At 53.9% G+C, this 144,179-nt stretch overlaps 6 protein-coding genes across 9 annotated transcripts in view; 4 read left to right on the top strand and 2 right to left on the bottom strand.

Moving 5' to 3' along the window:
* The first annotated feature begins 12,613 nt into the window (after positions 1–12,613).
* IP6K1 (inositol hexakisphosphate kinase 1) lies at positions 12,614–20,307 on the top strand. Of its 3 annotated transcripts, none has more exons than XM_075574118.1 (5): positions 12,614–12,962; positions 13,643–13,841; positions 14,930–15,111; positions 15,425–15,600; positions 19,168–20,307. In XM_075574118.1, exons 1-5 carry the CDS (start codon positions 12,740–12,742, stop codon positions 19,600–19,602), a joined length of 1,215 nt encoding a protein of 404 aa, XP_075430233.1. In that variant the 5' UTR covers positions 12,614–12,739; the 3' UTR covers positions 19,603–20,307. The 3 variants fall into 3 exon arrangements, with proteins under 3 accessions (XP_075430233.1, XP_075430231.1, XP_075430232.1); XM_075574116.1 differs by having other exon boundaries at positions 12,825–12,962; positions 13,643–13,944; XM_075574117.1 differs by lacking the exons at positions 12,614–12,962; positions 13,643–13,841 and adding an exon at positions 14,149–14,295.
* A 5,947-nt stretch (positions 20,308–26,254) lies between these two features.
* Positions 26,255–34,888, top strand: GMPPB (GDP-mannose pyrophosphorylase B). Of its 2 annotated transcripts, none has more exons than XM_075574131.1 (10): positions 26,255–26,525; positions 28,028–28,162; positions 28,536–28,616; positions 28,759–28,807; positions 29,627–29,769; positions 31,434–31,592; positions 32,045–32,123; positions 32,776–32,903; positions 33,208–33,390; positions 33,627–34,888. In XM_075574131.1, exons 2-10 carry the CDS (start codon positions 28,034–28,036, stop codon positions 33,756–33,758), a joined length of 1,083 nt encoding a protein of 360 aa, XP_075430246.1. In that variant the 5' UTR covers positions 26,255–26,525; positions 28,028–28,033; the 3' UTR covers positions 33,759–34,888. The 2 variants fall into 2 exon arrangements, with proteins under 2 accessions (XP_075430246.1, XP_075430245.1); XM_075574130.1 differs by having other exon boundaries at positions 26,255–26,548.
* Positions 34,548–112,788, bottom strand: RNF123 (ring finger protein 123). Its single transcript, XM_075574126.1, is given in 40 exon segments — positions 34,548–35,079; positions 35,480–35,565; positions 36,529–36,623; positions 40,057–40,199; positions 50,801–50,865; positions 50,867–50,886; positions 51,807–51,882; positions 52,162–52,350; positions 81,453–81,592; positions 81,816–81,900; positions 82,507–82,594; positions 83,141–83,228; positions 83,478–83,552; positions 83,968–84,145; positions 84,871–84,978; positions 88,760–88,843; positions 89,115–89,260; positions 89,396–89,579; positions 89,699–89,805; positions 89,962–90,063; positions 90,783–90,903; positions 91,230–91,301; positions 91,984–92,045; positions 96,611–96,710; positions 98,298–98,415; positions 100,168–100,241; positions 101,245–101,337; positions 101,452–101,577; positions 101,779–101,883; positions 102,030–102,144; positions 102,478–102,603; positions 103,264–103,331; positions 103,508–103,594; positions 103,947–104,032; positions 105,929–105,983; positions 106,104–106,201; positions 108,198–108,277; positions 111,341–111,425; positions 111,679–111,774; positions 112,661–112,788. Coding segments are annotated over 39 exon segments (3,912 nt in total). The 5' UTR covers positions 111,761–111,774; positions 112,661–112,788; the 3' UTR covers positions 34,548–34,979.
* On the top strand, positions 46,542–48,657 carry AMIGO3 (adhesion molecule with Ig like domain 3). Its single transcript, XM_075574115.1, is given in 2 exon segments — positions 46,542–48,456; positions 48,458–48,657. Coding segments are annotated over 2 exon segments (1,464 nt in total). The 5' UTR covers positions 46,542–47,079; the 3' UTR covers positions 48,545–48,657.
* Positions 112,789–113,904: 1,116 nt separating the features above from the next.
* Positions 113,905–119,466, bottom strand: TERF2IP (TERF2 interacting protein). The gene is made up of 3 exons (XM_075574113.1): positions 118,512–119,466; positions 117,358–117,458; positions 113,905–115,799 (listed from the first exon to the last, which is right to left on the bottom strand). Exons 1-3 carry the CDS (start codon positions 119,431–119,433, stop codon positions 115,389–115,391), a joined length of 1,434 nt encoding a protein of 477 aa, XP_075430228.1. The 5' UTR covers positions 119,434–119,466; the 3' UTR covers positions 113,905–115,388.
* Positions 119,467–123,785: 4,319 nt separating this feature from the next.
* Positions 123,786–144,179, top strand: part of MST1 (macrophage stimulating 1) — a 26,711-nt gene continuing 6,317 nt past the window's right edge. The window contains exons 1-6 of the mRNA XM_075573642.1: positions 123,786–124,137; positions 133,806–133,860; positions 137,125–137,163; positions 138,807–138,877; positions 139,731–139,866; positions 142,785–142,897. Of these exons, the coding sequence (XP_075429757.1) occupies positions 133,814–133,860; positions 137,125–137,163; positions 138,807–138,877; positions 139,731–139,866; positions 142,785–142,897 (406 nt within the window). The 5' untranslated portion in view covers positions 123,786–124,137; positions 133,806–133,813. The remainder of the gene's footprint in view (positions 124,138–133,805; positions 133,861–137,124; positions 137,164–138,806; positions 138,878–139,730; positions 139,867–142,784; positions 142,898–144,179) is intronic.

Raw genomic sequence — 144,179 nt, 5'->3', positions numbered from 1 at the left:
TTAGATATGGGGGGGAGGTGAGGAGGGATTTAGATATGGGGGGGAGGTGAGTAGGGATTTAGATATGGGGGGGAGGTGAGTAGGGATTTCGATATGGGGGGGAGGTGAGGAGGGATTTAAATATGGGGGGGAGGTGAGGAGGGATTTAAATATGGGGGGGAGGTGAGGAGGGATTTAAATATGGGGGGAGGTGAGGAGGGATTTAGATATGGGGGGGAGGTGAGGAGAGATTTAGATATGGGGGGGAGGTGAGGAGGGATTTAGATATGGGGGGGAGGTGAGAAGGGATTTAGATATGAGGGGGAGGTGAGGAGGGATTTAGATATGGGGGGGAAGTGAAGATGGATTATATATGGGGGGGGAGGTGAGGAGGGATTTAGATATGGGGGGGAGGTGAGGAGGGATTTAGATATGGGGGGGAGGTGAGGAGGGATTTAGATATGGGGGGGAGGTGAGAAGGGATTTAGATATGAGGGGGAGGTGAGGAGGGATTTAGATATGGGGGGGAAGTGAAGATGGATTATATATGGGGGGGGAGGTGAGGAGGGATTTAGATATGGGGGGGAGGTGAGGAGGGATTTAGATATGGGGGGGAGGTGAGGAGGGATTTAGATATGGGGGTGAGGTGAGGAGGGATTTAGATATGGGGGTGAGGTGAGGAGGGATTTAGATATGGGGGGGAGGTGAGGAGGGATTTAGATATGGGGGGGAGGTGAGGAGGGATTTAGATATGGGGGGGGAGGGGAGGAGGGATTTAGATATGGGGGGGAGGTGAGGAGGGATTTAGATATGGGGGGGGGGAGGAGGGATTTAGATATGGGGGGGAGGTGAGGAGGGATTTGGATATGGGGGGGAGGTGAGGAGGGATTTGGATATGGGGGGGAGGTGAGGATGGATTTAGATATGGGGTGGAGGTGAGGATGGATTTAGATATGGGGGGGGGAGGTGAGGAGGGATTTAGATATGGGGGGGAGGTGAGGAGGGATTTGGATATGGGGGGGAGGTGAGGAGGGATTTAGATATGGGGGGGAGGTGAGGAGGGATTTAGATATGGGGGGGAGGTGAGGAGGGATTTAGATATGGGGGGAGGTGAGGAGGGATTTAGATATGGGGGGGAGGTGAGGAGGGATTTGGATATGGGGGGGAGGTGAGGAGGGATTTAGATATGGGGGGGAGGTGAGGAGGGATTTAGATATGGGGGGAGGTGAGGAGGGATTTAGATATGGGGGGGAGGTGAGGAGGGATTTGGATATGGGGGGAGGTGAGGAGGGATTTAGATATGGGGGGAGGTGAGGAGGGATTTAGATATGGGGGGGAGGGGAGGAGGGATTTAGATATGGGGGGAGGTGAGGAGGAATTTAGATATGGGGGGGAGGTGAGGAGGGATTTAGATATGGGGGGAGGTGAGGAGGGATTTAGATATGGGGGGAAGTGAGGAGAGATTTAGATATGGGGGGAGGTGAGGAGGGATTTAGATATGGGGGAGAGGTGAGGAGGGATTTAGATATGGGGGGGAGGTGAGAGGGATTTAGATATGGGGGGGAGGTGAGGAGGGATTTAGATATGGGGGGGAGGTGAGGAGGGATTTAGATATGGGGGGGGAGTGAGATGGATTATATATGGGGGGGAAGTGAGGAGGGATTTAGATTGGGGGGAGGTGAGGAGGGATTTAGATATGGGGGGGAGGTGAGGAGGGATTTAGATATGGGGGGGAGGTGAGGAGGGATTTGGATATGGGGGGGAGGTGAGGAGGGATTTGGATATGGGGGGGAGGTGAGGATGGATTTAGATATGGGGTGGAGGTGAGGATGGATTTAGATATGGGGGGGGGAGGTGAGGAGGGGATTTAGATATGGGGGGGGAGGTGAGGAGGGATTTGGATATGGGGGGGAGGTGAGGAGGGATTTAGATATGGGGGGGAGGTGAGGAGGGATTTAGATATGGGGGGGAGGTGAGGAGGGATTTAGATATGGGGGGAGGTGAGGAGGGATTTAGATATGGGGGGGAGGTGAGGAGGGATTTGGATATGGGGGGGGAGGTGAGGAGGGATTTAGATATGGGGGGGAGGTGAGGAGGGATTTAGATATGGGGGGAGGTGAGGAGGGATTTAGTTATGGGGGGGAGGTGAGGAGGGTTTTGGATATGGGGGAGGTGAGGAGGGATTTAGATTTGGGGGGGAGGTGAGGAGGGATTTAGATATGGGGGGGAGGTGAGTAGGGATTTAGATATGGGGGGGAGGTGAGGAGGGATTTAGATATGGGGGGAGGGTGAGGAGGGATTTAGATATGGGGGGAGGTGTGGAGGGATTTAGATATGGGGGGGAGTGGTGGAGAGATTTAGATATGGGGGGGAGGTGAGAAGGGATTTAGATATGGGGGGAGGTGAGGTGGGATTTAGATTGGGGGAGAGGTGAGGAGGGATTTAGTATGGGGGGGAGGTGAGAAGGGATTTAGATATGGGGGGGAGGTGTGAGGGATTTTGATATGGGGGGGAGGTGAGGAGGGATTTAGATATGGGGGGGAAGTGAAGATGGATTATATATGGGGGGGAGTGAGGAGGGATTTAGATATGGGGGGAGGTGAGGAGGGATTTAGATATGGGGGGGAGGTGAGGAGGGATTTAGATATGGGGGGGGAGGTGAGGAGGGATTTGGATATGGGGGGGAGGTGAGGAGGGATTTAGATATGGGGGGGGAGGTGAGGAGGGATTTAGATATGGGGGGGAGGGGAGGAGGGATTTAGATATGGGGGGGAGGTGAGGAGGAATTTAGATATGGGGGGGAGGTGAGGAGGGATTTAGATATGGGGGGAGGTGAGGTGGGATTTAGATATGGGGGGGGAGGTGAAGAGGGATTTAGATATGGGGGGGAGATGAGGAGGGATTTAGATATGGGGGGGAGGTGAAGAGGATTTAGATATGGGGGGGAGGTGAGGAGGGATTTAGATATGGGGGGAGGTGAGGAGGGATGGAGGTGAGGAGGGATTTAGATATGGGGGGGAGGTGAGGAGGGTTTAGATATGGGGGGGGAGGTGAAGAGGAATTTAGATATGGGGGGGAGGTGAGGAGGGATTTAGATATGGGGGGAGGTGAGGAGGGATGGAGGTGAGGAGGGATTTAGATATGGGGGGGAGGTGAGGAGGGATTTAGATATGGTGAGGAGGGATTTAGATATGGGGGGGGAGGTGAGGAGGGATTTAGATATGGGGGGGAGGTGAGGTGGGATTTAGATATGGGGGGGAGGTGAGGAGGAATTTAGATATGGGGGGGTGGTGAGGGATTTAGTATGGGGGGGGAGGTGTGGAGGGATTTAGGAATGGGGGGGGAGGTGAGGAGGGATTTAGATATGGGGGGGATTTAGATATGGGGGGGAGGTGAGGAGGGATTTAGATATGGGGGGGAGGTGAGGAGGGATTTAGATATGGGGGGGAGGTGAGGGGGATTTAGATATAGGGGGGAGGTGAGGCGGGATTTAGATATGGGGGGGAGGTGAGGCGGGATTTAGATATGGGGGGAGTTGAGGAGGGATTTAGATATGGGGGGAGGTGAGGAGGGATTTAGATATGGGGGGGAGGTGAGGAGGGATTTAGATATGGGGGGGAGGTGAGGAGGGATTTAGATATGGGGGGGAGGTGAGGAGGGATTTAGATATGGGGGGGGGGTGAGGAGGGATTTAGATATGGGGGGGAGGTGAGGAGGGATTTAGATATGGGGGGGAGGTGAGGAGGGATTTAGATATGGGGGGGGAGGTGAGGAGGGATTTAGATATGGGGGGGGAAGGTGAGGAGGGATTTAGATATGGGGGGGGAGGTGAGGAGGGATTTAGATATGGGGGGGAGGTGAGGAGGGATTTAGATATGGGGGGGAGGTGAGGAGGGATTTAGATATGGGGGGGGGAGGTGAGGAGGGATTGAGATATGGGGGGGGAGGTGAGGAGGGATCTCGATATGGGGGGGGGGTGAGGAGGGATTTCGATATGGGGGGGGAGGTGAGGAGGGATTTAGATATGGGGGGGAGGTGAGGAGGGATTTAGATATGGGGGGGGAAGGTGAGGAGGGATTTAGATATGGGGGGGGGTGAGGAGGGATTTAGATATGGGGGGGGTGAGGAGGGATGGAGGTTAGGAGGGATTTAGATATGGGGGGAGGTGAGGAGGGATTTAGATATGGGGGGGAGGTGAGGAGGGATTTAGATATGGGGGGGTGAGGAGGGGTTAGATATGGGGGGAGGTGAGGAGGGGTTCGATATGGGGGGGAGGGGTTTGATATGGGAGGGGGTTAGATATGGGGGGGAGGTGGTTTGATATGGGGGGGAGGTGAAGTGGTTTGATATTGGGGGTGAGGGGGGATTAGATATGGGGGAGGCAAGGAGGGATTAGCTATTGGGGGATTAGAAATGGGGGGAGGTGGTTTGATATGGATGGGGAGGGGAGGTGGCTTGATATTGTGGGGGAGGTGGTTTGATATTGTGGGGGAGGTGGTTTGATATTGTGGGGGAGGTGGTTTGATATGGGGGGAGGGGAGGTAGTTTGATATGGGTGGGGGAGGGGAGGTGGTTTGATATGGGGGGTGGTTTGATATGGGGGGGGGGAGGGGAGGTGGTTTGATATGGGGGGGGTGGTTTGATATGGGGGGGGAGGGGAGGTGGTTTGATATGGGGGGGAGGGGAGGTGGTTGGATATGGGTGGGGGAGGGGAGGTGGTTTGATATGGGGGGGTGGTTTGATATTGGAGGGGAGGTGGTTTGATATGGGTGGGGGAGGGAGGTGGTGTTTGATATGGGTGGGGGAGGGGAGGTGGTTTGATATGGGAGGGGAGGTGGTTTGATATGGGTGGGGGAGGGTGAGGAGGGGTTAGATATGGGGAGGAGCAGGGATTTCATTTGGGAGAGATTGGGGGGGGGGGGGGCGGTGGTTGCACTGTGTAGTTCATTAATAATTTAGCCATTTGCAGAAAGTAATCGGCCGCTCCCTCGCCCGCACGGCTGTTCCCCTCGGCCGCTCCCTCGCCCGCACGGCTGTTCCCCTCGGCCGCTCCCTCGCCCGCACGGCTGTTCCCCTCGGCCGCTCCCTCGCCCGGCTGTTCCCCTCGGCCGCCCGCACGGCCGCTCCCCTCGCCCACACGGCTGTTCCCCTCGGCCGCCCGCACGGCCGCTCCCCTCGCCCACACGGCCGCTCCCTCGCCCCGCACGGCTGTTCCCCTCGGCCTCGCCCACACGGCCGCTCCCTCGCCTGCACACAGTCAATTTCTCACTTCGGTAACATGCAACATTTGCTAATTCTATCTGCCTGGATTATTTTGCACACTTTGTGAAATTGGGGGAATACAGTGATGCATTTGAGCGATGCTCTTCCCTTTGCGGTTGCATCTTTCTTATCCCTCCAGGTGCACAGTATATAGATTGCATGTCCCGGGGTTCTTGGCACGTAGCCGCTCATGCACCTGAAAACCTCTCTCTGACAGATGTGATTACCTCTGTGTATCTGTGCATGTTTGTCCCGATCTGTATGTAACTCTGCTTATGTAATTCTCAAACCCCTGCACCCCCATTGTACCGCGCTGTGGCATATGTTGGTGCTTTATAAATAAACAACGATAATGTTGACAGTGCCAGATAAGGTGCTGTGAGGGTGAGCGCCTCCTCCGGCATGGCAGGACTCGAGGTGACCTGTGATCTGTACGGCCTGGCTCACAGCAGCCATTTCTATAACCCTTTAATGATAAGTCTGCCCCCTGACCCCGTTGGTGCGGGGCAAAGTGTTTGTGACATGGCCTGGCAGCGACCGGGCGGTACCTGCTCGCCCTGCACACTTGAGAAGCTCCCGCTCCTCTTAACCCCGTAACTTGCACTTGGGCAGTAAATAATGAATGGGACTCGCTTTCCAGGTGTTCTTACTCGGGTTCCTTTTTCCATTTCCTTCCATCGCTCTGGGCTACTGCCTTAACCCTTTCTGTGCCAGGGGGTCACACCTACTTCTACAGCGGGGGGCGGCCAACACCAGTCCTCAAGGGCCACCAAGAGGCCAGGTTTTATGGATATATCTGCTTCAGCACAGGTGGTTGTCTTCGACTGAGCCACTGATTAAGCCACCTGTGCTGAAGCAGGGATATCCTGAAAATCTGACTTGTTGGTGGCCCTTGAGGAGTGGCGTTTGCACTTCTGCTTGATAGACAGGCAGATAGATATAGGCCGGGATAGAAGGTTTTCTGTGGAGTTAAATGCCCTCTCAAATGTTAAAGGAGTAATTCTGTCCCAGGAGGATTATCAAACAAAGTGTGTTATCATAAGAGGCGCTAATATCAAATATGGGAACACTTCGTTCGAAAAGTGATATTTCAGTGCATTGAAGCTGAAATAAGTGTGCAAAATGTGCAGAGATAGTGTGTTGGTGACAAGTAAATAAACAATAACCTTTGGTTGTAGTTCAGACCTTAATGGATTGCTTTCTAAACCCCATTTTGCAGCGTTTTATGAGTTTTGGGGAGCACAGAAATATTTTTTGGGGGGGATGATTTTGCATTCCACATACTTCTCTAAGAACATGGGGTCCCACTACTGTGCTCCCCAAAACTCGAAAACCCGGGAGGATTATGCAATCGGGAGGGGGTTTTCATTGCCCCCAAAATCCTTCTCTTTCTATCACATAAAAATTAAGGTTTATTTTTGCCAGAAATCAGGGGGGAATTTCTGCCACCAGGCATAATCACAAGTTCTGTACTCGATTTTTATTTTTAATGGTAATATAATATAAAATATGAAGCCAGGGCTGCCTGATAGAAATGCTCATGGTCTTGTCCCTTTTTGCTTGCATTACTAGGTCTCCTTGCTTTTTTCCAACACTGGTTTTCTTTATGTATTGTTTCTCCTTTCATGAGACATAAGTGTCTGGAAAATGAGGTGTCCGGGAGGTTAAAATGGAGCTCTCTGCCCAGTATAGTCTAACGCTCGGCAGCTGGAAATGTAAAAAGTAACAAAGAAAGGGGATTTAGTTTTTTTGTTGAAGAGCCGAACTTGCTCAGGGGGCCAAGTTACTGACTATGTGAGATAAACTCAAATAGGCTTCTGCTGCGCTAACTTGATATGAATTTCCGCTTTTTGTCCAGGACTTTGTTCCTGTTTTACCAGCACCACGGCCCGGCAGAGAAGGGACCCCTCCCTTCACCATGTGCTTCCATGCCGTCGGAGGCCGAGGTGTGAGTCACCGCTCAGCTCTCCGGGGTGGCGTCCCACCATGCATTGAGTAGCGCTATGCACGGCACTGTGGCGGGTGTGGGGGGGGTGACCTCGTACAGCGTGATTGACACCTCGTCCTGTGACGGGGGAGCCATCTCTCCTGCTGATGGTAACCCCATGTGTACAAAGACATGAGACTAATTTGGAGGCATCCCAGGCATATTCTAGGCCTCCTATACATGTGTCAAACTATGCTATCCCAGGGTAAAGGCTCAGCTGGGTTACTGCCATACGGTGTGACTGCAAGGGCAACATGGCACCCATGAGCTGGATTACTGCCATACGGTGTGACTGCGAGGGCAACATGGCAACCATGAGCTGGATTACTGCCATACGGTGTGACTGCTAGGGCAACATGGCAACCATGAGCTGGGTTACTGCCATACGGTGTGACTGCGAGGGCAACATGGCAACCATGAGCTGGATTACTGCCATACGGTGTGACTGCGAGGGCAACATGGCAACCATGAGCTGGATTACTGCCATACGGTGTGACTGCTAGGGCAACATGGCAACCATGAGCTGGGTTACTGCCATACAGTGTGACTGCGAGGGCAACATGGCAACCATGAGCTGGGTTACTGCCATACAGTGTGACTGCGAGGGCAACATGGCACCCATGAGCTGGGTTACTGCCATACAGTGTGACTGCGAGGGCAACATGGCACCCATGAGCTGGATTACTGCCATACAGTGTGACTGCGAGGGCAACATGGCACCCATGAGCTGGATTACTGCCATACAGTGTGACTGCGAGGGCAACATGGCACCCATGAGCTGGGTTACTGCCATACGGTGTGACTGCGAGGGCAACATGGCACCCATGAGCTGGGTTACTGCCATACGGTGTGACTGCGAGGGCAACATGGCACCCATGAGCTGGGTTACTGCCATACAGTGTGACTGCGAGGGCAACATGGCACCCATGAGCTGGGTTACTGCCATACAGTGTGACTGCGAGGGCAACATGGCACCCATGAGCTGGGTTACTGCCATACAGTGTGACTGCGAGGGCAACATGGCACCTATGAGCTGGGTTACTGCCATACAGTGTGACTGCGAGGGCAACATGGCACCCATGAGCTGGGTTACTGCCATACAGTGTGACTGCGAGGGCAACATGGCACCCATGAGCTGGGTTACTGCCATACAGTGTGACTGCGAGGGCAACATGGCAACCATGCGTTGGGTTACTTTCAAAAGGCAATCCAAGTTGGGTTCTCCAGTAAGTATCTCTGAAAGCAGGGGGTCCCAGGACCTGAAATTAATGGGGTTTAGCTCCGGAGACCCCCTACTTCAATCCTGTTGAAAAAATGGAGAACAAAACCACACACACAAAACGCTTGGCTTGCTCCTTTCTAACTTGATACCTCCCACTTCTGTACTTGAGCGTGGGGGAATCTGAAGGTAGCTAATTTAGCGGTGGGTGATGGGGGCTGTTATCAGACTGGCTCTATTATTAAGGAAGACAAGGTGTTTACATTGGCGCTCCTAGTGTATTATACTTCAACAGTGCAATAGAAATAGTGTAAATCTATTGAAGCATTGGTGCCAAATAATATAATATGTGGTGTGAATACCAAAAAATATTGCAACACACGTCAAAAGATTAAATCAAGTGCAAGTGACAATATAAATATCAAGAAGGAACCTCTACTCAAACCCTTACATAAGGGACAGGTTCTCAAGTCCCTAAATGTGTACAGATGTCTTCCAAAAGTTCAGGGGAGCGAGCGCCGGGGAGCGAGCGCCGGACAGCACCATGGCAGTAACAACATACAGAAAATAGCGCAATATTGGTTGAGGCAATCAGTAATGGATAGAGTGACTACTCACATTCCCAAAAATGTCACAAAACAAGCTTCCTCCTTATTAGCACCCCAGAGCGATAGGGAGAATGTAAGGAAAGATAGGAACAAGAAGCACAATAGTGTAGATTGTACACAAACTATTTGCTAAAAATCGCATTGGAACCTAAAGGTTTTGTTCTCACAAGACAAAACCTTAGGAGCATAAACCGCAAGCCACTGGGGGTGGAATCTTGTCGCAGAGATGGGCTTGTTCTCTGTTGCTGTTTGATTCAACCAACGTGTTCATACAATATTGCGCTATTTTCTGTATGTTGTTTTTTGTTCCATGGCGCTGTCCTACGCTCGCTCCCCTGAACTTGTGGAAGATGGTTCTATTATTAGGCAGAGACCGAAGGGCTCAGGCATTTGCTCTGTTCTGTCAGAAGGCACGTGTATGTCAATATACACAAACCAACTACTGCAAATGCGTACACGGAGAGGTCATGTTGCGTGGATAACGGAGGCACGAGTCTGGAATGGAATGCATACATTAACAAGCGTTTGTACCCCTTCCGATCTCCCGGTCACCGCTCTGCTCGGGTATTTCGAGCACGATGAAGAGCGACCGCCCTGCAGAATTTTGAGCCGAAATAAAAATTCGATTTTGACGTGCGTCGGCGGTTCAGCTAATGAGGTCCCGCGTCGAGCGATCTCGGTGCACTGATTGCACGGGCGACAGGCGCGATGCCATGCGCTCTGTCGCACGCTGACTATATCCGAGGCCTTAGAATGGCGGTCCTTTTATTTTGGCGCTGCTTTTGCTCTGGGTTTGTGTATGTGAAAGGATTGTTGTGCCAACCCCTGGCGTCTTCCCCTCGTGCTTCAAACGGATTCCTAGAAATGTTTGCAAGCATTGAAGTATCTAAGTAACTAAGTATCCCCTGTGAAAGCAGCGGTCGTGTGTTTATAAAGTGGGGTTATAAAAAGGAGACGCTGTGTGTGTGTGTGTGTGTGTGTATACTGAGTTAAGTTATGGTGAGTAAAAAAAGTGACAAAAACCCTCCACAGCAAAGCAAATATGCAAATGTAAATACAACTGTAAGCTCATCTGCATGTCTTAGGCAGGTCTGCAACCCCGCCTTTCCCCATTATCACACAGCACTTCCACTGCAGCAAGGGATTCTGGGAAATGACATGCAAATGAGCACACAGTGCCACTTTTTGCTTCAAAAACCATTTTTAACATGGTTCCCTTAACCCTGGCTGTGCTCAAATCTGTGACCATGCAGCAAGCTTAAGCCTATAGGGAACCATGTCAAAAATGTTTTTTGAAGCAAAAAGTGGCACTGTGTGCTCATTTGCATGTCATTTCCCAGAATCCCTTGCTGCAGTGGAAGTGCTGTGTGATAATGGGGAAAGGCGGGGTTGCAGACCTGCCTAAGACATGCAGATGAGCATACAGTTGTGTACATATATATATATATATATAGTTATTTGTATATATATATATATATATATATATATATATATATATATATATATATATATATATATATATATATATATATATATATATATATATATATATATATATGTGTATATATATATATGTGTATATATATATGTATATATGTGTGTGTGTGTGTGTAGAGGTATCAGTACCGTGTTAGCCGAGCTTCAATAATCAAAAAAATAAAAAAATAAATAGATGATACCGTTCTGTGGCTAACGAAGTGCTTTTATTTGTGCGAGCTTTCGAGATACACTGATCTCTTCTTCCGGCGATGTTACAATGAATGAAGCAAAAGGTAAACTTAAAAACAGTGTCTCTTGGAATGTTATCTGTGCTGTTACATATATATAGATATATATATATCTATATATCTCGGGGTTGCAGACCTGCCTAAGACATGCAGATGAGCATACTGTTGTATTTACATTTATTTATATATATATATATATATATATGTCAGATAAGGCAGTTGGCACGCCAATACTGGTAAGCCACAGGTGCACGTCCCATATAGAGAATGTAGTTATACGTTACCGTTCCAAGGATTGGTAAACAAGAGACAGCACTCAATGTTGAAAATCAAAGTGTATATCCCTGAGGAAGGTCCCATTCTGTAGGACCGAAACGTTGGGTTTCTGGATGTATTTTTGCTTTCACTAATACACTTTGATTTTCAACATTGAGTGCTGTCTCTTGATTACCAATCCTTGGAACGGTAACGTATAACTATATATATATTTAATCTCTTCCTCCCCACCCTCCTGTCTTCCCCCCTATGGTGGAAACATTGTGCCAAACCAATTGAGATGTGTGGTTACAGCAGAGGTGCTGAACTCCAATCCTCAAGACCCCCCCCCCCCTCCTCCCCCAACAGGTCAGGTTTTAAGGATATCCCAGCTTCAGCACAGGTGGCTCGACTGAGCAACTGATTGAGCCACCTGTGCTGAAGCAGGAACTTATTGAGCAACCTGTGCTGGAGCAGGGATATCCTTAAAACCTGACCTGTTGGGTATTTTTTTAGGACTGGAGTTGATCACCCCTGATTTAGGGGACAAACCTTGGACTTCTTCATAGATGAAATGGTAGTGTGCAGTGCTGCTTGTTGCAGGGAACGTACGTGATCTTTTATATATGAGTACGTTGGGTTACTGCACATGGAGTATCACGGCGTGCTGCTGCTGCTATCCGTCCTGCACCCCGGGGGCGAAGTGTGAGAGGAGTCTGTTATTAGGCGTTCAGTCCGATATCTGACAGAGCGAGGAGAATCTGAGCCCCCCCAGTGGTTTCGGGTTTTCAGTTCTGGAGGATTAGGGAATTCAATCCGACATGGGATAGGGCAGAGGCTAATCTGCTGCATATATCTGTGTGAGCCACAAGCCGCTCGGGCGTTAGAGGCGCCCGGCACCATTGTGCTGCAGCATGAGAATACCCCCGGCAGCGCTGCTCTCTCATTGGGCTCCTACCTGCCTCCGTGAGCACCGCTAAACTCTGCCTCTTACTGCCAGAGCGGGCGGGGTCAGGGCGGCTTCGTCGCTCGCCCTTCCTGATGCGGGGGGGATTGGGATGTACCGGAGACACACAGGTAGTGGCTTTTGTCCAACGTCTTCCACAATTGATGCACATCAGGAGGTGGGGAACCCTTAAGTGTTCCCCATAGTAGGGAGCTGGAAGCTGTGTTGTAGTTTTAAAGATAGAATCCCATCTAGGGAACATGAGAAAATCGAGGTGCTCTTTGAAAATGGTGCGAAAGCTCCACTCTTGGAGCGAAACTTAGAGTGTCAGCTCTTCAGGGTAGTGACTTTGTGGCTGTCACGTCTGCCATGTATCGTTGTTCTACTTTTATTTTGATTTCTTTTTAATGATGAGTATATATTGCGTGCAGGGGCCCCTCCTGCTGGTTCCTTTGTGTGGCTGACGGGCAGTGGGGCGCGCGGGGAGAATCAGCGGTTCGGGCTTATTGATGCTCTGCAGGATTTTGCTCTTTTTTTTTCTCTAAGAAGGAAGCGTGTGTATTGGCTGACCGTATACAGACATACTCGACACCATTATACAATGCATCATGTTGACCAATCCTGGACTCTCCTTGGTTTCTTTCAGATCAGAGGCGTGACTCGGGAGTGAGAGACGTGTTGTCCGTGGCGCTCTGCTGGCCAGCGCTGCCGCCCGCCCCGCCCCATGCCCCCGCCGAGCGTCAGGCGCCCAACGCAATGTGTGTTTGTCAAACCATGGAAGTGGGGAAGTGCAGCAAGAGCGCGGTGTGCGACCGGGGCCGGGGGGTCCTGCTGGAGCCATTCATCCACCAGGTGGGGGGTCACAGCAGCATGATGCGTTACGATGACCACACCGTGTGCAAACCCCTCATCTCCCGGGAGCAGCGCTTCTACGAGTCCCTGCCGCCAGAGATGAAAGAGTTCACCCCCGAGTACAAAGGTGAGGAATCGGAATTCCATCCTGCCCCCCTCCAGACACCCTTGGCCCCCTGCGCTCTCCCTCTGGGGCCCCCCTGCGCTCTCCCTCTGGGGCCCCCCTGCGCTCTCCCTCTGGGGCCCCCCTGCGCTCTCCCTCTGGGGCCCCCCTGCGCTCTCCCTCTGGGGCCCCCCTGCGCTCTCCCTCTGGGGCCCCCCTGCGCTCTCCCTCTGGGGCCCCCCTGCGCTCTCCCTCTGGGGCCCCCCTGCGCTCTCCCTCTGGGGCCCCCCTGCGCTCTCCCTCTGGGGCCCCCCTGCGCTCTCCCTCTGGGGCCCCCCTGCGCTCTCCCTCTGGGGCCCCCCTGCGCTCTCCCTCTGGGGCCCCCCTGCGCTCTCCCTCTGGGGCCCCCCTGCGCTCTCCCTCTGGGGCCCCCCTGCGCTCTCCCTCTGGGGCCCCCCTGCGCTCTCCCTCTGGGGCCCCCCTGCGCTCTCCCTCTGGGGCCCCCCTGCGCTCTCCCTCTGGGGCCCCCCTGCGCTCTCCCTCTGGGGCCCCCCTGCGCTCTCCCTCTGGGGCCCCCCTGCGCTCTCCCTCTGGGGCCCCCCTGCGCTCTCCCTCTGGGGCCCCTCCTTTTATTTGTGTCTCGGTCTTTCTGTCCGCTCCACCATCTTGTTCTCTCCCATTTCCCCACTGTGTGGCCCCTGCAGGTGTAGTGTCCGTCTGCTTCGAAGGTGACAGCGACGGTTACATCAACCTGGTGGCGTACCCCTACGTGGAGAGCGAGGTCGTGGATCCCGATGACCCCCGCGAGTGGGAATACCCGCGACGCAAGCACTCGCGCCGGAGTACGCACCGCACCAACAGCACCGAGCAGAAGGAGGCGCCCGTCGCTGACAGCGCAGAGAGGTACCTGCCCCGACCCCAAGAGCTTACAATCTTGTTGCTTGGTACCTGCACCCAGGGAGCCGTCCTCTATCTCTCCAAATGGGGAGGCTCGTGCTGTAAGAAGGTGAAGACCCCAGAGCGAGGGGTGGGGAATCTCCACACACTGCAGCCTCTCTGATAGTTACCAATGACCTTTAAAGCAGCAATCGCACCCCAAAATGATCCTGTTTTCCTAGCTTGCCTAAACGCTGACGTTCCTCGGAGCTCAGCCGCGGCCCCCCCGACTCCCCCCGAGCGGCAAGTGTTTCCATTTCTTTTTGTAGTTCCTTTTGAGAGAACTAGAAGCAGGGCCAGCGGAATCACCTGCCGAATATGGGGCTGCAGGAGCGAGCCCTGATCCCGTGGCCATTTTGTGTCGCCCGGGCAAGAATACTTGTTTTGTCGCTCGGGGATCGGGGGGGCCAAAGACATCCAGGTTGGTTATAAAAATGTAAAAAAATATGGGGGGGGGGGAGGGGGGAAAGCACCCGGGCAGCGAGATTGCTGCTTTATGGGTTAGAATGTGGGAATCTCCCAGCGGGGGAACGGCAGGCTTAAGCTTCCATCCCTTAGCCGCAGCAGCCACCCGGGGAGAGCGCTGTGGTGTCCAGCTCTGTTTCTTGAATCCAGTGTTGGGCAGTAAACCAGGGGCGGCCAACTGCAGTCCCCAAAGGCCACCAAACAGCTCAGGTGTTCAGGATATCTCTGCTTCAGCACAGGTGGCTTAATCAGTGGCTCCTGTGCTGAAGCAGGGATGTCCCGAACACTTGGTCTGTTGCTGGCCCTTGAAGACTGGAGTTGGCCGCCCCTGCTATAAATCATAGTTCCATTCTCTGAATATCCCAGGGTGTTTGTTAATGTTTTCATTATAGGGAGGGGTACGTCTCTAAGGAGAAGGGGGGGGGGAATCTTGTTAACTGGGCAGCAACGAATTGGCTGAAGGTAACACACTCCCGGCTGTAATTCCACATTAAGTTCTTAGTTGCCAATTGGTTAAAATCCCACTGTGATGTGAAGTAGGCCGGATCCCCCCCCCGGCGTGGCACTGGTAACCCGCGCTCTCCCCGCAGCGTGCCGGAGATGAAGAGCCCCATGCTGGAGCTGCTGATGCAGTCGGAGGTCCCGTTCCAGATGCTGGACGCGCACAGCGGGGGGAGCGCCGAGCGGATCAGTTACAACCCGTGGAGCCTGCGCTGTCACAAGCAGCAGCTGAGCCGCATGCGCTCCGAGTCCAAGGACCGCAAGCTGTACAGTATCCTGCCGACGAAAGGGTTAATCTCCGTCATGCAAAGGAACCTGCAGGCTGCAGATGTCCCGTTATCGCTTCACCCTTTCCCTGCCAGGGGGCCAGCAATGCAAAGCACTCTGGTGGTGAAATTGTTGACGCTTGCCACACGTGTATGTGGGGGGGGGGGGCGAGGGGACAGACGCTTTTAGAGTTCTCCAACATACTAAAATAAGCGTGTGATCTCTCGCGTGCGAGTCCTGTGGCAGGGGAGGGGTTAAGTCTGGCCATTGCAGCGGTGTAGATGAGGTCACGACTCCTTAACCCCGCTCCCTCCCAGAGTTTCTGCTCCTGGAGAACGTGGTCCATCACTTCAAGGTCCCGTGCGTGCTGGATCTGAAGATGGGGACGCGGCAGCACGGCGACGACGCGTCCGAGGAGAAAGCGGCGCGGCAGATGCAGAAGTGCGAGCAGAGCACGTCGGCTACGCTAGGAGTGCGGGTGTGCGGCATGCAGGTACCGGCTGCACCTTACTGTTATTACACAGCACTGACGTGGTTAAAGATGCTCTCTCTCCCCCCTCCTTCCCCACTCTTCTCCCCTCTGTCCCTCCCCCTCCTTGACCATCCCCCCCTCCTTGACCATCCCCTTCTCACCTTTCCTCTCTGTTCCCGCCCCCCCATCTCACCTTTCCTCTCTGTTCCCGCCCCCCCATCTCACCTTTCCTCTCCGTTCCCCCCCATTTCACCTTTTCTCTCTGTTCCCCCCCCCCCCATTTCACCTTTCCTCTCTGTCCCCCCCCCATCTCACCTCTCCTCTCTGTTCTCCCCCCTCCCCTCTCCTCTCTGTTCTCCCCCTCTCCTCCCTCTCCTCTCTGTTCTCCCCCTCTCCTCCCCTCTCCTCTCTGTTCTCCCCCTCTCCTCTCTGTTCTCTACCCTGTCCTCCCATTTCCTCTCTGTTCTCCCCCCTCTCCTCCCCTCTCCTCTCTGTTCTCCCCCCTCTCCTCCCCTCTCCTCTCTGTTCTCCACCCTTTCCTCTCTGTTCTACCCCCTCTCCTCCCCTTTCCTCTCTGTTCTCCACCCCCATCTCACCTTTCCTCTCTGTTCTCCCCCCCCATCTCACCTTTCCTCTCTGTTCTCCACCCTCCCCTCTCCTCTGTTCTCCACCCTCCCCTCTCCTCTCAGTTCTCTCTCCTCTCCTCTCTGTTCTCCCCCCTCTCCTCCCCTTTCCTCTCTGTTCTCCACCCTCTCCTCCCCTTTCCTCTCTGTTCTCCACCCTCTCCTCCCCTTTCCTCTCTGTTCTCCACCCTCTCCTCCCCTTTCCTCTCTGCTCTCCACCCTCTCCTCCCCTTTCCTCTCTGTTCTCCACCCTCTCCTCCCCTTTCCTCTCTGCTCTCCACCCTCTCCTCCCCTTTCCTCTCTGTTCTCCCCCCTCTCCTCCCCTTTCCTCTCTGTTCTCCACCCTCCTCCTCCCCTTTCCTCTCTGTTCTCCCCCCTCCTCCTCCCCTTTCCTCTCTGTTCTCCCCTCTCTCCACCCCTTTCCTCTCTGTTCTCCCCCTCTCCTCCCCTTTACTCTCTGTTCTCCCCCCTCTCCTCCCCTTTACTCTATGTTCTCCCCCCTCTCCTCCCCTTTCCTTTCTGTTCTCCCCCCTCTCCTCCCCTTTCCTTTCTGTTCTCCCCCCTCTCCTCCCCTTTCCTTTCTGTTCTCCCCCCTCTCCTCCTCTTTCCTTTCTGTTCTCCCCCCTCTCCTCCCCTTTCCTCTCTGGTCCCCCTCCTCCTCCCCTTTCCTCACTGGTCCCTACCCCCCCCCCCTCCTCCCCTTTCCTCTCTGGTCCCTACCCCCCCCCCCCTCCTCCCCTTTCCTCTCTGGTCCCTACCCCCCCCCCCCCCTCCTCCCCTTTCCTCTCTGGTCCCCCCCCCTCCCCCTCCCCTTTCCTCTCTGGTCCCTACCCCCCCCCCTCCTCCCCTTTCCTCTCTGATCCCTACCCCCCCCATCTCCCCTTTCCTCTCTGGTCCCCCTCCTCCTCCCCTTTTCTCTCTGTCCCGTTCCCCAACCTCCTCGCCCTTTCCTCTGTCCCCTCGCCCTTTTCTCTGTCCCCTCGCCCTTTCCTCTGTCCCCTCGCCCTTTCCTCTGTCCCCTCGCCCTTTCCTCTGTCCCCTCGCCCTTTCCTCTGTCCCCTCGCCCTTTCCTCTGTCCCCTCGCCCTTTCCTCTGTCCCCTCGCCCTTTCCCCTGCCCCCTCGCCCTTTCCCCTGCCCCCTCGCCCTTTCCCCTGCCCCCTCGCCCTTTCCCCTGCCCCCTCGCCCTTTCCCCTGCCCCCTCGCCCTTTCCCTGCCCCCTCGCCCTTTCCCCTGCCCCCTCGCCCTTTCCCCTGCCCCCTCGCCCTTTCCCCTGCCCCCTCGCCCTTTCCCCTGCCCCCTCGCCCTTTCCCCTGCCCCCTCGCCCTTTCCCCTGCCCCCTCGCCCTTTCCCCTGCCCCCTCGCCCTTTCCCCTGCCCCCTCGCCCTTTCCCCTGCCCCCTCGCCCTTTCCCCTGCCCCCTCGCCCTTTCCCCTGCCCCCTCGCCCTTTCCCCTGCCCCCTCGCCCTTTCCCCTGCCCCCCTCGCCCTTTCCCCTGCCCCCTCGCCCCTTTCCCCTGCCCCCTCGCCCCTTTCCCCTGTCCCGTCGCCCCTTTCCTCTGTCCCGTCCCAGACAACTTTATAAGATAAGAGGTCACAGTCGGCCCTTATACGTGCAGTTGCATCAGGCCTACACGTTTCCATGAGAGATCCTGGGTCCGCGTGATAACGGGGTGTCTCACTTGCAGGATTCCTGGTTGTCTCAGTGGCCCAGCTTGGCTTCGCCCCCCCGCTCCCAGGAATCCCGTGCGCGAGACACCCTCTTATCCCATAAGAGGTAGGAACCGCCTGCTTTTCTTGTATAGGAGGGGAGCGGAAATCCCGCGGTGTATAAACCTCGGCGAAAATGCTACATTTCTATATTACAAATGGCCTAAAAGCAAAGCGAGTGTTTCAATACCAATGAAACGAGTCATATATTATATTTATATATAATTTTACAGAAGCCAGAACGGGGTTACTATGCCGGTCCCAGGCAGAGTCAATAAGTTACAGCAAGAAACAGTTCTTCAAAAGATCAGAACCCATTTAGGAGTAGACGGGCCACACGCTTACTATAATGGCCTGTATAATATCTGTACCCATGGCTTAACTGTGAGTTTCAGTGTGAGAAACGGCACTTTGCTCCTGCTAATGTCCTACACGTTGCTTGGGCAGTTAGCAGTCCGAGTGCCGCACAAGGTCAATGCAGCCGGCGGGGCCGCTAGGTGAGAAGCCCTGCTCTCCATCCAGGCACTGGGCTGAATAAAGCGCTGCCCAGATCCACAACACTCGCTAATTCAGGGGTCTCGCCATGGAGAGAGCTTGGCCTCCCCCTAGTGGGAGATCTCTTAACTGCAGCACGACACAGGGAGCCAGCTAAGTGAGGCTGTGTCCTCTGCCGCTGACCGCACCTGGCACTTCGCGCAATGAATGGGAAGGTGTCCAGTCACGTTCACGCGGCACACACCCATACGCTCGCGGGCTCTAGGCGCTTGCCGAGGAAGATTAATTTGTGTTTCAGGCGCGCTGAGGTGTCGCATGACCTTCTCAACCAATCAGCACCAATCACTGCTCAGCCACGCCACTGGCAACGGCCCCTTCGCTCGCGCGTAAAAAAATAAATATGGCGGACAGCCGAGCGCTCATGCTTGGAGCGTTGGTGACGTCACGCTCAGGCATGAGCGCGGTCAGCGGTACAGAGGACGCAGCCACAGGAATTCCTGCACAGAATCCACATGGCAGAGAAGCCAGAGAAATGTGTGTGATGAAAGCTGACATTCTGTTGGGACCCGGCTACCAGGAGCTCGTTTGGGCACCAACTTTCAGAGTCCTTCTGCTTAAACAGTACTGCTGTCTGACGCACCCAGCTCATTACATTGTAAACTCTTCAGGGCAGGGACTCCATGCCACTGCTTCAGCATTCAATCAGGATGCAGCCCCTGCTCCTGGCTCACTGACAGCCTGTCCTTTCCCTTGTGCCTCCACAGGTCTTCCAGGTGGACACGGGGCACTACCTGTGCTTGAACAAATACTATGGGCGTGGGCTGAGCGCAGAGGGCTTCCAGCAGGCCCTGTACCAATACCTGCACAACGGTCTGCACCTGCGCCAGGACCTGTTTGAGCCCATCCTGAGCAAGCTGCAGCGCCTGACCTCCGTGCTAGAGAGCCAGGCTTCCTACCGCTTCTACTCCAGCTCGCTCCTCATCATATACGACGGGCGGAAGCGCCTGCGGACGCCCGCCGACTCCCCCGTTCCGGAGCCCCCTCCCAAAGTGGACGTGCGCATGATCGACTTTGCCCACAGTACTTACAAGGGTTTTCACGATGACCCCACTGTGCACGACGGGCCGGACAAGGGCTACGTGCTGGGACTGCGCAGCCTGGTCAGCGTGCTGGAGCTCATGCGGGACAAGAACCAGTAACATGGCTAGAGGCGGACACCCTCCGGCCCTCCAGGTCTGTATGCCCCGGCTCCCACGCCCTCCTCTCTTAACCCATTGTGGGGTAGAAGTGCCACCTAGGTCCTGGCGCTAGGAAGGCGGCTGCATGGGCACCACGCACGGTTATACGGCTCACAGACTCCTCACTGCACCTGTTGCCACGATGCAAAGCAAATGATGTTTTTTTGCTTTTAATCTACGGGTTGTTTTCTTGTTCCCTTCACTCGCTCGGATGGCTCCCTTTCTTTCCTCTTACTATTGATGGACAATGCTCCCAGGCACCTCTGCCAAAATGCGATGTGCGTGAGGGGGGTCCTCTCCCCGCAGAATGGGGGTGACACTGAAGCGGAACCAGAAGTAATTTGCTCTCTGGACCAGACTCTTGGTTCCCAATTTTTCCTGCTCATGGTTATTGGACGACACTACCTACAAAAGCAGTGAGACTGTACGGGTGCAAGAGCCACGCGCGCGTCTCTTCTCCAGTGAAACCGCTGCTCTGTAGACACACAAAACGGGACAGCGCCGCCTGCCCTCTCGTTCTTTCCTTCACGGTTACGGCAGGACGATGCAGCCGCATGTCTGAATCCTCGCTATCGTGAATGGCGAGGGTGCACAGGGGGGGAGGTCACCCTGTCCCATGAATGGCGAGGGTGCACAGGGGGGAGGGAGGTCACCCTGTCCCATGAATGGCGAGGGTGCACAGGGGGGGAGGGAGGTCACCCTGTCCCATGAATGGCAAGGGTGCACAGGGGGGGGGGGGGGGGGGGGGAGGTCACCCTGTCCCATGAATGGCGAGGGTGCACAGGGGGGGAGGGAGGTCACCCTGTCCCATGAATGGCGAGGGTGCACAGGGGGAATCTTATCCAATGCAAACAAGTCAGACGCTGCTTTTTCTTAAAGAGACGTATGGACTTCTGGTTTCACTCCATGTCCACAGAAATGTATATATTTATATTCATATATATATCAGATGAAATCTATATATAGAGCTATGTTATCACGCTTACCTGTGTGCAATGCTTGTCTTCTATCTCCGATTGAGAAGCGACGGTTTCCATGTTTTTTGGGGGGCTTCTCACGCATTAACCCCTCCATGTTGCTGGCCTGTTTTCCCAAGCACAGCGGTTACAGGCCGCGCCCACTGCACTTCCCCCTTCTGAAATACCAAAAGGAAAATACGTGCACTGAGCTCTTGCCCAGTGCGTTGCAAGCCTAGGGTTAAGCTTGCAGCCACTTTGAAGCTGTGATGTCATTTCTGGCGCAGGAAGTAGAGATTCGTGGTACACTCGATCCAAGGACAGCAGGTAAAACAAAAGACACATGGGTATCGTTGTTCATTTCTATTTCCTTGAGTTTTTTTATTTTGCTTCTGCGTTGTATTTATTGAAAGAACAGCTTTATTTTATTCTCCAAACATTTACGCTTTCATAAATGCATCGCAAAGGCAGATTAAAAGTATATGTTCCAGGCTGGGATGGAGATCTGTTGACACAGATCCTGTGTATTGTGTCACTGATATACCCTCGAATACAAACGATTCATCCTGTATCAGGAAGTGATGTCACAGCCTCAGGAAGTTTCCCTAAACGCGCTTAGTTCAATTGAAATAACGTTCTCATTTGCATTATAGGTTCACTTTAACCCCGGTTGCGCTGCGCTTGAATGTGGTGTAAGCCTTTTAAGCGGTGAAGGGGTTAATGGCACACCCTCGCCACCCCTGGTTAAATGAAGTCTGTTGGTCACAGTTCAACCTGAAGGGAGATCTGATGTAACCCCAGCCCCCAGTTTACCAGTTCTGTTATCTTGTATCATGAGCTGTAACAGTCCCCTCCGTCCACACATGAGGTCAGGGGGCCAGAGAGATCAGCTCAGGGGGGCAGCGTATAACCCATCTCTAGCACGCTGTGGGTGCGACACTGCGGAGATGGGGTATCGGGGACAAAGCCCCAGCAGGGGAAGGGTTACTCTGCCCTAGGGGGGGGGGGGGGGGTTATATTTTTACCAGATGAGTGTTAGGTGCCATGTGCTGCAGGGCTCTGAGATGAGTATACGTCGTCACTCCCGGCTGTGGCAGTGTGGAGCTGGGCATTGCCGTGTTTCCTGAGGCTGGAGGGACACAGTCTTTGTGAGAGAGTATAAGGCAGGGGAGGCCAACTTCAGTCCTTAAGAGCCACCAACAGGTCAGGTTTTCAGGATGTCCCTGCTTCAGCACTCGTGGCTCTGACATAGACTGCCACCTGTGCTGAATTAGGGCTATCCTGAAAATGTGGCCCTTGAGGACTGGAGCAGACCGATGTTGGTGTAATGGGTAGTATCCTTAAGGCTCACGGTTTCTGGTTATTCATGCAGTAACCCATGCCGGGGTGTGTAATGCTAGAGGAATAAATGGCGGTGTGCTTTATATACAGAACGGGCCCCACATCCTCCTGTAAAGGCCATGTCTCTTCCTGCACCAAAGCACGAGCTAGGATTCAGTTGCCTGTCACTGGGAAGATTATTGTTCTAATTAGAAGACCCCTCTCAGGGCTGATTTTAGAAATCAACATGCTGCCCTGTGTACTGATACTCTGTATCCCAGGCTGCTATGTATAATGATACTGAGTATCTCCATCCATTTCAACGACTGAAAATAAGCGTGCTGCTGTGTATAATGATGCAGAGTATACCTATATATTTCAATGACTGAAAATAAACCTGCAGTGTATGACCTAAACGTGTTCCCTCTGGGGGGGTGTCTGTTCTTCAGTGGTAGAATCTGTAGCGGGTAGGAGCAACTAGTGATACTCTGGATTGTTTTATGCTGCATGTGTCTTCAAGAGCAAGGTGGGGTTTAATGACATGAGGTGACCCCCCACGCTGCCTTTGAGGGACCCCCCTCCCCTACACTCCAAATACCACAGTATTTTTATAGCGGTATTATCTACTTGCCAGTTTTGTGTGTGCGTGTTCCCACGTGTGCTTCACACCGTGCATTGCAGACTCTGGGGGCAAAGGGTTGTACACCGCATGAACCTCCCACTCCTGAAACTGCTACACCCAAACAACTATTGGGACACCTGCAATAATCTGCTGCCCCCTCCCCCCGCAGTTCCAAGACAGAGAACCTCTTTCTGGGGTAATACACAGTGCTGCGTTGATCAGGAACTCTGCCCCTATATGAGAGAATCCTGGTAGGCAGAGCGATGTGCTGCAGGCCCGCGGGGCAAAGAGATCCTTCACTGTCCCAGTACTGGTATCCTCCTCCTCCTCCTGAACCATGTTACTGAAAATGTTTTGGGGATTTGTAAATGTTCCTATTTTTTTTGTTTCTGTTCCTCTTTTTTTAATTAAACAGTACTCCTGAAGGTGTCATTCTGCTTGTCAAGTTATTTCAGCTAATTAGAGTGCAACAGGAAGAGTGAATAATGGCTGCCCACTTCTGTACATTCCCATGGGACCCTCGGAGAGTGGAGCCCCTCAAACTCCAGAGTCCATTAAAGCAGCAATACTACTTTCTAACTTGTTTTCTTATTTGTATATGTAAAGCATGCAGCAATGTACAATTCTATATTCTTGCCTAATCTGGCAATCGTTTGGTGCTGCTGTTATAAATCTTATCAAAATCCTGATTGTGTGACTAACATAATGTTTGCTTCACTCAGTGTAACTCAGCTGTTACAATGTATCCTAAAGCAACATTATCTATTACAGTTTACAGCTCAAACTGCTGGGAACATTTGCAACAAATTATCCCAAACAGGAAAGTGTTGCAAATATATATTGCACTGCTTGGGAGGTGGGTTACAAGAGGGGTGTGCAGTCTTTTCCCCCTGTGCGCCCCCCTTCTCGGCTCCAGTGTCAAATGACGCAGTGACGTCAAGTCATGGCAAAATGTCGCCCCGCTGGGTTACCATGATGACGCAGCGCTGGAAGCCATGGTAAGTTAATTACACAGGCCTCGCTCAGTACCCCAGCATTTAATTTAAATTTACTGAGTGCGGGACCTCTGTAACTGCTGTGCACCCCCCCCCCCCTGAAAATCACGTGCACCCCTGAGTTTGAACCTGCTATAGAAATCAAAGGATGTTTTAAAACTAATTAAAATGGCAAGAGTGTAATAATCACAAAAACAGTCACTCATACAACAGAACTGAATTATTAAAAAAAACCATAAGATTTCGCATTTTGCTGCTTTAATCAAACATTACATTTGTTAAATTGACATAGCCAATGTAATGATTTGGGGAGTGGCTTACATGCAGCAAAGGGGGAAGGAAAGCAACACATAGAATATTGGGATGTAACATGTAAACAGAATAACTGCTTGGTGCACCTAGCCTATCCATTGCCTACCTGCTGGAAAACCTCAGCCCCGATTTGATCCTAGGCTTTTCTCTAGGGTTTTAACCTGATGTCTATCCCAAGCCTGTTTGAATACTCCTATTGTCGTAGGCTTGCAGGAGATTTGTTTTTAACCTTTATGTGGCAGCAGTGGTACTCTGGCTACTGGGACATTATACAGGCAGTCCTCGTTTTACAACGCTTCGCTTTACAACGAATGGCTTATCCAAAGCTATGCAATGCATACCTATGTTCATTTTTACAACGACAAAATGGCTTATCCAACGCTCTTACAACGCTTTGCAACGTTGTGTATGTGTGTATATATACAAATTCACATAAACAACGTTGCAAAGCGTCGTAAGAGCGTATATATATAATATACTATATAATATTATACTATAATATATAATATATTATTTATTATGTTATATTATATATATAATACAGTATATACACTATATAATTTATGTGTGTGCTGCATATCTTATTGCCTGCATAAAATATTTGGTGTATTTTAGTGTTAAAAATGCCTTCAGGAACGGAACCTTTAATTTAAACAGTGTTCCTATGGGAAAACGTGTTTCGCTTTACAACGTTTCGCTTTACAACGCCATTTTGAGTAACGCATTGTATTGTAGTGTATGTCTTTATTTATATAGCGCCATTAATGTACATAGCGCTTCACAGTAGTAATACATGTTGTAATCAAATAAATAACAGATAATATAAATAACAGATCATGGGAATAAGTGCTTTAGACATAAAAGTAACATTTCGGAAGAGGAGTCCCTGCCCCGAGGAGCTTACAGTCTAGTTGGTAGGTAGGTAGGTAGAATGTACAGAGACAGTAGGAGGGAGTTCTGGTAAGTGCGTCTGCAGGGGGCCAAGCTTATGTATCATGTGTTCAGAATATCCACAGTGCTATTCATATGCTTCTTTAAGCAATTGGGTCTTAAAGGTGGATAGAGAGGGTGCTAGTCGGGTACTGAGGGGAAGGGCATTCCAGAGGTGTGGGCCAGTCAGTGAAAAAGGTTTAAGGCGGGAGAGGGCTTTAGATACAAAAGGGGTAGAAAGATGGTGCATAACGAGAAATTAGGGATGAGATGTAAGGAGGGGCAGAAGAGTGTAAAGCTTTAAAAGTGAGGAGGAGAATGGAGTGTGAGATGCGGGATTTAATCGGAAGCCAGGAGAGGGATTTCATGAGGGGAGATGCTGAGATAACAGCATTGTGTCGGATAACCGAGGACTGCCTGTACACATGCTAATGGTTGGAATAATAATAGCATGTTCTTATATAGTGCTGCTAGTTTTACGTAGCGCTTTACAGAGACATTTTACAGACACAGTCCCTGCCCCGTGGAGTTTACAATGTTTTGTTGCCTGAGGCACAGGGAGATAAAGTGACTTGCCCAAGGTCACAAGGAGCCGACACCGGGAATTGAACCAGGTTCCCCTGCTTCAAACGCAGTGTCTTTGTCACTGAGCCGCTCCTTCTCAATAGTACATGTTTGATGCTTTGTGTCCATATCTTGAGGCCCACAGCGTTTAAAATTGAAGTTCCCCTCGGGGGCCAACCAATGGCAGTAACCTGTTTTAGAAGATCTGGGTGACACGTGTACAGTAAGTATTTTGACATATTTAGTAAAGTTAGTTTGTAAACATTATGACCGAGATAATCGCTGTCTTTGTGTTCGATGTCACTGCGCTTGCACAAAGCAACCTCCACCCAAATCTGTCTCTCTAACAGGGAGGGCTAGAGGGTGAGAAAAAATGTGATTAATATTCATTGCCCCCAATAAACGAAAGAAACAAAAACAGACAAAAGTTTGCTACAGTAATAGTGATGATATTGGTATGGGGGGGAGGGGGGGGGGGATATTATTTATTTATAAAATGTTTTACCAGGAAGAATACATTGAGTTACCTCTCGTTAAGTATGCATATATGGTATGCATTTAAACTGCAAGTGGTATGGGCGTGATCATTCAAATTAGCAAGTTCTTGCTTAAAGACACCATGACCCGTTATTTCCCCCCGGTGTGGTCCCTGCTGGGTATTAGTGTATCTGCGCCTTTAAATGTTCACAGTTGCGCATGGCCCCGTCCAGCTCTTTATTTTACTTCCGCATTGCTGGAGCTATCCCCATGGCAGCGCGTCACCTGCCATACGATTGGTCAGCTACTCCTCCAATCCAGTCCCGCGCTGACTGGCGGTGCGTCAACCGCTGATTGGTGGAGCAAGTCAGTAGGCGGCATCTCGTTGCCAGGGCGACTAGGGGGGAGCCAATTAAACTATGCGACACGTCAGAGAACGCTGATTGGCTCGGACGTTGCCCCTGGTAACGGTGAAGCGCTGCGTACCACGTTCCGCGCCTGTCCTGCACCGGACTGTCCGGAGCCAAAGACCAAAGAGACCCCGCAGGGACCGGAGAGGATGTGAGAGGCGCACACACCGGGGGGAGGTACCCCTCATCCGCAGCAACCGGAAAGCGGAAGTGCGCCTGTGACCCCGCCCCGTGACGCTCCCGGTTTGAATGGTGCTCCGGTGGGAGAGTCCGGTGACAGGAGGAGAGCGGCGGGGAGGTGAGACCGGGACCGTGGAGCAGGTGTATGCCGTGCGCGCACACATACTATTATATACATATATGTACTATAGTATGTGTATATATATATACACACACATATACATACACGTTACACACATACTATACTATAATATATATACACACCCGAGAGAGAAAACACTCCTGTGACCAGGAGCCGCATTGTATCACGGTACAGAATAATACCGTACAGAATAAGTGATAGTATATATTGTGTGTGTGTGTATATGTATATATATATATATATATATATATATATATATATATATATATATATATATATATATATATATTACTTGATAGGCAGTAAGCTGGCTGTATACATGATGGTGATGGATTACGTGGCATATGAGTAGTGTTGTGTACCGCTGACCATGTACTCAGGGATTTCCGATGCAGTCACCCAGACAGTTCGTATATAATACAGGGGATTATATACTATATGTCCCGAGCAACTGTATAACACGGCAGTTTAACCCCTTCACTGCCTGCAGTTGTTTGCGGGATGCTCTGGCACCGGAGGGGTTACGCACAGATTTTCGACAGAGTTGTGTGAGGGCAGTGCTGGATTACTGTGTGTGTGTGTGTGTGTGTGTTTTTGGGCAGAGTTGTGTAAGGACAGTGCTGGATTACGGTGTGTGTAATATATATATATATATATATATATATATATATATATATATATATCTCACTCTGTCGTGTGCTCAGTTACCGGCCTCTCCCACTGGGAATCTGATGTTGTAACCAGGAAGTGGCGCGCTCTGTGTCACAGGGAGTGAATGGAGAGGGCAGAGGAACCGGTCTGTGCAGTAACAGGCAGCATAGACACATGAGCTGGGACACAGCTCCTCGTCTGGGGCTTTCATTTTATTGCTGCCACTTGTTGTCCATGTATGAAATATGAAACCTATAGGTGGTGGGTGCCTGTACTGCACTGTGATTGCCTAGAAGATCTCTTATAGACACACGTATGAAATATGAAACATATAAGTGGCGGGTGCATGTACTGCAATGAGATTGTCTATAAGGAATCTAGGCATACGTATGGAATAAAGCAGCAGCGCTCCAGAACCGTAAAATATCAAAACAAGTTAATTACTAACATAATGTATCCAACGTTTTGACCATGGCTTTTCTCAGGGTTGGAGGTGTTTGAAACGTTGGATAAATTATGTGAGTAATTATGTGTTTTTAAAAAAATATGTTTATGGTTCTGGAGTGCTGCTTTATTCCATACGTGTCTACACGATATTTAGGCAATTGCAGTATAGGCACCTGATACCTATATGTTCCCTGTTTATTTGGCATATACTAACTTTTTTGTACTGCCCTGTACGTAGTAGTATGTATCCGTCTCTTCGCTGGGAAGACTGGGCTATGAATCCCTCAGCTGCAGGGAACCAGAGCTTTAGGAAGCTTCTGATCCAGGTGTGACTGGGCAGAGAGCCTGCCCTGCTCATGGTATCCCACTCTCCTGCACAGGTAAACATGAAGGCTTTGATCCTGGTTGGTGGGTATGGCACAAGGCTGCGCCCGCTCACACTCAGCGTGCCCAAACCAATGGTGGATTTCTGCAACAAGCCCATCCTGCTGCACCAGGTGGAGGCTCTGGTGAAGGTAAGATGTGAAGGCCTGAGACAGTAACGCTGACCTGACACTTCCTTAACTAAGAGGTTAATCACAGGTGTAACTATATATCAGCCTCCTCCTCACACACGCACCTCAGCCTGGCATTTAGACACTGGAACATTGCGGGCCGTGCTCACGCACAGCGACACTGTTAAACCTGTAAAGTATAACCAGTACAGGCAGCAACACACGCACAGCACAGGAAAAGCGCAGGCAGCAGCAGCGCTATCGTCATGTCCCCGGCACACTACCAGTTGTCACTGTATGTTTACAGCACACATGTGCAGCACATAACATGTCCTTTTTCCATGCTGAGTGGTGAATTTAACCCCCGTGTTTTTGTTGCCTCCCACCCGGACAGGCTGGGGTTGATCACGTGATCCTGGCAGTCAGCTACATGTCAGACATGTTAGAGAAGGAAATGACGGTGCAGGAGAAAAGGGTAAGAAGCCCAAATTGTCTCTCTTTTCCCTCTCTTCCCACCCCCCCTTCTCTTATTTCCCCCTCCCTCAGCCTGTCTCACCCCCTCCCCCCACCCCCCTTTTTCCCGTGGCACGCTGCTCACTCCCTCCTTTTTTTCACAGCTGGGAATCCGCATCTCGCTGTCGCATGAAAAGGAGCCTCTGGGGACAGGTGAGTTTGGAAGAGAGTCCAGCGAGAGTCTGCAGTATATCCAGCACATTTACTGCCCACTCCTCCACCCGCATCTCATGCTGTCATCATGGCTGTGTCATCATGGCTGTGTCATCATGGCTGTGTCATCATGGCTGTGTCATCATGGCTGTGTCATCATGGCTGTGTCATCATGGCTGTGTCATCATGGCTGTGTCATCATGGCTGTGTCATCATGGCTGTGTCATCATGGCTGTGTCATCATGGCTGTGACATCATGGCTGTGACATCATGGCTGTGACATAGCAGCACCCCCTGAATGTCCTGCACATGGTGACCTCATTCTAGGGCAAAGGTGGCCAACGCCAGTCCTCAAGGGCCACCAACAGGTCAGGTTTTCCGTATATCCCAGCTTCAGCACAGGTGCCTCAGTCAATGACTGCACCACCTGTGCTGAAGCAGTGCTATCCTTAAAACCTGACCTGTTGGTGGCCCTTGAGGACTGGAGTTGGTCACTCCTATTCTAGGGCTGTTGAACCCCACACAAACCCCGATTCCAACTCCATGTATAGCTCAGGCTGTATACATTACATTTCTACTGGAACCTTTTTTTCTGCCCTTTCTTGGTTTTGAATAGACCGTAATTTCTATCAGGTTAACGGGTAATTTCCATGTTCTGTGATGAGCGCGCTTCTCGTGTAACAGGTTTCCTGGGAGCCAGAATGGGCAGGAATCCTGTACACGATCCGCCCTCTTATCACAGAAGTGCTGCATGCTGATAACACGTAGGAGCAGTGCCTGGATTCTCTGACACTGACCCCCCCGATTGTGCGCACACAGCCGGCCCGCTGGCTCTGGCCCGGGAGCTGCTCACAGAGAACTCGGACCCTTTCTTCGTGCTCAACAGCGACGTTATCTGCGATTTCCCCTTCGAGGACATGGTCCGGTTCCACAAGCACCACGGGAAGGAGGGTACCATCGTGGTGAGTCGCGGGGCAGCCACGCGGGAAGCTCACGCGGGGCTCCCGTTCTTCTCAGCGCTGCACCTTACTTCCTGTTCCCGGGGCTCCCGTTCTTCTCAGCGCTGCACCTTACTTCCTGTTCCCGAGGCTCCCGTTCTCAGCGCTGCATCTTACTTCCTGTTCCCGGGGCTCCCGTTCTCAGCGCTGCACCTTACTTCCTGTTCCCGGGGCTCCCGTTCTTCTCAGCGCTGCACCTTACTTCCTGTTCCCGGTGCTCCCGTTCTTCTCAGCGCTGCACCTTACTTCCTGTTCCCGGGGCTCCCGTTCTTCTCAGCGCTGCACCTTACTTCCTGTTCCCGGGGCTCCCGTTCTTCTCAGCGCTGCACCTTACTTCCTGTTCCCGGGGCTCCCGTTCTTCTCAGCGCTGCACCTTACTTCCTGTTCCCGGGGCTCCCGTTGTTCTCAGCGCTGCACCTTACTTCCTGTTCCCGGGGCTCCCGTTGTTCTCATCGCTGCACCTTACTTACTGTTCCCGGGGCTCCCGTTCTTCTCAGCGCTGCACCTTACTTCCTGTTCCCGGGGCTCCCGTTCTCAGCGCTGCACCTTACTTCCTGTTCCCGGGGCTCCCGTTCTTCTCAGCGCTGCACCTTACTTCCTGTTCCCGGGGCTCCGACAGCGCACTTTATTCATTCAGATGCTGCAGCACGGCGCCTCGTGGGAATATTACGAGCCGCGTTCTGAAAGAGTTAGCGGGCTGTGTTAATTAGACCTCGGTAATTAGCTGGCCAATTATTTTGCTGGTCTGTCCACGTAGCCTTGAACGCGTGTGTTTAAGCTTGGTGTCGGTTTTTAGTGGAGAAACCGCAGCTTACAGCTCGTCATTTTAACGTCTCTGGGTGTAGCTTCATATAAGACCCACATTGGTATTTCTTATATATAGATATTTATGATATGCACACGTGTGACAGCCGGGCGTGGTATTCCAGTAGCTGCATCACTGCTACGGGAGAGCCGAGGGGATCATAGAAAATGTCCGTCCTTCATTGCTGCAATTCCCCCCCCCCCATTTAGGCGATCGGTTCTCACAGGGAGGGGACCCCAGGGTGACCCGGGGCGGGCTAAGCAGGGAGGGGACCCCGGGGCGGGCTGAGCAGGGAGGGGACCCCAGGCCGGGCTGAGCAGGGAGGGACCCCGGGGTGACCCGGGGCGGGCTAAGCAGGGAGGGGATCCCGGGGTGACCCGGAGCGGGCTGAGCAGGGAGGGGATCTCGGGGTGACCCGGGGCGGGCTGAGCAGGGAGGGGATCTCGGGGTGACCCGTGGCGGGCGGAGCAGGGAGGGGATCTCGGGGTGACCCGGGGCGGGCGGAGCAGGGAGGGGATCCCAGGGGGGCGGGCGGGCTGAGCAGGGAGGGGACCCCAGGGTGACCTGTGGCGGGCTGAGCAGGGAGGGGACCCCAGGGGGGTGGGCTGAGCAGGGAGGGGACCCCAGGGTGACCCGTGGCGGGCTGAGCAGGGAGGTGACCCCAGGGTGACCCATGGTGGGCTGAGCAGGGAGGGGACCCCAGGGGGGCGGGCTGAGCAGGGAGGGGACCCGGGGCGGGCTGAGCAGGGAGGGGACCCCAGGGTGACCCGTGGCGGGCTGATCATGGAGGGGACCCCAGGGTGACCCCTCTCTCCCACCACAGGTGACGAAGGTGGAGGAGCCGTCTAAGTACGGGGTGGTTGTGTACGAGGCGGAGACTGCGCGCATCCAGCGCTTTGTGGAGAAACCTCAGGTCTTCGTGTCCAACAAGATCAACTCAGGACTGTACATCTTCAGCCCGTCTGTGCTGGACCGGATACAGGTACTGACCCGGTCATTATTAACCTTCTCAGTGCCAGACTGCTGCACAGCAATAGGTTCCCAGCATAGAATTCCCATCCCCCTCACTGCCACCCACCCCCCTCACTGCCACCCATCCCCCTCACTGCCACCCATCCCCCTCACTGCCACCCATCCCCCTCACTGCCACCCACCCCCCTCACTGCCACAGCTGCACGCCACTCCTCTAACCAATCAGCGCAGGAAAAGTTTACCGTATTAACTCCTTCAGTGCTGGGAAAATGTGCAGAGCCTCATTCTGATGTACAGCAAGGGGGTTTCTTAACCACGTCCCTGCCACAGAGCATCGCACTATACTGATGTGCTTCTTGCTTAACATCTTTACGGCTGCAGAGCCCACGTCCAGCGAGGCCGGGGTTAGGCTGGTGGGAAAGGGGCGCGAGGGGTGTGACCCAGTCTCTGATCTCTCTGCAGTTACGTCCAACCTCCATCGAGAAGGAGATCTTCCCAGCTATGGCTCAGGAGGGACAGCTGTGCGCCATGGAGCTGCAGGGTGAGCGCAGGGTCCCTCTCAGGGGAGAGTGGGGGGGCTGCAGGGTCCCTCTCAGGGGAGAGTGGGGGGGCTGCAGGGTCCCTCTCAGGGGAGAGCGGGGGGGCTGCAGGGTCCCTCTCAGGGGAGAGCGGGGGGGCTGCAGGGTCCCTCTCAGGGGAGAGCGGGGGGGGCTGCAGGGTCCCTCTCAGGGGAGAGTGGGGGGGCTGCAGGGTCCCTCTCAGGGGAGAGCGGGGGGCTGCAGGGTCCCTCTCAGGGGAGAGCGGGGGGCTGCAGGGTCCCTCTCAGGGGAGAGCGGGGGGCTGCAGGGTCCCTCTCAGGGGAGAGCGGGGGGCTGCAGGGTAAGTGGGGGTGAACACGGGGTAAGTGGGGAGCAGCAGTAATGACCTCTATAGCAGGACAGACTACCTAGGCTCACACATTAAAGAGGACAACTGGTTACACTTCAAAGGGCGAGAGTTGTAGCTGCAGAGAGAAGCCTCCCAGCAGAAGTGCACGGGCCAGACACAAGGGAGGCCTGCGGGGGCAGAAACTTCAAAATAAAGGTCCGCAATCCAGGACAAGTCTGAACTCCTAGTACGGAGGGAAAGCAGGCAGAGGGTGCGAGCCAGGGGGTCCTCGGGCCGGGGTTATATCTGCAGGTTTGTGCCCGCAGGGTTCTGGATGGATATCGGGCAGCCTAAGGACTTCTTAACAGGCATGTGCCTGTACCTGCAGTCTGTGCGGCAGAAACACCCGGAGCGGCTGCACTCCGGGCCAGGCTTTGTGGGAAACGTGCTGGTGGTAAGTGCCGCCTGTGCAGGTAGCAGCCAGGCCCCGAGCAATGAGTCGCCCCTGGATTCCCTGCACACAGGTAGAGCTGTGGGGCAGATTTGGATTAACCTTTGCAGTCCCTGTTTGGAGATTGTGAAGTTAGTCGTATGGGCTTCCCCCATTGTGCCGCTAGAGGGCGACACTGCAGGGCCGGCTAAGCTTTGGCTTCCCTGTGGGAGTATGAATGTGCCCACATCTCCAATCCTCCGGGCTTGTATCTCTTCTCCCCCCCACCCCTTCTCGTCTCACAGGATTCTGACCCTTCTCTCCCTAGGATCCCACCGCTAAGATCGGCACGGCGTGCAGCATCGGGCCTAACGTGACCATCGGCCCCGGGGTTACGGTGGAGGACGGCGTGCGTATCAAACGCTGCACCATCCTGCAGGGCTCCCGAATCCGTTCCCACTCCTGGCTCGAGTCCTCCATCATCGGCTGGAGTTCGTCCGTCGGACAGTGGGTGAGCCCCCTGAACGTGCCACTGAGCCCCCGGCGCCAAACCCCCACCTGACAGGGGGAATAACATTTCTCTCCAGGCAGCCAGTGGTGTGGCGAGTGACTGAGTGTGGGGGGAAGCAATGGTGGGGGAGAGGGGGGAGCAGCGGGGACGGGGCGCACTGTTTGCTTGCTTAAATCCCTCCCAATGTGCATGTTTCTCTGGGTGAGCCGACATGACCTCCCCTCCCCCTCTCCTAGGTGCGCATGGAGAACGTGGCGGTGCTGGGAGAGGACGTGATTGTGAATGACGAACTTTACCTGAACGGCGCGAACGTTCTGCCCCACAAGTGCATCTCCGAGTCTGTGCCAGAGCCGCGGATCATCATGTAGGGAGAGCACTCACCCTTCTAACAACTACATCATGGCCAGTGGGCACTGTGTGGCAGTGAGGGCAACCAGGTACTACAGGAGTTTGGTTACCACAGGGTAACCCCTCCTGACATAGGAGGGTGATTTAACCTTTACAGCGCCAGCCCCACCTCCTGCCTGGGGTAGGCTTGTCACTTTCCAGCCATCACAGGAAAGGTTAGAGAGCTTGTGCCTCTTTCCTGGGTGGGGTCTGTCTCTAACAGAGAATGCTTCTTGTCTGCTCCCAAGTTCTGGGCGGTAATTTCCCTGCTTGAGTAAACCCCCCAATGACAACCCCTTTCTACGCTGAAGCCTACAGCACCCTGTAGTTTGTTCTGCGGGTCTTTGCACCTCTGGAAAAGGCTTACAGTTCATAATCAGAACTTGTGCAGATGACAGCTGTGTCAAAGGTTAACCCCTTCAGTGGACGAGGCCCAGTGAGGTTCCTGCACGAGCTGGAAGGACCTGCACAGCCTCAGGCAGTGAGATCCATCTCCCGGATCCGTCTTCTCTAATGGACATTTTTATAAAAAGGAAAGATTGTGCGTGTGCTGCCTTATCTTCTACAGTCTCTGCCCCGATCCTTTTACAGCAAACAGAGGGCGCCAGCAGCCTGCTTCTCATGCTGGGATGCTGGGATCTGATCAAGTGTCCTAAAGCCAGAGGCTGCTCCTCTCCCAGCACTGCTCTCTTCCCTCACCCCATTCCTCACAGCCCTGTCCCCACCCTCCCACCAGGAGCAGAAGAGCACACCAACCAATCGGCAAGAGGTTTAGCAGGATAAATAATTTAATGCTCAGTTCTGTGTCCTCGCGCTGAACACACACAGGACACCGCTTTGTGATAAAAACATCTTTTCCCCCCCCTCCCCCAAATCCTCGTCGGGGGTCTGCGATATGTATAAGATGCATATTCAGCCCGCGCTGGGACTGAACAGGATACAGCCGGAGGTCTCTCTCTGAACAATCGATGATGGAAAAGGGTCTTCCCCCCCCTGCGGCTGGAGGACCTGTCCCCTCTAGCACACGGCATGGCCCATTCGGCACTAAAGGGTTAAGCGTGTAAAACCCGGCTTGTTAAAAATGACAATAAAAGAGCGGCTTCTCTGTAAACGGATTCACCTTTGCTGAAGGCGGCAGCATTGTGTTGGCGGGGGTGGGCCCCTCTGCTCCCTGGGGTTTGAGTCAGAGGGGGTCCCAGGTGCTAGTTGCAAACTGGCTTCTCGTAGTCTTCCACTCCCGTGATGGTGGCCTTGCAGAAGAAGCAGTCCTTGTTGTTCATCAGATGCTGGTTGATGCACGCTCTGAGAGACAGGAGGGGGGTCAAGCAGAGGCTACCAGGGGGGGTGGGGGGTCACGCAGAGGCTACCAGGGGGGGGTAGGGGTGCTCATTTGGAGATGGAGGTTTACTCACTTGCAGGATTTAGGGGAGCAGAGTTGGGGGGGGGGGTGTAGTTACTTGGAGATGGTTACTCACTTGTAAGAGCAGAGTTTGGGGGTGCAGTGTTACTTGCAGTGTTTGGAGATATGGGGGTTACTTGCCAGGTTTGGGAGGGATTACTCACTTGCAGGGTTTGGAGATGGGGGTTACTTGCCAGGTTTGGGGGGGGATTACTCACTTGCAGGGTTTGGAGATGGGGGGTTACTTGCCGGGTTTGGGGGGGGTGGGGGGTTACTCGCAGGATTTGGAGATTGGTTACTCACTTGCAGGATTTGTGGGAGCAGGGTTTGAACACGGCGGAGATGGGGTGAGCGTAGCAGATAGGACACAAATCCTCCTCACTGGTTGGCTGAAAGATTGAGAGAGAGTAAGCCTCACAGGCTTCCATACCTATCCCAGAGCACCTTTCACCATGCACATTGTCCTGCATAATAAGGCAAATGTGCACATAAGACCTGTTATATTCCAGGTGCACGCTCGGCCCAGGGGTGTGAACACAGCTCAACAATATCCTCTGTAATAAAGGTAAATGTGATAGCCTGCAGCAAACATCTGTTTCCGTTGTGGAACCAAATCTTGGTGCTTTAATGAGGGAGAGGCGACTGAACCCTGTGACATGGTCTTATAGTGCATGGGGGGGTTACTTTATAAATCTCAGGGTAAGGGAAGTGCTTGATGCAGGAGATTAATAATGCAGAGAGCTCTGTCCAGGCCACGTGTCCCCTGTGAGTATCACATTCTGTGCCCAGCGGCAGTAAACTGATCACTTCATCAGGATGGAAGGTCACTGTGCGACACACCAGCATACAAAGACACGCAGCCTCACACACACCAGCATACAAAGACACGCAGCCTCACACACCAGCATACAAAGACACGCAGCCTCACACACCAGCATACAAAGACACGCAGCCTCACACACCAGCATACAACGACACGCAGCCTCACACACCAGCATACAAAGACACGCAGCCTCACACACCAGCATACAAAGACATACACAGCCTCACACACCAGCATACAAAGACACACAGCCTCACACACCAGCATACAAAGACACGCAGCCTCACACACCAGCATACAAAGACACGCAGCCTCACAGACAAGCATAAAGACATACACAGAGAAGCATACATAGACACACACAGCATCACAGACAAGCATACAAAGACACAGACACAGTGTGTGTGTGTGTGTGTGTGTGTGTGTTCAGTGAACCGTCACAAAATCTCACAGACACCCACAGTTTGTATATAAACCGCATGCACTGCACGCACAACATGGCATCATGGTTGGGACGAGTCCTGCTCACCTGAGTAGAGGCTGCGGCCTGCTTGGATTCCTCGCTCAGATGGGCCAGCATCCGGCCCACTTTCGCCAGTTCCTCCGAGCTGATATAATCTGTATCTGATGAGGCAGAAGCACATTCCTGGTGTTATATCTTCTCTCGGTAACCCAGCTGCCGAGTGCCTCACTGTCCTGGGAATGACTAACATCAGAATAAAAAGGACCCGATTCCATGGACAGCTCGGTACCAGTGTCCCATCTCTGCCCTGAGCAAATCGTTGCTTCAAACAGGCGTCCGTCACCAGGGAACATCGCCTTACGCCTAAACACTTAGTGAGGAGCAGCTGAAGAGGCTCTAACATGGAGTACTTTGGCATCTTGTGAAATACCCATTACTCCTGTATCAGGGAGACAATGTGCGTGCACCAATTGGGGGGGGGGGGGGGGGAGTCAATCTCTGGTCTCCTGTTCTCTCCCTCAGGTCATTTCTCTCCAGAAATAGACGTTTCTATAAATACTCTGCACATTAATAAAATATCCCCCAGCCTCTGTCACTAAGTCTCCTGACAGAATGTCACAGTCCCCTACACTGCCCCTGATCAGAATATAAGGAGGGGGGGTCCCTGATCAGAATGGAAGGGGGGGGGGGTCGCGGATCAGAATGGAAGGGGGGGGGGGGTCTCGGATCAGAATATAAGGCGGGTGAGGGGTTGTCCCTGATCAGAATGGAAGGGGGGGGGGTCTCGGATCAGAATATAAGGCGGGGGAGGGGGGTCCCTGATCAGAATATAAGGGAAGTTGGGGGGGGGGGGGGGGTCCCTGATCAGAATATAAGGGAGGGGGGGGGCGAGGGGGGGGGAGCGATACACGGGCAGCAGAGGGGGGGGGAGCGATACACGGGCAGCAGAGGGGGGGGAGCGATACACGGGCAGCAGAGGGGGGAGCGATACACGGGCAGCAGAGGGGGGGAGCGATACGGGCAGCAGAGGGGGGGGGAGCGATACACGGGCAGCAGAGGGGGGGGGAGCGATACACGGGCAGCAGAGGGGGAGAGCGATACACGGGCAGCAGGGGGGGGAGCGATAGCAGAGGGGGGAGCGATACACGGGCAGCAGAGGGGGGAGCGATACACGGGCAGCAGAGGGGGGAGCGATACACGGGCAGCAGAGGGGGGAGCGATACACGGGCAGCAGGGGATGGAGCGATACACGGGCAGCAGAGGGGGGGAGCGATACGGGCAGCAGAGGGGGGGAAGCGATACGGGCAGCAGAGGGGGGGAAGCGATACACGGGCAGCAGAGGGGAGGAGCGATACACGGGCAGCAGAGGGGGGGAGCGATACACGGGCAGCAGAGGGGGGGAGCGATACGGGCAGCAGAGGGGGGGAGCGATACGGGCAGCAGAGGGGGGGAGCGATACGGGCAGCAGAGGGGGGAAAGCGATACACGGGCAGCAGAGGGGGGGAGCGATACGGGCAGCAGAGGGGGGGGAGCGATAGCAGAGGGGGGGAGCGATACACGGGCAGCAGAGGGGGGGGAGCGATACACGGGCAGCAGGGGGGGGGAGCGATACGGGCAGCAGAGGAGGGGGAGCGATAGCAGAGGGGGGGAGCGATACACGGGCAGCAGAGGGGGGAGCGATACACGGGCAGCAGAGGGGGGAGCGATACACGGGCAGCAGGGGATGGAGCGATACACGGGCAGCAGAGTGGGGGAGCGATACGGGCAGCAGAGGGGGGGAGCGATACGGGCAGCAGAGGGGGGTAAGCGATACACGGGCAGCAGAGGGGGGGAGCGATACGGGCAGCAGAGGGTGGGGGAGCGATACGGGCAGCAGAGGGGGGGAGCGATAGCATAGGGGGGGAGCGATACACGGGCAGCAGAGGGGGGGAGCGATACGGGCAGCAGAGGGGGGGAGCGATACGGGCAGCAGAGGGGGGGAGCGATACGGGCAGCAGAGGGGGGGAGCGATACGGGCAGCAGAGGGTGGGGGAGCGATACGGGCAGCAGAGGGGGGGGAGCGATACGGGCAGCAGAGGGTGGGAGCGATACGGGCAGCAGAGGGTGGGGGAGCGATACGGGCAGCAGAGGGGGGGAGCGATACGGGCAGCAGAGGGGGGGAGTGATACGGGCAGCAGAGGGTGGGGGAGCGATACGGGCAGCAGAGGGGGGGAGCGATACGGGCAGCAGAGGTGGGGAGCGATACGGGCAGCAGAGGGGGGGAGCGATACGGGCAGCAGAGGGGGGAGCGATACTTCCTAAACGCAATGACTTTTCTTCAAAGAGAGGGTGGAACCATCGTCAGGAAAACAGGACTGGTCTCTGTCCCGCCCGGTATCTGCGCTGTTTGATCAATGCGTACAGCGTCCGATTCTGGGGCGATAAACCCCCCACCAACATGTTCCAGAAACAAACATCTCACATGGGGGCAGCAGTCGGAGCGCAGCGTATTACAGGGGTACGGAGCGCAGCGTGTTACAGGGGTACGGAGCGCAGCGTATTACAGGGGTACGGAGCGCAGCGTATTACAGGGGTACGGAGGGCAGCGTATTACAGGGGTACGGAGCGCAGCGTATTACAGGGGTACGGAGCGCAGCGTATTACAGGGGTACGGAGCGCAGCGTATTACAGGGGTACGGAGCGCAGCGTATTACAGGGGTACGGAGCGCAGCGTATTACAGGGGTACGGAGCGCAGCGTATTACAGGGGTACGGAAGGCACCACGCCTTTTTACAGGCAAACTTACACCTATTTAAAGAAAAAAGGGAAAATTCTAGAACCAATCACCCCCTTCCTAACCCGCTCCCTACCCCTTAACCCCTTCCTACCCCTTCCCACCCCCCAACCCCTTAACCCCTTCCCACCCCCCAACCCCTTCCCACCCGCTCCCTACCCCTTAACCCCGCTCCTTACCCCTTCCCACCACCCAACCCCTTCCTACCCCCCCAACCCCTTCCTACACTCCCCAACCCCTTCCTATACCTCCCAACCCCTTCCTACACCCCCAATCCCTTCCTACCCCGCTCCTTACCCCCACAACCCCTTCCTACACCCACCCAACCCCTTCCTACACCCCCCCAACCCCTTCCTACACCCCCCCAACCCCTTCCTACACCCCCCCAAACCGTTCCTACACCCCCCCAACCCCTTCCTAGCCCCCCCCAACCCCGCTCCCTACCCCCTAAACCCTTCCTACCCCCAACCCATTGTATAACTATTCCTTATAACAGCTTTCCCCTGCACGGCCCCAGTATGAGGTCCCTGGGACCGCTGCTCGGGAGAAAGTTGGATCAGTCTCATCTCCGCATAAGTAGAATACCATGTGGTAAGGCTCTGTGCCAGCACACGCAGCACACGCAGCACACGCAGCACACGCTCGCTCCCCACGGACATGCGGCGATGGGATTACAGGTGTCGCACGGTGGGAATGACCAGGTTTATCCACCTTGGAATACGGTTATTGCGTTGATCAGATTATTTAAAGGCCCCAGTCAGCCACGCATACCCTTACTCCCACAGGTCTGCAACCCTTTGGGGCGGAGGGGGGTGACTTACAGGCCTGCAGGGAGAAGTGCTTCTTGTCAGTGGGGGGAGGGCTGGCCCCCATGGCGGACGGTTCGATCTGACCCAACAGGTACTGGATGGAGCGCAGCTGGAAGCAGGGGTCCGCCAGCAGGACGCCAGTGGCCCGCGGAATCCTGAGGGGGGGGACACAGGTTAATGGGGCAGAGTACAGGGAGGGGATGAGAGGCTACAGCATCTTATTGCAGGAACCCAGCTCCCGAGTGCCTTATTGCCCCTGTACCCTCGTATTACAGCGAGCCCAGCTCCCTAGTGCCTTATTGCCCCTGTACCCTCATATTACAGCGAGCCCAGCTCCTGAGTGCCTTATTGCCCCTGTACCCTCATATTACAGCGAGCCCAGCTCCTGAGTGCCTTATTGCACCTGTACCCTCTTACTACAGCGAGCCCAGCCCATGAGTGCCTTATTGCCCCTGTACCCTCTTACTACAGCGAGCCCAGGACCTGAGTGCCTTATTGCCCCTGTAACATCTTACTACAGCGAGCCCAGCTCCTGAGTGCCTTATTGCCCCTGTAACATCTTACTACAGCGAGCCCAGCTCCTGAGTGCCTTATTGCCCCTGTACCCTCTTACTACAGCGAGCCCAGCCCATGCATGCCTTATTGCATCAGCCCAACTACAGACCCTATAAACTGTTATTATAGCGAGCCCAGCTCACACGTGCACACACACTAACAATGTACACACGTGCACACACACACTAACAATGTACACACGTGCACACACACACTAACAATGTACACACGCGCAGACAGTGACGCACCAGCAGAGGTCTCTCCCCATCTCGTCTAAAATGACGCCATTTGCTTACTAGGCCGTGTTATTCTGTTCTGGGAGCAGTAAATACAGAACTAGTGCAGTGAAAGCCCATCCAGAATGTGAGGGGTTAATACAATATGTTTCCGTAGTACATAGCAGAGGGTGCTACGCACAGGGTGCTACGCACAGGGTAGGATGGAGGTGCAGTGACAGAGTTGTGTGTACATTGGTTCAGTATTAGAATAGTAGACAGCTGCGTGTATGCGTGTACTGGAATAGCAGAGATGTGTGGGTATGTGAGTACTGGAATAGTAGAGATGTGTGTGTATGTGAGTACTGGAATAGTAGAGATGTGTGGGTATGTGAGTACTGGAATAGTAGAGATGTGTGGGTATGTGAGTACTGGAATAGTAGAGATGTGTGTGTATGTGAGTACTGGAATAGTAGAGATGTGTGGGTATGTGAGTACTGGAATAGTAGAGATGTGTGGGTATGTGAGTACTGGAATAGTAGAGATGTGTGGGTATGTGAGTACTGGAATAGTAGAGATGTGTGTGTATGTGAGTACTGGAATAGCAGAGGGCTGCATGTATGCGAGTACTGAAATAGCAGAGATGTGGGTATGTGAATACTGGAATAGCAAAGGAGGCTGTGTGTATGCGAGTACTGCAATAGCAGAGCTGTGTGTATGCAAGTACTGCAATAGCAGAGAGCTGTGTGTATGCAAGTACTGCAATAGCAGAGAGTTGTGTCTATGCAAGTACTGGAATAGCAGAGTTCTGTATATGTAGGTACTGGAATAGCAGAGCTGTGTATATGCGAGTACTGGAATAGGAGAGCTGTGTATATGCGAGTACTGGAATAGCAGAGCTGTGTGTGTATGCGAGTACTGGAATAGCAGAGATGTGTGTGTATATGAGAGTACTGGAATAGCAGAGAGTGTGTGTATGCGAGTACTGGAATAGCAGAGGTATGTGTGTATGCGAGTACTGGAATAGAAGAGATGTGGGTGTATGCGAGTACTGGAATAGCAAAGGTATGTGTGTATGCGAGTACTGGAATAGCAGAGATGTGTGTATATGAGAGTACTAGAATAGCAGAGATGTGTGTGTATATGAGAGTACTGGAATAGCAGAGATGTGTGTGTATATGCGAGTACTGGAATAGCAGAGATGTGTGTGTATATGAGAGTACTGGAATAGCAGAGATGTGTGTGTATATGAGAGTACTGGAATAGCAGAGATGTGTGTGTAATATGAGAGTACTGGAATAGCAGGGATGTGTGTGTATATGAGAGTACTGGAATAGCAGAGATGTGTGTGTATATGAGTGTACTGGAATAGCAAAGATGTGTGTGTATATGAGAGTACTAGAATAGTAGAGATGTGTGTGTATATGAGAGTACTGGAATAGCAGAGATGTGTGTGTATATGAGTACTGGAATAGCAGAGAACTGTGTGTGTATATGAGAGTACTAGAATAGCAGAGATGTGTGTGTATATGAGAGTACTGGAATAGCAGAGAGCTGTGTGTGTATATGAGAGTACTGGAATAGCAGAGATGTGTGTGTATATGAGAGTACTGAAATAGCAGAGATGTGTGTGTATATGAGAGTACTGGAATAGTAGAGATGTGTGTGTATATGAGAGTACTGGAATAGCAGGGATGTGGGTGTATATGAGAGTACTGGAATAGCAGAGATGTGTGTGTATATGCGAGTACTGGAATAACAGAGATGTGTGTGTGTGTGTATATGAGAGTACTGGAATAGCAGAGATGTGTGTGTATATGAGAGTACTGGAATAGCAGAGCTGTGTGTATATGCGAGTAGCAGAGATGTGTGTGTATATGAGAGTACTGGAATAGCAGAGGTGTGTGTATATGAGAGTACTGGAATAGCAGAGAGCTGTGTGTGTATATGAGAGTACTGGAATACAGAGGTGTGTGTGTGTATGCGAGTACTGGAATACAGAGGTGTGTGTATATGAGAGTACTGGAATAGCAGAGATGTGTGTGTATATGAGAGTACTGGAATAGCAGAGTTGTGTGTGTATGAGACTACTGGAATAGCAGAGCTGTGTGTGTATGTGAGTACTGGAGTAGCAGAGATGTGTGTGTATATGAGAGTACTGGAATAGCAGAGAGCTGTGTGTGTATATGAGAGTACTGGAATAGCAGAGATGTGTGTGTATGCGAGTACTGGAACAGCAGAGATGTGTGTGTATAGGCGAGTACTGGAATAGCACAGGTGTGTGTGTATATGAGAGTACTGGAATAGCAGAAGTGTGTGTATATGCGAGTACTGGAATAGCAGAGATGTGTGTGTATATGAGAGTACTGGAATAGCAGAGAGCTGTGTGTGTATATGAGAGTACTAGAATAGTAGAGATGTGTGTGTATATGAGAGTACTGGAATAGTAGAGATGTGGGTGTATATGAGAGTACTGGAATAGCAGAGATGTGTGTGTATATGCGAGTACTGGAATAACAGAGATGTGTGTGTATATGAGAGTACTGGAATACAGAGCTGTGTGTATATGCGAGTAGCAGAGATGTGTGTGTATATATGAGAGTACTGGAATAGCAGAGGTGTGTGTGTATATGCGAGTACTGGAATAGCAGAGAGCTGTGTGTGTATGCGAGTACTGGAATAGCAGAGGTGTGTGTATATGAGAGTACTGGAATAGCAGAGATGTGTGTGTATATGAGAGTACTGGAATAGCAGAGATGTGTGTATATGAGAGTACTGGAATAGCAGAGCTGTGTGTATATGAGACTACTGGAATAGCAGAGATGTGTGTGTATATGAGAGTACTGGAATAACAGAGCTGTGTGTGTATATGAGAGTACTGGAATAGCAGAGCTGTGTGTGTATATGAGAGTACTGGAATAGCAGAGATGTGTGTGTATATGAGAGTACTGGAATAGCAGAGATGTGTGTGTATATGAGAGTACTGGAATAGCAGAGATGTGTGTGTATATGAGAGTACTGGAATAGCAGAGGTGTGTGTATATGAGAGTACTGGAATAGCAGGGCTGTGTGTGTATATGAGAGTACTGGAATAGCAGAGCTGTGTGTGTATATGAGAGTACTGCAATAACAGAGATGTGTGTGTATATGAGAGTACTGCAATAGCAGAGATGTGTGTGTATATGAGAGTACTGGAATAGCAGAGATGTGTGTGTATATGAGAGTACTGCAATAGCAGAGATGTGTGTGTATATGAGAGTACTGTAATAGCAGAGATGTGTGTATATGAGAGTACTGGAATAGCAGAGATGTGTGTGTATATGCGAGTACTGGAATAGCAGAGAGCTGTGTGTGTATATGAGAGTACTGGAATAGCAGAGAGCTGTGTGTGTATATGAGAGTACTGGAATAGCAGAGATGTGTGTGTATATGAGAGTACTGGAATAGCAGAGAGCTGTGTGTGTATATGAGAGTACTGGAATAGCAGAGAGCTGTGTGTGTATATGAGAGTACTGGAACAGCAGAGATGTGTGTGTATATGAGAGTACTGGAACAGCAGAGGTTTGGTGCGGATATCCAGGTTATGAGATGGGGTTTCTCTGCCTCTCTCCAGCGCTAGGAGTAACTTACGCCCCCTGGGGAGTCCCAGCTCAGATCTCCTGTCCATTTCCCCCTCGCCCGGGAGAGAGAGGAGAGCGCTCGGGTTTCAGCACTGCGCAGCTGTACCTGCATCCTTAACTCCTTCAGCGCCACAGGCCGGGCAGCTAAATAGCTCTGTCCTCCCCCTATCTTCAAGTTTAACCCCAGGAATGCCGGCAACGCTCAGTACTGCGCTTGCGTTTCCCGCTCCCTCGCAGTAGATGAGGTTATATTAGGAGACATATAACGGGTGAGAGACGCAGACAGGAGCCGCGTGAACCGGACACAATAATAATCATATTAATATTACTGCAGCAGCCACCACCAGGGTGCAATGTCAGGCACCATGGCCGGTAACTTTCATCACACTGTACCCATCACAGGACCCCTCACCCTATAACTGCCCTGTACCCATCACAGGACCCCTCACCCTATAACTGCCCTGTACCCATCACAGGACCCCTCACCCTATAACTGCCCTGTACCCATCACAGGACCTCTCACCCTATAACTGTCCTGTACCCATCACAGGACCCCTCACCCTATAACTGCTCCGTACCTATACCAGGACCCCTCACCCTATAACTGCCCTGTACCCATCACAGGACCTCTCACCCTATAACTGTCCTGTACCCATCACAGGACTTCTCACCCTATAACTGCCCTGTACCCATCACAGGACCCCTCACCCTATAACTGCTCTGTACCTATCATAGGACCCCTCACCCTATAACTGTCCTGTACCCATCATAGGACCCCTCACCCTATAACTGTCCTGTACCCATCATAGGACCCCTCACCCTATAACTGTCCTGTACCCATCATAGGACCCCTCACCCTATAACTGTCCTGTACCCATCACAGGACCCCTCACCCTATAACTGCCCTGTACCCATCACAGGACCTCTCACCCTATAACTGTCCTGTACCCATCACAGGACCCCTCACCCTATAACTGTCCTGTACTCATCACAGGACCCCTCACCCTATAACTGTCCTGTACCCATTACAGGACCCCTCACCCTATAACTGCCCTGTACCCATCACAGGACCCCTCACGCTATAACTGCCCTGTACCCATCACAGGACCCCTCATCCTATAACTGTCCTGTACCCATCACAGGACCTCTCACCCTATAACTGCTCTGTACCCATCACAGGACCTCTCACCCTATAACTGCCCTGTACCCATCACAGGACCCCTCATCCTATAACTGTCCTGTACCCATCACAGGACCTCTCACCCTATAACTGTCCTGTACCCATCACAGGACCCCTCACCCTATAACTGCCCTGTACCATCACAGGACGACTCACCCTATAACTGCTCTGTACCCATCACAGGACCCCTCACCCTATAACTGCTCTGTACCTATCACAGGACGACTCACCCTATAACTGCCCTGTACCTATCCCAGGACCCCTCACCCTGTAACTGCCCTGTACCATCACAGGACAACTCACCCTATAACTGTCCTGTACCCATCACAGGACCCCTCACCCAATAACTGCTCTGTACCTATCACAGGACCCCTCACCCTATAACTGTCCTGTACCCATCACAGGACCCCTCACCCAATAACTGCTCTGTACCCATCACAGGACCCCTCACCCAATAACTGCTCTGTACCTATCACAGGACCCCTCACCCTATAACTGTCCTGTACCCATCACAGGACCCCTCACCCTATAACTGCGCTGTACCTATCACAGGACCCCTCACCCTATAACTGTCCTGTACCCATCACAGGACCCCTCACCCTATGATAGTCCTGTACCTCTCACCCCAGTAATTGTTACAGTAGGAAGCAAGGTGGGGCACGGGGCAGCCTTTACGACCAGCCCTGGTCCCACTGGGTTTTAATCAGAGCAGGGTCTCTGCCCTCTGGAGTTTCTATAAGAGCGAAGTTTAGCCAGAACCACAGAGTCATTGAGAACATTAGTCAGGGAGGGACCTCTCTACGCTCCCTCCTTCTATGCAACACCAACCAATGCGGATCAGAACAGAACGGAATGTCCATTCTCATGGAGGGAGAGAGAGGGAGAGAGGGGGAGAGAGGGGGAGAGAGGGGGAGAGAGAGGGAGAGAGAGATAAGTGCATCAAACACAGCCAGCTTCAATCAGCTGTAAACAGACTCCTGCATTGATTCAACTCAGAGACTTCAATGCAAAGTCTCCATTCTCACTGACAGCATCACCGGAGCAGGCAAGGCACCCAGCCCACTCGCAGACTCTGTGTGAAGCGCACAGCCGTTGCTGGACCCCGCTGCCCACAAGACAGAGAGGAGGTGACACTTTGTGGGCAGAAGCCGCAGATCTTGCCCGGCACGTTTGCCCTCTGGGGGAGGGGGGAATTCCAGAAGATGCCATCAGCTCTGTAAAGATTTCAACAATCTGCTGGTCTCTGTCATACGCTGCTCCTCACCGCAGCTCACAGGAACCATCCTAAACACACACGGGGTCTCTCGCTTTGAACTCTGCGGCACGAATGCCTTCATTAAAACCCTCAGACTTCCTGCCGGCTTCTGCAACATGATCACTATCCCGGGCAGCGTGTTATCTTCATCCACATGTGCTTAGCGGATGCTGCTCAGCACAGTTTGGTAACAGAGGTCCCTCCAGCACCATGATTCATTTTCCCTGGCAGTGGGAACGGCCAGAGAAGCTGCTGCTTGTGCTCCTGATGGGACTGTTGGACGGAGGCACAGCCTCTTTCGGCTGCCCCTCCTCCTGTATCTGTGCCTCTGACCTCCTCAGCTGCGTCAGACAGGGCCTCCATCAGGTGCCCCCTGCTCTGCCCCCCACCTCCGCAAGCCTGGACCTGAGCTACAATAACCTCAGCCACCTCCACAACCACTGGCTGTCCAATCTCCCCCGTCTGCACGTGCTCCGGTTGAGCCACAATCGCGTCCGCCGGCTGCCAGCCCGGATCTTCCAAAACACCACCCAGCTGCGGCATCTGGACCTCTCCTCCAACCTTCTGGAGGAGATCCGGGAGGAGCTGTTCCAAAGCCTCTACCGCCTGGAGGAGCTTCTCCTGTATAACAACCGCATTACCCGCGTGGATGGGGACGCTTTCTCCCATCTTGCCAACATTCGGAAGATCTACCTGAGCTGGAACCTGCTAACCGGCTTCCCTTTCAGCTCCATGCAGAATCTCACCAACCCCCATCTCCGTACCTTGGATCTCTCCGCCAACCGCTTCGTGGAGCTGCCGGTGGACGAGGTAATCGCTCTACCCAGCTTCATCAAGAACGGCCTGTACCTGCACAACAACCCTCTGACCTGCCACTGCACTCTCTATGCCCTCTTCACCCACTGGCACCACCGGGGCTTCTCTTCTGTGGTTGACTTCTCCGGGGAGCACACCTGCCTGTATATGGGGAAGCCCCGTGCTGCGGTGCGTGTCCTACACACCCGAAACGGGTTAGAGAACTGCTCGCTGGGCCGGGGACAGGAGCTGCCCGACACCAGTCTGAGGGTACTCGTTGGGAAGCGTCTCCTGGTGACCTGCAACACCAGCCTGCCCCGGGAGAACACCACCTACCTGTGGATCTCGCCTGCATACGAGTTCATCAACAGCAACCAGAGCCTGACGATCCACCCCGACGGAAGCCTGGAGATTCGCGAGGCGCAGCCTTGGGATTCAGGCATCTACCTGTGCATTGCGGTCAACAGCAGGATCAGCTCTAATGCCACCCATGAGGTCAATCTGACAGTGCATTACCCCAAACACGAGGGGGAGTCCTTCAATACCGGCCTCACCACCCTCCTGGGCTGCGTGGTCAGCTTGGTGTTGGTCTTTGTCTACCTCTACATGACACCATGCCCCTGCTACTGGTGCTGCCCCAAGGCAGCGCAGCCCCCCAGCCCCCCGCAGGAGAGCAGCGCCCAGTCCTCCATCCTCTGCGGAACACCGCCCGCCTCCGAGGGGCCCAACAGCCGCAAGGTCACGGCCAGCCGGCACGTGGTCTTCCTGGAACCCATCAAGGAGGGCCGGGCCGGGCAAAACCCCAAAGGTTCTGCTGCTCAAGTCGGACTCCGATTCTGCCAGCTCCGTGTTCTCCGACAGTCCCACTGTGCCCACGTAGGCGGCAGGAAGTGCGGCCGATCTGACCACCCGGGCAGAATGGAAGAGTTTGAGAAGTCTGGAACGTGCGACAAACGTCTTCCCATTGACCTTCGAAGAATAGCAAAGCATGGAGCCGTCACCCTCTTGCGTGGAAGGTGTCACCGCATTGGCTGCTACCGAACGGCAGAGCATGCTGCCCTGGCTTTTTTTGGTCACTCCTTTTGATGCCACTGGAACACTGCAGTGCATGGTGCTGTTGTATACGAGGTCACCCCCTTACTGCTTTGGGGGCATGGGGGGGAGGGGTCTCCATAGCAGAATCTCCCCCCTTTACGCCCTGCAATGTTTTGCTCAAATCCACGCACCCCTCTCCCTCCCATCTACCTATTCCACCACGCAGACACATTACAAATCCGCATTGGAACACCTGGAAGGTGGGACACCCCAGGAGATCTCCCCTGGGGACAACACGTGGCGTTCCTGGGCGCCGAGCCCCGATTCCTTCCCGACCTCCGTAACAACAGGCGGAACAAGCTGCTGTCATCGGACAGGAACACTGCGGCTGCATACATCTGCAGGCTTCCTTAACCCTTTCGCTGCAAGGAAAGCCGGGAGCCGCTGGCCTCACCAGCAGCGTAGGGGTTAAACGTCCCTAGGAAACGAAGGCCTTGCTCATTGCGACCCCGCCTACCACTTAAGGGAACTGAATTTGAAACCACACACAGAGCCGAGAATAATGGATCGCTCGCAGAAGCCGGGTCATTCCTGCAGTGTAAGCGGTGCGGAGCGGGACGTTCCCGGGCCCGGCGAGTAGCGTGCGAGGGCGCCGCCATGTCAGACGCCGCCATGCTTGCTGTACTTATTTATTTCACGGTGTAATAAAACCCCCTGAGCCTGCAGCCCGTGACATGCACGTGTTCCTGCTCTCTGTTCATGGTGCTGCTCCCGGGAAGGAAGCCGGCGCCGGCCGCGGCAGTGTCACAGGAGTGGAGAGAGTTCTGCAGAGGTTAATTTCTAGAGAGAAGTGAAGGGTATAGGAGGCAACGTGGGGGGGGGGGGGTGGGGGGGAGGTTAAGTGCTCGAGCCCCCCAGGGAGGGAGCCCTAATGTAAAAACACTTTAGCACTTAGAAGCTGGACCATCACACGGCTGATGTGTTAGAATCAGGAGTGGCCAACTCCAGTCCTCAAGGGCCACCAACAGGTCAGGTTTTCAGGATATCCCTGCTTCAGCACAGGTGATTCAGTCGTTGACTGAGCCACCTGTGCTGAAGCAGGGATATTCTTAAAACCGGACCTGTCGGTGGCCCTTGAGGACCAGAGATGGCCACCCATGTGTTAGATTCACACAGACTGACACCCGTTAACAGACAGGAGATGGAGGGAGCAGGCCGGTGCTACGCACAAGATGTGTCGTCCGTCCCCCCCTCCCCCCCCCCACCCTATTAACCCCTTCGCAGACAGGGGGTCTGCAACATTCTGCACAGTCACATGCAATCCTCCGCTCTCTGTAAATGTCCCTAAATCCCACTTAGATTGCAAGCTCCTCGGGTAACACGCCTCGCTCCCAATTCTGCATTATATTGGGGGGGGGGGGGCGGGGGGCGGGGGGGGTAATACGCGGCCGACGTTATATTCAAAAGACCAATCTGCAGAGCATTTCTTCCCGGCTGCGCGCTGACCCTGGTTACTGAGGAAGGGCAGGGGGCACAGCTCCAGTCCTCAAGACCTCTCCAACAGGTCAGGTTTTCAGGATATCCCTGCTTCAGCACAGCTGGCTCAATCAGTCCCAGCTTCAGCACAGGTGGCTCAATCAGTAGCTCAGTTGCTGAGGCTGGGATATCTTTAAAACCTGACCTGTTTGGGGGGGCTTGGGACCCCTGATGTAGGGACATGCACCGCACTGCTCTTGCCCAAAAGTGAGTGTAAGTTCTCCGGGAGAGACAGGACAGCGCACGCTCACTTCCTCCCGGGAGGGACTAACCCCCGGCCTGAAATACGCAGCGTGTGAGTCTCCTCACTGCCGTGTCCTCCCCGTGCAGAGGTCCCTCCCCAGAGGTGGCTGCACGCGCCTCGGAGCGCTAGTGATTACACAGCCCCGCATGAACCCCAGCAGCACAGGAAATACACACAAACATTTCCCCTCACGCTCTTTAGGGTAAAAGCACTGGGGAGCTCGGGGGCAATAAAGGCGCTGGGAGCTCGGGGGCAATAAAGGCGCTGGGAGCTCGGGGGCAATAAAGGCGCTGCAGGGCAGACGGGGAGAGCAGGACTTACCCTTGGGGGTCGCTGTCAACCAGCAGACGAACCAAGATACCCGTCACAGCCACCAGGATGGGGTAAATGGTCAACGCTCTCCAACCCTGCGGGGGGGGGGGGGGGGGGGGGGGAGGGGAGAGAAGAGCAGAGGGTTAGTGATGGGAGAGGAGAGGAGGTAGAGGGTATGGGGATATGAGGAGGGGGGGTCAGGAGGGGTCAGGGGAGATGAGGAGGGGGGCAGAGGGGATTGGGAGGGTGAGGAGGAGAGGGGACAGAAGGTATGGGGAGATGAGGAGGAGGAGGGGGCAGAGAGGATTGGGAGGTGAGGAGGAGAGGGGACAGAAGGTATGGGGAGATGAGGAGGAGGAGGGGGGCAGAAGGTATGGGGAGGTGGAGGGGGAACAGAGGGTATGGGGAGGTGGAGGGGGAACAGAGGGTATGGGGAGGTGGAGGGGGAACAGAGGGTATGGGGAGGTGGAGGGGGAACAGAGGGTATGGGGAGGTGGAGGGGAACAGAGGGTATGGGGTATGGGGAGGTGAGGAAAAGGGGACAGAGGGTATGGGGAAATGTGGAGGAGGGGGGGGGACAGAGGGGGATTGGAAGAGGTAGAGGGGGGTGGGGGGGGGAAGTTATAGGCAGGGAGAAGATGGAGACAAAGGTCCAGAGTCCCTGCCTTTGAAGTGGGTGAATCTGGTCTGAGTGTGACCGCTTTCCCTGAGAAGTCACTTTATCGCCCTGTGCCTCAGCCACAATTAGATTGTACGCTCTTCACGGCAGTGCCTCCAAAATGTATGGGCTGCATACAAGTAATGAGTATATGAGCCACGGGGCCTGGGGGGGATGGGGGAGAGAGTCCGCCTGTGAATGCAGAGGGGGCAGATAACCAGGACCCCCAAGTGGCAGAGAGCAACACCTCCCCCCCCCCTCCCATTGGGCACAGAGAGGGGACATCCCCCAGGGGCAGAAAGCTAACCCCCCCCCTTGAGGGGCAGAGAGGGGACACCCCCGGGGACACTTGCTGACCTGGAAGTCGGAGGTTAACGACGCGGTCGAACAGGTTCCTCTCGGCCGTCACGCGGTTTAACACCTGGTTCAGCAGCTGCCGAGGGACGAGACGTGTTACTGTGCGAGTGGAACGGGGGCAGCACCCGTGGGCCGTTTAACGCTGTCAGTGCTGGAGGGGGCCTGCAATGCATTGAATCTCCGGCAGGGAAAGGGTTAAACAGATTCGCAGCCTGACCGGGCCCCGCCGACGGGTACTAAACACGAGGAGCGCTCTGCAGCCGGCGCTGGGGTACACGGTTATGAAGGAGTCATGCTCTGCAATTCTCTGGCAGAGAAGGGGTTAACCTGTAACCTGGGGGGGGGGGCACAGTACCTGCGCAAGGCGTCGCAGCAGCAGCTCAGAGGACGAGCGGCTCCAGTCCAGGAAGATGTCGGGGACCAAGGTGACCGTCATCTCTAGCACGCGCAGCAGGCTCACCGACAGGTCGAAGCACGTGGCACAAACCTTCAGCTGTCGGCTGTCCACGAAGTTCCTCTCCAAGCGCTCTGCAGCCTGCTGTATCTGTGAGGAGGGCGAGCACTGAGACCCAGGGACCCCCATACCTCTGGCTAACTATCCGCAGGGACCACACACCCCCCCCCCCCTACTATCCGCAGGGACCACACATACCCCCCCTACTATCCGCAGGGACCACACACCCCCCCCCCTACTATCCGCAGGGACCACACATACCCCCCCTACTATCCGCAGGGACCACACATACCCCCCCTACTATCCGCAGGGACCACACACACCTCCCCCTACTATCCGCAGGGACCACACATACCCCCCCTACTATCCGCAGGGACCACACATACCCCTCCTACTATCCGCAGGGACCACACATACCCCTCCTACTATCCGCAGGGACCACATCATACCCCCCCTACTATCCGCAGGGACCACACATACCCCTCCTACTATCCGCAGGGACCACACATACCCCCCCTACTATCCGCAGGGACCACACATACCCCCCCTACTATCCCCAGGGACCCCACACACCTCCCCCTACTAACTATCCCAGGGACCCCACACACCTCCCCCTACTAACTATCCCCAGGGACCCCACACACCTCCCCCCTACTAACTATCCCCAGAGACCCCACACACCTCCCCCTACTAACTATCCCCAGGGACCCCACACACCTCCCCCTACTAACTATCCCCAGGGACCCCACACACCTCCCCCTACTAACTATCCCCAGGGACCCCACACACCTCCCCTACTAACTATCCCCAGAGACCCCACACACCTCCCCCCACTAACTATCCCCAGAGATCCCACACACCTCCCCCTACTAACTATCCCCAGGGACCCCACACACCTCCCCCTACTAACTATCCCAGGGACCCCACACACCTCCCACTAACTATCCCCAGGGACCCCACACACCTCCCCCTACTAACTATCCCCAGGGATCCCACACACCTCCCGCTACTAACTATCCCCAGGGATCCCACACACCTCCCCCTACTAACTATCCCCAGGGACCCACACACCTCCCCCTACTAACTATCCCCAGGGACCCCACACACCTCCCCCTACTAACTATCCCCAGGTACCCCACACACCTCCCCCACTAACTATCCCCAGGGACCCCACACACCTCCCCCTACTAACTATCCCCAGGGACCCCACACACCTCCCCCTACTAACTATCCCCAGGGACCCCACACACCTCCCCCTACTAACTATCCCAGAGACCCACACACCTCCCCTACTAACTATCCCCAGAGACCCCACACACCTCCCCCTACTAACTATCCCCAGAGACCCCACACACCTCCCCCTACTAACTATCCCCAGGGACCCCCGCACACCTCCCCCTACTAACTATCCCCAGGGACCCCACACACCTCCCCCTACTAACTATCCCCAGGGACCCCACACACCTCCCACTAACTATCCCCAGGGACCCCACACACCTCCCCCTACTAACTATCCCCAGGGATCCCACACACCTCCCCTACTAACTATCCCCAGGGACCCCACACACCTCCCCTACTAACTATCCCCAGGGACCCCACACACCTCCCCTACTAACTATCCCAGGGACCCCACACACCTCCCCCCTACTAACTATCCCAAGGGACCCCACACACCTCCCCCTACTAACTATCCCCAGGGACCCCACACACCTCCCACTAACTATCCCCAGGGATCCCACACACCTCCCCCTACTAACTATCCCAGGGATCCCACACACCTCCCCCTACTAACTATCCCCAGGGACCCCACACACCTCCCCTACTAACTATCCCCAGAGACCCCACACACCTCCCCCTACTAACTATCCCAGGGACCCCACACACTCCCACTACTAACTATCCCCAGGGACCCCACACACCTCCCACTACTAACTATCCCCAGGGACCCCACACACCTCCCCCTACTAACTATCCCCAGGGACCCCACACACCTCCCCCTACTAACTATCCCCAGGGACCCCACACACCTCCCCCTACTAACTATCCCCAGAGACCCCACACACCTCCCCCTACTAACTATCCCCAGGGACCCCACACACCTCCCCCCACTAACTATCCCCAGGGACCCCACACACCTCCCCCTACTAACTATCCCCAGGGATCCCACACACCTCCCCCTACTAACTATCCCCAGGGACCCCACACACCTCCCCCTACTAACTATCCCCAGGGACCCCACACACCTCCCCCTACTAACTATCCCCAGAGACCCCACACACCTCCCCCTACTAACTATCCCCAGAGACCCCCACACACCTCCCCCTACTAACTATCCCCAGGGACCCCACACACCTCCCCCTACTAACTATCCCCAGGGACCCCACACACCTCCCGCTACTAACTATCCCCAGGGACCCCACACACCTCCCCCTACTAACTATCCCCAGGGACCCCACACACCTCCCCCTACTAACTATCCCCAGAGACCCCACACACCTCCCGCTACTAACTATCCCCAGGGACCCCACACACCTCCCCCTACTAACTATCCCCAGGGACCCCACACACCTCCCCCTACTAACTATCCCCAGGGACCCCACACACCTCCCCCTACTAACTATCCCCAGGGACCCCACACACCTCCCCTACTAACTATCCCCAGAGACCCCACACACCTCCCACTAACTATCCCCAGGGACCCCACACACCTCCCACTAACTATCCCCAGGGACCCCACACACCTCCCCCTACTAACTATCCCCAGAGACCCCACACACCTCCCCCTACTAACTATCCCCAGGGACCCCACACACCTCCCGCTACTAACTATCCCCAGGGACCCCACACACCTCCCCCTACTATCCCCAGATACCCCACACACCTCCCCCTACTAACTATCCCCAGGGACCCCACACACCTCCCCCTACTAACTATCCCCAGGGATCCCACACACCTCCCCCTACTAACTATCCCCAGGGACCCCACACACCTCCCCCTACTAACTATCCCCAGGGACCCCACACACCTCCCCCTACTAACTATCCCCAGGGACCCCACACACCTCCCCTACTAACTATCCCCAGAGACCCCACACACCTCCCACTAACTATCCCCAGGGACCCCACACACCTCCCACTAACTATCCCCAGGGACCCCACACACCTCCCCCTACTAACTATCCCCAGAGACCCCACACACCTCCCCCTACTAACTATCCCCAGGGACCCCACACACCTCCCCTACTAACTATCCCCAGGGACCCCACACACCTCCCCCTACTAACTATCCCAAGGGACCCCACACACCTCCCCCTACTAACTATCCCCAGGGACCCCACACACCTCCCACTAACTATCCCCAGGGATCCCACACACCTCCCCCTACTAACTATCCCCAGGGATCCCACACACCTCCCCCTACTAACTATCCCCAGGGACCCCACACACCTCCCCTACTAACTATCCCCAGAGACCCCACACACCTCCCCCTACTAACTATCCCCAGGGACCCCACACACCTCCCACTACTAACTATCCCCAGGGACCCCACACACCTCCCACTACTAACTATCCCCAGGGACCCCACACACCTCCCCCTACTAACTATCCCCAGGGACCCCACACACCTCCCCCTACTAACTATCCCCAGGGACCCCACACACCTCCCCCTACTAACTATCCCCAGAGACCCCACACACCTCCCCCTACTAACTATCCCCAGGGACCCCACACACCTCCCCCCACTAACTATCCCCAGGGACCCCACACACCTCCCCCTACTAACTATCCCCAGGGATCCCACACACCTCCCCCTACTAACTATCCCCAGGGACCCCACACACCTCCCCCTACTAACTATCCCCAGGGACCCCACACACCTCCCCCTACTAACTATCCCCAGAGACCCCACACACCTCCCCCTACTAACTATCCCCAGAGACCCCACACACCTCCCCCTACTAACTATCCCCAGGGACCCCACACACCTCCCCCTACTAACTATCCCCAGGGACCCCACACACCTCCCGCTACTAACTATCCCCAGGGACCCCACACACCTCCCCCTACTAACTATCCCCAGGGACCCCACACACCTCCCCCTACTAACTATCCCCAGAGACCCCACACACCTCCCGCTACTAACTATCCCCAGGGACCCCACACACCTCCCCCTACTAACTATCCCCAGGGACCCCACACACCTCCCCCTACTAACTATCCCCAGGGACCCCACACACCTCCCCCTACTAACTATCCCCAGGGACCCCACACACCTCCCCTACTAACTATCCCCAGAGACCCCACACACCTCCCACTAACTATCCCCAGGGACCCCACACACCTCCCACTAACTATCCCCAGGGACCCCACACACCTCCCCCTACTAACTATCCCCAGAGACCCCACACACCTCCCCCTACTAACTATCCCCAGGGACCCCACACACCTCCCGCTACTAACTATCCCCAGGGACCCCACACACCTCCCCCTACTATCCCCAGATACCCCACACACCTCCCCCTACTAACTATCCCCAGGGACCCCACACACCTCCCCCTACTAACTATCCCCAGGGATCCCACACACCTCCCCCTACTAACTATCCCCAGGGACCCCACACACCTCCCCCTACTAACTATCCCCAGGGACCCCACACACCTCCCCCTACTAACTATCCCCAGGGACCCCACACACCTCCCCTACTAACTATCCCCAGAGACCCCACACACCTCCCACTAACTATCCCCAGGGACCCCACACACCTCCCACTAACTATCCCCAGGGACCCCACACACCTCCCCCTACTAACTATCCCCAGAGACCCCACACACCTCCCCCTACTAACTATCCCCAGGGACCCCACACACCTCCCGCTACTAACTATCCCCAGGGACCCCACACACCTCCCCCTACTATCCCCAGATACCCCACACACCTCCCCCTACTAACTATCCCCAGGGACCCCACACACCTCCCCCTACTAACTATCCCCAGGGATCCCACACACCTCCCCCTACTAACTATCCCCAGGGACCCCACACACCTCCCCCACTAACTATCCCCAGGGACCCCACACACCTCCCCCTACTAACTATCCCCAGGGACCCCACACACCTCCCCCTACTAACTATCCCCAGGGACCCCACACACCTCCCCCACTAACTATCCCCAGGGACCCCACACACCTCCCCCTACTAACTATCCCCAGGGACCCCACACACCTCCCCCTACTAACTATCCCCAGGGACCCCACACACCTCCCCCTACTAACTATCCCCAGGGACCCCACACACCTCCCCTACTAACTATCCCCAGGGACCCCACACACCTCCCCTACTAACTATCCCCAGGTACCCCACACACCTCCCCCTACTAACTATCCCCAGAGACCCCACACACCTCCCCCACTAACTATCCCCAGGGACCCCCACACACCTCCCACTAACTATCCCCAGAGATCCCACACACCTCCCCCTACTAACTATCCCCAGGGACCCCACACACCTCCCCCTACTAACTATCCCCAGGGACCCCACACACCTCCCGCTACTAACTATCCCCAGGGACCCCACACACCTCCCACTAACTATCCCCAGGGACCCCACACACCTCCCACTAACTATCCCCAGGGACCCCACACACCTCCCACTAACTATCCCCAGAGACCCCACACACCTCCCCCCACTAACTATCCCCAGAGACCCCACACACCTCCCCTACTAACTATCCCCAGGGATCCCACACACCTCCCCCTACTAACTATCCCCAGGGACCCCACACACCTCCCCCTACTAACTATCCCCAGGGACCCCACACACCTCCCCCTACTAACTATCCCCAGAGACCCCACACACCTCCCCCTACTAACTATCCCCAGGAACCCCTCACACCTCCCCCTACTAACTATCCCCAGGGACCCCACACACCTCCCCCCACTAACTATCCCCAGAGACCCCACACACCTCCCCTACTAACTATCCCCAGAGACCCCACACACCTCCCCCTACTAACTATCCCCAGGGACCCCACACACCTCCCCCCACTAACTATCCCCAGAGACCCCACACACCTCCCCTACTAACTATCCCCAGGGACCCCACACACCTCCCCCTACTAACTATCCCCAGGGACCCCACACACCTCCCCCCACTAACTATCCCCAGAGACCCCACACACCTCCCCTACTAACTATCCCCAGAGACCCCACACACCTCCCCCTACTAACTATCCCCAGGGACCCCACACACCTCCCCCACTAACTATCCCCAGGGACCCCACACACCTCCCCCACTAACTATCCCCAGAGACCCCACACACCTCCCCCTACTAACTATCCCCAGGGACCCCACACACCTCCCCCACTAACTATCCCCAGAGACCCCACACACCTCCCACTAACTATCCCCAGGGACCCCACACACCTCCCGCTACTAACTATCCCCAGGGACCCCACACACCTCCCACTAACTATCCCCAGGGACCCCTCCCACCTCCCCCTACTAACTATCCCCAGGGACCCCACACACCTCCCCCCACTAACTATCCCCAGAGACCCCACACACCTCCCCTACTAACTATCCCCAGAGACCCCACACACCTCCCCCTACTAACTATCCCCACGGACCCCACACACCTCCCCCTACTAACTATCCCCAGGGACCCCACACACCTCCCCCTACTAACTATCCCCAGGGACCCCACACACCTCCCCTACTAACTATCCCCAGAGACCCCACACACCTCCCCCTACTAACTATCCCCACGGACCCCACACACCTCCCCCTACTAACTATCCCCAGGGACCCCACACACCTCCCCCTACTAACTATCCCCAGGGACCCCACACACCTCCCACTAACTATCCCCACGGACCCCACACACCTCCCCCTACTAACTATCCCCAGGGACCCCACACACCTCCCCCTACTAACTATCCCCAGAGACCCCACACACCTCCCCCTACTAACTATCCCCAGGGACCCCACACACCTCCCGCTACTAACTATCCCCAGGGATCCCACACACCTCCCGCTACTAACTATCCCCAGGGACCACACACACCTCCCCCTACTAACTATCCCCAGGGACCCCACACACCTCCCCCTACTAACTATCCCCAGGGACCCCACACACCTCCCCCTACTAACTATCCCCAGGGATCCCACACACCTCCCCTACTAACTATCCCCAGGGACCCCACACACCTCCCCCTACTAACTATCCCCAGGTACCCCACACACCTCCCCCTACTAACTATCCCCAGGGACCCCACACACCTCCCACTAACTATCCCCAGGGACCCCACACACCTCCCCCTACTAACTATCCCCAGAGACCCCACACACCTCCCCCTACTAACTATCCCCACGGACCCCACACACCTCCCCCACTAACTATCCCCAGGGACCCCACACACCTCCCCCTACTAACTATCCCCAGGGACCCCACACACCTCCCCTACTAACTATCCCCAGGGACCCCACACACCTCCCCCTACTAACTATCCCCACGGACCCCACACACCTCCCCCTACTAACTATCCCCAGGGACCCCACACACCTCCCCCTACTAACTATCCCCAGGGACCCCACACACCTCCCCTACTAACTATCCCCAGGGATCCCACACACCTCCCCTACTAACTATCCCCAGGGACCCCACACACCTCCCCCTACTAACTATCCCCAGGGACCCCACACACCTCCCCCTACTAACTATCCCCAGGGACCCCACACACCCCCCCTACTAACTATCCCCAGGGACCCCACACACCTCCCCCTACTAACTATCCCCAGGGACCCCTCCCACCTCCCCTACTAACTATCCCCAGGGACCCCACACACCTCCCCTACTAACTATCCCCAGGGACCCCACACACCTCCCCCCACTAACTATCCCCAGAGACCCCACACACCTCCCGCTACTAACTATCCCCAGGGACCCCACACACCTCCCCCTACTAACTATCCCCAGGGACCCCACACACCTCCCCCTACTAACTATCCCCAGGGACCCCACACACCTCCCCTACTAACTATCCCCAGGGACCCCACACACCTCCCCTACTAACTATCCCCAGGGACCCCACACACCTCCCCCTACTAACTATCCCCAGGGACCCCACACACCTCCCCCTACTAACTATCCCCAGAGACCCCACACACCTCCCCTACTAACTATCCCCAGGGACCCCACACACCTCCCCTACTAACTATCCCCAGGGACACCACACACCTCCCCTACTAACTATCCCCAGGGACCCCACACACCTCCCCTACTAACTATCCCCAGGGACCCCACACACCTCCCCTACTAACTATCCCCAGGGACCCCACACACCTCCCCCTACTAACTATCCCCAGAGACCCCACACACCTCCCGCTACTAACTATCCCCAGGGACCCCACACACCTCCCCCTACTAACTATCCCCAGAGACCCCACACACCTCCCACTAACTATCCCCAGGGACCCCACACACCTCCCCCTACTAACTATCCCCAGGGACCCCACACACCTCCCCCCACTAACTATCCCCAGAGACCCCACACACCTCCCCCTACTAACTATCCCCAGAGACCCCACACACCTCCCGCTACTAACTATCCCCAGGGACCCCACACACCTCCCCCTACTAACTATCCCCAGGGATCCCACACATCTCCCCTACTAACTATCCCCAGGGACCCCTCCCACCTCCCCTACTAACTATCCCCAGGGACCCCACACACCTCCCCCCACTAACTATCCCCAGAGACCCCACACACCTCCCGCTACTAACTATCCCCAGGGACCCCACACACCTCCCCCTACTAACTATCCCCAGGGACCCCACACACCTCCCCCTACTAACTATCCCCAGGGACCCCACACACCTCCCCCCTACTAACTATCCCCAGGGACCCCACACACCTCCCGCTACTAACTATCCCCAGGGACCCCACACACCTCCCCCTACTAACTATCCCCAGGGACCCCACACACCTCCCCCTACTAACTATCCCCAGGGACCCACACACCTCCCCCTACTAACTATCCCCAGGGATCCCACACACCTCCCCCTACTAACTATCCCCAGGGACCCCACACACCTCCCCCTACTAACTATCCCCAGGGACCCCACACACCTCCCCCTACTAACTATCCCCAGGGACCCCACACACCTCCCCTACTAACTATCCCCAGAGACCCCACACACCTCCCACTAACTATCCCCAGGGACCCCACACACCTCCCACTAACTATCCCCAGGGACCCCACACACCTCCCCCTACTAACTATCCCCAGAGACCCCACACACCTCCCCCTACTAACTATCCCCAGGGACCCCACACACCTCCCGCTACTAACTATCCCCAGGGACCCCACACACCTCCCCCTACTATCCCCAGATACCCCACACACCTCCCCCTACTAACTATCCCCAGGGACCCCACACACCTCCCCCTACTAACTATCCCCAGGGATCCCACACACCTCCCCCTACTAACTATCCCCAGGGACCCCACACACCTCCCCCACTAACTATCCCCAGGGACCCCACACACCTCCCCCTACTAACTATCCCCAGGGACCCCACACACCTCCCCCTACTAACTATCCCCAGGGACCCCACACACCTCCCCCACTAACTATCCCCAGGGACCCCACACACCTCCCCCTACTAACTATCCCCAGGGACCCCACACACCTCCCCCTACTAACTATCCCCAGGGATCCCACACACCTCCCCCTACTAACTATCCCCAGGGACCCCACACACCTCCCCTACTAACTATCCCCAGAGACCCCACACACCTCCCCCTACTAACTATCCCCAGGGACCCCACACACCTCCCCCTACTAACTATCCCCAGGGACCCCACACACCTCCCCCACTAACTATCCCCAGAGACCCCACACACCTCCCGCTACTAACTATCCCCAGGGACCCCACACACCTCCCCCTACTAACTATCCCCAGGGACCCCACACACCTCCCACTAACTATCCCCAGAGACCCCACACACCTCCCCCTACTAACTATCCCCAGAGACCCCACACACCTCCCCCTACTAACTATCCCCAGGGACCCCACACACCTCCCCCTACTAACTATCCCCAGGGACCCCACACACCTCCCACTAACTATCCCCAGGGACCCCACACACCTCCCCCTACTAACTATCCCCAGGGACCCCACACACCTCCCCCTACTAACTATCCCCAGAGACCCCACACACCTCCCCCTACTAACTATCCCCAGGGACCCCACACACCTCCCCCTACTAACTATCCCCAGGGACCCCACACACCTCCCCCTACTAACTATCCCCAGGGACCCCACACACCTCCCCCTACTAACTATCCCCAGGGACCCCACACACCTCCCCCTACTAACTATCCCCAGAGACCCCACACACCTCCCCTACTAACTATCCCCAGAGACCCCACACACCTCCCCCTACTAACTATCCCCAGGGACCCCACACACCTCCCCCTACTAACTATCCCCAGGGACCCCACACACCTCCCCCTACTAACTATCCCCAGGGACCCCACACACCTCCCCCACTAACTATCCCCAGAGACCCCACACACCTCCCCCTACTAACTATCCCCAGGGACCCCACACACCTCCCCCACTAACTATCCCCAGAGACCCCACACACCTCCCACTAACTATCCCCAGGGACCCCACACACCTCCCGCTACTAACTATCCCCAGGGACCCCACACACCTCCCACTAACTATCCCCAGGGACCCCTCCCACCTCCTCCTACTAACTATCCCCAGGGACCCCACACACCTCCCCCCACTAACTATCCCCAGAGACCCCACACACCTCCCCTACTAACTATCCCCAGAGACCCCACACACCTCCCCCTACTAACTATCCCCACGGACCCCACACACCTCCCCCTACTAACTATCCCCAGGGACCCCACACACCTCCCACTAACTATCCCCACGGACCCCACACACCTCCCCCTACTAACTATCCCCAGGGACCCCACACACCTCCCCCTACTAACTATCCCCAGAGACCCCACACACCTCCCCCTACTAACTATCCCCAGGGACCCCACACACCTCCCACTAACTATCCCCACGGACCCCACACACCTCCCGCTACTAACTATCCCCAGGGATCCCACACACCTCCCGCTACTAACTATCCCCAGGGACCACACACACCTCCCCCTACTAACTATCCCCAGGGACCCCACACACCTCCCCCTACTAACTATCCCCAGGGACCCCACACACCTCCCCCTACTAACTATCCCCAGGGATCCCACACACCTCCCCTACTAACTATCCCCAGGGACCCCACACACCTCCCCCTACTAACTATCCCCAGGTACCCCACACACCTCCCCCTACTAACTATCCCCAGGGACCCCACACACCTCCCACTAACTATCCCCAGGGACCCCACACACCTCCCCCTACTAACTATCCCCAGAGACCCCACACACCTCCCCCTACTAACTATCCCCATGGACCCCACACACCTCCCCCACTAACTATCCCCAGGGACCCCACACACCTCCCCCTACTAACTATCCCCAGGGACCCCACACACCTCCCCTACTAACTATCCCCAGGGACCCCACACACCTCCCCCTACTAACTATCCCCACGGACCCCACACACCTCCCCCTACTAACTATCCCCAGGGACCCCACACACCTCCCCCTACTAACTATCCCCAGGGACCCCACACACCTCCCCCTACTAACTATCCCCAGGGATCCCACACACCTCCCCTACTAACTATCCCCAGGGACCCCACACACCTCCCCCTACTAACTATCCCCAGGGACCCCACACACCTCCCCCTACTAACTATCCCCAGGGACCCCACACACCTCCCCTACTAACTATCCCCAGGGACCCCACACACCTCCCCCTACTAACTATCCCCAGGGACCCCTCCCACCTCCCCTACTAACTATCCCCAGGGACCCCACACACCTCCCCTACTAACTATCCCAAGGGACCCCACACACCTCCCCTACTAACTATCCCCAGGGACCCCACACACCTCCCGCTACTAACTATCCCCAGGGACCCCACACACCTCCCCCTACTAACTATCCCCAGGGACCCCACACACCTCCCCCACTAACTATCCCCAGAGACCCCACACACCTCCCGCTACTAACTATCCCCAGGGACCCCACACACCTCCCCCTACTAACTATCCCCAGGGACCCCACACACCTCCCCCTACTAACTATCCCCAGGGACCCCACACACCTCCCCTACTAACTATCCCCAGGGACCCCACACACCTCCCCTACTAACTATCCCCAGGGACCCCACACACCTCCCCCTACTAACTATCCCCAGAGACCCCACACACCTCCCCTACTAACTATCCCCAGGGACCCCACACACCTCCCCTACTAACTATCCCCAGGGACACCACACACCTCCCCTACTAACTATCCCCAGGGACCCCACACACCTCCCCTACTAACTATCCCCAGGGACCCCACACACCTCCCCCCACTAACTATCCCCAGAGACCCCACACACCTCCCCCTACTAACTATCCCCAGAGACCCCACACACCTCCCGCTACTAACTATCCCCAGGGACCCCACACACCTCCCCCTACTAACTATCCCCAGGGATCCCACACACCTCCCCTACTAACTATCCCCAGGGACCCCTCCCACCTCCCCTACTAACTATCCCCAGGGACCCCACACACCTCCCCCCACTAACTATCCCCAGAGACCCCACACACCTCCCGCTACTAACTATCCCCAGGGACCCCACACACCTCCCCCTACTAACTATCCCCAGGGACCCCACACACCTCCCCCTACTAACTATCCCCAGGGACCCCACACACCTCCCCCCTACTAACTATCCCCAGGGACCCCACACACCTCCCGCTACTAACTATCCCCAGGGACCCCACACACCTCCCCCTACTAACTATCCCCAGGGACCCCACACACCTCCCCCTACTAACTATCCCCAGGGACCCCACACACCTCCCCCTACTAACTATCCCCAGGGATCCCACACACCTCCCCCTACTAACTATCCCCAGGGACCCCACACACCTCCCCCTACTAACTATCCCCAGGGACCCCACACACCTCCCCCTACTAACTATCCCCAGGGACCCCACACACCTCCCCTACTAACTATCCCCAGAGACCCCACACACCTCCCACTAACTATCCCCAGGGACCCCACACACCTCCCACTAACTATCCCCAGGGACCCCACACACCTCCCCCTACTAACTATCCCCAGAGACCCCACACACCTCCCCCTACTAACTATCCCCAGGGACCCCACACACCTCCCGCTACTAACTATCCCCAGGGACCCCACACACCTCCCCCTACTATCCCCAGATACCCCACACACCTCCCCCTACTAACTATCCCCAGGGACCCCACACACCTCCCCCTACTAACTATCCCCAGGGATCCCACACACCTCCCCCTACTAACTATCCCCAGGGACCCCACACACCTCCCCCACTAACTATCCCCAGGGACCCCACACACCTCCCCCTACTAACTATCCCCAGGGACCCCACACACCTCCCCCTACTAACTATCCCCAGGGACCCCACACACCTCCCCCACTAACTATCCCCAGGGACCCCACACACCTCCCCCTACTAACTATCCCCAGGGACCCCACACACCTCCCCCTACTAACTATCCCCAGGGATCCCACACACCTCCCCCTACTAACTATCCCCAGGGACCCCACACATCTCCCCTACTAACTATCCCCAGAGACCCCACACACCTCCCCCTACTAACTATCCCCAGGGACCCCACACACCTCCCCCTACTAACTATCCCCAGGGACCCCACACACCTCCCCCACTAACTATCCCCAGAGACCCCACACACCTCCCGCTACTAACTATCCCCAGAGACCCCACACACCTCCCCCTACTAACTATCCCCAGGGACCCCACACACCTCCCACTAACTATCCCCAGAGACCCCACACACCTCCCCCTACTAACTATCCCCAGAGACCCCACACACCTCCCCCTACTAACTATCCCCAGGGACCCCACACACCTCCCCCTACTAACTATCCCCAGGGACCCCACACACCTCCCACTAACTATCCCCAGGGACCCCACACACCTCCCCCTACTAACTATCCCCAGGGACCCCACACACCTCCCCCTACTAACTATCCCCAGAGACCCCACACACCTCCCCCTACTAACTATCCCCAGGGACCCCACACACCTCCCCCTACTAACTATCCCCAGGGACCCCACACACCTCCCCCTACTAACTATCCCCAGGGACCCCACACACCTCCCCCTACTAACTATCCCCAGGGACCCCACACACCTCCCCCTACTAACTATCCCCAGAGACCCCACACACCTCCCCTACTAACTATCCCCAGAGACCCCACACACCTCCCCCTACTAACTATCCCCAGGGACCCCACACACCTCCCCCTACTAACTATCCCCAGGGACCCCACACACCTCCCCCTACTAACTATCCCCAGGGACCCCACACACCTCCCCCTACTAACTATCCCCAGAGACCCCACACACCTCCCCCTACTAACTATCCCCAGGGACCCCACACACCTCCCCCTACTAACTATCCCCAGAGACCCCACACACCTCCCCCACTAACTATCCCCAGGGACCCCACACACCTCCCCCTACTAACTATCCCCAGAGACGCCACACACCTCCCGCTACTAACTATCCCCAGGGATCCCACACACCTCCCGCTACTAACTATCCCCAGGGACCCCACACACCTCCCCCTACTAACTATCCCCAGGGACCCCACACACCTCCCCCTACTAACTATCCCCAGAGACCCCACACACCTCCCCCTACTAACTATCCCCAGGGACCCCACACACCTCCCCCTACTAACTATCCCCAGAGACCCCACACACCTCCCCCTACTAACTATCCCCAGGGACCCCACACACCTCCCCTACTAACTATCCCCAGGGACCCCACACACCTCCCCCTACTAACTATCCCCAGAGACCCCACACACCTCCCCCTACTAACTATCCCCAGGGACCCCACACACCTCCCCCTACTAACTATCCCCAGGGACCCCACACACCTCCCCCTACTAACTATCCCCAGGGACCCCACACACCTCCCCCTACTAACTATCCCCAGGGACCCCACACACCTCCCCCTACTAACTATCCCCAGGGACCCCACACACCTCCCCTACTAACTATCCCCAGGGACCCCACACACCTCCCCCTACTAACTATCCCCAGAGACCCCACACACCTCCCCCTACTAACTATCCCCAGGGATCCCACACACCTCCCCCTACTAACTATCCCCAGGGACCCCACACACCTCCCCCTACTAACTATCCCCAGGGACCCCACACACCTCCCCCTACTAACTATCCCCAGGAACCCCACACACCTCCCCTACTAACTATCCCCACGGACCCCACACACCTCCCCCTACTAACTATCCCCAGGGATCCCACACACCTCCCCTACTAACTATCCCCAGGGACCCCACACACCTCCCCCTACTAACTATCCCCAGGGACCCCACACACCTCCCCCTACTAACTATCCCCAGGGATCCCACACACCTCCCCCTACTAACTATCCCCAGGGACCCCACACACCTCCCCCTACTAACTATCCCCAGGGACCCCACATACCTCCCCCTACTAACTATCCCCAGAGACCCCACACACCTCCCCCTACTAACTATCCCCAGGGATCCCACACACCTCCCCCTACTAACTATCCCCAGGGACCCCACACACCTCCCCCTACTAACTATCCCCAGGGACCCCACACACCTCCCCCTACTAACTATCCCCAGGAACCCCACACACCTCCCCTACTAACTATCCCCACGGACCCCACACACCTCCCCCTACTAACTATCCCCAGAGACCCCACACACCTCCCGCTACTAACTATCCCCAGAGACCCCACACACCTCCCCCTACTAACTATCCCCAGGGACCCCACACACCTCCCCCTACTAACTATCCCCAGGGACCCCACACACCTCCCCCTACTAACTATCCCCAGAGACCCCACACACCTCCCGCTACTAACTATCCCCAGGGACCCCACACACCTCCCCCTACTATCCCCAGATACCCCACACACCTCCCCCTACTAACTATCCCCAGGGACCCCACACACCTCCCCCTACTAACTATCCCCAGGGATCCCACACACCTCCCCCTACTAACTATCCCCAGGGACCCCACACACCTCCCCCTACTAACTATCCCCAGGGACCCCACACACCTCCCCCTACTAACTATCCCCAGGGACCCCACATACCTCCCCCTACTAACTATCCCCAGAGACCCCACACACCTCCCCCTACTAACTATCCCCAGAGACCCCACACACCTCCCCTACTATCCCCAGGGACCCCACACACATCCCCCTACTAACTATCCCCAGGGACCCCACACACCTCCCCCTACTAACTATCCCCAGGGACCCCACACACCTCCCACTAACTATCCCCAGGGACCCCACACACCTCCCCCTACTAACTATCCCCAGGGACCCCACACACCTCCCCCTACTAACTATCCCCAGGGACCCCACACACCTCCCCCTACTAACTATCCCCAGGGACCCCACACACCTCCCCCTACTAACTATCCCCAGAGACCCCACACACCTCCCCCTACTAACTATCCCCAGGGACCCCACACACCTCCCCCTACTAACTATCCCCAGGGACCCCACACACCTCCCCTACTAACTATCCCCAGGGACCCCACACACCTCCCCCTACTAACAATCCCCAGGGACCCCACACACCTCCCCCTACTAACTATCCCCAGAGACCCCACACACCTCCCCCTACTAACTATCCCCAGAGACCCCACACACCTCCCCCTACTAACTATCCCCAGGGATCCCACACACCTCCCCCTACTAACTATCCCCAGGGACCCCACACACCTCCCCTACTAACTATCCCCAGGGACCCCACACACCTCCCCCTACTAACTATCCCCAGAGACCCCACACATCTCCCCCTACTAACTATCCCCAGGGACCCCACACACCTCCCCCTACTAACTATCCCCAGGGACCCCACACACCTCCCCCTACTAACTATCCCCAGAGACCCCACACATCTCCCCCTACTAACTATCCCCAGGGACCCCACACACATCCCCCTACTAACTATCCCCAGGGACCCCACACACCTCCCCCTACTAACTATCCCCAGGGACCCCACACACATCCCCCTACTAACTATCCACAGGGACCCCACACACCTCCCCCTACTAACTATCCCCAGGGACCCCACACACCTCCCCCTACTAACTATCCCCAGGGACCCCACACACCTCCCCCTACTAACTATCCCCAGGCACCCCACACACCTCCCCCTACTAACTATCCCCAGGGACCCCACACACCTCCCCTACTAACTATCCCCAGGGACCCCACACACCTCCCCCTACTAACTATCCCCAGGGACCCCACACACCTCCCCCTACTAACTATCCCCAGAGACCCCACACACCTCCCCCTACTAACTATCCCCAGGGACCCCACACACCTCCCCTACTAACTATCCCCAGGGACCCCACACACCTCCCCTACTAACTATCCCCAGGGACCCCACACACCTCCCCCTACTATCCGCAGGGACCCCACCCACCTCCCCTACTAACTATCCCCAGGGATCCCACACACCTCCCCTACTAACTATCCCCAGAGACCCCACACACCTCCCCCTACTATCCGCAGGGACCCCACCAACCTCCCCTACTAACTATCCCCAGGGATCCCACACACCTCCCCTACTAACTATCCCCAGGGACCCCACCCACCTCCCCCTACTAACTATCCCCAGGGACCCCACACACCTCCCCCTACTAACTATCCCCAGGGACCCCACACACCTCCCCTACTAACTATCCCCAGGGACCCCACACACCTCCCCCTACTAACTATCCCCAGGGACCCCACACACCTCCCCCTACTAACTATCCCCAGGGACCCCACACACCTCCCCCTACTAACTATCCCCAGGGACCCCACACACCTCCCCCTACTAACTATCCCCAGGGATCCCACACACCTCCCCCTACTAACTATCCCCAGGGATCCCACACACCTCCCCCTACTAACTATCCCCAGGGACCCCACACACCTCCCCTACTAACTATCCCCAGGGACCCCACACACCTCCCCCTACTAACTATCCCCAGGGACCCCACACACCTCCCCCTACTAACTATCCCCAGGGACCCCACACACCTCCCGCTACTAACTATCCCCAGGGACCCCACACACCTCCCCCTACTAACTATCCCCAGGGACCCCTCCCACCTCCCCCTACTAACTATCCCCAGGGATCCCCACACACCTCCCCCTACTAACTATCCCCAGAGACCCCACACACCTCCCCCTACTAACTATCCCCAGAGACCCCACACACCTCCCCCTACTAACTATCCCCAGAGACCCCACACACCTCCCCCTACTAACTATCCCCAGGGACCCCACACACCTCCCCCTACTAACTATCCCCAGGGACCCCACACACCTCCCCCTACTAACTATCCCCAGGGACCCCACACACCTCCCCTATTAACTATCCCCAGAGACCCCACACACCTCCCCCTACTAACTATCCCCAGGGACCCCACACACCTCCCCTACTAACTATCCCCAGAGACCCCACACACCTCCCCCTACTAACTATCCCCAGAGACCCCACACACCTCCCCCTACTAACTATCCCCAGGGACCCCACACACCTCCCCCTACTAACTATCCCCAGGGACCCCACACACCTCCCCCTACTAACTATCCCCAGGGACCCCACACACCTCCCCCTACTAACTATCCCCAGGGATCCCACACACCTCCCCCTACTAACTATCCCCAGGGACCCCACACACCTCCCCCTACTAACTATCCCCAGGGACCCCACACACCTCCCCCTACTAACTATCCCCAGAGACCCCACACACCTCCCCCTACTAACTATCCCCAGGGACCCCACACACCTCCCCCTACTAACTATCCCCAGGGACCCCACACACCTCCCCCTACTAACTATCCCCAGGGACCCCACACACCTCCCACTAACTATCCCCAGGGACCCCTCCCACCTCCCCCTACTAACTATCCCCAGGGACCCCACACACCTCCCCCTACTAACTATCCCCAGGGACCCCACACACCTCCCCCTACTAACTATCCCCAGGGACCCCACACACCTCCCCCTACTAACTATCCCCAGGGACCCCACACACCTCCCCTACTAACTATCCCCAGGGATCCCACACACCTCCCCCACTAACTATCCCCAGGGACCCCACACACCTCCCCCTACTAACTATCCCCAGGGACCCCACACACCTCCCCCTACTAACTATCCCCAGGGATCCCACACACCTCCCCCTACTAACTATCCCCAGGGACCCCACACACCTCCCCCTACTAACTATCCCCAGGGACCCCACACACCTCCCCCTACTAACTATCCCCAGGGACCCCACACACCTCCCCTACTAACTATCCCCAGGGATCCCACACACCTCCCCCACTAACTATCCCCAGGGACCCCACACACCTCCCCCTACTAACTATCCCCAGGGACCCCACACACCTCCCCCTACTAACTATCCCCAGAGACCCCACACACCTCCCCCTACTAACTATCCCCAGAGACCCCACACACCTCCCCCTACTAACTATCCCCAGGGATCCCACACACCTCCCCCACTAACTATCCCCAGGGATCCCACACACCTCCCCCTACTAACTATCCCCAGGGACCCCACACACCTCCCCTACTAACTATCCCCAGGGACCCCACACACCTCCCCCACTAACTATCCCCAGGGACCCCACACACCTCCCCCACTAACTATCCCCAGGGACCCCACACACCTCCCACTAACTATCCCCAGAGATCCCACACACCTCCCCCTACTAACTATCCCCAGGGATCCCACACACCTCCCCCTACTAACTATCCCCAGGTACCCCACACACCTCCCCCTACTAACTATCCCCAGGGACCCCACACACCTCCCCCTACTAACTATCCCCAGGGACCCCACACACCTCCCCCTACTAACTATCCCCAGGGACCCCACACACCTCCCCCTACTAACTATCCCCAGGGACCCCACACACCTCCCCCTACTAACTATCCCCAGGGATCCCACACACCTCCCCCACTAACTATCCCCAGGGATCCCACACACCTCCCCCTACTAACTATCCCCAGGGACCCCACACACCTCCCCCTACTAACTATCCCCAGGGACCCCACACACCTCCCCCTACTAACTATCCCCAGGGACCCCACACACCTCCCCCTACTAACTATCCCAAGGGACCCCACACACCTCCCCCTACTAACTATCCCCAGGGACCCCACACACCTCCCCCTACTAACTATCCCCAGGGACCCCACACACCTCCCCCTACTAACTATCCCCAGGGACCCCACACACTTCCCCCACTAACTATCCCCAGGGATCCCACACACCTCCCCCTACTAACTATCCCCAGGGATCCCACACACCTCCCGCTACTAACTATCCCCAGGGACCACACACACCTCCCCCTACTAACTATCCCCAGGGACCACACACACCTCCCCTACTAACTATCCCCAGGGACCACACACACCTCCCCCACTAACTATCCCCAGGGACCCCACACACCTCCCCCACTAACTATCCCCAGGGACCCCACACACCTCCCCCTACTAACTATCCCCAGGGACCACACACACCTCCCCCACTAACTATCCCCAGGGACCCCACACACCTCCCCCTACTAACTATCCCCAGGGATCCCACACACCTCCCGCTACTAACTATCCCCAGGGACCCCACACACCTCCCCCTACTAACTATCCCCAGGGACCCCACACACCTCCCCCTACTAACTATCCCCAGGGACCCCACACACCTCCCCTACTAACTATCCCCAGGGACCCCACACACCTCCCCCTACTAACTATCCCCAGGGATCCCACACACCTCCCCCACTAACTATCCCCAGGGACCCCACCCACCTCCCCCACTAACTATCCCCAGGGACCCCACACACCTCCCCCACTAACTATCCCCAGAGACCCCACACACCTCCCCCTACTAACTATCCCCAGGGACCCCACACACCTCCCCCTACTAACTATCCCCAGAGACCCCACACACCTCCCCCTACTAACTATCCCCAGGGACCCCACACACCTCCCCCTACTAACTATCCCCAGAGACCCCACACACCTCCCCCTACTAACTATCCCCAGGGACCCCACACACCTCCCCCTACTAACTATCCCCAGGGACCCCACACACCTCCCCCTACTAACTATCCCCAGGGACCCCACACACCTCCCCTACTAACTATCCCCAGAGACCCCACACACCTCCCCCTACTAACTATCCCCAGGGACCCCACACACCTCCCCCTACTAACTATCCCCAGAGACCCCACACACCTCCCCCTACTAACTATCCCCAGGGACCCCACACACCTCCCCCTACTAACTATCCCCAGAGACCCCACACACCTCCCCCTACTAACTATCCCCAGGGACCCCACACACCTCCCCCTACTAACTATCCCCAGGGACCCCACACACCTCCCCCTACTAACTATCCCCAGGGACCCCACACACCTCCCCCTACTAACTATCCCCAGAGACCCCACACACCTCCCCCTACTAACTATCCCCAGGGACCCCACACACCTCCCCCTACTAACTATCCCCAGGGACCCCACACACCTCCCCCTACTAACTATCCCCAGAGACCCCACACACCTCCCCCTACTAACTATCCCCAGGGACCCCACACATCTCCCCCTACTAACTATCCCCAGGGATCCCACACACCTCCCCCTACTAACTATCCCCAGGGACCCACACACCTCCCCCTACTAACTATCCCCAGGGACCCCACACACCTCCCCCTACTAACTATCCCCAGGGACCCCACACACCTCCCACTAACTATCCCCAGGGACCCCACACACCTCCCCCTACTAACTATCCCCAGGGACCCCACACACCTCCCCCTACTAACTATCCCCAGGGACCCCACACACCTCCCCCTACTAACTATCCCCAGAGACCCCACACACCTCCCCCTACTAACTATCCCCAGGGACCCCACACACCTCCCCCTACTAACTATCCCCAGGGACCCCACACACCTCCCACTAACTATCCCCAGGGACCCCACACACCTCCCGCTACTAACTATCCCCAGGGACCCCACACACCTCCCTACTAACTATCCCCAGGGACCCCACACACCTCCCCCTACTAACTATCCCCAGGGACACCACACACCTCCCCCTACTAACTATCCCCAGGGACCCCACACACCTCCCACTAACTATCCCCAGGGATCCCACACACCTCCCCCTACTAACTATCCCCAGGGATCCCACACACCTCCCCCTACTAACTATCCCCAGGGACCCCACACACCTCCCCCTACTAACTATCCCCAGGGACCCCACACACCTCCCCCTACTAACTATCCCCAGGGACCCCACACACCTCCCCCTACTAACTATCCCCAGGGACCCCACACACCTCCCCTACTAACTATCCCCAGGGACCCCACACACCTCCCCCTACTAACTATCCCCAGGGACCCCACACACCTCCCCCTACTAACTATCCCCAGAGACCCCACACACCTCCCCCTACTAACTATCCCCAGGGACCCCACACACCTCCCCTACTAACTATCCCCAGGGACCCCACACACCTCCCCCTACTAACTATCCCCAGAGACCCCACACACCTCCCCCTACTAACTATCCCCAGGGACCCCACACACCTCCCCTACTAACTATCCCCAGGGACCCCACACACCTCCCCCTACTAACTATCCCCAGAGACCCCACACACCTCCCCCTACTAACTATCCCCAGGGACCCCACACACCTCCCCCTACTAACTATCCCCAGGGACCCCACACACATCCCCCTACTAACTATCCCCAGGGACCCCACACACCTCCCCCTACTAACTATCCCCAGGGATCCCACACACCTCCCCTACTAACTATCCCCAGAGACCCCACACACCTCCCCCTACTAACTATCCCCAGAGATCCCACACACCTCCCCCTACTAACTATCCCCAGGGATCCCACACACCTCCCCTACTAACTATCCCCAGAGACCCCACACACCTCCCCCTACTAACTATCCCCAGGGATCCCACACACCTCCCCTACTAACTATCCCCAGGGACCCCACACACCTCCCCCTACTAACTATCCCCAGGGATCCCACACACCTCCCCTACTAACTATCCCCAGAGACCCCACACACCTCCCCTACTAACTATCCCCAGGGATCCCACACACCTCCCCCTACTAACTATCCCCAGGGACCCCACACACCTCCCCCTACTAACTATCCCCAGGGACCCCACACACCTCCCCCTACTAACTATCCCCAGGGACCCCACACACCTCCCCCTACTAACTATCCCCAGGGACCCCACACACCTCCCCCTACTAACTATCCCCAGGGACCCCACACACCTCCCCTACTAACTATCCCCAGGGACCCCACACACCTCCCCCTACTAACTATCCCCAGGGACCCCACACACCTCCCCCTACTAACTATCCCCAGGGATCCCACACACCTCCCCCACTAACTATCCCCAGGGACCCCACACACCTCCCCCTACTAACTATCCCCAGGGATCCCACACACCTCCCCCACTAACTATCCCCAGGGATCCCACACACCTCCCCTACTAACTATCCCCAGGGACCCCACACACCTCCCCCTACTAACTATCCCCAGGGACCCCACACACCTCCCCCTACTAACTATCCCCAGGGATCCCACACACCTCCCCCTACTAACTATCCCCAGGGACCCCACACACCTCCCCCTACTAACTATCCCCAGGGACCCCACACACATCCCCCTACTAACTATCCCCAGGGACCCCACACACCTCCCCCTACTAACTATCCCCAGGGACCCCACACACCTCCCCCTACTAACTATCCCCAGGGACCCCACACACCTCCCCCTACTAACTATCCCCAGGGACCCCACACACCTCCCCCTACTAACTATCCCCAGGGACCCCACACACCTCCCCTACTAACTATCCCCAGGGACCCCACACACCTCCCCCTACTAACTATCCCCAGGGACCCCACACACCTCCCCCTACTAACTATCCCCAGGGATCCCACACACCTCCCCCACTAACTATCCCCAGGGACCCCACACACCTCCCCCTACTAACTATCCCCAGGGATCCCACACACCTCCCCCACTAACTATCCCCAGGGATCCCACACACCTCCCCTACTAACTATCCCCAGGGACCCCACACACCTCCCCCTACTAACTATCCCCAGAGACCCCACACACCTCCCCCTACTAACTATCCCCAGGGATCCCACACACCTCCCCCTACTAACTATCCCCAGGGACCCCACACACCTCCCCTACTAACTATCCCCAGGGACCCCACACACCTCCCCCTACTAACTATCCCCAGGGACCCCACACACCTCCCCCTACTAACTATCCCCAGGGACCCCACACACCTCCCCTACTAACTATCCCCAGGGACCCCACACACCTCCCCCTACTAACTATCCCCAGGGACCCCTCCCACCTCCCCCTACTAACTATCCCCAGGGATCCCACACACCTCCCCCTACTAACTATCCCCAGAGACCCCACACACCTCCCCCTACTAACTATCCCCAGGGACCCCTCCCACCTCCCCCTACTAACTATCCCCAGGGACCCCACACACCTCCCCCTACTAACTATCCCCAGGGACCCCACACACCTCCCCTACTAACTATCCCCAGGGACCCCACACACCTCCCCCTACTAACTATCCCCAGGGACCCCTCCCACCTCCCCCTACTAACTATCCCCAGGGATCCCACACACCTCCCCCTACTAACTATCCCCAGGGACCCCACACACCTCCCCCTACTAACTATCCCCAGGGACCCCACACACCTCCCCCTACTAACTATCCCCAGGGACCCCACACACCTCCCCCTACTAACTATCCCCAGGGACCCCACACACCTCCCCCTACTAACTATCCCCAGGGACCCCACACACCTCCCCCTACTAACTATCCCCAGAGACCCCACACACCTCCCCCACTAACTATCCCCAGGGACCCCACACACCTCCCCCTACTAACTATCCCCAGGGACCCCACACACCTCCCCCTACTAACTATCCCCAGGGACCCCACACACCTCCCCCTACTAACTATCCCCAGGGACCCCACACACCTCCCCCTACTAACTATCCCCAGGGACCCCACACACCTCCCCCTACTAACTATCCCCAGGGACCCCACACACCTCCCCCACTAACTATCCCCAGGGACCGCACACACCTCCCACTAACTATCCCCAGAGACCCCACACACCTCCCCCTACTAACTATCCCCAGGGACCCCACACACCTCCCCCTACTAACTATCCCCAGAGACCCCACACACCTCCCCCTACTAACTATCCCCAGAGACCCCACACACCTCCCCCTACTAACTATCCCCAGGGACCCCACACACCTCCCCCTACTAACTATCCCCAGAGACCCCACACACCTCCCCCTACTAACTATCCCCAGGGATCCCACACACCTCCCCCTACTAACTATCCCCAGGGACCCCACACACCTCCCCCTACTAACTATCCCCAGGGACCCCACACACCTCCCCCTACTAACTATCCCCAGGGACCCCACACATCTCCCCCTACTAACTATCCCCAGGGACCCCACACACCTCCCCCACTAACTATCCCCAGGGATCCCACACACCTCCCCCTACTAACTATCCCCAGAGACCCCACACACCTCCCCCTACTAACTATCCCCAGGGACCCCACACACCTCCCCTATTAACTATCCCCAGAGACCCCACACACCTCCCCCTACTAACTATCCCCAGGGACCCCACACACCTCCCCTACTAACTATCCCCAGAGACCCCACACACCTCCCCCTACTAACTATCCCCAGGGACCCCACACACCTCCCCCTACTAACTATCCCCAGGGACCCCACACACCTCCCACTAACTATCCCCAGGGACCCCACACACCTCCCCCTACTAACTATCCCCAGGGACCCCACACACCTCCCCCTACTAACTATCCCCAGAGACCCCACACACCTCCCCCTACTAACTATCCCCACGGACCCCACACACCTCCCCTACTAACTATCCCCAGAGACCCCACACACCTCCCCCTACTAACTATCCCCAGGGACCCCACACACCTCCCCCTACTAACTATCCCCAGAGACCCCACACACCTCCCCCTACTAACTATCCCCAGGGACCCCACACACCTCCCCCTACTAACTATCCCCAGGGACCCCACACACCTCCCACTAACTATCCCCAGGGACCCCCACACACCTCCCACTACTAACTATCCCCAGGGACCCCACACACCTCCCCCTACTAACTATCCCCAGGGACCCCACACACCTCCCCCTACTAACTATCCCCAGAGACCCCACACACCTCCCCCACTAACTATCCCCAGAGACCCCACACACCTCCCCCTACTAACTATCCCCAGGGACACCACACACCTCCCCCTACTAACTATCCCCAGGGACACCACACACCTCCCCCTACTAACTATCCCCAGGGACCCCACACACCTCCCCCTACTAACTATCCCCAGGGATCCCACACACCTCCCCCTACTAACTATCCCCAGGGACCCCACACACCTCCCCCACTAACTATCCCCAGGGACCCCACACACCTCCCCCTACTAACTATCCCCAGAGACCCCACACACCTCCCCCTACTAACTATCCCCAGGGACCCCACACACCTCCCCCTACTAACTATCCCCAGGGACCCCACACACCTCCCCCTACTAACTATCCCCAGAGACCCCACACACCTCCCCCTACTAACTATCCCCAGGGACCCCACACACCTCCCACTAACTATCTCCAGGGACCCCACACACCTCCCCCTACTAACTATCCCCAGGGACCCCACACACCTCCCCCTACTAACTATCCCCAGGGACCCCACACACCTCCCCCTACTAACTATCCCCAGAGACCCCACACACCTCCCCCTACTAACTATCCCCAGGGACCCCACACACCTCCCCCTACTAACTATCCCCAGGGACCCCACACACCTCCCCCTACTAACTATCCCCAGGGACCCCACACACCTCCCCCTACTAACTATCCCCAGGGACCCCACACACCTCCCCCTACTAACTATCCCCAGGGACCCCACACATCTCCCCCTACTAACTATCCCCAGGGACCCCACACACCTCCCCTACTAACTATCCCCAGAGACCCCACACACCTCCCCCTACTAACTATCCCCAGGGACCCCACACACCTCCCCCTACTAACTATCCCCAGGGACCCCACACACCTCCCACTAACTATCCCCAGGGACCCCACACACCTCCCCCTACTAACTATCCCCAGGGACCCCACACACCTCCCCCTACTAACTATCCCCAGAGACCCCACACACCTCCCCCTACTAACTATCCCCACGGACCCCACACACCTCCCCTACTAACTATCCCCAGAGACCCCACACACCTCCCCCTACTAACTATCCCCAGGGACCCCACACACCTCCCCCTACTAACTATCCCCAGAGACCCCACACACCTCCCCCTACTAACTATCCCCAGGGACCCCACACACCTCCCCCTACTAACTATCCCCAGGGACCCCACACACCTCCCACTAACTATCCCCAGGGACCCCCACACACCTCCCACTACTAACTATCCCCAGGGACCCCACACACCTCCCCCTACTAACTATCCCCAGGGACCCCACACACCTCCCCCTACTAACTATCCCCAGAGACCCCACACACCTCCCCCACTAACTATCCCCAGAGACCCCACACACCTCCCCCTACTAACTATCCCCAGGGACACCACACACCTCCCCCTACTAACTATCCCCAGGGACACCACACACCTCCCCCTACTAACTATCCCCAGGGACCCCACACACCTCCCCCTACTAACTATCCCCAGGGACCCCACACACCTCCCCCTACTAACTATCCCCAGGGACCCCACACACCTCCCCCTACTAACTATCCCCAGGGACCCCACACACCTCCCCCCACTAACTATCCCCAGGGATCCCACACACCTCCCCCTACTAACTATCCCCAGAGACCCCACACACCTCCCCCTACTAACTATCCCCAGAGACCCCACACACCTCCCCCTACTAACTATCCCCAGGGACCCCACACACCTCCCCCTACTAACTATCCCCAGGGACCCCTCCCACCTCCCACTAACTATCCCCAGGGACCCCACACACCTCCCCTACTAACTATCCCCAGGGACCCCACACACCTCCCCTACTAACTATCCCCAGGGACACCACACACCTCCCCCTACTAACTATCCCCAGGGACCCCACACACCTCCCCCTACTAACTATCCCCAGGGACCCCACACACCTCCCCCTACTAACTATCCCCAGAGACCCCACACACCTCCCCCTACTAACTATCCCCAGAGACCCCACACACCTCCCCCTACTAACTATCCCCAGAGACCCCACACACCTCCCCCTACTAACTATCCCCAGAGACCCCACACACCTCCCCTACTAACTATCCCCAGGGACCCCACACACCTCCCCCTACTAACTATCCCCAGGGACACCACACACCTCCCCCTACTAACTATCCCCAGAGACCCCACACACCTCCCCCTACTAACTATCCCCAGGGACCCCACACACCTCCCCTACTAACTATCCCCAGGGACCCCACACACCTCCCCCTACTAACTATCCCCAGGGACCCCACACACCTCCCCCTACTAACTATCCCCAGGGACCCCACACACCTCCCCCTACTAACTATCCCCAGGGACCCCACACACCTCCCCCTACTAACTATCCCCAGGGACCCCACACACCTCCCCCTACTATCCCCAGATACCCCTCCCACCTCCCCCTACTAACTATCCCCAGGGACCCCTCCCACCTCACCCAACTCATCCCTTGCTCTGTAGCGCCTCATCGCCTCCTGATTTCCCTCTCCCCAGATCCTTTACTCCTCCCCATGTCTCCCCTTGCTCCCTCTCCCCAGATCCTTTACTCCTCCCCATGTCTCCCCTTGCTCCCTCTCCCCCTCACCTCCTGAATCATGCCGATGAACTCGGAGAAGGCCCAGTTGAGCTGGTTCAGGACGCTGTTGAGGAAGCTGGAAGCCAGTTCCGGGTCTCCCCGGAGCAGCTCCGCCATGTGACTCTGCAGCAGGGTGGAGGGGCAGGGCTCTGCCACGGCAAAACCAGCGCTCTTAACCGCAGCCGCGAAACCAACATTCCCCACACAGGCTTCCCATAAACCCGCTGCAGCTTAAAGCAGTACCAAGTATAACTACTTCCAAACAACTAAGGCTTCTTCTACCTGGAGAATACAGTTACAGTACAACGTTCTTTTATTGCACCCTCCCCCAATAATTTCTCCCCTGCCCCCAATAATTACCCCCCTCCTCACTCTGTAGGCTGGGCAGGTTAACATCCTCAGGTTTGGTTTTCAGTAGGTGTGGGAGCCTTGTGTATCTGTAACCGAACCCACATCCCTGGGGAGAGAGGTAGGAGGGTGATACGAGAGGGAGAGAGGCAGGAGAAGGAAAGGAGGGTGGAAAGGAGAATAGAGACACAAGACACGAGAGACAGAGAGACTAGCGAGGATAGAGAGAATAGAGAGCCGAAAGACAACAGAATAGAAAGAGAGAGAGAGAGAATAGAGAGGAGGGAAGAGAGAAAGAACACTGAAATGTTCTTTCGTCATGCCAATAAAGTTTATTTGAATTGATTTGAATAGAGAGAGAGAATGAAGAGAGAGAGAATGAAGAGAATGAACGAGAGAGAGAGAATGAACGAGAGAGAATGAACGAGAGAGAATGAACGAGAGAGAATGAACGAGAGAGAGAGAATGAACGAGAGAGCGAATGAACGAGAGAATGAACGAGAGAATGAACAAGAGAGAGAGAATGAACGAGAGAGAGAGAATGAACGAGAGAACGAGAGAGAGAATGAACGAGAGAGAGAAAAGAGAGAGAGAAAAGAGAGAATGGAGAGAGAGAAAAGAGAGAGAAAAGAGAGAATGGAGAGAGAGAAAAGAGAGAAAGAGAAAGAATGGAGAGAGAGAATGGAGAGAGTGAGAGAGAGAGAACGCTGCTCACCCTCCAGAGCCTCACAAGGATCCAGTTGGTCTGAGCCCAGGGTCTCTGCTCGTAGGGGGCCAGCAGATTCTTCATCATACTAACCTGCCTGCGGGAGGAGGACACCGGTCACGGCCGAGTAACAGGGACAGTGTGACACCTGTCCCAGGGTTATTTATCCCCAGCTTGGGTCAGAAAGGGTTAAGGAACGTTGTACTATTGACCACATTCTGCAGCCCTGCGCTTGTGTGCCGTCCAATCAAACCTGCGGCTCCTACACGTTAGGCATCACACGGAGGATGTGCGTGTGACACGCAAGGTGCCGAGTGTCAAACATCACATGGAGCGTTTGTGTTACACAGCGTACGGCACACACGAGGTGCTAAGTGTCAGGCATCACACGGAGGACGTGCGTGTGACACGCAAGGTGCCGAGTGTCATACATCACACGGAGCGTGTGTGTTACACAGCGTACGGCACACGCGAGGTGCTAAGTGTCAGGCATCACACGGAGGACGTGTGTGTGACACGCAAGGTGCTGAGTGTCAAACATCACATGGAGCGTGTGTGTTACACAGCGTACGGCACACGCGAGGTGCTAAGTGTCAGGCATCACACGGAGGATGCGTGTTACACGGAGGAAGGTTGGACTCACTGGTCTTCTGGGATTCTCTCCACCGCCCGCAGAGAGTGCGGGTAACACACGTAACTGGCGAGTGCCTGCATCAGAGAGTCCTTAATGTCTGGGGAGAACAAGGGGAGAGAGCGTCAAGTGCGGCCCACAACCAGATCTGGTGCGTTATTCCCCCCAAATTAAATTAGGGCAAGTGGCAGCGAGCAGCTTTATTTAAACCCCTCTGCCCAAGATCAGAAAGGACGTGGGTAGCAGTGAGATTAGACTGTAAGCTTCCCGGGTCAGAGATTCCTCCGTCCCAGCATACACCTGGGATTATGCAGCACATCGCGCGCGCTCTCTGCGCTAAATTACTCACCGGTGCCCACGATCCGCGGATCGGCAAAGTGTTTGGCGAGGATGGCAGCCAGGCGTATGAGCGTCTCCTCGTACCCTGCCAGGGAGAGAAGGAACAGGGTGCCATGTAACAGGGCACTGCAGGGGTTAGGTTATCAAAACACTCTCTTACCGTCACTGCTGCCGTACCGCACAGGGAAAACGTCGTCATTCATTGTGTTGGATAGAATATACAGCGTTTTTGTAATATATGTACAATTAGGTTTTATCCCCCCCGAAAAAGTTATTATTAAAAAAAAAAAAAAAAAAAAAAGATATAAATGATATATGTATTAAGAATGATTATTTTAAGATAGTATATAAATAATTGTATAAACACAAAGATCATTGGAACGTGGTCTCTCTGTATAAAGTGGACCCTCCGATCTGTATGATAGAAGTGTCTGAGGCTGGAACAGGGGGTGAGACACAGGTCGGCGGGTGTTATACACGGGCGTTATCGCCCTCCGTACCCGGGAGCTCCTCCAGGCCGCTGACCGGACTGAAGTAATTCTTCAGCGAGTTGTAGCTGTTCATGGCGACGCTCAGGTAGAATTCCGGCATGAACGCGAAAAGGGGCCCGGTGCGATCCGCATGCTCAATGGTGCGCAGGGTTACCTGCAGGAGCCAGTATATGTCCTGCATCTTCTCCTGTCGGGGAGACACGGGCGACACTGTGACCCGACCAGCCTTACCCTCCCACTGCCGGGCGACACTGTGACCCGACCAGCCTTACCCTCCCACTGCCGGGCGACACTGTGACCCGACCAGCCTTACCCTCCCACTGCCGGGCGACACTGTGATCCGACCAGCCTTACCCTACCTCTGCCGGGCGACACTGTGACCCGACCAGCCTTACCCTCCCACTGCCGGGCGACACTGTGACCCGACCAGCCTTACCCTCCCACTGCCGGGCGACACTGTGATCCGACCAGCCTTACCCTCCCACTGCCGGGCGACACAGATCCGACCATCCTTACCCTCCCACTGCCGGGCGACACAGATCCGACCAGCCTTACCCTCCCACTGCCGGGCGACACTGTGATCCGACCAGCCTTACCCTCCCACTGCCGGGCGACACTGTGATCCTCCTACTACGGGGTGACATTGACCCAACCAGGCTGTTCCCCTCCCGGTATGGGGCAACATGGTGACCCAACTAGTTTTTCCATCCCACAATGGGGTGGCAGTAACGCAACCAGTCAGACCATTCCACTGCAGGGCGATATGGTGACCCGACTAGTCTCTCCTCCCACTGGGGTTACAGCGACCCAATCAGTTTGCCCAACCCACTACAGGGCGATAAGGTAACCCAACCAGTCTGTTCCTCCCAATACGGGGCGATGACAAACAGGACAGGTGGAGGTCTCTCTTACTTTGGAGTAGATGGTGACGTTGATCCAGGCCAGGCGGCGGCTCAGGTGATTGAGTTTCTCAGAGAAAACACGCTGACTCTTTATCAACTCGTCCAGGATGTCTGCCCTCTGAGGGGGGAGAGAGACCGTGAGAGGCCGACAGACACACACGGAGAGAAGAGACAGGCCGAGAGAAGAGAGAAAGGAGGGAAGAGGGGGGAGGGTGTGGGAAGAGTGCCCCCTGCCCCGTTCTTCCCTGCAGGTGCCAGGCTCCGTGCCCCGTTCATCCCTACAGGTGCCAGGCTCCGTGCCACATGCCCCGTTCTTCCCTACAGGTGCCAGGCTCCGTGCCCCGTTCTTCCCTACAGGTGCCAGGCTCCATGCCCCCTTCCTTCCCTACAGGTGCCAGGCTCCATGCCCCGTCCTTCCCTACAGGTGCCAGCCTCCCTGCCTCCTGCCCCGACCTTCCCTACATGTGCCAGGCTCCGTGCCCCGTCCTTCCCTACATGTGCCAGGCTCCCTGCCCCCTGCCCCGTCCTTCCCTACATGTGCCAGGCTCCCTGCCCCGTCCTTCCCTACATGTGCCAGGCTCCCTGCCCCGTCCTTACCTACAGGTGCCAGGCTCCATGCCCCGTCCTTCCCTACAGGTGCCAGGCTCCATGCCCCCTTCCTTCCCTACAGGTGCCAGGCTCCATGCCCCCTTCCTTCCCTACAGGTGCCAGGCCCTGTGCCCTCTGTCCCACCCTTCCCTACAGGTGCCAGGCTCCGCATCCCCTGCCCTGTCCTTGCCTACAGGTGCCAGGCTCCATGCCCCGTCCTTCCCTACAGGTGCCAGGCTCCATGCCCCTTGCCCCGTCCTTCCCTACATGTGCCAGGCTCTGTGCCCCGTTCTTCCCTACAGGTGCCAGGCTCCCTGCCCCGTCCTTCCCTACATGTGCCAGGCTCCCTGCCCCGTCCTTCCCTACATGTGCCAGGCTCCCTGCCCCGTTCTTCCCTACAGGTGCCAGGCTCCGAGCCCCGTCCTTCCCTACATGTGCCAGGCTCCCTGCCCCGTTCTTCCCTACATGTGCCAGGCTCCCTGCCCCGTCCTTCCCTACAAGTGCCAGGCTCCCTGCCCCGTCCTTCCCTACAGGTGCCAGGCTCCCTGCCTCCTGCCCCGTCCTTCCCTACAGGTGCCAGGCTCCCTGCCTCCTGCCCCGTCCTTCCCTACATGTGCCAGGCTCCCTGCCCCGTCCTTCCCTACAGGTGCCAGGCTCCCTGCCTCCTGCCCCGACCTTCCCTACATGTGCCAGGCTCCGTGCCCCGTCCTTCCCTACATGTGCCAGGCTCCCTGCCCCCTGCCCCGTCCTTCCCTACATGTGCCAGGCTCCCTGCCCCGTCCTTCCCTACATGTGCCAGGCTCCCTGCCCCGTCCTTCCCTACATGTGCCAGGCTCCCTGCCCTTCCCTACAGGTGCCAGGCTCCCTGCCCCGTTCTTCCCTACATGTGCCAGGCTCCCTGCCCATCCTTCCATACAAGTGCCAGGCTCCCTGCCTCCTGCCCCGTCCTTCCCTACATGTGCCAGGCTCCCTGCCCCGTCCTTCCCTACATGTGCCAGGCTCCCTGCCCCGTCCTTCCCTACAGGTGCCAGGCTCCCTGCCCCGTTCTTCCCTACATGTGCCAGGCTCCCTGCCCATCCTTCCATACAAGTGCCAGGCTCCCCTGCCTCCTGCCCCGTCCTTCCCTACATGTGCCAGGCTCCCTGCCCCGTCCTTCCCTACATGTGCCAGGCTCCCTGCCCCGTCCTTCCCTACATGTGCCAGGCTCCCTGCCCCGTCCTTCCCTACATGTGCCAGGCTCCCTGCCCCCTGCCCCGTCCTTCCCTACAGGTGCCAGGCTCCCTGCCCCGTCCTTCCCTACATGTGCCAGGCACCCTGCCCCGTCCTTCCCTACATGTGCCAGGCTCCGAGCCCCATCCTTCCCTACATGTGCCAGGCTCCCTGCCTCCTGCCCCGTCCTTCCCTACATGTGCCAGGCTCCCTGCCCCGTCCTTCCCTACAAGTGCCAGGCTCCCTGCCTCCTGCCCCGTCCTTCCCTACATGTGCCAGGCTCCCTGCCCCGTCCTTCCCTACATGTGCCAGGCTCCCTGCCCCGTCCTTCCCTACAGGTGCCAGGCTCCCTGCCTCCTGCCCCGTCCTTCCCTACAGGTGCCAGGCTCCCTGCCTCCTGCCCCGTCCTTCCCTACATGTGCCAAGCTCCCTGCCTCCTGCCCCGACCTTCCCTACATGTGCCAGGCTCCGTGCCCCGTCCTTCCCTACATGTGCCAGGCTCCCTGCCCCCTGCCCCGTCCTTCCCTACATGTGCCAGGCTCCCTGCCCCGTCCTTCCCTACATGTGCCAGGCTCCCTGCCCCGTCCTTCCCTACATGTGCCAGGCTCCCTGCCCTTCCCTACAGGTGCCAGGCTCCCTGCCCCGTTCTTCCCTACATGTGCCAGGCTCCCTGCCCATCCTTCCATACAAGTGCCAGGCTCCCTGCCTCCTGCCCCGTCCTTCCCTACATGTGCCAGGCTCCCTGCCCCGTCCTTCCCTACATGTGCCAGGCTCCCTGCCCCGTCCTTCCCTACAGGTGCCAGGCTCCCTGCACCGTTCTTCCCTACATGTGCCAGGCTCCCTGCCCATCCTTCCATACAAGTGCCAGGCTCCCCTGCCTCCTGCCCCGTCCTTCCCTACATGTGCCAGGCTCCCTGCCCCGTCCTTCCCTACATGTGCCAGGCTCCCTGCCCAGTCCTTCCCTACATGTGCCAGGCTCCCTGCCCCGTCCTTCCCTACATGTGCCAGGCTCCCTGCCCCCTGCCCCGTCCTTCCCTACAGGTGCCAGGCTCCCTGCCCCGTCCTTCCCTACATGTGCCAGGCACCCTGCCCCGTCCTTCCCTACATGTGCCAGGCTCCGAGCCCCATCCTTCCCTACATGTGCCAGGCTCCCTGCCTCCTGCCCCGTCCTTCCCTACATGTGCCAGGCTCCCTGCCCCGTCCTTCCCTACAAGTGCCAGGCTCCCTGCCTCCTGCCCCGTCCTTCCCTACATGTGCCAGGCTCCCTGCCCCGTCCTTCCCTACATGTGCCAGGCTCCCTGCCCCGTCCTTCCCTACAGGTGCCAGGCTCCCTGCCTCCTGCCCCGTCCTTCCCTACAGGTGCCAGGCTCCCTGCCTCCTGCCCCGTCCTTCCCTACATGTGCCAGGCTCCCTGCCTCCTGCGCCGTCCTTCCCTACAGGTGCCAGGCTCCCTGCCCCGTCCTTCCCTACAGGTGCCAGGCTCCCTGCCCCGTTCTTCCCTACAGGTGCCAGGCTCCCTGCCTCCTGCCCCGTCCTTCCCTACAGGTGCCAGGCTCCCTGCCTCCTGCCCCGTCCTTCCCTACAGGTGCCAGGCTCCCTGCCCCGTCCTTCCCTACAGGTGCCAGGCTCCCTGCCCCGTCCTTCCCTACATGTGCCAGGCTCCCTGCCTCCTGCCCCGTCCTTCCCTACAGGTGCCAGGCTCCCTGCCCCGTCCTTCCCTACAGGTGCCAGGCTCCCTCCCTCCTGCCCCGTCCTTCCCTACATGTGCCAGGCTCCCTGCCCCGTCCTTCCCTACAGGTGCCAGGCTCCCTGCCCCGTTCTTCCCTACAGGTGCCAGGCTCCCTGCCTCCTGCCCCGTCCTTCCCTACAGGTGCCAGGCTCTCTGCCCCGTCCTTCCCTACAGGTGCCAGGCTCCCTGCCCCGTCCTTCCCTACAGGTGCCAGGCTCCCTGCCTCCTGCCCTGTCCTTCCCTACATGTGCCAGGCTCCCTGCCCCGTCCTTCCCTACAGGTGCCAGGCTCCCTGCCCCGTCCTTCCCTACAGGTGCCAGGCTCCCTGCCCCGTTCTTCCCTACAGGTGCCAGGCTCCCTGCCTCCTCCTCACCCTCTTGGGGCATAGCTTAATCTTTTCCTCTGTGTCTTTCAGTGCCAGGGCGTATTCATTCACATCGTCCGACACCCCGACCATCTGAAAGAGAAGTGGGCGCAGTGAGAGTCTCCTCCTCCCGCCCAGTTATCTGGTACATATATCTGGTACATATATCTGGTACATATATCTGGTACATATATCTGGTACATATATCTGGTACATATATCTGGTACATATATCTGGTACATATATCTAGTACATATATCTGGTACATATATCTGGTACATATATCTGGTAACGTGCCGGCATATAGACCCTCTGGCCTGAAAGCTGCCCAGAGCGCTACGTTTTAAAGATGGCCGCTCCTCACCTTCCCCAGCTGCTGGTGGACGCTCAGATTGTACATCATCACCGCCCCGTCCAGGATCTCCAGCAGGGAGTTTTCCGTGATCGGAAGCTCCGCCTCCTCCGCCGGCCTGCCCAGCAACAGCCCCTCGTTACCGTGGCTACCTTCAACTGCAACAACAGAGATCATGGCTGCCGTGGGGGGGGAGGAGCATGGTGCGCTGCAGGGGGTAGGTGGTCACCAACCCTGCAGCACGTGGGAGGTGCCCTGCTTCATATCACAGCCCCCCACCCCTCCTCGCTTACTATCGTCCTCCGTGCGCTGCTCCACGCTCAGGCTGCGCACCTTCACCTTCTCCAGTGACCGGCGCGGGTTCATCAGGCTGACGGCCGCCGTGCTCAGGAAGCGGTTGGCTCGCCCCAGGGTGGGGGAGCTGAGCCAGCTAGGCCGGGCCAGGGCGCCCCCGATGGCCAGAGCAGCGCTGGACCTCTGCGGTGGGCAGAGAAGCCACGAGATCAGAGAGAGACACCGTTTGTGGGACGGGGAGAAGTGGGGAATACTGCCCTGCTCATCGCACACCTCCGGGCCCCCAATGCCCCCCCACCCACCTGCGCTGTCGTACTGACTGACTCGTCCTCCTCCTCCAGGTCATCCATGGTGACCGCCTGCAGCTCCGATGGGTCGATAATGATGTTGGCCTTCGAGGCCAAGTCATCTGCCAGGGAGGGAGCAGACAGAGGCGAGAGTGAGGGGCGCCCACAGCTCCAAAGGATCCCTGCCCCCCTCCTAATAAGACCCCCTCTCCAGTCCCCTCTCCTAATAAGAGACCCCCCCCTGAATATCCGGGATCACTCCTCCACAAGATCCTCACCTTTCAGGGTCTTCCTCAGGTGAGACAGGAGGCCCCCAAGTCTCTGCAGGTCAAAAAAATCCACCTTCCCATTGTAAAAGAGCTGGGGGGGCACATACGCTTCTGGGGAGGAGGAGGAGGGGGGGGGTAGAAGACAAGATGAGTGAGCCGGCTGAGTGTGCAGGACTTGTCTCTTTCAGAAAAGCGTTCACATTTAACGCGGCCGCACAGTAAATGCCATTTAAATTAGGTACTATACAGCGCAGAGAAAAGGCTGGGGGATGTTAACCCCTACAACGTTATTGTAGCGGAGTAGAGAGAGGTAATACTGTTACAGACCAGCTCAGCAAATTACAGAGACACTAATACTGTCATGTACATTCAAGTGCTCAACAACTAGAACTAGAAGCATAGAGCCGACGCAGGGGGAGGCGGGCGCGAGAGAATCACCAAAGGGCAATGGAAGGCGAGTGAGAGAACACCAGTAAGGGTTCGTCCATGCTGCCGAAGACCGCGCCGCGCGATCACATTGCCTGAGAGCATTGATCGCGACAGCAGGAGGGGGCGCGCGATGCGCGAGGAATCGGTTGAAACTGATTTCTCGGCGCGACGGGCAGGTCACGTGAGCGGTTCGCCCAATGATGGCGAACCAGCTCCGTGACGTCACAGACATGTCCCTAGGCACACACACCCCCACGGCGCGTCTACCATATCCTGAAAACGCACCCGCTGCACGCGCACGCCACCGCACGGGCGAAGGCTGGATGGACGCAGCCTAATAATGACAGATCCCTGCAGTGAGCCAGGTCAGGAAGGTCTCCGTGTGGGGTGATGCTTCTTACCATCGCTGCAGCGAGCCGACGCGTTTCGGTACTTGTACTCGTCCCAGCAGGCTCTCACGGCAGTGATCAGGCGGTGCAGGAAGCAGACCATATACTCCGGAGGACACAGGACCGTGGGGTTCTGAGGGAGCGGGTACACAAGAGGGACAGTAACACAGGGGACTGGGGGCACTCTACTCCCTCCATGCCAGGCCACACAGCCTAAAGACATCTTTGTCCCCCTGCAATGCATTCCTCCAGCACTGAGTAGGTGAACGACCCCCCCCCGGCTTGTGCCTGAATTCAGACCCACGTGGGGGAAGGGGGGCGGGGCGTGAACCTGGACTGAGATTAACCTCTCGGCTGCCATCCGGGCCCAGCAATGCATTTTCCCGCTCTCCCAGAGGACGCTGTGAAACTTGTGAGAGAAAGGAGAGTCCCCGTGTGTGGGGGGCCGCGCGCACTCACCCCTCTGTTGCTGGCGTTTTCCTGCAGGAACTTCCTGAACTTGTTGAGGAAGATGTAGCGAGAAGCTTCGCCCTGCCAGCAAGAGGGAGAGAGGGTCAGGGGGGTGAGAGACGGGGGTGAGGGAGGGGAGAGAAGGGGTTGAGGGAGGGGAGAGACGGGGGTGAGGGAGGGGAGAGACGGGGGTGAGGGATGGGGGAAGAGGGGACAATGTGTAGGCACAGAGCGTCACTTTCTACTTCCCCCACAGAGACTGGAATCACAAAGGATTCTGGGACAGTTTGGAAGAGGCTCAGTGCTGGAAATACTCAGTATGAATATGTGAATATGGTAAGAGATTATTAACCCTTAATAAGTGCACTTGAGTCAACTTTAGGGCACGGTATCCCGCTGGTAACTAGGAATCAGCCCCCTCTCAGTGCACTGAATGAGGGTCTGACAGACAGGTATAGATACTGCCATGCGCTAGAGAGGAGCCATTTGTATGGGATACCGGGCTCCCTATGCCACCCACATACAGTGTGCGTCTGTGATACCTGGGCTGTCTGTGCACGCCCTAGCCCGGGCCTCCCGGCTCTCTATCCCGGGCCTCCCGGCGCCCCATCCCGGGCCTCCCGGCGCCCCATCCCGGGCCTCCCGGCGCCCCATCCCGGGCCTCCCGGCGCCCCATCCCGGGCCTCCCGGCGCCCCATCCCGGGCCTCCCGGCGCCCTATCCCGGCGCCCTATCCCGGGCCTCCCTGCTCTGTCATTTCTTACCCCTCCCTTATCCTTGTTGTTCAGCAGCAGCCTCAGGATCTGGACCTGCAGCTCCTCCACCACTAAGGGAAGGAAAGGTTGGCGTCAGCGCAACACGCATAAAACACGTCTAACCCTTTACTTGGGGTTTATTGGTGCAGACACGCACACGGTATGAACGGTCACAGTGAGAGAGAGTACATACAGCTGCGTGTCCCAGGTCACAGTGAGAGAGAGTACATACAGCCGCATGTCCCAGGTCACAGTGAGAGAGAGTACATACAGCCGCGTGTCCCAGGTCACAGTGAGAGAGAGCACATACAGCCGCGTGTCCCAGGTCACAGTGAGAGAGAGTACATACAGTTGCGTGTCCCAGGTCACAGTGAGAGAGAGTACATACAGCCGCGTGTCCCAGGTCACAGTGAGAGAGAGTACATACAGCCGCGTGTCCCAGGTCACAGTGAGAGAGAGTACATACAGCCGCGTGTCCCAGGTCACAGTGAGAGAGAGTACATACAGCCGCGTGTCCCAGGTCACAGTGAGAGAGAGCACATACAGCCGCGTGTCCCAGGTCACAGTGAGAGAGAGCACATACAGCCGCGTGTCCCAGGTCACAGTGAGAGAGAGCACATACAGCCGCGTGTCCCAGGTCACAGTGAGAGAGAGCACATACAGCCGCGTGTCCCAGGTCACCATGAGAGAGAGTACATACAGCCGCGTGTCCCAGGTCACAGTGAGAGAGAGTACATACAGCCGCGTGTCCCAGGTCACAGTGAGAGAGAGTACATACAGCCGCGTGTCCCAGGTCACAGTGAGAGAGAGTACATACAGCCGCGTGTCCCAGGTCACAGTGAGAGAAAGTACATACAGCCGCGTGTCCCAGGTCACAGTGAGAGAGAGTACATACAGCCCCGTGTCCCAGGTCACAGTGAGAGAGAGTACATACAGTTGCGTGTCCCAGGTCACAGCGAGAGAGAGTACATACAGTTGCGTGTCCCAGGTCACAGTGAGAGAGAACACATACAGTTGCGTGTCCCAGGTCACAGTGAGAGAGAGAGTACATACAGCCGCGTGTCCCAGGTCACAGTGAGAGAGAGTACATACAGCCGCGTGTCCCAGGTCACAGTGAGAGAGAGTACATACAGCCGCGTGTCCCAGGTCACAGTGAGAGAGAGCACATACAGCCGCGTGTCCCAGGTCACAGTGAGAGAGAGCACATACAGCCGCGTGTCCCAGGTCACAGTGAGAGAGAGCACATACAGCCGCGTGTCCCAGGTCACAGTGAGAGAGAGCACATACAGCCGCGTGTCCCAGGTCACAGTGAGAGAGAGCACATACAGCCGCGTGTCCCAGGTCACAGTGAGAGAGAGTACATACTGCCGCGTGTCCCAGGTTACAGTGAGAGAGAGTACATACAGCCGCGTGTCCCAGGTCACAGTGAGAGAGAGAACATACAGCCGCGTGTCCCAGGTCACAGTGAGAGAGAGTACATACTGCCGCGTGTCCCAGGTCACAGTGAGAGAGTACATACAGTTGCGTGTCCCAGGTCACAGTGAGAGAGAGTACATACTGCCGCGTGTCCCAGGTCACAGTGAGAGTACATACAGCCGCGTGTCCCAGGTCACAGTGAGAGAAAGTACATACAGCCGCGTGTCCCAGGTCACAGTGAGAGAGAGTACATACAGCCGCGTGTCACAGTGAGAGAGAGTACATACAGCCGCGTGTCACAGTGAGAGAGAGTACATACAGCCGCGTGTCCCAGGTCACAGTGAGAGAGAGTACATACAGCCGCGTGTCCCAGGTCACAGTGAGAGAGAGTACATACAGCCGCGTGTCCCAGGTCACAGTGAGAGAGAGTACATACAGCCGCGTGTCCCAGGTCACAGTGAGAGAGAGCACATACAGCCGCGTGTCCCAGGTCACAGTGAGAGAGAGCACATACAGCCGCGTGTCCCAGGTCACAGTGAGAGAGAGCACATACAGCCGCGTGTCCCAGGTCACAGTGAGAGAGAGTACATACAGCCGCGTGTCCCAGGTCACAGTGAGAGAGAGTACATACAGCCGCGTGTCCCAGGTCACAGTGAGAGAGAGCACATACAGCCGCGTGTCCCAGGTCACAGTGAGAGAGAGCACATACAGCCGCGTGTCCCAGGTCACAGTGAGAGAGAGTACATACAGCCGCGTGTCCCAGGTCACAGTGAGAGAGAGTACATACAGCCGCGTGTCCCAGGTCACAGTGAGAGAAAGTACATACAGCCGCGTGTCCCAGGTCACAGTGAGAGAGAGTACATACAGCCCCGTGTCCCAGGTCACAGTGAGAGAGAGTACATACAGTTGCGTGTCCCAGGTCACAGCGAGAGAGAGTACATACAGTTGCGTGTCCCAGGTCACAGTGAGAGAGAACACATACAGTTGCGTGTCCCAGGTCACAGTGAGAGAGAGAGTACATACAGCCGCGTGTCCCAGGTCACAGTGAGAGAGAGAGTACATACAGCCGCGTGTCCCAGGTCACAGTGAGAGAGAGTACATAAAGCCGCGTGTCCCAGGTCACAGTGAGAGAGAGTACATACAGCCGCGTGTCCCAGGTCACAGTGAGAGAGAGTACATACAGCCGCGTGTCCCAGGTCACAGTGAGAGAGAGTACATACAGCCGCGTGTCCCAGGTCACAGTGAGAGAGAGCACATACAGCCGCGTGTCCCAGGTCACAGTGAGAGAGAGTACATACAGCCGCGTGTCCCAGGTCACAGTGAGAGAGAGCACATACAGCCGCGTGTCCCAGGTCACAGTGAGAGAGAGCACATACAGCCGCGTGTCCCAGGTCACAGTGAGAGAGAGCACATACAGCCGCGTGTCCCAGGTCACAGTGAGAGAGAGCACATACAGCCGCGTGTCCCAGGTCACAGTGAGAGAGAGCACATACAGCCGCGTGTCCCAGGTCACAGTGAGAGAGAGTACATACTGCCGCGTGTCCCAGGTCACAGTGAGAGAGAGAACATACAGCCGCGTGTCCCAGGTCACAGTGAGAGAGAGTACATACTGCCGCGTGTCCCAGGTCACAGTGAGAGAGTACATACAGCCGCGTGTCCCAGGTCACAGTGAGAGAGAGTACATACAGTTGCGTGTCCCAGGTCACAGTGAGAGAGAGTACATACTGCCGCGTGTCCCAGGTCAGTGAGAGTACATACAGCCGCGTGTCCCAGGTCACAGTGAGAGAGAGTACATACAGCCGCGTGTCCCAGGTCACAGTGAGAGAGAGTACATACAGCCGCGTGTCACAGTGAGAGAGAGTACATACAGCCGCGTGTCACAGTGAGAGAGAGTACATACAGCCGCGTGTCCCAGGTCACAGTGAGAGAGAGTACATACAGCCGCATGTCCCAGGTCACAGTGAGAGAGAGTACATACAGCCGCGTGTCCCAGGTCACAGTGAGAGAGAGTACATACAGCCGCGTGTCCCAGGTCACAGTGAGAGAGAGCACATACAGCCGCGTGTCCCAGGTCACAGTGAGAGAGAGTACATACAGCCGCGTGTCCCAGGTCACAGTGAGAGAGAGTACATACAGCCGCGTGTCCCAGGTCACAGTGAGAGAGAGTACATACAGCCGCGTGTCCCAGGTCACAGTGAGAGAGAGAGAGTACATACAGCCGCGTGTCCCAGGTCACAGTGAGAGAGAGTACATACAGCCGCGTGTCCCAGGTCACAGTGAGAGAGAGCACATACAGCCGCGTGTCCCAGGTCACAGTGAGAGAGAGTACATACAGCCGCGTGTCCCAGGTCACAGTGAGAGAGAGAGTACATACAGCCGCGTGTCCCAGGTCACAGTGAGAGAGAGTACATACAGCCGCGTGTCCCAGGTCACAGTGAGAGAGAGTACATACAGCCGCGTGTCCCAGGTCACAGTGAGAGAGTACATACAGCCGCGTGTCCCAGGTCACAGTGAGAGAGCACATACAGCCGCGTGTCCCAGGTCACAGTGAGAGAGAGTACATACAGCCGCGTGTCCCAGGTCACAGTGAGAGAGCACATACAGCCGCGTGTCCCAGGTCACAGTGAGAGAGAGTACATACAGCCGCGTGTCCCAGGTCACAGTGAGAGAGAGTACATACAGCCGCGTGTCCCAGGTCACAGTGAGAGAGAGTACATACAGCCGCGTGTCCCAGGTCACAGTGAGAGAGAGCACATACAGCCGCGTGTCCCAGGTCACAGTGAGAGAGCACATACAGCCGCGTGTCCCAGGTCACAGTGAGAGAGAGTACATACAGCCGCGTGTCCCAGGTCACAGTGAGAGAGTACATACAGTTGCGTGTCCCAGGTCACAGTGAGAGAGTACATACAGCCGCGTGTCCCAGGTCACAGTGAGAGAGTACATACAGTTGCGTGTCCCAGGTCACAGTGAGAGAGTACATACAGTTGCGTGTCCCAGGTCACAGTGAGAGAGAGTACATACAGCCGCGTGTCCCAGGTCACAGTGAGAGAGAGTACATACAGCCGCGTGTCCCAGGTCACAGTGAGAGAGAGTACATACAGCCGCGTGTCCCAGGTCACAGTGAGAGAGTACATACAGCCGCGTGTCCCAGGTCACAGTGAGAGTACATACAGTTGTGTGTATTAGATCGTATACATACAGCCGCGTCTGTGTCACTCACCTTCAATACGCTTCTTCAACCTCATGCAGCCTCTATCATACGCCCTCCTGCGCAGGCGTTCCTCCCCACTCTCCTCCGCGGTCTCCTTTATCTCTTTCCCCTGGGGGAGGGGGGAGAAGATGCTTTAAATAATCCAACACCCCCCTCCTAGGTAACCCACAACTGTATATATGTACATCTTTATTTGTATCGCCCCATCCATGTACACAGCGCGTCACAGCAGTAACACACGTGACATAATAATATAACACGTAATGGGAATAATCGCTTCAGGCATTAGGGAAAGGAGTCCCTGCCCCGAAGAGCTTACAATCTAAGTGATAAGTGGGGAGAACTTAAGAGACAGTTGGAGGGGGGGGGGGGGGGACTGTGTGAGGTTTGTGGCAAATTACACCCGCTTCAGAAAACCTTATTCTAATAATAGTTATTTCTTGTATGCGGACACGGCCAGCGCTGTCTATAGACCTTTTACAGCACAACAAGTCCCCGCCCCATAGAACTTACAATCTATTTTTGGGAAACAAAGAACAGATCCTGCGCCCCTACCGATTGGGCTAAAATATACTAGTGACATTTTTATACCCCCTGAAGGGGTTAAATAAACTAAGCATACGCTTGTGTGATTTAGTGCAATTAAAAGCCGGCCTAAGCCAGTATCAGAGTTCCCTTATTATAAAGGTAACTGTGGGTGCACAAATACCCTAATGTGGAATATTAATACTTACACATCTCTTCTCTCTGTCGGCCGTAGACACTCACAGGCTCTGCAGTGGCGGGTGATGTGTACAGGTGAGTGGTGTATTACACCTGTATGCTAACTGGAGAATTGGGAGCGGCTCTGTCCTAGAGGGAGGAGCCACACACCTCCAAGGGACGGCTCTGTAAAGCAGAAACCAGGAGAGCCGATAACCTGCCCCTACTGTATGAGCAATGTATCAGTAACGCCATCATTAAACACCCTCATGGAGTATGCAGCACAGGGGTAGGTTACACCTCACTGTCAGTCTACACATCACCCGCCACTGAAGAGCCTGTGAGTGTCTACGGCCGACAGAGAGAAGAGATGTGTAAGTATTAATATTCCACATTAGGGTATTTGTGCACCCACAGTTACCTTTATAATAAGGGAACTCTGATACTGGCATAGGCCGGCTTTTAATTGCACTAAATCACAAAAGCACGCACTTCATTTACTTAACTCCTTCAGGGGGTATAAAAATGTCACTAGTATATTTAAGGGTGGGGCCGTAGTCCAATGCTAACACCTCCAGAAGACCACTCACACATATATTTCATCCGATTATATGCTTGCTAAAGGGTTGCTGCATTATTGCAATAAATTCACACAGAAAGTATGCCGGGTAAATTGTACACCAGTTTTTCTTTCGTTTGGAAGTGAATCCCATATTTTTGGAGCCCCAGGTTTTCCCCCCTTTCCTTTTAGGTTAGGAGATATCATGATATACGTCATATAAGGGAGGAGCGCGGTAATGTGTGCCGTCTATTTCTGGTGCCTGAGGCACAGGGAGATAAGTGATAACACGCCCAAGCCGACATTGAACCAGGCAGGCGAGAGGCGAGAGGGGCCTGCAGGCGAGAGGGGCCCGCAGGCGAGAGGTGGGAGGGGCCCATGGCAAGAGGTGGGAGGGGCCCAGAGCCCCCTCACTGCCAGGGCCCGTGATCTCACCTCCTTGTTGAAGCGGTTGGGCCACCATGTGGTGGGGATGAGTTCCTGCAGGCCAGCTTCCTCCACCCTCAGGGGGCTCTTAATGAAGAAAAACACGACGGAGCGAAGGACATCAAATCTGAGGGGCGGGGTGTTAAGGAAGGAGGGTGCAGTGACTGGGTAAAGGGAGGAGCGGGTAATACCATGCCAGCCTCCCAAACACATGGGTGGCAGCCTCACACACACGTGTCCACAGCACAAGTACAGCGTGGGCAGCGCCTCTCTCCCCCTCACACACTGCTACACCATGACATGTATAGAAAGCACAGGTACAGCACGGGCAGCAGCAGTGCCAGTCTCCCACACACACTACTACTCCATGACATGTATACACAGCACAGGTAGAGCACGGGCAGCAGCAGTGCCAGAGTCCCCCCCACACACATACACACTACTACACCATGACATGTATACACAGCACAGGTATAGCGCAGGCAGCGGCCGTGCCAGTCTCCCACACACACTACTACACCATGACATGTATACACAGCACAGATATAGCGCAGGCAGCAGCAGTGCCAGTCTCCCACACACACTACTACTCCATGACATGTATACACAGCACAGGTATAGCGCAGGCAGCAGCAGTGCCAGTCTCCCACACACACTACTACACCATGACATGTATACACAGCACAGGTATAGCGCAGGCAGCAGCAGTGCCAGTCTCCCACACACACTACTACACCATGACATGTATACACAGCACAGGTATAGCGCAGGCAGCAGCAGTGCCAGTCTCCCACACACACTACTACACCATGACATGTATACACAGCACAGGTATAGCGCAGGCAGCGGTCGTGCCAGTCTCCCACACACACTACTACACCATGACATGTATACACAGCACAGATATAGCGCAGGCAGCAGCAGTGCCAGTCTCCAACACACACTACTACTCCATGACATGTATACACAGCACAGGTATAGCGCAGGCAGCAGCAGTGCCAGTCTCCCACACACACTACTACACTATGACATGTATACACAGCACAGGTATAGCGCAGGCAGCAGCAGTGCCAGTCTCCCACACACACTACTACACCATGACATGTATACACAGCACAGGTATAGCGCAGGCAGCAGCAGTGCCAGTCTCCCACACACACTACTACACCATGACATGTATACACAGCACAGGTATAGCGCAGGCAGCAGCAGTGCCAGTCTCCCACACACACTACTACACCATGATATGTATACACAGCACAGGTACAGCACGGGCAGCAGCAGTGCCAGTCTCCCCCCCACACACATACACACTTCTACACCATGACATGTATACACAGCACAGGTATAGCGCAGGCAGCGGCAGTGACAGCCTCCCACACACACTACTACACCGTGACATGTATACACAGCACAGGTATAGCGCGGGCAGCAGCAGTGCCAGCCTCCCATCACATACACTGCTACACCATGTATACTCAGCACAGGTACAGCGCGGGTAGCAGCAGTGCCAGTCTCCCCCTCACTGCTACACCATGTATACACAGCACAGGTACAGCGCGGGCAGCGGAGGTGCCAGTCTCCCACACACACACTACTACACCATGATATGTATACACAGCACAGGTATAGCGCGGGCAGCGGCAGTGCCAGCCTCCCATCACATACACTGCTACACCATGTATACTCAGCACAGGTACAGCGCGGGCAGTGCCAGTCTCCCCCTCACTACTACACCATGTATACACAGCACAGGTACAGCGCAGGCAGCGGCAGTGCCAGATACAGACAAGATGCCTACATTTGCAACATTATCTAACACTGATAGCAACCCCCTCACTGTAACACCCCCGCCCCCTGTCCCCCACGCGAAGGATACAGCACGTTGCTCAGTAGGTATTTGCGAGACTTCTCGTGTCTCAGGATGGCGATGGTGAGACGCAGGTAGTGAATCTGCAGACAGACGGGACACTGTGACGGGGCGGGCGGAGGGCACAGGGGCACGGGTACATTTATTGGGGTTTATGTTACCTCTGGGTGTGAATAGAATCCCCTTTATTCTCTATGTATCACTGACATTAAACAGGACAGGGCTTCGTCGTACCACAGAGAGCCAATGCCACGTGCACCAGGTCCGGGGCGAGCGATTGGCGCCCAAATCAGATTGGTATTTTTATGACTATCTATTGCACCCGTAATGGAGAGTTTCTACCAGCTTTACCTCACTGCTTCCGTGATCAGACTGTTTGTAAATCAATATAAAGGAGACTCCGCGGGGGGGGGGGGGGAGTCTGATCACTGTTTGTTCGAGCTCACGTGTAGCCCCAGGTAGGGGGGCGGGGGCGGGGGCGGGGGGGGGGGGGGGGGGAGAGATATGAGGCTCGGCAGGAGATGGGGGACTGATGGGTAGAGCTCACCTGTAGTCCCAGGTCGGGGGGGGGGGATGGGTAGAGCTCACCTGTAGTCCCAGGTCGGGGGGGGGGGATGGGTAGAGCTCACCTGTAGTCCCAGGTCGGGGGGGGGGGACGACGACGACTGATGGGTAGAGCTCACCTGTAGTCCCAGGTCGGGGGGGGGGGGGGGGGGACTGATGGGTAGAGCTCACCTGTAGACCCAGGTCGGGGGGGGGATGGGGGACTGATGGGTAGAGCTCACCTGTAGTCCCAGGTCGGGGGGGGGGATGGGGGACTGATGGGTAGAGCTCACCTGTAGTCCCAGGTCGGGGGGGGGATGGGGGATGGAGGACTGATGGGTAGAGCTCACCTGTAGTCCCAGGTCGGGGGGGGGGGGATGGGGGACTGATGGGTAGAGCTCACCTGTAGTCCCAGGTCGGGGGGGGGGGATGGGGGACAGATGGGTAGAGCTCACCTGCAGTCCCAGGTCGGGGGGGGGGGGGGGAGATGGGTAGAGCTCACCTGTAGCCCCAGGTCGGGGGGGGGGGATGGGTAGAGCTCACCTGTAGTCCCAGGTCGGGGACGATCGGGGAGAACCTGTAGGCTCGGAGCAGGGACATCAGCAGCTGTTTGAGGCACTCATGGATTTCGTAATCCTGGGGGGGTTGGGGGGGCGGGGTGGGGGGGGGGGAAAGAGAAGTCCCTGTGTTAGAATGGAGATCCCCCCCGCACCGGGGTCGCGGGGGGAGCGCAGAAAGGGTTAAACTCACCTCCATGAGGAGCCACATGAGGTCCAGGAGATGCTGGATCAGGGGGTGCTCCTCCACAGCTCCCCCTCCCTCCAGGATCCCCAGCAGGAAGTTCATCAGGACGTCCTCCACCAGGTACACCTTGCACTGCGCACACGGAGACGCCCCGTGAGAAAAGGGGACCCCCCCCCATCCTCCCCCCACCCCCATCAGGTCTCCCATAGCCAGGTACACCTTGCACTGCGCACACTGAGACACCCCGTCAGAAAAGGGGATCCCTCCCCCCCAATCAGGACAGACAACCACCCCCATCAGCTCCTGTCCTGGGAAGGAGAGGGTGACACTCACCATTAGCGGGGCGAAGTAATTAAAGATGTGCGCCAGCGTTATGAGGACCGTGGCCTCCCCCTGTAGCTGCCACACGGAGGGCTCCTTGTCAACCAGCTTCCCCTCCTGAAAACAGAGAACAACTCTGGGCAGCCATCTTTAAATCTCCCTCACATCCGCTAAGATTGGAGCCCCACAGCCCTATACATGGTAATCTACCCCAAAGCGTTTACAATCCATTTGGGGATGGCGGGGGAGGGTTGGAGACATACCTGCACGTCGATCCCGGTACTGATCACGTTCTTAAAGTATCCCAGAAGCCTCTGGGCTTTCAGCAGGTCAGCGCTCGGCGGGTCCTGCAGGGGGCGGTACCCTTCCACGGGATAACTGCAGGGCGGGGGTGTTAAGGAGGCAGCACCAGACAGCGGCAGAGACCCCACCCTAGGGTGCTGGCCTATGAAGTGGGAGTGCCGTACCTTTGGAACGTCCAGTGCCTGAAAATATATTAACCCATGCCCTGCCAGAGGGACCGGTAACCCTTTGCAAATGTTACTGGGGGGCAGAGTGTGCACTATTTTACAATGGCGGCCATGTTTTATAAGCCCAGCAAATATCACCCCGGGAAGGATTCCTCCGCGAACACCCGGAAAGCGAGAGAGAAAATGCGTGTTGTGAATGATCGACGCTGCGGCCGGCGCGGGACGCGTGAGAAAAGGATACCGCAGGGGACGGGAGCCGAAATTAAAGGCCACGGATTCCTTGAAGGAGAGGCTGATGGCGGGGAAGTAGGCCACGCCAGAGCCACGCGAGAGGTCACTAAAAGCTGTGCCCAAGGACACCCCGTTCCTGCAGGAGAGGGGAGAATCAGCGTGGCAGGCACAGCTATATATAGTTCCTATGTCTCCTATCAGTGTCTAGAGAGACTCAGGATCACTATACAGTGCAGCATGTTCATTGCGGTGGTATTTAAGCTGCAGTCCGAGCAATATCCTGTGTGTGTTGGTTTTTTAATAAATCAGTTCTGTACAATGAGAAAATATATTTTTTTTTCAAAACTCTAAATTACATTTTGAATGTATTATAATGTAATAAGCATTTTGTTTCTATAGCAACCATTTACAAAGTCACATCCCCTTCCTCTTCTGAAACAGGCTCTGGCACACCCCTTTTTGAGCCCCGCCCTCTCTCTAGCAGTGCAGAACTCAATTGTATCTAGTGACTGCCTGGTCACATGATCTTCCCCACAGAACTTTGTCATATTAATATGCGATAGCATTCCACTGACTGCACAATACTCCTCTGCAGAACCATTTACTGAACCCCCATGCCGAATCGTAGCCAATCGATCACAGGAGAACGGATCGGCAACTTAGCTAATTACTTATTGTGTGGCTTGTATTGATCCACATATTAAAGGGGGGTGAGAGGGGGGGGGTGAAACAGCAGCTTGGACGGCTGCTTTAAAATCAGTGTGCGGCGAGGAACCGGGGAAGGACTGGTCCTTACAGACAGAACGAGATGTTTCCTTCATCCAGGTCTATGAGACAGCTGACAATGTCCCCTGCAGCCCAGGACTGAGAAGAGAGGCAGAGAGAGGAAGGGTGAGGTGTGTACACACACACACACTGAAGGGGAGGAGGGGAGACATACTCGCAGCACACACATTCCTCACACACAGGTAGGGGATCACACACACACTTACGAAAGTGCGCTCACACACGAACACACGAGTACGCACAGTATTTCTTACCTTCCCATAATTAGTAGTCGTCACATTCCATTTGCGCACTCTGTTCCCGTCGTAAGCGTACGAGTCCGGGGTATCCCCGACGCCCTCCTGCGCACGCAGACAGAGCCGTGAGAGACAAGCACCGCCCCAGCAACATGCGCCTTCCCTGCACCTAAGCAATGTGGTTATCGCCTCACCCACTAAGCATGCGTTATCCCACAGTTAGCAGGCTCCCGCTCATTCTGCTATTACTGTACATGAGGATTCTGCGATTAAACGCCTGCTAGGAATCCTGAGGCCAAGTAAACACAAAAATTAAAATAAAGAAAAGAATAAGATTCTAGAACCTTCTCCGCATCCCTAAAATTCTCAAATTCTAAAGGGGAACCCACAGCTGGCAGTGCGGAGGTTAAGGGCACAACATCCCTCTCTGGCAGTGCAGGGGTTAAGGGCACAATACCTCCTGGTTAAACCTGCAGCCGAGAGTGCACCATCCGATCTGCATAAGTCCCTGGGACGAGATGAGAACCTCGTACAGCCACTTCCCTGGAGAGAGAAAAGAGGGGGAAGGAGGGGGGGGGAGGGATAGACAGAAAGAAGGGGGGGGGAATAGAGAGAGAGAAAGAAGGGGGGAATAGAGAGGGAGGGAGAAGAGAGAGGGGGTGAAGCGCGGGGGGGGGTTAATAGAGATTGGGGAGTGGGGGAAATAGAAAGGGGGAAGGGGGGAATAGAAAGAGGGGGAATAGAGAGAGGGGGAAGGGGGGGGAGAGAGAAGGGTAGGGGGGTATAGAAGGGGAGAGTGTGGGAAAAGAGAGAGAAGGGATGGGAGAATAGAGAAAGAGGGCGAGGAGGAGGAGGGAATAGGGAGAGAAAGAAGGGGGGAATAGAGAGAGAGAGAGAGAAAGAAGGGGGGAATAGAGAGAGAGAGAGAGAGAGAGAGAAAGAAGGGGGGAATAGAGAGAGAGAGAGAGAGAGAAAGAAGGGGGGAATAGAGAGAGAGAGAGAGAGAGAAAGAAGGGGGGAATAGAGAGAGAGAGAGAAAGAAGGGGGGAATAGAGAGAGAGAGAGAGAGAGAAAGAAGGGGGGAATAGAGAGAGAGAGAGAGAGAAAGAAGGGGGAATAGAGAGAGAGAGAGAGAGAGAGAGAAAGAAGGGGGGAATAGAGAGAGAGAGAGAGAAAGAAGGGGGGAATAGAGAGAGAGAGAGAAAGAAGGGGGGAACAGAGAGAGAGAGAAAGAAGGGGGGAATAGAGAGAGAAGAAGGGGGAATAGAGAGGGGGGAATAGAGAGAGGGAGGGAGAAGAGAGAGGGAGGGAGAAGAGAGGGGGAGGGAGAAGAGAGGGGGAGGGAGAAGAGAGAGGTGGAGGGAGAAGAGAGAGGGGGAGGGAGAAGAGAGAGGGGGTGAAGCGCGGGAGGGGGGAAACAGAGATTGGGGAGTGGGGGAAATAGAGATTGGGGAGTGGGGGAAATAGAAAGGGGGAGGGGGGAATAGAAAGAGAGGAGTAATAGAGAGAGGGGAGAAGAGAGAAGGGTAGAGGGAGGGGTATAGAAGGGGAGCGTGTGGGAAGAGAGAAAGGGGATGGGAGAATAGAGAAAGAGGGCGAGGAGGAGGAGGAGTAGAGAGAGAAAGAAGGGGGGGAAATAGAGAAAGAGAAAGAAGGGGGGAATAGAGAGCGAAAGAAGGGGGAATAGAGAGAGAAAGAAGGGGGGAATAGAGAGAGAAAGAAGGGGGAATAGAGAGAAGGGGGGAATAGAGAGAGAAGAAGGAGGGGATAGAAAGAAGGGGGGAATAGAGAGAGAAAGAAGGAGGGGATAGAAAGAAGGGGGGATAGAGAGAGAAAGAAGGGGGGAATAGAAAGAGAGGAGTAATAGAGAGAGGGGGAGAAGAGAGAAGGGTAGAGGGAGGGGGTATAGAAGGGAGAGTGTGGGAAGAGAGAGAAAGGGGATGGGAGAATAGAGAAAGAGGGCGAGGAGGAGGAGGGAATAGAGAGAGAAAGAAGGGGGGAATAGAGAAAGAAGGGGGGAATAGATCAGAGAAGGTGGGGAAATAGAGAAAGAAGGGGGGGAAGAGAGCGAAAGAAGGGGGGAAGAGAGCGAAAGAAGGAGGAATAGAGAGCGAAAGAAGGGGGGAATAGAGAGAGAAAGAAGGAGGGGATAGAAAGAAGGGGGGAATAGAGAGAGAAAGAAGGAGGGGGATAGAAAGAAGGGGGGAATAGAGAGAGAAAGAAGGAGGGGATGAGAAGAAGGGGGGAATAGAGAGAGAAAGAAGGAGGGGATAGAAAGAAGGAGCAAGGAGGGTCGAGAAAGAGACCACAAGTTAAGATATTTCCAATACGAGGATCTAGCTCTGTAACTTTGTCCCCTGGGCTGTCCAGTCCTAGAGGTTCCCAGCTGTCCGGATCTCTGCGTTTATCCCGCCCGGGGCCCCCTCCTCCTGCGCTCACCTCTGAACACGCAGCTCGTGGCCCGGATGGAGCTGAAGTTACTGTGTCCTATAACCTGCAGGATGACAGAGCTGTGAGCAGACAATGCACAGGCCGCAGCAGCAGGGGGCGAGGGACATCTCAGTACTGTCTGGGTGTGAGACGCGTGCGGTGACCCCGGTCCCCTCATACTCACCCCCAGAAGGTCATCGTCCACCAGCAACAAGCCCTCAAACCCGCTTGTGTGATCCAAGACCACAGTGGAGGGTCCCAGACGCCCCTCTGCAGCGTGATCTGAGAGAGACAGAGTGTCACATCCCTTCTGCAAAGGGACACACTCCATGGACAATGTCTCGTTTGTGTTACCGTGTCACCCTGCGAGGTGAGGGACAGACTCATAGCTCCCTTCTATCTGTGTCACCCTGCAAAGGGACAGACTCATAGCTCCCTTCTGTCTGTGTCACTGTGTCACCCTGCGGGGGGAGGGACAGACTCGTATCTCCCTTCTGTCTGTGTCACCCTGCGAGGTGAGGGACAGACTCGTATCTCCCTTCTGTCTGTGTCACCCTGCAAAGGGACAGACTCATAGCTCCCTTCTGTCTGTGTCACCCTGTGGGGAGAGGGACAGACTCATAGCTCCCTTCTGTCTGTGTCACTGTGTCACCCTGCGGGGGGAGGGACAGACTCATAGCTCCCTTCTGTCTGTGTCACTGTGTCACCCTGTGGGGAGAGGGACAGACTCATAGCTCCCTTCTGTCTGTGTCACTGTGTCACCCTGCGGGGGGAGGGACAGACTCATAGCTCCCTTCTGTCTGTGTCACCCTGCGTGGGGGCAGACTCATAGCTCCCTTCTGTCTGTGTCACTCTGCGGGGAGAGTGACAGACTCATAGCTCCCTTCTGTCTGTGTCACTGTGTCACCCTGCGGGGGGGAGAGACAGACTCATAGCTCCCTTCTGTCTGTCACTGTGTCACCCTGCGGGGGAAAGGACAGACTCATAGCTCCCTTCTGTGTGTCACTGTGTCACCCTGCGGGGGGAGGGACAGACTCGTATCTCCCTTCTGTCTGTGTCACCCTGCGGGGGGAGGGACAGACTCATAACTCCCTTCTGTGTGTCACTGTGTCACCCTGCGGGGGGAGGGACAGACTCATAGCTCCCTTCTGTGTGTCACTGTGTCACCCTGCGGGGGGAGGGACAGACTCGTATCTCCCTTCTGTGTGTCACTGTGTCACCCTGCGGGGGGAGGGACAGACTCATAGCTCCCTTCTGTGTGTCACTGTGTCACCCTGTGGGGGGAGGGACAGACTCGTATCTCCCTTCTGTCTGTGTCACCCTGCGGGGGGAGGGACAGACTCATAACTCCCTTCTGTGTGTCACTGTGTCACCCTGCGGGGGGAGGGACAGACTCATAGCTCCCTTCTGTGTGTCACTGTGTCACCCTGCGGGGGGAGGGACAGACTCGTATCTCCCTTCTGTGTGTCACTGTGTCACCCTGCGGGGGGAGGGACAGACTCATAGCTCCCTTCTGTGTGTCACTGTGTCACTCTGCGGGGGGAGGGACAGACTGAATGAAACGCAGGTCCCTTCTGTCAGTGTCACTGTGTAACCCTACAGGGGGAGGAACAGACTCGTATCTCCCTTCTGTCTGTGTCACCCTGCAAGTGACAGACTCATAGCTCCCTTCTTTCTGTGTCACCCTGTGGGGAGAGGGACAGACTCACAGATCCTGTCTGTCACCCTGTGGGGAGAGGGACAGGCTCATAGCTCCCTTCTGGCTGTGTCACTGTGTCACCCTGCGGGGGGAGGGACAGACTCATAGCTCCCTTCTGTCTGTGTCACCCTGCGGTGGGAGGGACAGACTCATATGTCCTGTCTGTGTCACCCTGTGGGGAGAGGGACAGACTCATAGCTCCCTTCTGTCTGTGTCACTGTGTCACCCTGCGGGGGGAGGGACAGACTCATAGCTCCCTTCTGTCTGTGTCACCCTGCGGGGGGAGGGACAGACTCATAGCTCCCTTCTGTCTGTGTCACTGTGTCACCCTGCGGGGGGAGGGACAGACTCGTATCTCCCTTCTGTCTGCGTCACCCTGAGTGGAGAGGGACAGGCTCACAGCTCCCTTCTGTCTGTGTCACTCTGCGGGGGGAGGGACAGACTGAATGAAACGCAGGTCCCTTCTGTCTGTCGCCCTGCAGGTAAGTGGGACAGAATCCAAGGGACATCGATTCCCTTCTGCCTGCATCATCCTGCAAAGCGAGAGACTGGACAGAAAACGGGTCCCAACCCCCTCACCAGTATTCTCCTCTGCATTGTCCCCCGCAGACAGCAGCCTCTCCAGACGCTCCTCCAGGTTCTGGAAGGTAAGGGGCTTTCTGCACACAAAGAGGGGGGGGGGGGGTCATTTCATGTGACAGGTCCTCTCTGCCCGAGTAGTGCACAAGACACAAACAGCAGCGCACAATCATCCCGCCAGCCTGTCCTCTTATTGAATGTCCAGCAGGCAGAGTGCTTTCACATACAAAGCATTGCACTGCTGGGGAACCCCGGTATGAAGCAGGGGGTCTCCAGAGATAACCGTGTGAATTTCAGCTCCGGGGACATCCTGCTTTGCGAGATACTTACCACCCCCGGTACCACCCCCTGCTGGGGAAACACGTGTTTTAAATCTCCCCCGCACGAGGACCCCTAGGAACATTGAAGAATTAAGAAGAGTACTGGGAGCGCCTTCGGAGGCAGGTACCCAGAGAAGCAGGGGGTCCCCAGGGCTAAAATGAACGAGCCCCTACATAAGGGGCAGCCAACTCCAGGCCTCAAGGGCCACCAACAGGTCAGGCTTTAAAGATTGCTCTGCTTCAGCACAGGTGGCTCAGTCTTCGACTGCACTATCTGTGCTGAAGGAGGGATATCCTGAAAACCTGACCTCTTGGTTCCCCTGCAGGACTGGTGTTGGCCACTCCTGACCAAAGAGATCAAAATCTAATCCCCCCCAGACTCTGGCTACCAAAGAGATCAAAATCTAATCCCCCCCAGAGTCTGGCTACCAAAGAGATCAAAATCTAATCCCCCCCCCCCCAGAGTCTGGCTACCAAAGAGATCAAAATCTAATCCCCCCCAGAGTCTGGCTACCAAAGAGATCAAAATCTAATCCCCCCCAGAGTCTGGCTACCAGAGAGATCAAAATCAAATCCCCCCCCCAGAGTCTGGCTACCAAAGAGATCAAAATCTAATCCCCCCCCAGAGTCTGGCTACCAAAGAGATCAAAATCTAATCCCCCCCAGAGTCTGGCTACCAAAGAGAAAACATGTATTAAAAGTTTGATGAGTGAACCATGTCAATTTCCCCTTTTCTACACATCACTGGCATTAGCGCACTTTGCCCCCTGAAAACCTGACCTGTTGGTGGCCCTTCAGGGCTGCAGGTGGCCACTCCTGATCTACTTTATATCTATTTTTTAAATAAATGAGACTTTAGCAGTGAATGCTCCTTTAAATGCTGGAGAACAGGCAGGAATCTGCGTTTCGGGTACGAGATTAACATACGGCGAGTTACTATTCTTTATTGCACGCAACCCGTGAGAATCTGGTTTACACAAAAGTAACAGGTTTAATAGGCGTCAGAAAGCGGAATCAGACCTTTTTCTTTTTTTTATAGAGGTACAGGCATACCCTGCATTAACATACGCAATGGGACCGGAGCATGTATGTAAAGTGAAAATGTACTTAAAGTGAAGCACTACCTTTTGCCCACTTTTGATGCATGTACTGTTCTGCAATTGTCATATACGTGCACAACTGATGTAAATAATGCATGTGTAACAGGATCTATAGTCTCCCCGCTTCTGCACAGCTTCAGTACAGGTAGGGAGCCGGTATTGCTGTTCAGGACGTGATGACAGGCGCATGCGTGAGCTGCTGTTTGCCTATTGAACGAAATGTACTTACTCGCGAGTGTACTTAAAGTGAGTGTCCTTAAAGCAGGGTATGCCTGTATATTAAAATAATGGTATTTGATATTTCCATGGGAAGCGAAAGCTTTGAAGAGGTGAACGGTGTTTGTTTGGTTCTTGGTTTGTAGAGTCACTGGGAAGTGTCAGACACACAGAAGGAGCGGACAGGGTGAAATCCAGTGTTCCCGTAGAAATGCAAAACGTTCATTTTCCACAAGATACAAAAAAAAGTTATAAAAGTTTATATTTCCGGACACATGCGACTGTGAGATCAGTCTGAGCAGAAGCCCAAGAACGGTCAGAAGATTAAAGCCCTGACGGTTATTTATAGAAGCGTTGAAGGACAGGACATGCCGCCTCGCGGGGGATGGGAGACAGATTTTAACCCTGCAATATCCTGTGAAGCCATCGTATAACGCTGTGCTCAGTGACATTTGTATCACTCGCTGGGAGAGTCACCCGAGTTCAATCAGAATCATTTCCGTGTGCAACGATACTCAGCACTTCTCTGCGCTGCTACCGCTTTCACTGTTGGGGGAAGGATTGAGGGCGAACATGACTTATTTGCCACGGTCGAGGTTACAAGGGCTCTTAAATCCAGCCCCATTCTTACAAATATCCTACATAGGTTTGTGTTCACTTCTCCCGCGGCCAGAGGGGCCTTTAGTATACCACTCCCCACGGGCGCACCACATGCCCACATCAGCGCACCCCTCCCACACAGGAGCACCGCATGTCCACACAGGCCTATCAGCGCACTTCTCCCACACATGCGCACCGCATGCCCACACAGACGCACCGGCGCACCTCTCCAACACAGGTGCACTGCATGCCCGCACAAGTACATCGAATTCCCACACAGGCGCACCGCATGCCCAGACAGACGCATCAGCGCACCTCTCCCACACAGGTGCACCCCTCCTGGTCTCAAGTGATATTCGGTACCTCCCTGCCGGCCCCCTCCCATACTTTGTAGAAAGCTCTAAATCTCTTTAAAATAGGACAATGAGTCCTCAGAACTCGGTGGGGATGTCACCCCTCAGACGAGCCTCTCGTCACCAGCCAGGTTCTGCTTCCAGCTGACTGCCCTCTGCCTATATACTGTCCCGGCTAAGCTCAGTCTAAAGCTTGCCGGGAGCTGGCCGGGATCGTAGCGGGCTAGCCGCGGGTCCGCTCTCCGTTTAAAAACGGAGTTTCCCGCGCGGCGGCCGCTTCAATAGATAAGCGCTAATGGCGCTTACTATTGAAAGCGCCCGAGGCGCGGGAAAACCGGCCGAAACCGGCCTGGTTTCGGCAGGTGACAGCCCGCGCACCGCCCGCGCTATTTTAAAACTGCGGTGGCGGCCGCATTAGTCAGCTCGGCTGCCACTGTAGGATTCATAGGTAGCCCAAAATATACATGTATTGCTATGCTTGTTTAAATGTGGATGCTAGAACACATTTAGTTGTTACTGTATGTTGGGCGACATCCTGTCTGGCGATGCGGTACCTGTATGCCGCGCCATGCTGTGCGCTCTCCGTGCCCGGAAATATCCGCTGCAGGAACTGGCTCAGGAGCTTCTCATTCACAATCCCTGAAACACACAATACATCGCCCACTAATAACCGTCTTCTGGCTCATCTTCCCCCCCCCACCCCCCACCAGTGAGGGGGACAGTCTGCAGTTAATAGCTCCCCCGCCCCCTCCAGTGAGAGGGGCAGCCTGAGAGTAACAGGTCCCTTGAGTCTGTGTCCCTCGGAGGTAGAAGACAGACTGAATGTGTAACAGGTCCTGTAAGTACACAGTTTAGGAGACTATTGTAATTCTCAGGACGTGGTGACACCGACCTGTGACCTTTGTCTTCTCTGATTCAGAGGTCAGCCTATAGTTTCTCCGTGACAAGGCCGTGCTGGACTCTCGTGACGCCATGTTCCCCCGTGGGGCTGAAAACAGAGAGCGGCAGGAAACTGAGCATTCAAGGAGGGTTCACTCCGCGACATGTGCCCTCAGCGCCCGGCACCTGTTACAGTGACTGACATGCTTCCCAAGTATAACACATCCACAGCACGACAGCCCTCAGTGAATGACTCCTCCAATTAAGTGACACACTATTGATAGGTGACTGGGCACACAGCCATCACCTCCTCAGGTCTCCTCTCACCCCCTTCTCCTCTTACCTACCTCCGCCCCCCCAAGTCTCTTCTCACCCCCCTCTCTCCTCCCACGCCCCTCTCTCAAACCCTCCAATCTCCCCTAGTCTCCTCTTACCTACCTCTCCAACCCCCCAACCCTAGTCTCCTCTCACCCCCTCACCTCTCTCTCCAACCCCCCAACCCTAGTCTCCTCTCACCCCCTCACCTCTCTCTCCAACCCCCCAACCCTAGTCTCCTCTGACCCCCTCACCTCTCCAACCCCCCAACCCTAGTCTCCTCTCACCCCCTCACCTCTCTCCAACCCCCCAACCCCTAGTCTCCTCATACCTACCTCTCCCCCCCAAGTCTCCAACCCCGCTATCCTGTTACCTCCCTCTCCACTCCCCCCAAGTCACCACTCATCCCCCTCTACCCAGCCCAATCTCCTCTCCACCCCTCTCTCCCCCCAGTCTCCTCTCCACCCCTCAACCCCTCTCTCCCCCCAGTCTCCTCTCCACCCCTCTCTCCCCCCAGTCTCCTCTCCACCCCTCTCTCCCCCGTCTCCTCCCCACCCCTCTCTCCCCCCAGTCTTCTCTCCACCCCTCTCTCCCCTAGTTTCTTCTTACCTCCTTCACCACCCCCCACACAAGTCTCCTCACCCCCAAACTCCCCAGTCTCTCCTCCCTCTCCGTCTCACCTCTCCCCCTCCCCGGTATCTCTCCCGTTTTCAGTCCGTATCCAGTTCACAATCTATTTTTTTTTTCCTTCACCAAACTTTATTCAGTCCCTTTCCGCGCGACATTCTGTTCGTGTTAAATAAAGATTTGTGTCCTCTTTTTTTTGCTTCAGCAAACTTTATCGACTCCCTTTGCACACAGACAATATTATTAGTGATCTCTATCCCCACACTATGCTGTATTACTTGGGCAGAATCACTGTATATAGTAGTTATAAGAGTAATAATCTCCTCAGCCCGTTATCTGGCCATTAATGCCCAGGGTGGAGAAGCCTGTCATCTTGGGGCTTTAACCCACCCAGGCAATTACTGGCCCTGTAACGCCCTGTCATTTACTATTATATATAGAGGCTATATCAACTCTATATAATATAAGATTATGACCCCGCCCCCCATTCTTACCTGTATAACTGTAATACAAAATATAGAAAGTTAATGAACTCTACAAATAAGTATACTTAAGGGCAGGATTGGCAAACTCCAGTCCTCATGGACCAACAGGTCAGGTTTTCAGGACATCCCTGCTTCAGCACAGGTGGCTTAGTGTGAGCCAACCGTGCTGAAGCAGGGTTGTCCTGAAAACCTGACCTGTTGGTGGCCCTTGAGGACTGGAGTTGGTCACCCCTGCTTTAAATACCCCCCTTCCCTTGTTTCCGTGTATCTTAGACTGTAAGCTCTTCTGGGAAGGGACTCCCTTTCCTAATTACTTTCAGGTCTGTAGCACTTATTCCCATTGTCTCCTATTATATTGTCACACGGGCAGCACTATGTACCTGGATGGCTCTATACAAATAATAGTCTTTGGCATTAACATTTCCCAGATCCTGAAGCCTCTGTACCCAGGGCACATCTCTGCTCTTGCAGGCTACGAACAGGTCAAGGAAGCTATCATTAGCCAGACACACCACCCTATTCCACTGTCCCGAACCCTCTGCCAGGCTGAACCCCGGAGCAGAGGCTGTTACTGGAGAGCAAGGTGGGTGATCCCATCTCAGACCCTCCAACCCCCTCATCAAGTTTGCAGAGCGTTGCGCCTGCTCTGAATGCACTGGCTGAAGTGGTTTTGGTATGTGTGGTTTGGTTTTGTGAGGTTTTATTTTTTTATTTTATTCCCCAAAGCAGTGAGTGTATGCAGTGCCAATGTAGAATTTGCACTCACTAAGATACTCCTTCAGCCCAAACAATATAATTAATTACATTACAAGAACAGGTCACGTCACTTTTATTGTGTTTTTTTTCACCAAAACATAACACTTTTTTTTTAGAAAACTTTTATTCAAAACAATAACAAAAAAACGTGGTTTTTCAAGGTAGAAACACACGAGGGAAAAGAGAATGACCAGATTGTTCACAAATCCTCACCGTCCCCTTAAATGTCAGATAATTCCATGGGAAAACCCTCTTCAGATTAACAGTTTAGGCGTTTCCAAATAGAAAGGTGTAGGGTCCCTTAAACCCGTAGCAGCAATGTGTTGAAAGCCCCTCTGGCAGGGGAGGGGTTAAAAACAGGAAGGTCACCAACAGGCCAGGTTTTCAGGGTATCCCTGCTTCAACACAGGTGGTGCAGTCATTAACTGAGCCACCTGTGCTGAAGCAGCGATATCCTGAAAACCTGCCCTTTTGGTGGCCCTTGGGGACTGGAGTTAGCACACCCCTGGGTTAAAAGGAACATCCACAGTGACTACTGCAGCCTCCTCCTCACACAAGGCAGAGTAAAGATGCCGCTCACTTACACAGGATGTCTGTGTGCTGATACGGGTGGGGTTTTGTCTGCCACAGCAGACAGACAAATCTGTGTGATGTTTTTTTTTGGGGGGGGGGGTCGTCACTGGGCCTCATTTAACTACCGTCTTCTAGGAGCAATAAAAAGGGAGGAACTGTATTACTGAGGGATGTCACTACATTGCAGCCTCGCTCCTACCTGTAGAGCAATTAAGTCCATATGGATTCCTCCAGACCTGTGTGTGAACTGAACACAAAACAATTTATACTCAATACTTGATAGCTTTAAGTGCTTATATGCGTTTCACTTGTAGATTTTTGAAGGTATATTTGTGGCCTCGGCTTTCTCACGGAGCCAGAATTTTATTTAAAAACTGTTTAACTAGGACGTGAGCGGAGCTCAGCAAAAACATGTTTGTAAGCTGCACAGAGTGGCATCTCACCCCACAAGTGTGATAGATGCTCCAAGCTCTCACATCAACACATTACAAAAGGAAATAAACTATGCCTTCATTTTTTCATGCTGAGCACACTAGTTGTAAAACACATTTACACACCTACTCCGGGAACTGCAGAGTGCGGCTGAACACAGAAAGTACGGCTGAACACAGAAGGTACTGCTACCGATATTTACAACTAAATCCCGCTCAACTGACAGCCAACCCCAGAAAGGTGCTGTGCGCCACTCTTAGAACAGGACTTTATCATCCGCACAGCGCTTCTGCCATTTTCTCTGCAGTAACATCCAACTTCTCCCCTTGTATATTTTTAGGGAGTATAAAAAAAGAAAAAAAAAAAACAGCTGCTACTTTCTCCCTTAGACGTTTTTGCTGCCTCGTTAGTAAGCGGTTTCTAACGAAACATTACAACAGAGCAGTCCAACTTTCGTAGCGCTTAAATGTTTTAACCCCTTTGAGGCCAGACCTCATTACCCCAGTAACACAGGTGCTAGGGAGAGACTGTCCCTTTAACTAGCCAGGAAAGCCACCCGCTTGGCAACATTGTCCGAGCCATATTTTGTGACCAGTTTCTCCTGGAGCTTGGTGTCATCCTTAAGCAGAACCAGGTCGTCCTTCCTCACCCAGATGGGGTACCCGTCATGGCGGCGACCCGTCCGCAGGAAGTGCCTGGTGGCCTCTAGCTCCCCGCTGTTCTTCAGCAAAGCCTGGGTGACATGAGGCAGACTCATTTTGAACTCCGACATCATGCTGAGAAGACCCTCTCGGAGACCCTCCCTCTCCTCTTGCGAAGGGGTGGGGCTGGAGGACACCTCGTCCACCTGCGTCTGGCCCTCGGGGACGGGCGTGTCCTCCCCCATTACAAAATCCTTCAGGGCCAAGCTCTCTCCGGGCACCTCCAGCTCAGGGGTGTCATCGACCTAGGTAGGAGAGAGGACACAGATGTCAGTCACGCCTTATTGTTATATAAATGTACCAAATAAAAATGGATTGGTGAGAAAACAGTGCCCCTGCTGAATGTACACAATTCACTCTAAGGCTTTGGTCCCGCTGCGGCTGGCGGCGCACGCGGCTGCAGTCCACCAGCTGCTTGCCTCCGGTCTGGATGTCCCCGCTGGCTCCTTCCGGAGTGGCTGACTGTGTGCTGTGACGCGTCAGCCAGCCGGAGCTACAAGGAGCTTGTGGTTTCGGCGAGTGCCGTGTCACGTGACACGCAAGGCAGCCAATCCGATCACCCCCCCTGCTCCGATTTCCCCCCTCTGCTCCAATCCCCCTTCCGATTCACCCCGTGTGTGCGAGTGGCCGAGGGGCTGTGTGATGGTCCCGCCCCCTCACGTCATGGCCGCGCCCCTACCCGGTTTGGCCACGCCCTCCCCCACCCGGAAAAAAATCACCGCAGACCGCAGTGCAGTGAATTGCACGCACCGCCGGCAAGCAAGGCGGCCGTGCGGGCGCAGCGGGGCCTTAGCCTAATACTCTCTGCTCAGGGAACTGCAGAATGATACTGAGAGAGTGTGTATAGTTGATTGTCTCATAGCTTGCAGACTGACCTCTTCACTCTCAGAGGGTAACAGGCAAAGTCTTGCACATCACTCATATAAACCTTATATCAATGGGTCAATATAGTGTACAGAGCTGTCCAAACCTGGGTGTTGTCAAAACACCTAAAGAAATGTATGCGGTGTCAGAACTTACAATAAAGCTACATTTCTCCAGGACCAAATACGGCTACTAGAATTTAGGGTTACTTATTAAATCAGGGCTAATGAAACAGCACGTCTGAAAAACTCCAACCTAGAGACATGCAGGTCCCATCCCAGCCAGGCAGTTGCATCTCAAAAGAACGGCAACATATTTTTAAACCTGGCAACAGTTCAGCAGAAGGACCGCGGCTGAGAACCCAACACACCTCATGTCCTCTAGCATCCGTTATGGCCTCTGTGAGATTAGCTAATCACAACACTGCATTCTGCAGAAACACTACTCTTATTATTTCATGAAAAGTACCAAATGCACTACTTCCAGAAGAGGAGGCCCCTATTTGGCTCAAACTGTTACTGTGGACACGGAACGTGTCCCTCCAGCTAACCCTCCATAATAATCAACTACGGAGTCCAATTCTTCAAGTTTATGGTACCAAGGACTTGGGTCAGACTAAAGGGGTCAGAGCTTATTTCAGCAAATAATATCCTCAAGGTCCATTTTCAAAGCAGACGAACCTGTAGCTAGAAGCGCACCCATACCCCCTTATCCTTCTACATTGCAGTATCTTAATTTTCAGCAGTTATAGCCCATATTTAATACGCAGTGCTATTACCATAAAACCTCCCTGGGGTGAAAGACATCTTATGTTCCATTTAAGTGAATTAACTGCAAGGTGCCTCCCCGTGCCGGAAGGCCTTATTGCAGTAAATCTAGCTCTAAATACCCCATAATAGACAGGCAGTGAGCAGAGAATCGGAGCTCCTTGTTCTCTACCTCAAACTCCAGGTTTGCGATCTCAAAAATGCGCACATCCGCCCCCTCGTCATCCCTGTGCTTCGCCTCGTCTGGATTCATGGGGGCAGCTTTCTTCCTCCCTGTCAGACATACAAAGGCAAGAGATTACTAAAAAGCGCAGTGGCAGCAAGGGAACAAGGAGGTTAAAGTGCTATGGCAAAAATGTATTATTTCACAGACAAACCACCAAACCTCCACACCCCCTAATCTGCCAGTAAAAAGGTTCAACTAAATGTCACTGACTACATGTTACAACCCCTCCCCATTGCAATGCAAACGGGCTGATAATAGTAACAACCTGGAGATTTAATGAGCTTCCACAGAAACACCATGAACCTCATACTACACAATTTAGGGAGTTTTAGAAAAGCAGACGTTCCATATATAATTTGTTTTTACAGGTTGGCAGCCAAATGCTATTTTCTGCTCCGGAGATGCCCGATATGCTTACCAGTGCAGTTACCGTATTTAAAGCTCTCTCAAGGGAAACAAAATGGCTGCCAAATCTCAAGCCAATAGGAAGTTGCAACTTCATATGTTGTGGCTTCCTATTGGATGGCCATTTAAAGCCCCATTACCAACCAAGAACTAATACCAGTAACTTCACCAATCAGGGGGAGGTTCCCAAAGCTTAAAATAGTGCGGTTCATCATCTGGAAACAACAAAGTGGCTCGGTGAGTCAAGACACTGACTCTAAACAATGATAAAGAGTTTGAATCAGGGAACTTGATTCAATTACTGGTGTCGGCTCCTTGTGACCTTAGGTAAATCCCTTTATCACCGTACCTCGGGCACCAAAAAAACAGATTGTAAACTCATCTGGGCAGCGACTGTGTCCAACATTTCTATGTGCTGCGTACCGCGCGCTAGACTAATTGTGACGCGCTTTGAGTCACATTGGGAGAAAAGCACTATATGAAATAAAGTTATTATTAAATAATAGAGGTTAGGTAGTGTGGATTTCTTGAATACGCCACATGTGTATTGTGTTTACTCAGGGGCCTGTATTGAGCTCGGTTATTCCACAAACCCCTCTACATACACGTGAGCCCATGCTTCTCACTCCCTGCTCTCCCTGAGGGCCCCGCTACAGCCTCCTGCGAAACGTCCTGCAGCATTGGGTAGCACTGACCGTGAGGTCCAGTTGCCTCCTTTTCTCCTATTCCCTCCTTCATAGGGGAGTCTTCTTCTGGAGACCCAGGGCTGGCTCTCCTCCCTTCCATGGTGGTAACACTCTCCTCTGCTGTGGGTGACACCTTGCTGGACCGAGTCACCACCTCTTTGTAGGTTCCAGGTTTCTGCTTCCCTCTCCTTAGGTCCTTATTTTGGTGGGGGGTCCCCCGAGCAGGCAGCTTGTAGCTGCCCATATTGTAGATGAGGTTTTTCCGGTAACGGTCCTTCGCCGCCTGCCAGCTCCTCCTCACCACCTTCCGCTTCTCAATTTCCTTCCACAGGCGTGTACCAGTCACTTTGCCCAGGGCCGGCTCGTTGTCCCGCACGTACATCAGGATGGCCACGTCTTCCTCCTCTGTAAAGAAATTACGACGCAATGGACGACTCCGGAGCACAGCTGGGCTGCTAGGAGCTCCAGGGGTAATGGGGCATCCGTTACTCTGCGGTTCCTCTGCACCAGGCTGCTTCCCCTCTCCTCCCTGCTTCTTGTCACCCTCTCCTACCTGCTTCTTGTCACTCTCACCTCCCTGCTTCTTGTCACTCTCACCTCCCTGCTTCTCCCCCTCTCCTCCCTTCTTGTTACCCTCTCCTCCCTGCTTCTTCCCCAGCCGGTAATCCTCTGGGTCCAGCCTTTCATCCCTCCGCACACAGTCGCTCACATAGCTTGTGGAGATGTAGTGCGGGCCCCCGGACTCCCCCAGGAGCAGGGCCCCGGGCTCCTGCAGCCGGCACATCACCCCACCCCCGTGTGAGATCAGCGGGAACATCTGCCGCTTCTTCGGCCCGGGCCGCACGTAGAACCGCAGGGGACTCCCGTCCTCCTGCAGGAACAGAGTCCGCGAGTGCGTGTACCCACCAGCGGCCGCCGCCGCCGCCGCCATCTTTCTCCCGCGCAGGGACAACACGGACGCCCCGACATGACGTCAAGCCAGCCCCGCGGCATTGTGGGATGTGTAGTTCCGACTCGTTCTCCTAGGCCTAAGCAGATAGGAACACGGTGTATATACATTGATAGTTATAGATGCAGCTATATCTCAAACTGCTGCATATACTGGGCTCATATTCTACATCATATATATATACACACGCACACCTCCTCCTCACACTGTATGTATAGATATTATATATACACACCTCCTCACACTGTATGTATAGATATTATATATACACACCTCCTCACACTGTATGTATAGATATTATATATACACCTCCTCACACTGTATGTATATATATATATATATATATATATATATATATATATATACACGCATATACACATATACACACCTCCTCACACTGTATGTATAGATATTCTATATACACACACACCTCACCATGTATGTGTGTGTATATATATATATATATATATATATATATATATATATACACACACACACACACATACATACATACATACATACATACATACAGGGCACTTCGGATTTGAAAAGAAATGTATTCTGTCAAAGGCACGACGTTTCGAACTACACAGAGTTCTTTATCAAGTGACTGGCCAAGGACTCTGTGCAGTTCCAGACGTCGTGCCTTTGACAGAATACATTTCTTTTCAAATCCGCAGTGCCCTTGATTTCCCTTCCTTTGCTTATACTTAAGAATTCTCCAGACAGGTTTTCCCCTGAACCAAGGTGCACCGGTACCAAAACGCAAGTATTTTGCTGTTATTGTATTATTTATGGTGTGCAAGACTGAATCTTTACTATACTATATATACTGTACACACACCTTCTCACACTGTATGTATAGATAGTATGTATACACACCTCCATCTCAGTGTATGTATAGATATTATATATACACACCTCCTCACACTGTATGTATAGATAGTATGTATACACACCTCCATCTCAGTGTATGTATAGATATTATATATATACACCTCCTCACACTGTATGTATAGATATTATATAACCCACCAGCTACTAAAAAATCCCGCACTGTGATGTCACCTGAGCGACAAAGTGAAAGAAGCACGTGCTGCACAAGTGACAACACGGACACTCATCCCTCATCCCTGCGGGCCAGTAACGCGTGCGTGATCTCCCCAGTCCCCATATATACACGCGCACATTTGTGAACTCTGTCACAGTGCATCAATAACGTCTGTATACACACCACACACCCTCCCACTGTACCAGTGTAACAGATCCTGTACCTCTGCCCTATGTCCTGTACCTCTTCCCTTTGTCCTATACCTCTTCCCGTTCACTATGCCCTGTACCTCGTCCCTATGTCCTGTACCTCGTCCCTATGTCCTATACCTCTTCCCGTTCCCTATGCCCTGTACCTCGTCCCTATGTCCTGTACCTCGTCCCTATGTCCTGTACCTCTTCCCTATGTCCTATACCTCTTCCCGTTCCCTATGCCCTGTACCTCGTCCCTATGTCCTGTACCTCGTCCCTATGTCTTGTACCTCATCCCGTTCCCTATGTCCTGTACCTCTTCCTGTTCCCTATGTCCTGTACCTCTTCCCTATGTCCTGTACCTCTTCCCTATGTCCTGTACCTCTTCCCGTTCCCTATGTCCTGTACCTCTTCCTGTTCCCTATGTCCTGTACCTCTTCCCTATGTCCTGTACCTCTTCCCTATGTCCTATACCTCTTCCCTATGCCCTGTACCTCGTCCCTATGTCCTGTACCTCTTCCTGTTCCCTATGTCCTGTACCTCTTCCCTATGTCCTGTACCTCTTCCCTATGTCCTGTACCTCTTCCCTATGTCCTATACCTCTTCCCTATGTCCTATACCTCTTCCCTATGTCCTGTACCTCTTCCCTATGTCCTATACCTCTTCCCTATGTCCTATACCTCTTCCCTATGCCCTGTACCTCGTCCCTATGTCCTGTACCTCGTCCCTATGTCCTGTACCTCGTCCCTATGTCCTGTACCTCGTCCCTATGTCCTGTACCTCGTCCCTATGTCCTGTACCTCATCCCGTTCCCTATGTCCTGTACCTCTTCCCGTTCCCTATGTCCTGTACCTCTTCCCTATGTCCTGTACCTCTTCCTGTTCCCTATGTCCTGTACCTCTTCCTCTTCCCTATGTCCTGTACCTCTTCCTCTTCCCTATGTCCTGTACCTCTTCCTCTTCCCTATGTCCTGTACCTCTTCCTCTTCCCTATGTCCTGTACCTCTTCCTCTTCCCTATGTCCTGTACCTCTTCCTCTTCCCTATGTCCTGTACCTCTTCCTGTTCCTTATGTCCTGTACCTCTTCCCTATGTCCTGTACCTCGTCCCTATGTCCTGTACCTCTTCCCGTTCCTTATGTCCTGTACCTCTTCCTGTTCCTTATGTCCTGTACCTCGTCCCTATGTCCTGTACCTCTTCCCATTCCCTATGTCCTGTATCTCTTCCCGTTCCCTATGTCCTGTATCTCTTCCTGTTCCCTATGTCCTGTATCTCTTTCCTACTGTATGTCCTGTACCTCTTCCTCTTCCCTATGTCCTGTATCTCTTTCCTACTGTATGTCCTGTACCTCTTCCCTATGTCCTGTACCTCTTCCCTATGTCCTGTACCTCTTCCCTATGTCCTGTACCTCTTCCCTATGTCCTGTACCTCTTCCCTATGTCCTGTACCTCTTCCCTATGTCCTGTACCTCTTCCCTATGTCCTGTACCTCTTCCCTATGTCCTGTACCTCTTCCCTATGTCCTGTACCTCTTCCCTATGTCCTGTACCTCTTCCCTATGTCCTGTATCTTTTTCCTACTGTATGTCCTGTACCTCTTCCCTATGTCCTGTATCTCTTTCCTACTGTATGTCCTGTACCTGGATCAAGCTGGAAAACCTAAACTAATTAAGTTAAAACATCTGGGAGATGACTGATCTGCTCAAATGGTTTCTGGTAATTGAATATGACGTCTAACACACACATACACACATACATACATACACACATACATACATACATACACACATACATACACACATACATACATACATACCTCATTCCGTGTATACCATTAATTGCATGCCTTAAAGTGCATCCTTACAAAGTATCCTAAAGTACTTATTTTTATGTGCTAAAAACGTTGGAGTGTCGTACCCCTATACCTGTATACTATGTCGCTGAGCACTGAATATATACAGAATAAGATACAGAATATTAATATACACACACACCTCTATACTGTGTCATTGAGCACTGTATACACCACTACAGCATATCAATAACGTGTGTGTTTATACATACATACACACACACACACACACACACACACACACACACACACACACACACACACACACACACACACACACACACACACACACACACACACACACTTTGTGTGTGTGTGTATATTATATATTACAGGCTGGGTTATTATCCATAGAAGAGGTGATTCTACCAAAGAATCTCTTTGACATAACACCCGAGTCGTATGGTTGGCGTGTTGCATGTTAGGCCCGTAATATAGTGTGCACGCCTGTGCGAACGCGCATTCACGTGCCACACACTTTTTGTGTGTATGCTGTGAGCGACAGTGGGTGTGTGTGTATGTGTTAAATACTTTTATAATAAATACGTTGGTAAATAAATAATTTAACATTGTACACACACACACACACACACACACACACACACACACACACACACATACATTTCAGCGGCGGTAGCAACGCAAAATCTTTATTTTCCTCATCTTCCCCCCTGTCGGCCGGTTCCACGCTCACTGCCGCGCGCGTTCCTATTATAGGAAGGCTGACTAACCTCAGCCAACTAAAACTGCCACGCGCGCCCTCTATAGAACAGCCCTTAGAAAGGGTCACCTCTAGAGACATGAAATATCCTGTCACTGGGGCGGTTTCCATCCACTGAGGGAAAAAAACCCAGGAAATCTAACCATAACATATTCTCATTCCCCCTATAAAAACACACAACATCAACAACAGCAGTGTGAGAATACACAGCGGCCATCTTAAATTCTGCCACACTGCAAATCCATCCAGCCCTGCATGGGTTACACCAGGGGTGCGCAAACTTGGGGGGGGGGCACAAGATTTTTCTGGGGAGGGGGCGCGGCGGTTGCAGAGGCCCTGCTCTCTTCCCCAAGGCATTTAAATTCAATGCTGGGACCGTGCAAGGCCTCTGCAACTCAACTAACCGAGATTCAGAGGCTTGGTGTGACGCGCTGCCATGGCAACGTGGTGTCACATGACCCCGTGGCGTCATTTGACGCCAGCAAAAAAGGTAGGGAGGGGGGGGGGGTGCAGCTCCAAAAGTTTGCACACCCCTGGGTTACACAGCTCCTCTCCCACCCCCAGCTGTTTCCAGAGTCTGGCATCCAACAGAGGGATTTCTGGGAAACCAAAGCCTTATCACAACCCCCTTTTGCCATTTAACACCTTCCCAGCTGGAAAGGGTTACACATCTGCATGTCAATAGCCTCGTGATCCCGATGTCACAGCTGGACATGGGAATCCAAAGAGGAAAAAACACATGGGAACTGCAGCCAACGACTCCTCCTTTCAATCCTGATAGGATCCTATAAACAGCTGAATTCAGAGTAAGCCCCTCAAACAGCCCCGGGCCGTATGATCCTGACCATCTGCTGCGAGGGAGCCGTTATATAGAGGTATGGGATTTGTTTCTGCAGTAAAATGTATCGCTTAGTGACATCTCTGTGCTTCCTATATTATATAAACTAATCCAACCCCTCCATACCGCCTCCTATTACTCCATATAACCCCTCCAACTGCTCCATATCCTCCTATTACTCCATATAACCCCTCCAACTGCTCCATATCCTCCTATTACTCCATATAACCCCTCCAACTGCTCCATATCCTCCTATTACTCCATATAACCCCTCCAACTGCTCCATATCCTCCTATTACTCCATATAACCCCTCCAACTGCTCCATATCCTCCTATTACTCCATATAACCCCTCCATACTGCCCCCTTTTACTCCATATAACCCCTCCAACTGCTCCATATCCTCCTATTACTCCATATAACCCCTCCATACCGCCTCCTTTTACTCCATATAACCCCTCCAACTGCTCCATATCCTCCTATTACTCCATATAACCCCTCCTATTACTCCATATAACCCCTCCAACTGCTCCATATCCTCCTATTACTCCATATAACCCCTCCATACCTCCTCCTATTACTCCTTTTAACCCCTCCATATAACCCGTCCAACTGCTCTATACCTCCTCCTATCTCTCCTTATAACTGCTCCATATCCTCCTATTACTCCATATAACTGCTACATATCCTCCTATTACTCCATATAACCCCTCCATACCTCCTCCTATTACTCCATATAACCTCTCCAACTGCTTTATATCTCCTCCTATTGCCCCATATAACCGCTCCCTATAAGCCTTCCTTTTCCCCCTATATAACCGCTCCCCATAACTCCTCCTATTGCCCTATATAACCGCTCCCTATAACTTCTCTCCTCCTATTACCCCATATAACCGCTCCCTATAAGCCTTCCTTTTCCCCCTATATAACCGCTCCCCATAACTCCTCCTATTGCCCTATATAACCGCTCCCTATAACTTCTCTCCTATTACCCCATATAACCGCTCCCTATAAGCCTTCCTTTTCCCCCTATATTACCGCTCCCCATAACTCCTCCTATTGCCCTATATAACCGCTCCCTATAACTTCTCTCCTCCTATTACCCCATATAACCGCTCCCTATAAGCCTTCCTTTTCCCCCATTTAACCGGTCCCCATAACTCCTCCTATTACCCTATATAACCACTCTCTAAAACTCCTCCTATTACCCCATATAACCTCCCTTGAGGTTTGTGTTTATAAGGTTGAGCGATCTCATAACAGGATGAGGGAGAGGAACAGGAATAATTAACTTTCGGAGCTGACTTTCCTTGCCAGGAATGATCGATCAGTTGGGATGGGACATTGTGATCTTTAGTACAGGAAGCCCTGTTATCAGAATAGGTGTCCCCCAGACACCATGCACTTAACCCGTTCATTGACAGATATTAGCTAATTTGGAATTGGACACAGTCCTGGGTTTATATGTAATGTAGGGGGACTTCCCGACTGCAGAGTATCAGGGACAGGCTCACACAGTCCTGGGTTTATATGTAATGTAGGGTGACCTGACTGCAGAGTATCAGGGACAGGCTCACACAGTTCTGGGTTTATATGTAATGTAGGGTGACCTGACTGCAGAGTATCAGGGACAGGCTCACACAGTTCTGGGTTTATATGTAATGTAGGGTGACCTGACTGCAGAGTTTCAGGGACAGGCTCACACAGTCCTGGGTTTATATGTAATGTAGGGTATTTTTTATAAAAAACAAAACATATTTACAAACATATCAATACAAAAAGCAACAAACTTAAATTAAAATATACAATTTTTTCAGAATATTTACACTGTATACAGAAAGTATTTCCACACTTATATCTGAACACCCGCCCATCTTCTCTCCCAGGACTTCGTATCCCACCTGACTCTCTCCCCCTGCTTTATTTTCTTTATCTGCTCTATAACCTGTTCAACTGCACAGGTAACAGGCACAAGAACCTTTTCTGTGGAGAGAAGACTGCGGGTGATCCACAGCCTGTATTTCACAAGTGCGTTGATTAACACCACTGTGCTACCGCTGTAACCCTGCAAGTGATCCCTAAACACACCATATACTATATCACAATAGTTTTGACCCTTTAAATCTGGCATTCGTAATGAGACGGCCATGCCTTCCCACATCTCCGCGTAGGGGCACTCCAGGAGGTGCTCCATCGTCTCCAGGATCCCGGCACAGGAACCTCGGGGGCAGTTCCTATCCGCTATGTTTTTATATTTTAAATTTGCTCTTACATAAAGACGCCCATGGAAAGTCAACCAGACGGTATCCTGAACCCCAAGAGGGATCCTCGGGTCTAATAGATTCTGTAAGGCCTCTTTCTGGTCCTCTATATCACAGTGTTTCAGATCTAATTGTGAGACACATATTCTGCTCAATACTACCCAGTACAATTTTTTCCTGGGAACAGAAGTAGTTTCCAGAGCAGTTATTTTACATATATTTAAGAATTTGTACATAATCCTCATATATTCTGGCATATATACATCTTTTACAATAATTCTTTTAACAAGTTTGCCATCTAGACCTATCCCTCCCAGAGAAGCATTATAAACGTTTGCAAATATTTCAGCTAAAACCTCACGGAAAACTTTATAAAATTCAGCAGTGATTCCATCTGCCCCGTGGGTTTTATTACCGGAGAGGGTCTTAATTGCGTTAGACACGTCCCTTGCTGTGATTGGGGAGTCTAAGCCTATCAGGTCATCCTCAGGAACTGATGGGACATTGACAGAATCCAAATAACTGCCCATTTCTACAAGATCAATGGGTTTTTTGCTAAAAAAAACTCTGCATAGTATTCAGAGACAACATTAAGCATCTCATCTTTACTAGTTACACACACACCCTGTGCATCTTTTAGGCCACATATAACCTTCTTTTTAGTTCTGGTTTTACAATTTTCAAAGGGATCTGGAGAATAAATCCCACAGCCCCCAAAATGCTTCTCATTTGTTAAAGAGGATAACCGTTCATATTGTAATAACCTCATACTTTCCTTAACACACCTATACTGCTCAGAATTCACTTCTTGGCCATTCTGCATTTCCGTATACAGTTGCAGCAATTTAGAGCGGAGGACCAAATATTTCTTGTACCTCGCCTGGTTTGATAGACCTGAGGTTTTCTTAAAAAATCTTTTAATGTCTTTTTAGTGACCTCCCACCAATGCACTATATTGGGATACAGAACTTGTGTGGATACGCAGTCCTTGAAGAACTGTAGGAAACTTTCTCTTACAGTCTCCTCCTGTAACATGGAGGAGTTCAGCTTCCAAACACTGCGACCTAGAATCACAGAGGAATCTAAGTATAGGGTTATCTGTAGAATAGCATGGTCAGAATATTCTACAGGTGATAATCTGCAGCTGGCAGTATTTACATTGCTCCTAACATATAACCTGTCTATTCTGGTTTTTCTCTCCCCACATACATATGTGTATCCTGGAGTATTTGGGTTGTGAAATCTATAAACATCACTTAAATTAGCCTGTTTACACATATCATTTAGGAACACTATATCATATTCCAATACTTCTCTACCGCTGCCACGGTCTTGATTCGAGGTCACACAATTAAAATCACCCCCAAGAACGAGACATTTGGATGAAAATAAAGGTTTAAACAAACCAAACAAATCCCTTCTTTGTTTTTTTTGTTTGGTAGCCATACACATTAATTAATCTGTGCTTGACATTCTGGAATGACACATCTAGGATAAGACATCGGCCTGGGCTCAGGTCAATCACTTTTTCACACTGTAAGTCATATCCCTTGAATAGAAACCCCACCCCATCACACAGGTCAGGGCCGTAGGACCAAAAAGATGCACCGCTTGTCCATTCCGCGGAAACTGCCGAAATTTCCCTAAGGGAAGAGAGTCTGGTTTCCTGCAGGAATAAAATGTCAAAGTCTAGGTCCTTGAAAGCGTTATATGCCAGCGATCGTCTCTTCCTGGTTTTTATGGAGTTAACATTTAAAGACCCTACTTTTAGAGGGGTGAGGGAGGGATGCGTCATTCTGAGTTGATGTTGTTACACTCCACATGTCTTCTATTTGTGCTTTTTTTTCTCTTTCGTTCTCCCTTTGCCAGACGATGACCCTCTTTTGTTGGAAGGCGGCCTCATCTCTACGTCCTGTGAAGCTATAGTTTTATCACTTTTACTGTCCGTCTTTGGGGTAATGGTTGTACCTATGACAGTGGATCCTGCGGGTTGTTCCACCTCCATCCTGATGATGTTTTGAGGAGATTGTTCCTCCTGGGAATTCCTCGTTGCTTCTGCATCTGGGGCTTCATGGATACTCGGTTTCTCTTTTTCCTGCTGTTCCTCTTCTTCCTGATCTTCCACCCTATCAGCCCAGGATTTTTCTAGTGGCTGAAACATGTTCCGTATCTTTAGGCGGTCAATCACTGCAGTAAGGTAATTTTTTTTGAATTCTTGGACAAGCTCAACTGCACGAGGGTTGTCCTTACTTGCTGGCTTTGCAGCTATGGGAGTTTTCTTCCGTGACTTCTGATCCTCCCATGTGGATCCTCCTGCTTCCTCATCATCAGCCACTGCTTCTAGATTTTCTGGAGCAGGGAGTGCCTTCTGGCTTTGTTCTTTTGTGCTTTCAAGGTGCATCTCCATCTCACGCCTCTCCTGGTGCACTGGTCCCTCTTGGGAGTCTTTGTTCTGTGCGGTCTGAGAAGAGAGGGGATTACTTCTGGTGTCCTCTCTTTCTACTGTGATTTGACTGCGGATTTCCTTTAAAACCTCCTCAATCGGACGCAAACCCATGGAGTCCCCCCTCTCTGCAGCTGGCCTCTGTGCCTCGGAGTGCAGGTCTTTGTCCACCTCTGTTGTAGGTGCTGCAGAACATACTCTTGTGCTTGATTGTGTTGGGCATGGGGACACACATTGTATGAATGCCCACTTCTTGAGCATAAGTTGCACAAAATGTTCTTACATTCATTTCGGTGGTGCCCCAAATCTTTGCATAGGCTGCATCTGATCTTGTTACACCCTGATGAAAAGTGTGATCTGGATCCACACTTAAAGCAGCATTTGGGCTGCCCACGGTAGAAACACCTTCCTCTTTCATTTCCAATGTATAGGACGTTTGGTAAGTGTGTCACAGTGTTGTCTGCACACACCAGTTTCACCTCAAACTGATATCCTCCATTCCAGTATTCACCATTGTAGAGTTTCATTGGTCCTTTGAGTATGTCACACTGGCGCTTCAGCCAGAACTCAATGTCAGCCACTGGGATAGATTCGTGGTCAAAGATAATATTCACTATCACAGTCTCAGGCTTAGATATCGCTGTGGCCTCAAAAGACTTCCACTCAGGGCTGCTACTCACTGCTTTGTATCCCTCCCAGAATTTCTCAAGGTGGGTGGAGGTTTTAAAACTGATATCGTAGTATGGTGAATAAGGGCCATGCAGGAGGGCGTAAACATCCTCTGGGTCAAAGCGCAAAGATTTCTTTATTAGTGTATTCCCCACATAATCAAAACCTGGATCTTTCTCTCTTGGTCCCAGAAATGTCAGTCTCACCACATTCCTTCTTCTTAAAGGGTTTCTTATGGGAATAGTGGGAAAGAATCTCAAACCTTTCAGTGATTTCCATGCATTTTGCTGTGAATCACTGGGTTTTGCTGGTTCTGTATTTTCCTGGCAGTCTGAGCCCCCAGCAGCTGAAACCAGATCCAGACTATCAGTGCTGATTGCAGGCACCAGGTACAGCTGATTTTCCTCTCTCAGTGAAGTTTCCCCTCTCTGGCAATCTGACTCCCCTGCAGCCTCTGTGTGTCTCCCCTGCAGCCTCTGTTTGTCTCCCCTGCAGCCTCTGTGTGACTCCCCTGCAGCCTCTGTGTGTCTCCCCTGCAGCCTCTGTGTGTCTCCCCTGCAGCCTCTGTGTGTCTCCCCTGCAGCCTCTGTGTGTCTCCCCTGCAGCCTCTGTGTGTCTCCCCTGCAGCCTCTGTGTGTCTCCCTGCAGCCTCTGTGTGTTTCTCAGCAGCTGAGAGCTGTTCCAGGTTAGCAGTGCTGGTTTCAGGTACCTGTGTAATCTGTCAGGGCGTTAACCCTTTCTGGCTCACAGTTTAGCTCCATTGCCTCTTCAGAGTTTATTGCAATGGGCTCTGAGTGAGAAGAAAGTTTCTCAGGGTCTCTTTCCATTGTTTCTGCCTCCGCTGCTGTCTGCAATGTATCTGTGTTTGCCTCCTGACTGACTCCTGCTGCAATCCCCTCATGTAGGAGGCTATCAGCCTCAGTTTCCATGTGCTGAGGACTCTCAGCCTCAGTTTCCATGTGCTGAGGACTCTCAGCCTCTCTTCCCTTGGCACATTCAGCCTCTGCATTAGGTTTGGGCACTTTGCTATAAGGCTTGTTTGTCTGCCTGCAATCTCTTGCCGCCCGCCTCCTCTTTTCCAACTCAGCCTCTCATTTCTTTTTACCTTCAGTTATAACATTACTTTGCTGCTGGGATTTACTGCTCGGGGTTTGTATGTTACTTTCCCCGGACAGAACTAGCACCTCACCTGTTCCTTGTGTCTCTTCCTCCGTTCCTTCCTGCTCAGCAATCTCTTTCTCTCTGGTCTTTTCTCTCTGAATTCTCCTCAATTCTCATTCCCTTTGCACCCCCTCCTGGGTCTGAGGCCATGCTGAGCCCCTAGTGGGAGCTCAAACAGACACAGCCTCTCTCTGCAAGGGTGACCTCCTGACTGCAGAGTATCAGGGACAGGATCACACAGTCCTGTGTTTATATGTAATGTAGGGTATTTATATTTTTTACAAACATATCAATACAAAAGCACCAAACAAATTAAAGTATACAATTTTACATATTATTTACACTACAGAAAACATTTACACACATCTGAACACCCGCCCATCTTCTCTCCCAGGACTTTATTTTCTCTCTCTTCTCTCTTTCACCTGTTCACCTGCACAGGTTAAAGGCACGAGAAGCCTTTCCGGGGAGAGAACCCTGCGGGTCACCCACAGCCTGTAACTAACCAGCCCATTAATTAACACCACTGTAACCCTGCAAGTGATCCTTAAACAAACCATACACACCTCCCTATAAATTTGGCATTTTAATTCTGGCATCCGTAAGGAGGCAGCCATACTCTCCCAGATCTCTACTGCGTAGGGGTGCTACATGAGGAGGTACTCCATCGTCTCCAAGACTCCAACACAGGAATCTCTGGGGCAGTTCCAGTCCTCAATGTTTTCATATTTAAGGTTTGCCCTTACATACAGGTACAAACACCCATGGAAGGCCAACCAGGGTGTATCCTGAATCCTAAAAGGGACTCTTGAGTGTAACAGATTTCGTAAGGCGTGTTTCTGGTCATCTACACCAGGGGAGCACAAACTTTTGCAGCTGCGCCCCCCCTGCCTTTCCTCTGCTGTTGCTCGTGCCCCCTCCCTTACCTTGATGCAGCGGGATCATGTGATGCGTGTGACGTCACATTACCCCGTGGCATCATCTGATGCAGCGTTGCCATGGACACGAGTCAAGGTAAGTATAGCGTTGCAGAGGCCTCACACGATCCCCCCCGGCATTTAATTTAAATGCCTCGGGGAAGAGCGCAGGGCCTCTGCAACCGCACGCACCCCCCAGAAAAATCTCCCGCCCCCCACTTTGCGCACCCCTGATCTACACCATCTGATCTAATGTCTGGATACATAACCTACTCCAGTGGCGCGCCAACTTTCTGTGCTGTGCCCCCCCTGCCTGCCAGCCCCTATGCTCGCGCCCCCCCCCCTTACCCTATATCCATCGTCAAATGACGCACGTGGTTACGTGACCCCTTGCGGCGTCATTTGAAGCAGTGTTGCCGTGGCGACGAGGAAACTTAGGTGAAGTCCGCGCCTCCCCCAAAATAATCTTGCGCCCCCCCCCCCCACCACCACTTTGCGCACCCCTGCCCTACTCGATACCACCCAGTAGAGTTTTTTCCCACGGTACAGAAGCAACTTCTGATACTGTGACCTTACACTTATTTAAAAACTTTTAGGTGATCTTCATATATACTTGCATGTATATGCCTCTCACTATAATTCTTTTGATATTCCTACCATCTAGCCAACCTTTAAGGGGAGACACCCACTTCCTAAAAAAAAAAAAAAACATGCCAAATCTGGTCATCTCTATTAAGAAAATTCTGCCAATTAAAACACAGAAAAATAAGTGAAAAAAATAATCCAGGGTTCACCATTCCCAAACCTCCTTTCTCTCTGGGCAAATACGTGATGTCTCTCTTCAACACATTTAAACGGTTTCCTCGGAACAACTGAAAAACAAGGCTACAGTATATAGTGGTTGTAACTTCCGCAGGAGGAGGAAATACAGAACTTAAATAGACAAAAATAGGAATCCGGAAAATCTTAATCATTAACTTTTTCTCTAAAAGAGAATTTCCACTTCTTCCACTGCTCTACCTTCACTTTACAGATGTTTAATTTCTCCTTCCAGTTGTGAACGCCGGAATTCTCTTTTCCAAAATAAATCCCTAAAACTTTAAAAGAGGCATTGTCTATCGGAATATTCTCAGGTAGACTAAAATGGGTTTCCTCTTTTCCTAACCAGCAGGCCACAGACTTATCCTGATTCAACGGGGAGTTGGAAACATTTGGGTATTTATTTATTTCCAGGCTTATACCCTCAAATGATTTTTTTGAAGATATACATGCATACATACATACTGTCAAGGGAGAGGGGGTTTGGCCTGGGATTAAAGGGGTTACACCCCATTTGGCCACACCCTGCTCTCACTTGGGGAGCAAGGGGTTAACTGGACTGGGGTCCAGTAATATGTTTTTATCTTGCTTCAGAATCCTAATGTATATTCCCCTGTAAAAATGTATTGTTTCTGTTCCAGTGTTTGCACCAACACATACACTGGGATTGATGCGGGAGGCTTAAGGGGTTAATGAGCTACAGTTTAGGAAAATACAAATATGTGTGGTGTCTTTTCAGAAATATCTGGGCTTCAACAGGCTTGATTGAAGTTGGGTGTGAAAAGTACAGAGGAGGTTTAGTGTACAGTATATTAATACCTAATTTGCAGGCCAAGGGTATATTGCTAGTAGAGACAGCTTGGACCCAGGTCTGGAGCATTGGGTGTGAAATATAGCACCTGTGACAAATGTTCTCTACACACGAGGCCCAGCTTCAAAGGATTTCTTGACAAGGGGTTATGGGGGCCAGGGGTGCGGTTACACAAGGAGATATCAGAATGAGTGACCTTATTAAATATAAGAATATTATGAGATGTCCTCGGCTGAATGTGCTAAAAGCTACATGTGTGTATTCGTGGGACTGATTCGCACATAAGGATTATAGACACATGATGTCTAGCAGGTACTAAGAGACAGATATTAATATCTCTCTTAATTTTAGTATTACACTGTAATATTTAGTCTTATTGGGAGCGTCCTGCGCTTTGGAATGTATTAATATGTCTCGCGTGCCAGTAAGTACTACTGAAGTTATGAAGTTATTTAGATAGGAAAGGCAGTTTTTAAACGTCCTTGGGTGGGAGGAGTTTTACTCTGGGGAAGACTGTCAACCTCATCACTGATTTATGAGGGGCTGGGTTTAGGTTGTGTTCAATGGGAAATAATTGTATATAAACAAGGCTCAGCCTATGGCTATTGTCTTTGTGATTTTCAAGATTGCTGTATGAACTGCCAGTCCAGATTTCTGACTGTTTCATCATTCCATCTTAAGTAAGTGCATATTTTGTCTGTTATTTGTATATCTCGTGTGTTCACCTTTTTCAAGGAATAAATTATATTTTATCATATCTCAGCCGTGTTCAGTTCAACCCAGGTATTTTTGGTGTAAATTATATCTTGTCATAAGTTACCGTGACACATACATACATACATCGTCTGCATAAGCCTGGGTATTGGGGGCAAGTTGCGCGCTCTTGAAAGTTAATTTTTTTTTGTGTTTGTTTACTCAAGTGCCAAGCTTGAGTGAGCGTGCGTGACCGCTCACACCGCATGAGCGGGGGCATACACTTAAAAAGATTTATGTAAGTAAAAGCGGCAAGCTCAGCACCAGCGTGGCCACAGCCTAAGGTTGCTGTGCTTTTAATTATATAGCTCTAAAATGTCACCTGACTGAATTAGGTTCAGCCCAGCCACCTTAATTAGCACATGTGTGGCACATTAAAACAGATGTTTTTTTTTCTAAACAGGGTGTTGTCCTGCCTAAGTGTAAAAGCAGAATTTAATTAAGAGACACGTCAAGGGGTGATTGGAGACAGGATTCAAATATTGTTGTTACCTGAAAAGAGAAGAAAAAGATGATCAGTCCAGTAATCCAATACTCTTCCTTACTCCCTTTTAATGTAATGTAGGGTGACTTCCTTACTGCAGAGCACCAGGGACAGGATCAGACAGTCCTGGGGTTATATGGAATGCAGGGTGACTTCTGTTTTTATAAACGTCATGGTACAACATGACCAGTGTCAGTTCCAGACACACACACACACACATTCACTCTCCATGTGTCCGTCCTGGGTTCCAGTAAGAGCCCAGCTCGGCCTCTGCCCTTGACCTCATGGAATTGCTCCCTGGCTGCACATCACCCTGGCATTGTCAGACAGACCTGGCTTTATTATTAGGTTGGAGGCTTAACCTGTTAAAGGCCAGAAAACGACACGTTGTAAAGAATGTGAAAGTGCAACTGGCTCCCCTAAAATTCAACCATGGTAATGGCAAACTGAGCTTTTTGGGGAAATTATGTAGTCACATCCTGTCCTTATCAGAGAGCCAATAAAGATAAGATGGGGGGGGGGTTGAAAACAGTGACATCAGACAAAAGGAAGCAGCCAGAGGAAATCCCCCCTCTCCCAAGTCTCACCTCATTGTGTTTATAAAACTTATTTTAAAATACCCATAGATGTCCGTTTCTACTATGTAACTATGTATGTAACAGATAAGGTGTGGGTGGTTAGGCCTCCCAGGTGGGTAGCGGGGGATTGTGGGTTAACCCCTTAATTACTATAGTGGTTATTAAGGGGTATGGGGCCATTACATTGTATTTTTTCTTGTATTCTTGATGGCATCGGAGGACATGGACCTGGAGTATGCAGACGAGGACGCCCTTCATGATGGCAGGGGTAAGTTGAACGTGTTATTTACTTTATTTATGCTGGGTGGCTAATGTTTGATTTTATAATGGGCAAATGCACTGTCACAGGAGACCAGGACATTTAACAAATGTATATCTGGGATCATTCAATAGGCAAAACAAGGGGGTGAAATAAAATGGGGTTTATTTGGATAAAAACATCGGAAACACAACAGAAATACAAAAGGCAGAAATATACACACTTAATGGGGCACTGGGGGTGAAATCTGGGCTAAAATAGGTGCAGGGCGCCCGCTTCGAAGGGTTTACCCTGACCGGGATCTACACCCGGGGCTTCCTGGTCCTCTTTTCAGCTTCAGTTCCTGGCCGCGACCGCTACGTTCTAAAATGAGAACTTGCTCCTCGCGTCTGACTTGGTCTCTGCAGGGCAGACTTTCCTAGCTCCAAAACGAAGCTGGTTGCTTTGCTATTTGGAACAGAGCGTCCTTTGGCTGATGTCAGAGGAGGAGACGTGACAAGCTGGCTCGAAAAGCCGGGTGAGCAGGAAATATGATTTAGCCAATGGGAGAAGCGCTTACAAGCTGTATCTCCTCCAGGTAACCCTTTGCCACCCGCTGGGCAGGCTCAACCAAGTCTGGCAGATACAAAAGATGTCCCTGCAGGGTGCCCTTTGTTCCCTGGACCTGGCAATTTGCCCTTCCTCGCAGACGCTGACCAAACGGTGTTCTCACCTCTGGACATCCTCTCCTCTTTGAACTACGGACTCTATACAGACAAGCCGGCGTCTATGCAGATGCCCTGACTGACCGTATAGTCTTATAACAAATGTATAAAACATTACAAAGTACACTTTTTAATAAAGGTCTCCCCCCCCGCCTCTCTGTGTCAGTGAGTGTGTGTCTGTCTGAGTGTGTGTGTCTGTCTGAGTGTGTGTGTGTCTGAGTGTGTGTGTCTATCTGAGTGTGTGTGTCTGTCTGAGTGTGTGTGTGTGTGTGGTCAGTGTGTGTATTGGTCTGTCTGTGAGTGTTTGTAGATCAGTGGCTGTGTGCAGGTCAGAGAGAGAATGGGGGAGAGAATAGGGGGGAGAGGGAGAGAATGGGGGTGGGGAGGGAAAGGAGAGAGAGAATGGTGGGAGGGTGAGAAAAAATGGGGGGGAAGTAGAGAGAGAATGGGGGACAGGGCTGGCAACGGGGGTCTGTCGGGGTTGGCGTCCCGGGCCCGGTGTGTCAGGGGGCCCACCCAAGTGTCAGTCAACCACCCTCTCTGTCTCTCTCCCTCTCTCTCCCCCTCTCTCTCTCTCTCCCACTCCCCCTCTCTCTCTCCCCCTCTCTCTCTCCCCCTCTCTCTCTCCCCCTCCCCGTCTCTCTCTCCCCCTCTCTCTCTCTCTCTCTCTCTCCCTCCCCCCGTCTCTCTCTCCCTCCCGTCTCTCTCTCCTCCCCCGTCTCTCTCCACCATCTCTCTCTCTCCCCCCCCCTCTCGCGCTCTCTCTCTCTCTCTCTCCCCCCCTCTCTCTCTCCCCCTCTCTCTCTCTCCCCCTCTCTCTCTCTCTCTCTCCCCCTCTCTCTCTCTCTCCCCCTCTCTCTCTCTCTCCCCCTCTCTCTCTCCCCCTCTCTCTCTCTCTCCCCCTCTCTCTCTCTCTCTCCCCCTCTCTCTCTCTCTCCCCCTCTCTCTCTCCCTCTCCCTCTCCCTCTCCCTCTCCCTCTCTCTCTCTCTCTCTCTCTCTCTCTCTCTCTCTCTCTCTCTCTCTCTCTCTCCCTCTCTCCCCCCCGCCTCTCTCTCTCCTTCCCCCCCGCCTCTCTCTCTCTCCCACCTCGTCTCTCTTTCTCCCCCCCGTCTCATCTTAACTGCCGTATACCTACACTGAAGTAACCTACCCTGCTTTCTTCCAGATCTGACTCAAGTTTCACACGGGAGACATCGGAAGACAGGTAGGGAACACCTCCCCTCCAGTATAGTACCTTGAGGAACTGCGGATCAGGTAAGATCCCAGGCGGGATTGCTGCTTTAGAAATTGTGAAGAGGGTGCGTCCTGACAATGGTTTAGGGTTTTTTTTGTTGTTCGATTAATGAGGCCATCCACCACACACACACCACACACCACACACACACGTAACTAGGACTAATGGTAGTAAAGTATAAGTGTAATACAGTAAATAAACTGTTAATGTTAAAAAAAAAATTGTATCCCGGTTTTTCATTTTCAAAATCTGGTCACCCTATTTATGTGGTTTACATGGGAAGAAAATATATTTAAATCTGAGCAAAGACTATGAAAATCAGATCTTAACAGAGGGGTATTTGGCACCAAATACGTGAGATCTCATCTTCTGAACCAGTGACCTCTCTGGGAGAAAACCTATAACATCGGGATTATGTACTGTATACGGATTTCTATTTGATGTTTTATCATTTTATTTTAAGAAGCTGTCCTGCATTTATTTGTAATTGTACGTTTTCGTAATTCTTTTTCTGTAACCCAAGCACTGTATTTTTATATATATTAAAACATTTAATAAGTTATGCTTTGGGCTCTGAATGAACTGTTGCACGATCTGGAGAGAGTATTTAGATTTTCTGACATATTTTGCCACAACTGATTTTGTGTGTTAAAGTGCATAGTTTTTTTTCTATAATACCTAGGGACCTGAGGCCCTGGCAAATATTAATTTGACATATTTTGTTTGCATAAGTACCCCAGGTGGTGGCAGTGTATAGATATGATTTGTGTTTCAGTAGAAATTTCTCACACAATATTCTCATCCAAGCGGCTACAGTTTGTCTTTCTCTGCTCTAGTTAATTTAGATCATTAATATTATTATGTTGAAATAGCTAGGGGGCGGGAAGAAGGGCTTTACAGTTTACCTGATGTATGCACACGATCATATATACACCTGATATGCACACATGATATGCATGTTGTGTTTGTATGTCGCTATTATGCACTGCTCTGCTAAGTGTGTACATGTGGAAATGCATTTCATTGTATTATTACAAAGCCTGCTACTAAAGGTTTAAAAAAACAAAAACTTGATACGCTTTGTAAACTTGGGTCCTAGGAGGGACTGTCCCCTTAAACATGTCACTGTCATTGATACACTTTGTAAACTTGGGTCCTGGGAGGGACTGTCCCCTTAAACATATCACTGTCATTGATACACTTTGTAAACTTGGGTCCTAGGAGGGACTGTCCCCTTAAACATGTCACTGTCATCGATACACTTTGTAAACTTGGGTCCTGGGAGGGACTGTCCCCTTAAACATATCACTGTCATTGATACACTTTGTAAACTTGGGTCCTGGGAGGGACTGTCCCCTTAAACATATCACTGTCATTGATACACTTTGTAAACTTGGGTCCTAGGAGGGACTGTCCCCTTAAACATATCACTGTCATTGATACACTTTGTAAACTTGGGTCCTAGGAGGGACTGTCCCCTTAAACATGTCACTGTGAGGGGGGAGAGTGGATGAGTGTGAAAGGGAGAGAGACAGAGGGTCCTGTTAATGTTTCATTACAACAAATATTTGGAGAGGGTGCGGGTGAACATTACTGCACTCTCTCTCCTCCAGGACAGAGCAAGCGGTAACCATGCTGATCACCCTCCTACTGCTGTGCCTTCGGACTGCCACCTTAGTGACCGGTAAGTGGAGATACTGTGACACGCTGACTGACCAATTCGTGTAAGCTCTGCAGGAGATGGATCTTTGATAATGGCTGATACTTTATTTCCGTGTTCCCTTGTTATATATTAGATTAGTTTACAGAACAGATTAAAGCCATGAGACATTATACTGTAGGTATATAGGGGGGTTGTGGCTACACCTGCTAAATGTTAAAGGGTCCTGCAGTACTGAAAACTCCTTTATTTTAATATTCACTGCTCCTGAATAGGAATCCACCTTTAAAACACTTAGTAAGGTCCGTGATCTGTATATATTAGATTATAAGCTCTGTGGGACACAGATTGGGCTATTCTCTTTTTCCTTTGAATACCTTTTCAGCCTCACTTTATTGTGTTCTGACCCATCTGGGTTCTGACCGGAGACTCTCACATCCACCACCAGTTTAAGTTCTTTCAAAACGAAGGCTGTCTCACATTTTAGTCTGGTTTGTAACTGTTACATACGCCTATAATATATTATCTTTAACTGCGCATGCAAGATATTGTATATAATGTATACCCTGTTCACTTATGTAACTGTACTTGTAACCATGTATTATTTGTCATGTTAACTCTGTGCCCAGGGCATACGTGAAAACGTGAGGTAACTCTCAATGTATTACTTCCTGGTAACACATTTTTAGAAATAAATACACCTGTGGTTAGCATTGCATGAAATCTGATTGCAAGCTCTGTGGTCTAAGTACACATCTCACATACTGTGCGTCTCTTCTAAGCCGTGTGCTAAATAAAATTGCAAGCTCTGTGGTCCAGCCACCATACTGCGAGTGCCCTTTCAGCACAGGAGACGTTACCTGTCTGCTTCCTGCAGGTCTCCGCAGCCCCCTGAATGATTACCAGCGCTCCAAGGGGGTAGAGATGGTGCAGCTGCAGGAGGCCGCGCGTCGCGAGCTGCAGGAGGAGGTGCATGTCTGTGCCAAGCAGTGCTCGGACCTCGTGGACTGCAGGTGGGGGACGTGTGAGGGAGACATGGGGGGGGGGGGCACTCCCTGTCCTGAAGAGCTGACACTTTAAATGTAGTGTGTGTGTGGAACAATATATTGTTTTATATTGGGGGGGGTTTATCTGAGCTGATGTGTGGGTGTATCTGATTCCTACGCTCTGCAGATAACATCAGTTCTATATGAGTGTGCCAAGTCAGTGCAGCTCTGACTAGTTCATTACCAGCTTAATAATTAGTCCTCTAATAGAATACGTGTCAGAAAGAGGCTGTGTGGTCCGTATGGGCTATAGCACTATATATCTATATATCTCTATATCTTACCGTTCCGAAGTCTGGTAATCGCGAGACAGCACACAAGGGGTTGTTTTCAACACGTGTATTGGTGAAAGGTGCTTTTGAAGTACCACCTTTCACCTATATTATGCTTATGGGACATGCACCAACAGTTTACAAATGTGTCTGCAGGAGTGCCAACTGCTCTATTTGACTATATACTGTATATTCTTCTTCTCGTTTATTTGTAAAGCACCAACATATTCCGAAGCGTGGTACACTGGGGGTACAGAGATTTGATAACCAGAGTTACATACAAATAACGACTAACATGCACAAAGAGGTCATGAGAGCCCTGATCCTGAGAGCTTACAATCTAGAGGGATATATATATTTATAAACAAAGTCAGCAGATATTATATATAACTTTTGTGATTAAAAATAAATAACAAAAAACAAAGTGTCCTCTCTGAAACAATCCATTCCGTCCTAGTGGCAGACAGACGCTTTCAGCAGTCCTTGTATAAACCCGTTACCTATACATACACACTTTCAGCAGTCCTTGTATAAACCCGTTACCTATACATACACACTTTCAGCAGTCCTTGTATAAACCCGTTACCTATACATATACACTTTCAGCAGTCCTTGTATAAACCCGTTACCTATACATACACACTTTCAGCAGTCCTTGTATAAACCCGTTACCTATACATACACACTTTCAGCAGTCCTTGTATAAACCCGTTACCTATACATACACACTTTCAGCAGTCCTTGTATAAACCCGTTACCTATACATACACACTTTCAGCAGTCCTTGTATAAACCCGTTACCTATACATACACACTTTCAGCAGTCCTTGTATAAACCCGTTACCTATACATACACACTTTCAGCAGTCCTTGTATAAACCCGTTACCTATACATACACACTTTCAGCAGTCCTTGTATAAACCCGTTACCTATACATACACACTTTCAGCAGTCCTTGTATAAACCCGTTACCTATACATATACACTTTCAGCAGTCCTTGTATAAACCCGTTACCTATACATACACACTTTCAGCAGTCCTTCTATAAACCCGTTACCTATACATATACACTTTCAGCAGTCCTTGTATAAACCCGTTACCTATACATACACACTTTCAGCAGTCCTTGTATAAACCCGTCACCTATACATATACACTTTCAGCAGTCCTTGTATAAACCCGTTACCTATACATACACACTTTCAGCAGTCCTTGTATAAACCCGTTACCTATACATACACACTTTCAGCAGTCCTTGTATAAACCCGTTACCCCTATGTTGTGAAGAGATCCACTCCCTTAAAATTAAACACACTTAAGGGCCAGAGAGAGAACCTATTATATTTATATATATATATATATATATATATATATTTAATATTCCATAGTATAACAGTGTTGCACACTAGCCTTCTCAAAAATCCTGATGCTCGTCCCATAGCAAAACATACAGGACCCCATAGAACAGATAATTGTCCCATAGAACATAAAATTAAACACACTAAGGGCCAGGGAGAACCTATTATATCTGTCTGTCTGTCTTTATTTATATAGCGCCATTAGTGTACATAGCGCTTCACAACGTAGGGATAACGGGTTTATACAAGGACTGCTGAAAGTGTGTATGTATAGGTAACGGGTTTATACAAGGACTGCTGAAAGTGTGTATGTATAGGTAACGGGTTTATACAAGGACTGCTGAAAGTGTGTATGTATAGGTAACGGGTTTATACAAGGACTGCTGAAAGTGTGTATGTATAGGTAACGGGTTTATACAAGGACTGCTGAAAGTGTGTATGTATAGGTAACGGGTTTATACAAGGACTGCTGAAAGTGTGTATGTATAGGTAACGGGTTTATACAAGGACTGCTGAAAGTGTGTATGTATAGGTAACGGGTTTATACAAGGACTGCTGAAAGTGTGTATGTATAGGTAACGGATTTATACAAGGACTGCTGAAAGTGTGTATGTATAGGTAACGGATTTATACAAGGACTGCTGAAAGTGTGTATGTATAGGTAACGGGTTTATACAAGGACTGCTGAAAGTGTGTATGTATAGGTAACGGGTTTATACAAGGACTGCTGAAAGCGGCCGTCTGTCCTTGGGACGGAATGGATTGTTTCAGAGAGGACACTTTGTTTTGTTTTTTACATTTATTTTTAATCGCACAAGTAAAAGTATTTATTTTTTAATGATCTAATTTCCATAATAGACAAAAGCTTTGTGCGATATTTCCAATCTTTATGCAATGAGAAGACGTTACACAAACCGTGTGCTAGTCACAAAGCCACAGGTAACCCGTTAGCTTTGCTCCAAGTTCTGTTTTAAACAGGGGTTAAGGGCCACCAACAGGCCAGGTATTAGTGTTATCCCTGCTTCGGCACAGGTGGCTGAGTCAAACAGTAGTAGCTGATTTCCTTGGATTCAGTGTTCCCGGAGAAATGTAGAATATTTTCATTGTGCACAAGATACAAATCAGTAAAACCGTTGCATTAAGGGGGATTGCATCGTAATAACGAGGCGATTGCACCGGCTGCGTTGGACTGAACTCTGAAATACCCCGTGAACCCCTCCCCCCCCCCGCCATCTCGCCTCCCTCCCACTCAGGTCTTTTGACTACAACTGGAAGTCTCACAGCTGCCGGATGCTTCCGTGGACGCAGAGTTCCCCGCGCGTAACGCTGCAGAGAAACGTACATTACGACCTGTACCAAAAGAAAGGTAGGAGGTGTGGGCCACAGTCCCGCCTGGAAACAAGAGGGTTACAGGCACTGGTGCCATTTTTTAATTTAATTTGGGTGCTGTACATCTAATGGGGAGAGCACAGGAAGGGTAACTGCCATTTTTATTAGTAAAATAGAGGTCACGGAGTGGGTGGAACTGATTAAAAATCACACTGAGTGAGTGTGAGTGGAAGTGATTAGAGGTCACGGAGGTAGTGACTGGAACTGATTAGAGGTCACACTGAGTGAGTGCAGCCAATCGGAGGACGAGGGCTCGTCCGGCTGCACCAATCAGAGGAGGAAGCCGGCTTAGGCACCCCGGACCGCCCATCGGGGATGAGCTGCTGGCGAGCGGGAAATTTGAACTGGCCAGGAATCATGCCTACGGGGCTGAGTCCCGGCAACGGTTCCCCTGGCCAGACCTATGCCCCCTGCGGGGTAGGCACAACAGCGTCTCGGAGAACAAAGACTCGGCACCGCCGAGAACCAGTTCCCCGGCCCTACGTCTCAGCCCTTCCCCACTCATTGTCCTGGGACTCAAGCCGCTCTCAGGCTCTGTTGCGAACCGGCATTTCTCCGTATGTAGCCCAGCTAAGTGACTAAGGCCGAGTCCATAGAAGGACAGGCCGCGCTGAGCCGTGCGGACGCTCCGCGCTGAGCCCCTGCATCCTCAATGAGGATGCCTTGAGAGGGGGCTCACGCGAGCGTCCGCAGGCGTGCTGACGAGTTGGAGGTTTCAGCCGAGCGCCAAGCTGTTTTTCAGCTCGCTGTCGGCTGAAAACCTTCAATCACAGCACAGCAGCGTCAACGTCACGGCGCCGTGACGTCGGCGCCGTGACATTGACGTCAGTGCGTCGCGGGTGATTGGCCCAGCGACGTCACTGCCCCGCCTCCAACCACCTCCCCCCCCGGATCCCTTCGCGCACGCTGGCTCGCCTGCAAGTCCGTGCAATCGCGCTGACTGAAGCAGGCGAGCCTCAGCGTTAGCGCGCCTCCGCTCTCCCCACCCCTCTATGGCCCGGGCCTTACTGTGTCTACACACGGAGAAATGCTGGCAACACATAGGACATTGCTAATTTGCTAACTGTGCGGGGAAAACACTAACGCAAGGAATAAAGGTATATCACACAGTGATTATCTCTCTTCCGGAAGAGGTTTCACCAAACATATAACGTACAGGCCAAAATGACCCTCCTATAGGCGGCCATTAAACACGGTTTTGGGTCAGCCAGCCGGGCTTCACCTTTATTATGTCAGTCTGGATGCCCCTACCATCACAA

Source organism: Ascaphus truei, chromosome 17 (assembly GCF_040206685.1).
Source record: "Ascaphus truei isolate aAscTru1 chromosome 17, aAscTru1.hap1, whole genome shotgun sequence".
Taxonomy (NCBI): Eukaryota; Metazoa; Chordata; class Amphibia; order Anura; family Ascaphidae; genus Ascaphus; species Ascaphus truei.
Note: the sequence above shows the minus strand (reverse complement) of the source record. Positions and strands in the feature narration are given on the sequence as shown.

What these genes read in the sequence shown, in the direction of transcription:
- GMPPB (XM_075574130.1), top strand. Translation starts at nt 26,477, where the DNA reads ATGGTGCTCCGGTGGGAGAGTCCGGTGACAGGAGGAGAGCGGCGGGGA. An exon ending in GGAAGGAGGGTACCATCGTG is followed by an intron (nt 29,770 to 31,433) that starts GTGAGTCGCGGG and finishes CTCCCACCACAG; the next exon opens with GTGACGAAGGTGGAGGAGCC. An exon ending in GTGCGCCATGGAGCTGCAGG is followed by an intron (nt 32,124 to 32,775) that starts GTGAGCGCAGGG and finishes TTGTGCCCGCAG; the next exon opens with GGTTCTGGATGGATATCGGG.
- IP6K1 (XM_075574118.1), top strand. Translation starts at nt 12,740, where the DNA reads ATGTGTGTTTGTCAAACCATGGAAGTGGGGAAGTGCAGCAAGAGCGCG. An exon ending in GTTCACCCCCGAGTACAAAG is followed by an intron (nt 12,963 to 13,642) that starts GTGAGGAATCGG and finishes TGGCCCCTGCAG; the next exon opens with GTGTAGTGTCCGTCTGCTTC. An exon ending in TGCGGGTGTGCGGCATGCAG is followed by an intron (nt 15,601 to 19,167) that starts GTACCGGCTGCA and finishes GTGCCTCCACAG; the next exon opens with GTCTTCCAGGTGGACACGGG.
- TERF2IP (XM_075574113.1), bottom strand. Translation starts at nt 119,433, where the DNA reads ATGGCGGCGGCGGCGGCGGCCGCTGGTGGGTACACGCACTCGCGGACT. An exon ending in GGAGGCAACTGGACCTCACG is followed by an intron (nt 117,459 to 118,511) that starts GTCAGTGCTACC and finishes TATGTCTGACAG; the next exon opens with GGAGGAAGAAAGCTGCCCCC. An exon ending in TCGCAAACCTGGAGTTTGAG is followed by an intron (nt 115,800 to 117,357) that starts GTAGAGAACAAG and finishes TCTCCTACCTAG; the next exon opens with GTCGATGACACCCCTGAGCT.